We start from the raw sequence: 144179 nt of genomic DNA, 5'->3' as shown, positions 1-144179 counted from the left end.
TTACTAAGCCACCTCAGAAAAAGAGAAAAGAAGCTTTCATTTGGAAGTTTTATTCATTTCCGGAGGGACAGAAAAACGTGAATGTACCAAAAGTAACATGCAAGATCTGTGAGGTTACACTTTCCAGGGCTGACCCCACTAAAAAGTACTCTTTCGGGACAGCCTCAATGGTTCACCATGTCAAAAATGTGCATCCAAATAATTATGGAAGGATGACAACACAAAGGTTCCAGGAAAACCCTCAACCTGCAGTTCCTTCCGCCTCAAAAGCACCACCATATCCTCCGAACATTCCGCATCCTATTATTGTGCCTCAGTTTGTAAATCTTACAGTTCATAGTAAATTTTGCAGAGAACTCCTTTGTTACGGTGAGCAGTCTATACACCTCATTGTGAAGAGCAAAGAAGAGCACCGTTGCCTGAAACAATAATATTATTTTTTATTTTTTCTTCCTGTTCCACACTTTCTTTGTTTCCAGTTTCATTTTTTTGGTTTAAAAAAAAAAAACAACTAAAAACTTCCTGAAAAAATACAAAAAAAATAGAAAACTAAAAAGAAAAAAAACACTTCTTTTCAGAACTACCTCGACTGGCTTAAAAAAGAACTATATTTCTATATTAGTGTGTAAAACTTTGTCAGAATGAATGTGTAGTGCATAAATGAACAAATGAAATAGTAGTGTATGGTGAATGTGAAAGTGCAAAAAGTATAAGAGAGTGCTACAGCATAAATGTATAAGGTGTTTACCTATACCATACTGTAGTACCTCCGAAGCACTTCAATATAACACATCCATATAAATATGTTAGAAGTCTTTACTTCAATTTGCACTGCTTGTGAAACTGCCTGGGTGAATTTGTATGTGTTAGGAGCGAATTTACAATCTTGTCTGTCACTTTTGTGATGCTGCAGTGTTGCAAAAGATGTACCATAGTACCTGATATTTACAATGTGATGCATATGGAAGGTGCATCATATTCTAAAGCCCTGCGCCAGAAAGACACTCTCCTGCGCAGAGAGGGGGGAGGGAGTGCAAGTGTTCTAGCAAAGGAACAAGTCCTAAAAGTGACTGAGTGAAATTTATAATATTTCATTCAGTCACTTTTAGTGCTATGCTACATCAAAACCCTGCTCCTGCTTGAAACAGGTGTAAGACACAGCTTTGTGAGCATAGAACCCCAAGAGCATTGCTGGAGCTGGGTTGCACTTGGAACGCAAGTAAAGCAATGCACCACCTTCACAACACAAATACATCACATATCTGTGCCGTTTTTGCTCCATAATACACTACATTGTAAATACGGTGCATCCATTGTGCTGATATCACAGTGCACAATAACTGCCATATCTCTGGGAATGTACCACCTAATGTACATCTCCTGATTACTGTTTCAATGTAGAGAATGGATTACTACACACTGATCAATGAGTCACTACAAAAACTATAAGAGGAATGACAGAGTGTTTGCTGGAAGTGTAAGGATAGAGACTGGGGAATTCAAAATATAAAAGGTAAATTTGCAGGTGCATAGAACAGTACATGCATAGTAAATAGGAGTTTGAAGCAGTTCATATACTAGGGCCTACTTTGCTCCATAATTACTTGGGTACTGACTGAATGATTACAGTTCTGCAAAGAGAGTGCATGACTGAATTTATTAGAGCTTCAGTTTTACCACAGTACATATATATGGAAATACTGCCGAATGGCTCACTACAATATTGAAACAGTAGAGTGAGAGTGAATGTGAAAGTCTAATGATACAGACTGGACAATTGAATGTGTAAAAAAGAAATGTACACCTACATAGAAGATTGCAAGCATACTCTATACAGGTTTAAAGCAGTCCATGGCCTAAGGCCTACTTTGCACCATGATTACTTGAGTACTGACTGGATAGATACAGTTCTGCTACGAGAGGGTCTGTCTGAATTTGGAAGAGATTCATTTTTAGCACAGTGCATACATAAAGGCATTCTGCTGAATACTTCACTACAATACTGAATCAACAATCACAAAGAGTTTGCTAGAAGTGTAAGAACATAGACTGGATGATAAAAGCTATAAAAGACAAGTTTGCCCGTGCATAGAAGAGTGCATGCATAGTGTATAGGACTTTGAAGCAGTCCAGGCCCACTTTGCACCATGATTACTTGGGTACTGGCTGAATTATTACAATTCTGCAAGGAGAGTGTCTGGCAAAATGAACAGCAGCTTCATTTTTAGAACAATGTATACATACTGCTGATTGGCTCACTGCAATACTAAAATAGCAGTACCAAAATATTTAGAGGAAGTGTAAATATGCAGATTAGGCAATTGAAAGTTTAAAAGCCAAGTCTACAGGTGCATAGAAAAGGGCATTTAATATTTAATACCCTTCCCAAAGCCCCAAGCGCCAGCACACCTTTCCGAGGGTAGGATTACGATCTACAAATGCTAGCATTTTTTAAATTAAGAACCATAACAATAACAAATATTAAACCTTTTTTTCTTCTAATGATAACGATTTGTTTTATACGTCTTCTATTTAGATGCTTTTAATCATGAAAATGCAAGGAACACAGTTTACCAAGTAACACTTTTTAAACTCTCCAACGTATGTAGATAATAATACCTTATACGTGTTACTATCAAAATCGAAACCTTTACAGCTTCACAGTTTGAAAACTTTTCCGAACACGTGCAGACGAAAAACCGTTAAAACGTGAGCATGTGTAAACTGCAAAACATGCAATCTACATAGGCGGGGCCACCTCTTCCTTCCATAGACTACTAAACAACAAAAAACTATGTAAACCACACCTACTGTGCAATTAGTTTAACTTTCCAGAGTTATTTCTAAATCGCCAATCTCTGTTGCAGGTTCCGTTCTCCAGCATCGGATTCTCTTTTTGCGTCGACAAACATATTCCGGAGTTGTAATTTGTTTCAAGATGGCATAGGCATAGTACTTAGTTAGAAATTGTGACTATTTGTCAATATCTATACATTTATATGTAGAAAAAAATGTTATTGCATGTTTTCCCTTTTTCTCTGTAACGTCAGTAGCTTGTTCTTAGAAACAGATATATTATACCAAATATTACGCCTTTTCTAACTCCTTTTACCTTATATATAGTGACTTTTTATGTTATAATATTGATACTGTACTTCGCTCGAGAGGTGTTAGTGACCCGTCGACGCAAACCCTAAACATTTACAATCAATGTCACCATCTTCCACTTATTATTGTGTTTTCCCCTAGAGATCACATCCTGTTAATATGTATATTATAACATTAACAGTCTTGGTGATCTTAGTGGAGTTCACGATCCGTCGTCAAAAAGAGTAACGATAAGTAAGCAACGTTACCGACTTGCGGCTTTCAGTCTATTTTCCCCTTGTGATCATATGTTGTGAGAACATATACATATTATTATTTTCACCGTCATGATCTCAGAGGAGTTCATGACCCGTCGCCACGAAGATCGAATTTTTTCACCTCCCAGAGAAAAGAAGTTCAGTAAATAATTACCGCTCAAAACTATTTCATTATGGATGTTCTGTTAAATACATAACTTTATTTTCCTTTTCTTTTTACTGTAACAATGGTATCAATTGTTATATTATAATAGGCTTTCCTATTGCTACAGAAGAGGAATGGGAGATTTTTCAGCGCCATCTGTAATATAATTATCAAATATTTATAAAAACTTGATCAGATATTTTTATTTATATTAAAATATAGCTATCATGCATACTTTCTTACTTTAAATATTTAATAAACCCTACATTTCTGAATGTTATTTTCTAATTTCTATTCTTATTTACGATTCCTATTCACCTTCTCCATAAAGAATAAATAGGACGTGTACTATATATTATAAGAGTAACATTCTATATATTCTTTGGTGAGTATATGATTTATTAGCGGAACAGTCTGCAACTTGTAAACACTACGACAGCATGTTTCTGAAGTGTACAGAATACACATTTTAAAAATAATAATGCATGCAATTCTATGTAATAAGAAACAATTTAGATTTTTCTGTTTTACTTGTTCTCTTGATCTGAGATAATGTAGTGTGGGAGTTTTTGTTGTAGCACTTCTAGTCTACTTTATCTAAAAGTAACTGATGCCCTCTTACATCAACAAGAATGTGGGGCTACACTTTTACAAACTGTAGCACAAAAATGAACTATATAGCCACGCTTAACTGATATTATATGAAATTCCATTTTTAATTGTCACCCCTTTCATATATACTGCAACAGTTTCCGAAGAAAGTTTATTTGTATTTGCTTAATAAAAACTGTTTTAAACCTAGACTGAATTTTTTGCCGCGCAACCACACCTCCCCATCATGAATGTATGTCATCTACAAACTTGATAATAGAAAACAGCGCAAAACACTGTCCTTTTTCCGCCGTGATTTATACACCACACGGCAATTATATAAATGGCCCTCGAAACATATATAAAAAATTGTTTACCTTATAATTCCTCTCCACCACCTTATGGGCACTGTACACAGTTAATAGTTTTCCTAACTTACCCTCTACTACTTTCTTTCCCCATACTCCTTTGGAAAATGCATCACAATATCACTGACAACAGTGAACCGTTCCCACCCAATGAGGAGCAAACTTGTGTTCGGAACACTTTAGCTAATGAAATGACCATGTTCTCCAAAGACGAGCAAGGAATGACTGCCAAACCTACTACTTTACATACGTTACAGCCAATAAACATTAAACTTCGTAAAGTCCCGCTTGGAGCATGTTACCCTAATACTCCCCGAACAGGAAGGAATCCTTAACAAAACTTTTCCACAAACTTCTTCTACTACTAATCGTTTCTATGAAAAAAATAAATACCAATCTCCAGCACAGTAAGTATTTCAATTACCAACATATTCTGGTGAACTTCTAACCTCTCTACTCACGCAAGTGATCCATGAACTGTTACTATGGTAACAGGCAGAAAGGTAGTGGCTCTACAAAAAAACGTCATATTTCCCTTGGATCCTTTACAAGACAGAAACAAAACCAAAATACCCCATTTGCAATAACTTTGCACAGTTTTTTTTAATAAAAAGAGGCCCCGGAGGTGGGGGAGAGGGGAGGGAATCGAGTGGAGGAGAAAGCGGTCCCCGGAACACCAGGGGGCCGTGAGTCCCCCCGCATACATACAGTTAAACATCCGGGGGGTAGCAATCCCTACGCAGGGGAGACCCTCTAGTACCCCCATTATGAAAAACAAATTTCATAGAGATTTGATCCCCCAGAGGCTAATTAACAATAAAGCGGGCTTCGCGATTTTTTTCTTTTTCACCCAAAACGCGTACCCTGTGTCTTTTGATAATAAAAAAAAATCCCGCGTGACGTCATATACGGCACCCCGTACACGTACTCCATGTAAGATTCTAATTATTCAAAAACATATATTTATGTATTTAATGTACATATTAAGAGAAAACATTATCTGGGATAATCATAAAAATAGTTTTTTTAAACTGTAAAAAAGCATAATTACTTTTAAAATCAATTACGGAAATATTGCACGTACATCGTAAGAGTAAAGATAGTTTGAAGACTTATACATTTTATAAAACAATATAGCACTGCACACTAGAGAAGAAAAGTCAACACAATTATTGACCCCTCTCCCAACATTTAAAATCCCCTGGGGGAGGTGGTAAATTAATCGAGACTGAATACGTTAGTACAGCCTACTGTGCTTACGCTGCCAGAAAAACACAACAACAGTACAAAGCCCAGATTTCCATTGTAGTGATTTCTTAGTTGCAGGTCTAGTTTGTCAGATCGACACACACTCTCTCATGGCTGGTATACACCCACACCACACCTATCCAGCACATCCGTGACTACACACGTGACCCTATGTATAAAAAAGATGGGGCGCACGTGTTCTACGCCATTTTAGAGTAGTTCCCAAAGCACCGAACAAGGGGCCAACTACCACATGCGTGGCCTCTTTGGTCACTGAGTTAGTGGTGCCCGAAGCACTGAGCGGGTGAAGAACCTGCGATGATGATGATGGGAGCACGAATATATCGTTAGCCATAGAGATATCAAGACTCGGCACCATATATGAGACTTCTTTGTTGGAGATCGGAACTAACTCATGAAGAAGGGGTCTTTTCCACGAAAAGGTGAGCAGTGAGACTTGAGTATACATCGCAATGAGTCAAAGGGTTGTAGCTGACTACATACAAAAATGCGACTTTGTATTTTAGAGGAACGCACTGCTACATAATGTATTAATTTATATGTTTCATTTTTTTCCCCAATAGCAGTAACATTTTCATAATCGTTGAAATGTCCGAAATATATTCACAATACAAACAGTTCATAGAAATCCGACAATCAAATGTCTATAAAAGCGCGATATTATCTAACTCCAAATTATTATAGCAAGAATTACCAATCATAACATCTTTCTTTTAATATCTTTTAGATGTACAGCTTCAGGATGGATTATGTAACACGGACAACGGCAATAGCAGAAGGTGAGCAAACAAGCTTGTTTCTAAAACAACAACAAGTTATCTGTCAAAGGAGAGAATATGTAGTATGCAGCAGGCGCAAAAAAAACATTGGGCTAACGGGGCTTCAGCAAGGATGACATAGCTTCCTGGGCCCACACACACTCGCACCCGAGTACGTGACAGGTCTTTTTAAGACATTTTGCTTGTTAATGAGGCTTTGATAATCTCCCCCCGCTTACAGCCCCTGCAGCTCCACTCTTCTTTTTGCTTGAACTAAATTCCCCACCCCAGATTTTTTCTAGCCCCCCAACCCCTGTTATTTTTGACTGGTTGCGCATCTGGCTTCATGTATCCCTCCCCTATCGTGTGTGTCTCTCCCATGTTTTAATATCCTTTTTTCCCTTTCTCTTTCTTACTCTCTCACATCATTTCTCTTTTTTTGTTAAAGATTTGGACGCTGCTATCTCCACTCTGCTGTATAAAACCTTATCTGAATTGAAATGATTAACTCTCTTGATTACAGTGAAGGGTTCTTCCACACGTAGAGCACCATGTTTCAATCATGCCAATGGCACTAGGTGACAAACAATTTTGTTTCCGAAACAACAACAACTTATCTGTGAAAGGAGTGAGTGGGTAGTGTGCACCAGCTTCACTGTCTAAAAGGTTAAATTAGCTCCGAGCAGCGACAACACATAGGTTACAACAGTCTGACAAACAGATCAACAAGCTTATTACGCCACTTTTGTGTCACTTTTAACATGGGAAAAGTGGCGCAAGCAGCTTGTAAATCTGCGTCTGACTTTTCAAGAAAAAATCTCAACTCCAGACTCTGCGAGACAGTTTTAATGTTGTTTTCTCTCTCTTTCTTTCTCTCTCTCACTCTGTGACATCATTTCTCTTTCTCTTTTAAACTGTTAGACACTGCTGTCTGCTTTGACGTCTAGAACAACAGTTGAACTCAAGTTGTGAACTCCGGTGGCCGCACTGTTTATACAACGGTAAGCACAGAGGCCTAGATATACAATGCCTTAATTACAATGCATTAGAAATAACTCGGCATATTTACAATACCGTTCTGCCACTTTTGTGTCAGTAATGCAGTAGGCACTTCCGTATAGACACCACTTGATCGCAGCACTATAACAGAGCTGAAATGTACTAGCACACTGCACACGTAAAACTATAGTGTTACCTTCATTTGTGAAAGGAGACAGTGAGTAGTGTGCACCAGCTTCACTGTGTTGAAATGTATAATTACCTCCAAGCAGTGACAACATATAGGTTACAACAGTCTGATAAACAGATCTACAAGCTTATTACGCCACTTTCGTGTCACTTTTAACATGGGAAAAGTGACGCTAGCAGCTTGTAAATCTACGTCTAACTTTTCAAGAAACTCAGACTCTGCGAGATAGTTTTAATGTTGTTTTCTCTCTCTTTCTCCCTCTCACTCTCTGTGACATCATTTCTCTTTCTCTTTCTCTTTTAAAGTTATAGAAAATGCTGTCTGCTTTCACATGTAAAAGCAAAGAAGTCTTCAAGTTTTGAATTCCACTGGCCGCAGTGTTTATACAACGGTAAGCACAGAGGCCTAGATCTACAATGCCTTCATTACAATGCATTAGAAATAAGTCGCCATATTTACAATCCCGTTGTGCAACTTTTGTGTCAGTGACCCAGTAGGCACTTCCATATAGACACCACTTGAATGGGGCACTATAACAGAAGTGAAATGTACCAGGCACACGGCACACGTAAAATCGTAGTGTTGCCTTGACTTGTAATGCTTCAGCTCATTTAGTCACATCTACCTAATTTTCTTTTTTGTTTTGCAGATTTCCTATCGTACGTCTTTTGGAGTCAACTTCACAATTTGTTTATACTATTGTTTTTTTAAAGTTAGTTTTCTAGTTCTTTATTATATAGTTATCATTAAGTTTTGTTTACAGTTATTCTTATAATAAAACTTAATGTGGGGGGGTGACGATACACAATAAAAATAATATTTAAAATGTTGTAGTACTATAGTAAGATGTTCAAGACTAGGATTGAAAAGTACTGAATTATATTTTCTCTGGATACACTAAACCATGGTAAAGAAATCAAACTAATACGAAACCATGTGTACCACATTTACAAACCTCTTGCGACATTTCCCCATGCAATGCCTACCCCCCTACAAAATTAAGTGTGTGCGCCTCAATGACCCCCCTCAAAGCATGGAAACAATAACCCCACAAACACTTCTATATTGTATGAGAGGGGCTGCGTGGCCCTCCGCCTGGTGCCCTGGAGTCCACCACGCCCAGACCCGGTTTCTGCAGTGTCCTGGGAGGAAACAGCCATTACAACGCCTGATCGTCACCACAAAGCCATTAGCACGCATATGGCATTACCACACATGCTTTTACAACTAGTATGCATTTACCACGCATGATAAACGCATAATCTTAATAATGTCTTTTTGTTGACGAACACACGTTGTAATGGCTGTGGCTTACGTCCTTCAAATTAGTTTCTAGGTATGCGTGTAACCAAGTCTGATAAGATCGGAGGCCAAGGACAAACACCGTGGTGTCTGTTGCAGCAAATCTCATCAATCACAGATAAAATATGTGGAAGGTAAAATGAAAGTAACAGGTATAATAAAAATAACGGAGGAAAACTACTAAAATGGCAGTGGACGGAGTATGTTGTCAACGTTTCGTGCCTCGACAACACATTTCAAATAAATAAAGATACAATATGTTTATTAATATATTACAAAAGTATAGCAGCGGATGACACACACGACCCGGGAAAAGAAAGCGGCAAATTTAATACCAGAAATCAAGAGAGGTTTGCTAGGCGAACTTGAAGAAAAAGAAAAACAAAGTGCGCTTGGAAACAAGGCTGCGCATGCATAGAGAGTACGTCCTTCAAATTAGCTTCTAAGTATACGTGTGACCAAGTCTGATAAGATCGGAGGCCAAGGACAAATACTGAGGTGTCTGTGGCAGGAAATCTCATCGATCGCAGAGAAAATATGTGGAGGGTAAAATGAAAGTAACAGGTATAATAAAAATAACGGAGGAAAAGTACTAAAATGGCGCTGGACGGAGTATGTAATCAACGTTTGGCACCTCAACACTACATTTCAAATAAATATAGATACAATATGTTTGTTAATATATTACAAAAATATAGCAGCGGATGACACACACGGCCCAGGAAAAGAAAGCGGCAAATTTAATACCTGAAATGAGGAGAGGTTTGCTTGGCGAACTTGAAGAAAAAGAAAAAAACGTGGGCTTGGAAACGAGGCTGCGCATGCGTAGAGCGTACAACTGGTGCACAAAAAAAACCAGAAAGTTTTACATACTATCATAGAAATATAGTTATTTTTTTGACCAGTAAAGTTAGTTCTTAAAAATAACTTTTTTTGTTTTTTGCCCCAATGGCCCCATGATCGCACACGGCTCGCCGCGTCCTTCGTGAGCCCGCATTGCTTTATCAGAGACATCACATTATATGCTGCTCTCTCTTTCGAAAAACAATCTGCTTTCTTGAAAGAGAGAACAGATTACCTTGCTCTCTTTCTCAAATAGGAAAGCGGTTTCCTGTGGTAAAGTGAAAGCGGCGACGGTACTGCCCTACTATACCAAACAGCAGTGTCCCGGAAGTACGCACCCCGAGACACTGCAAGAACCAATCCTGGGAGATGGTGGACCCCAGGACCACCAAGGGTTCGAGGAGGGGGGCACCGCGACCCCCTCCCAACATAAAAAAACCCCGGGAAGTGCAGGTGCCCAGGGCTGGAAAGTCATTTTACATATTACTGCTCTAGGAAGGTGGCGGTCCCTGCGACGTGTACGGGGAGAGACAGAGGGAGAGCTTAAAATACACTTTAAACATTTTTTTTTTTTTAAAAAGCCTCATCGGGGTGACGGTCCCCGAGACTGAGGGGAAGAGGATCGTAACCCCCCGCATGCTTCAAAATAAAACCACAGAGGGGTGGCATTCCCCGGTGCTCGGGGCACCTTACAAGCCCCCCACTATGAAAAACATTTCTCCCAAAATTTCCCCCCCCCGGGACCTAATGAATAAAACTGACTTCTATTTTTCATTTCCCTTTTCCACCCCGTATGTATACCATACGTGTACCCCCCAATTTTTTATTTTTAAGCCTAAAGATCCATATACAACCCCCTGAGCAAGCCTAGAGGGTCAGGATGTTTCTACCCTGCCCCCTTTCCTTATTTCTCAACCTTGTTTTACTGTTTTCTTGTGAGTCGCTTCTAGCGATGAACAAGATGGCTGCCAACACTTCCTGGTTTGGAGTGGTCATGCACAGTTGACAGCCAATCAGCATCCCAATATTCCATGTATCGCTGCTAAGGCCATAACCCCGCTGCCAGAACAGAGCAAGTCATGAACCACTAAGGGGCTCATCAGCTGGTCATAATCCGCGTTGTGATACACCGTACAGCAGAGACACAAATCCAGGGCCCAGTCGAAATCGCTGCTCAGGCAATGGAAGACAGGTTGAACACATGTGAAAAAGGAGAATCGAAACGATAATCCATAAGCTGCACTCAATGTAGCCAGAGGCAGCGCTCCGTAATAACTAAGCATTCGGCTGTGGACCAGCAACAGCCGAGACATATTCTTGTGTGCTGCAGGATGTGCATCCATATTTAAGTAAACAAATTAATAGAAGCAGACCGGCAACTAATGCGAGTATTAAGGGGAATCCACCAAAGATGCTGGAAAACATAGAATGAAAAAATGCTGAGAAGACACCAAATATAGTTTGAAAAGAAGTCACAAGGCTACTGCTTCTAACTTAAAAAAAGTAAGGTAACCCCGTAGTCAAGGACGCATTAAAGATACTCTGAATTAACTCCACAAAATGCAGGGGCACATGTGTATTTAATAAATCATGCACTTCTGTGCGGGTGTTTGCTACATGAAGGACAAATGTTTCTCTAGCAGATGTAAGAGCGACCTCTTTTTGAGACAATAGCGCTCTTATACGGTTCATTTGGTTCACTCTTCTTTCAAGGTCGGAATCGACGGCCAGATGGAAACATCCAGCTTCCCATGCAGAGGAGTAAACACAACTTTGTAATAGCAAACCACACGCTCAGTTACCGTAATCATGTAAGCGATGCCTGCTAACATTGCACAACAATCTGCATTATTTCAAATTAAATTACTCACATTTCCAGTAAACTCAACATTGGTATGATAGCAGGCGTCGGAGTGCCTTTCAAAACTTAGGCCAAATTAGGCGCATCTTGATTACAAGAGCCATGCAATTGTATGTGTCTACAAATTAAGGGGTGATCTGGTGCTATTTGTGCAATCCTCGCCATTCAGACTTCTTTTCCCTCCCTCAGGCACCGATATGTAAATGATAATAACCAAGCTTCATGGAGATAAGCGCTGCCTAATGATCCATATCTGCCTATAGCATAGTATTTCATGCAAACCTCAAACTTAAACAGGCTAAAAAGTAACGTTATGATACCGTGGATAAGCCACACAGCTGAATCAGATCTCAAATGAGTGACCACTTCTAACCATTCTCATAGCGCGCCCTGTGCTCTGATTTGGCAGTGAGAGAGTGATCGCACCATAGTTTGTCTTGCTAATCATTCTCAGCATACGCTACGAATACGCTTTCACGTTACACGTCGCATCAAAGCTTCCATGTGCTGTCATGTACTGCGCCCCGTACACAAAGACGCGAATGTTTTTAATTGTTTAAAAACATATATTTATGTATTTAATGAACATACTAACAGAAGACATTATCTAGGATAACTATGAAAAGATTTTTTTTTAAGTTCCAATAATCCTATATTACTTTTAAAAGCAATTACACAAATCGCGGTGGAACGTCATGCGTACTCGCATCGCAAGAGTACCGTAATCACAGCGTAAGCGTATGAAAAGTCATGTGACTTTAAAAGAAGAGATTTGATTAGTTCATAACACTTCCTATTACAACTGTTGAAACTTCCATCCCATTTTAATAATTCTACTTTGACTTTCTAAGAAGAAGCATCTCTTCTGAGAATCTTGTCAAATAGAATGAAGCTCACCATAATAACAGCAATGTACTCATCTCCCAGGCATTCTTCAGAGGAATATTTCATTCCTGAAGAACCTCCAAAGAAGAGGAAAGAAGCTCTAATTTGGCAGTTTTTTACTTTTACAGAAGGGCAAAAAAAGGTCAATGCTCCAAAAGTAACCTGTAACATTTTCAAGGGGTGATCCATCTCAAAAATACTCCTTTGGCACAGAAAATATGGAGTGACACAAGAAGAACTTACACCCCAACAACTTTGCTCGAGCTGCAACACAGAGGTTGAAGGACAACCCACCTGCTGCTGCACCAAGCACATCAACTGCTGGACCAGCATTTTCAGCAAGCAGTCCACTCCCACAAATTGATCCTGATTTTGCTAAAGTTAAAATTCTATGCATTTATTGCAATTAATTTTTGTGTTATGGGAAACAGTCTATTGACCTGATAAAACGCAGGAAGCAGGAGCATTGCTGTCCTCGACATTAGTTCTTCTTTTGTTCCTGTTGGACACTTCCAAGCCCCCCATTATAGAAAAAAATTGCCCCCGGGATTTGCCCCCCCCCCCGGGAGCTAATTAGGAATAAAACGGACTTCTAGTTTTTTCCGGAATGACGCCAGCCTTTCAACATGAAACCCACTGGAGGGTCGTAAACAACATCGGACAAAGCTATTAAATAAGCCAGTGCTCGGAAGCCACTGGAGGCAAAAAAGTCACCCTTGATGGGTAAGCACTACAACCCCCAGCATTCTGTTGGAAATACTCACCTGTGAGCGGCATGCATAAGCAATGGATAAATCACCAAGGAGTCGCGTCCTCTTGCACAGGACAAACTTTGTGAACAACTATATACATATATATATTACCTACTGGCGGTCGCCAGTAGGTATATATAGTTAGGATTTTTTCTCTATGGGATTTTTGAAAATTCTATGTCTAATAACCTTGGCGTTTGTGGACGGAATTGGCTGAAATTTCAGGAAAATGGAACATTTTGTGTCTGAGCAGCCCCTGAAAATTTGGGGGGGGTTCGTCAAGGGGGGCCGAGAAAAAAGGGGGGTCCCAAAACGCGTTTTTCCCATGTTAATTTCCATAGGGCGGTTGGCCTCACTTTTAGCCCGAACGGCTGAATGGATTTGCATGAAACTTGGCAAAATTGTAGGGACTGTTAGCCCGATGTGCCTTTGCTAGGTCTCAATATATGTGCTCCAGTGGATTTTGATAAATTAACGTTCAAAAAAATATATATATCTGTAACAGCGCTCCGGGTAGCGCTCCGGTTCGCGTACTTGACGCGTAACGGAACTTCGCGAAGCAAAGCTGATTGCCTCTCCGGTGTCTGTCAACATTCTAAACAGTCCGGAGCGGCCGCCATCTTGTCTCTCGGTAGGATCGAGAGACAAGAGGAGGCCAAAACAAAGGGGGAAATGACCATAAGGGGGCATAGTAGATCCTCCCTCACCCTCTAGGTTTGATGTGGAGGCTTTAAAAGGGCCCCGCGGGGCAAAAAAAAAAAATCGTTTTTTTTTGCGTGGGGAGCGCCCGGTACGCTTTTGTGCAATGGGCGGTGGTAATCTAAATGATGAGGGGGGGGCAGCGTTCAAAGCACATCAGCGTGCATAAACACGAAAATGTTTTGATCTACCACGTACTTGACTTATCTCTAGCTTTATTAATACAATAAACAATAATGAAAAATCAACATCAATAGGGTTGTCCGTATTCCCAGTCAGTACCCTTCCCCGCCCGCCATCTGCACAAAGACCGCATACATCCCCCATAACGTCAAGGCTAAGTAACTAGAACGTCATAAGGAGTTGCAAGTCGCTCCCATACTGGCGCCATTTTGGTCGAGGCCAGGCAGGTCCAGAGTATAGTTCAATGTCTCCAATAAGTAGCGGCAGGACCAGAATCCCTTTCGGCAGTTCTGGCTTCGTCATTACGAGCACTAGAAAACAAGACATTCTGGGTAATACCACCCTTGACGCAGCACTTTATTATACAAGATGGTGTCTTTCAAAAGCCAGGGGTATAGGAGTATGTAACAAGCGGTCCATTTAATTGAAAAAACTAAACGTGACAAACGGTTGCAGGATCAGTGAAGGTTGATTTTATAATTGAAAGTATAACAGGATCAGTTACAATAAAATCGTTCATACGCACACCATGGGCGAGTATCATGGGTAACATTATTTCGAAGCTTTATTAATACAAGAATCAATAATGAAAAATCGACATCAATAGGGTTGTCCGTATTCCCAGTCAGTAGCCTTCCCCGCCCGCCATGTGCACAAAGACCGCATACATCCCCCATAACGTCAAGGCTAAGTAACTAGAACGTCATAAGGAGTTGCAAGTCGCTCCCATACTGGCGCCATTTTGGTCGAGGCCAGGCAGGTCCAGAGTATAGTTCAATGTCTCCAATAAGTAGCGGCAGGAGCAGAATCCCTTTCGGCAGTTCTGGCTTCGTCATTACGAGCACTAGAAAACAAGACATTCTGGGCAATACCACCCTTGACGCAGCCCTTTATTCTACAAGATGGTGTCTTTCAAAAGCCAGGGGTATAGGAGTATGTAACAAGCGAGCCATTTAATTGAAAAAACTAAACGTGACAAACGGTTGCAGAATCAGCACCTTGGTGTTCTCGAGAACAGACTACTGTAACGCCCTCTTTCTGAATGCTCAAGAAAAGGTCCTTAATAAATTACAGACGGTACAAAACGCTGCAGCCAGAATCCTTTTAGCCATCCCCAAATTTACCCCCACTTCCCCATACATCAGAGAGCTGCACTGGCTCCCCATACGGAGTCGGATCAAATTTAAGGCTCTATGTATAGCCTACAAAGCTATCAACAACCCTGGCCCTCAGTTCTTAAAAAGAGCTCTCCGTCCCCTGGAATATTCTAGGACCTTACGATCATCCTCAGCCCATTTGCTGAAGGTTCCACGGACAAGAAGGACCAACTGGGGAGACAGATGTTTTGCCATAGGAACTGCCAAATTGTGGAACACATTGCCATTTCACATTAAAACTGCCCCCACGCTATTAAACTTCAGAAAGAATCTCAAAACTTGGTTGTTTTCATCCTAAAGTCATCCAAATCTCAAGAGTGAGTTCAGCAACACTAGCGCCGAGACACCCTTATGGGTATTTGCGCGCTCTAAAAATCGCATAAAATAAATAAATAAATAAATAAATAAATCAGTGAAGGTTGATTTTTTAATTGAAAGTATAACAGGATCAGTTACAATAAAATCGTCCATACGCACACCATGGGCGAGTATCATGGGTAACATTACTTCGAAGCTTTATTAATACAATAATCAATAATGAAAAATCAACATCAATAGGGTTGTCCGTATTCCCAGTCAGTCCCCTTCCCCGCCCGCCATGTGCACAAAGACCGCATACATCCCCCATAACGTCAAGGCTAAGTAACTAGAACGTCATAAGGAGTTGCAAGTCGCTCCCATACTGGCGCCATTTTGGTCGAGGCCAGGCAGGTCCAGAGTATAGTTCAATGTCTCCAATAAGGAGCGGCAGGAGCAGAATCCCTTTCGGCAGTTCTGGCTTCGTCATTACGAGCACTAAAAAACAAGACATTCTGGGCAATACCACCCTTGACGCAGCCCTTTATTCTACAAGATGGTGTCTTTCAAAAGCCAGGGGTAAAGGAGTATGTAACAAGCGAGCCAATTAATTGAAAAAACTAAACGTGAGAAACGGTTGCAGAATCAGTGAAGGTTGATTTTTTAATTGAAAGTATAACAGGATCAGTTACAATAAAATCGTCCATACGCACACCATGGGCGAGTATCATGGGTAACATTACTTCGAAGCTTTATTAATACAATAATCAATAATGAAAAATCGACATCAATAGGGTTGTCCGTATTCCCAGTCAGTACCCTTCCCCGCCCGCCATGTGCACAAAGACCGCATACATCCCCCATAACGTCAAGGATAAGTAACTAGAACGTCATAAGGAGTTGCAAGTCGCTCCCATACTGGCGCCATTTTGGTCGAGGCCAGGCAGGTCCAGAGTATAGTTCAATGTCTCCAATAAGTAGCGGCAGGACCAGAATCCCTTTCGGCAGTTCTGGCTTCGTCATTACGAGCACTAAAAAACAAGACATTCTGGGCAATACCACCCTTGACGCAGCCCTTTATGCTACAAGATGGTGTCTTTCAAAAGCCAGGGGTATGGGAGTATGTAACAAGCGAGCCATTTAATTGAAAAAACTAAACGTGACAAACGGTTGCAGAATCAGTGAAGGTTGATTTTTTAATTGAAAGTATAACAGGATCAGTTACAATAAATCATCCATACGCACACCATGGGCGAGTATCATGGGTAACATTACTTCGAAGCTTTATTAATACAATAATCAATAATGAAAAATCGACATCAATAGGGTTGTCCGTATTCCCAGTCAGTACCCTTCCCCGCCCGCCATGTGCACAAAGACCGCATACATCCCCCATAACGTCAAGGATAAGTAACTAGAACGTCATAAGGAGTTGCAAGTCGCTCCCATACTGGCGCCATTTTGGTCGAGGCCAGGCAGGTCCAGAGTATAGTTCAATGTCTCCAATAAGTAGCGGCAGGACCAGAATCCCTTTCGGCAGTTCTGGCTTCGTCATTACGAGCACTAGAAAACAAGACATTCTGGGAATACCACCCTTGACGCAGCCCTTTATGCTACAAGATGGTGTCTTCCATTCAGAAAATATTGTTGGCAGCATTTTGAAAGGAAAGATAAACGGCCGTTCTCCTAGTGAGTCTCACATTGTTACATTTATGAAGAATGTTGAAGAGTAGTATGTTGAAAATCTGAAGCCATCGTTCTACAAACTCTCAACCAGCCTTGGATGGAAAAATCCTGAAGAATGTACAAACTGAAATCCAGTTTTTGTCTGCATAGCATCAGCAGCAACACTTGAGTCAGCTTTGTGTGAAGCCGCCATCTTGATCCAATCAATACTGTCCACCTGCACACATTCATGGACCAGGCCGCATTGCGAGGGCACCGCAAGACGTGTCTTCAGGTCAAACGGATTGTGGGACAAGGTCCAGAATGAAGAGTCACCAAAAGGCAAAAAGTTCCGCCGGACCCCGGGAGGCGGCCGCCTATGTCGGGGCCGATCTCAGGCCACACCAGGGCAACAAGACTTGGGGAGGGGGCCGGAGCCAAGCGCCCCCTCCCAGTCCGCGTCACCACACCGCCCCTCGGGGGCCTCCGTCAAGTGGTTCAGGGAGGCACCGCAGGCAGCGGTTCTTCAGATCAGTGGCTCTCACCGGCAAGGCTCCCCTCCGTCAGCAGCGATCGTTGGCGCTGTGGTTGCAGCCGGAGGCCCCGCCTAGTCAACGCTCCGGCCTCTCCATGTCGTAGGCCGCAAGAGTGGGCGCAACTCAGCTGGATGGCGGGTGAGACGCTGTAGCCGCAAGAGTAGGTGAAACTCAACAGGCCGAGTGAGGCACTGTGCCGCAAGAGCGGGCGGAACTCAGCTGGCCGAGCGAGGCACTGTGCCGCAAGAGTGGGCGGAACTCAGCTGGCCGAGTGAGGCACTGTGCCGCAAGAGCGGGCGGAACTCAGCTGGCCGAGCGAGGCACTGTACCGCAAGAGTTGGCGGAACTCAGCTGGCTGAGCGAGGCACAGTGCCGCAACAGTGGGCGGAACTCAGCTGGCCGAGCGAGGCACTGTGCCGCAAGAGCCGGCGTAACTCAGGTGGCCGAGCGAGGCACTGTAGGTCTTCCTCTCACAAAGATGAAAGTCAGAGTGAGGAAACAATTAGGGGTTTTCATCATTTGGGATAAAAAAAATAGTTCTAAACCAATGAAAAGTGTCATTTTTAGGTCACATGACCTAGCCTTACATCATTAGGAAACCAAAAGTGAAATGAACCAATGAAAATTTTTATTAACAAGTCACATGACCTGTTATACTTACGTTACGCGCTCCGCGCCGCGCCCCGGATCGCTTCCGGGAAGCTGCGCTTCGCGCCTCGCTTCGCGCATCGGGTGCGCTAACGCGGCGCGTCATATGACGCATTACGCGACAACGCGATACTACAGTGTTTCTGGATGTTTCAGACTGAAGCTGGCGTCAGCATGAGAGCACCCCGTGGCTACGTCGTGACCGTTCCGCGAGCAATCATGGCAGTCGCTCCCCACCGGAAGTCTGCGGGAGTCGGGGGCCCCGGTGACTCTTGTAGAATCTTCAAGGCTGAGGGGACGCTTTTGGGAATGGGGCCCATGCCCTAGCAGTCAAGCGTCCGAGTTCCAGGGTTGCCCAGAGCCATCCTTGCAGGCCAGGCCCAAGTCTGTGGAGCCGACCGCCATTTCGTGAGCTCCGTGGCAGCCGCCTGTCGCTGTACCGCAAGAGTGGGTGCAATTCAGCCGGATGGCGGTTGAGACACTGTAATAGCAAGAGCAGGCGCAACTCAGCGGGCCGAGAGAGGCACTGTGCCGGAAGAGTGGGCGTAACTCAGATGCCGAGTTAAGCGCTGGGGTGCAGCTGAGAAACCTCCACCTGGGGAGGTGGGGGAGGCTCGTTTGCGCCGCCTCTTCCTTCCAGTGCACCCCACGCCGTCTCCTGGTGCAGGTATATGTGATGGTCGGACCAGGGCACCGCAGGACGTGTCTTCAGGTCAAACGGATTGTGGGACAAGGTCCAGAATGGAAGAGTCAAGACAAAAAGTTCCGCCGGACCCCGGGAGCCGGCCGCCTATGTCGGGGCGATCTCAAGCCACAGCAGGGCAACAAGACTTGGGGAGGGGGCAGGAGCCAAGCGCCCCTTCCGAGTCCGCGCCACCACACCGCCCCTCGGGGGCCTCCGTCAAGCGGCTCAGGTCAGTGGTCTCACCGGCAAGGCTCCCCTCCGTCAGCAGCGATCGTTGGCGCTGTGGTTGCGGCTGGAGGCCCCGCATAGTCAACGCCCCGGCCTCTCCATCTCGTAGGCCACAGAGTAGTCGGGGAGAAATCCCGGGAACGGCAGCATGTATTTGGATCGATGTTGCAGCAGGCTGCCATGTAAATAGTTATTTAATAAAACGTTTTACCCTGTTACTTTGCTGGTGTGTTGTATATATTTATAATATTTGCATAGGGTTTGTCGTTATTTTGGGCGGGGTGGGCGGCGGAGCCAAGCTGTCTTGCAGCCATCATGGCGTCGAGCTCGGTTCCTCTCACTAGTTTCATATTTCTCATGAGGGGTTGTTCCTAATGTTTCTATTTTAGCGAGGTCAAAAAGAGATCCCATTAGTGGGCTACTGATTTTGCTTGATTCCTTTTGTTTTTTCTAACGATTTTTCACTATCTGCAAAGACTAAACAGAGTATTGCGACTATGTGCTTGTTTGTAAATAGAGAATGAACCAAAGAGAAGCAATTCCAAAACAGTAAATGCTTGGATAACAATCAATCAAATGGAGAGGGAAGCAGGCACGACGGATTACAACGGGGGCAAAGGCCTGCGTTACCTACCCTTCACTATCTGCAAAGAGAGAATACTCCTAAAAGAAAAGAGGGGAGGGGGGGGAGGCAGCGTTCATAGCACCTCAGCGTGCATAAACACGAAAATGTTTTTACCTACCACGTACTTGACATTTTAAAGCTTTTGATATTTGCTAATAAAAAACCATTGAAATTCACTGAAAAAACCATAGGTTATAGACCATATATAGTTAGGAATTAGCATTTACAAAACCTTGAAAATTCACTGAAAAAACCATGGGTTATAGACCATATATAGTTAGGAATTAGCATTTACAAAACCTTATTTTACTCACACAAAACCATTGAAATTCCATATATAGTTAGTTGCACTAACTATATATCGCGCACCCGCAATCCACTGCTGATGATGTCACATATTACATCATTCATGACATGGACAGTGACATCACTGATGACATCACTTATGACATCTCAAATGACATCACTGATGACATCACTGATGACATCTCAAATGACATCACTGATGACATCACTGATGACATCTCATTTGACATTACTGATCACATCACTGATGACATCATTCATGTGATGATACGATGAACCTCTTCAGACTCTAATATAACCTTAGATACACTCAGTGTAAACAGACACTCACAGACTGTCACTCATCCATGGAGTTACTCACACACCTAGTCAGTCTTGCAAAGAATCAATCACACCTCCATTTCCTCAACTAAATAGTTATACACACCTTACTTATTGAAACATATACTAACACATATTTACTCTCTTATACAATCCCTGATACAAGTTCACAATGATCCATACAGCCACTCACACATTCACTGGCTCTTATGCACAGTTATTTATATATGTCAACTCTCACATGTACTGTGTTTTACATATGTACTTACTTTGACATGTAGCACTGAGATATCCATTCACTCACCAATACACTCATGCACACAGTCAACCGCCCATACAGCTGTTTCCACGTGCACTTTTGAACCCATACATCTAGTGAATCAACTGCTCACACATCTATGCACAGAGTCATACACCTCCCAGCCACCCACACACACACTCAGTCTCCCATACAAATGCTTGGGCAACCAATCAATAACCCATATAGTTAGTCATATAGCTAATGATCAACACATGCAGCAGATTACAGAACAACAGACACAATGATGCACAAATTAAAACAGTTTAGTCACTAACCCATGCACTCAGTGAGACACATTTAATCACTCACTCATACAGTCATGCACCTACTAAATCCTTCATCCAGACACTTATACTTTCACTCATTCTTCAATATGTAAGACATATTTTAACTTTACAGAAACATACAGTCACTGGATGTTGTCATCAGTGATGTCATCAGTGATGTCATTTGAGATGTCATCAGTGATGTCATCAGTGATGTCACTGACCATGTCATGAATGATGTAATATGTGACATCATCAGCAGTGGATTGCGGGTGCGCGATATATAGTTAGTGCAACTAACTATATATGGAATTTCAATGGTTTTGTGTGAGTAAAATAAGGTTTTGTAAATGCTAATTCCTAACTATATATGGTCTATAACCCATGGTTTTTTCAGTGAATATATATATATATATATATATTACCTACTGGCGGTCGCCAGTAGGTAGTTATAGTTAGTTATAGTTAGGATTGATTTCCATAGGGAAATCGCAACATTCTATTTGGAATAACTTTGGTGCCGGTTGAGGAATCAGCAACTGTGCCTCGCGGCTCTCCGCTCCTTCCCTGAAAGTTTGGGGGGGATTCGTCAAGCGGGGGCCGAGATAAAATTTAAAATAGATAACCTAGTCACTTTACTAGAAAAGGCAACACATGACGGAATGTGCGCCATTAATGTGTTTCTGCCATGCAGCTACATCTGGCTTCTGATGTGTGACCTGGTCTGATGGGATACGAAAAGTGATGGTTGGAATGCTTTAATTAATCACAGCCAATAGTAATTACTCGGGCGCATCCCAATGTATTGTTATTTTGCACACTTTGCCACCTAAGTTTGGACCCAGGCCTATGCAAATCAGTCTTGACCCTGCTCCAATTGATACAGTCCAGCCCATACGACCAGGCTAGATCTTCCATGAACCGGAACACAAGCAACCCGGGATGGTTTTGCTCTCATTAGGGATCTTCAGCTGTTTATAGCTTGGTTCCAGAGGGACAGTGCACACGGAATCGACATTTGGGCATAAACGTTCCACTTAGGGCGTCACACTGAAGCATATAAAAAAGTGATGGATGGAATGCTGGGAGTTCAGGCTGGGCTGTTCCTTTTGGAGGAGCAGGGTCAAGGCTGATGTGTATATGACTGAGCCCAAGCTGAGGTGGCATAGTGTGCAAAATAACAATGGACTGTGATGCAGCCTGAGTAATATCCAGCGGCTGAGATTAATTCAAGCATTCCACTCATTTTGTTTTGTAAGCGTCAGTCTGGTCAGATGACATGGCAGAATTTCATTTTTGGAATAGTGCAGCCTCTGCTATAATACGTTCTGTTTGCTTAACTGCATCTACTTTGAATCAGTTTGTCTTTTTTTCAATGGACTGAGTGAAAGCTTCTTCAAGGATGATGCAACTTTTACTCCAGACTAATGTTTTACTTTTGCATAATGAGAGACGTAGTGCATACATTTAAGTGTACCTATACACATACATTCAAACTTGACAATGTATATACATAAAGAAATAGTTATTAAAAGACAAGATGTTAACTACTAACTTCTACCTTGCTCTTTAGGCGATGAAGACTCACTTCCAATTATGGAAGCGCATCGGAAGAGAGGTGTTGTCTATTATCGTTTTTGAAAAGGTTTAAAGAAAGAGATTGTAGTCCAATATTTAAGCCTTGCATATATACCCAATGCTATTATAATTGCTGTAGAAATTACATGACGCTTCTTGGGTATGCACACAAATTGGCAATTGCTCAAATTTACTTGCTGGTGACCAACAAGTAAGTATCAAAGTGGAGGGAAATTGCTTGACTTCTGCGTGATTTAACATATAGTAGGCTTACCTATTCTCCCAAGTTGCTGTCCTCACAAGGAGGGCTGAAGTGCTGAAATCCGGTCCCTTGAATAGCCTGTTATATGCTACTTTGGGGGCTAAGGAAGGCAACAATGGCTTGTGACTTTTGGTCCTGCTGCTGCCTTTTTCACCCTCTGAGGGGTAATGTCATGGGTCCCAAAAGACATGCCTCGTATAGCACCTACTATACTTGGCTACCACTAATTGGTATGCATCGATGCGTGCCTATGCTCTTTATGGACTGTATAAGACCTACAATACTATCTTGAGGGAATCATAGCTTGTAGCCGATCACATTTAGGGTCCAGAGTAGCCCTGAGTGCAGTCATATGTTTTCCATAAGTGGTGCTTGATATGAGGGACTAGCTAAAGATTAATAATGAAATGACTTTTAAAGTGTGACTTAGATATATTTGTTGGATCACTGACATAACATGTTCAGTCAGAATATCGAGGTCAGAGAATATCGTGCTCAAAATATCGATGGACAAAATATCAACTTCCTATCTCCATACAGGTAAGTACCAAAATATCGATACCAAAATATTGTTGTTAAAAATACAGTTGTATAAAAATATAGTTTTTTTAATGCCTTAAAATTATTATAAAATTAATTAAATTATTAATCTAATTAAAGAAAACATAGTTAGAATTATTTAAAAAAATGTTAAAATGAATAAATAGTAAATGTAATGGAAAAAAATATTAAACATGCATAATTTATATATATATATATATATTACCTACTGGCGGTCGCCAGTAGGTATATATAGTTAGGATCGATTTCCATAGGGAAATCGCAACATTCTATTTGGAATACCTTTGGCGCCGGTTGAGGAATCAGCCTGAATTTTTCAGCAACTTTGCCTTGCGGCGCTCCGCTCCTTCCCTGAAAGGTTGGGGGGGATTCGTCAAGCGGGGGCCGAGATAAAAGGGGGCCCCAAAACGTGTTTTCCCCATGTTAATTTCCATAGGGCGGTCTGTCGCACTTTTAGCTCGAACGGCTGAATGGATTTTCACCAAACTTGGCAAAATTGTAGGGACTGGTAGCCCGATGTGCCTTTGCTATGTCTCAAGATATGTGCTCCAGAGAATTTAGAGTAATTTAGGTTAAAAAAAATGTATATATCTGTAAGCGCGCCCCGGTGCGCGTACCGGGGAGCGCTTCGGGCGTGCCACGCGACCTGCGCACGGGAAGCTGATTGGCTCTCGGGTGTCTGTAAACATTTGAAACAGTCCGCAGCGGCCGCCATCTTGTGTCTCGGTAGGATCGAGACACAAGTGGTGGTAAAAACAAAAGGGAAAACAATGAAAAGGGGGCAGGGTAGACCCCCCTCACCCCCTAGGTTTGATGTGGGGGCCATAAAAGGGTTCCTCGGGTAAAAAAAAAAAAAAATAATTTTTTTTCGCGGGGGGAGCGCCCAGTACGCGCACCGGGGAGCGTACTTTGGTGAAAAATAGTGAAAATAATAGTGTAAAATAATCATTTTGAGTGATTACAGGTAGGGTAGCTCTGAAAAGAGCTTTTGGGTTGTGTGGCTGTTTTAGGTACCTACAAGTACGTCCCACACACACCCACATGCACACAACCCTACACCCCCACAGTCACACACTCCCCACACACACCTTACACACGCACACCTCCACCCACACCCAAACACCCCACAGCCCTACACAGACACCTTATACATCCACACCCACAACCACACATCCCACACACCCAGACACATACACACACCTCACCCCCCCACACACACAGGCACACACAGATACCTCACAGACACACCTCACACATCCCACACACCTCCCCCCACACACACACGCACACCTCACAGACACATCCACACATCCCACACATACACACACATCCTATACACATACTCCCCACACCCACACACACCCCACACACACCTCACACACCCACACTTTCACCTACACTGAAACACCCCACACACCCACACCCACACACACACTTTACACACCCACATCCCCACCCACACCCACATACCCCACACAGATATACACCTCATCCCCCCCAGACACAGGCACACACACATACACACCTCACAGACACACCCGCACATCCCCCACACACACCTCCCCCACCCCCACACATGGGGAAAACTCAGTGAAACACTAAAATAATAATTTAAAGTGCTTAGAGGTAGGGTATCTCTGAATAGAGTTGTTGTGTTGTGTGGGTGATTTAAGTACCAACATTTAGGTACCAATGCAGAGTCTTAAATTCAATGTACACCGTTTACTCTGTAGATAATTTGCATGTTGTTATAGAAGTTATTGTGGTATATGGAATCCATACCATAGTCTGTCAGGAAAACATAAAGAACATGGAGGCAGGAGATGAAAAAGAGATGTCAAATACACTTTGGAGATAATATAGTGGGAGAAAGGAAGTATCTATGAGCAAAATTACTATGTAAAACAAAAAAGTTGCACAGTATACTATAAGTTTGACTTTACATTATAATCAATTTGGTAGTAGTTTAAGATTTACATATAAAAATGAATAATGTCTCAAACAATTTTAGAATTATTAAATATAAATTTATTTTTGATATTCATTTTCAAAATTTGATAGAACGTCTAACATTTGACTGTCCGAAATGTCCTCTTTTTGAGAGTACATAACTTCCAACATTTGACTGTCAGAAACGTCCTCATATTGAATTAACAAATCCACAGATTCTACACATTGTAGAAGTTCATGGTCCCGTGATTCATCCATGAATTCCAAGTCATTGGGTTCAATGATTTCCTCATTGTTCATCTCTAGGACAATTTCAAAGGAAACGTTCTGTTCTCCTTCCATTTTTGTGCTGAAATTTGCATAAAAAAAAATCAGTAGAAATATGGCACTGTTGGGTTTAAGTTCAGACAGGTAGTTTTGATTTTTTAATAGTGAAGTTAACTTTGGGCAATGTATGGTAACAGGCAGGAAGTAGAAATATAAAAAAGTGCCTGTGAAGAAGTGTAAGTAAATTCATAATTATAGCAGAGAAGCCTAAGTCAATCCATAAATATAACAGAGGAGCCTATCTCTATCTATAACTATAGCAGAGGGACAGTAAATAACTATCAGAAAACTTTTTAAAAAAATAACTTAAAGTGCCCCTTACAAATTATCAACTTACTTTACAGAGAGGTGAAGAAGACAAAATGCGAAAATCCTTTCAAGATGTACCTCAGGTAGTTGTAGTCAAAATGGCCGTCTTTCCCTCTCATTTTTCATTTATATTCATGTACATAACCAATCAAATGTCAGGAAAAAAAAATAGAAAATGAAAGTAACATTTTAATTGGTTGTCAATTCTAACACTTCAGATGTGTTTTTGTGAAGTAATTTTCCTCAGGGTATTTAGAGAGGTCTACAGGCTAAATGGCTCAATGGAATTCCATCGAATTTGGGAAAATGGTAGGGATTGGTATGTAGTATGAGCTATTCTATATTTGGTGAAAGTGTCTCTAGTGGTTTTTATGTAAATTAACTTTTAACATTTTTTTAGAGCGCTTCCCGGTGCGCGCCCCGGTACGCGTACCGGCAGCGCTACGGGAGTCCTCCATTTTGTGTTTCGGTAGATTTAAGACAGAAAATGGAGGACAAACAACGTTGGGAATGGGTATAAGGGGGCATCGTAGACACTCCTTGACCCTCTAGGTTTTCTGAGGGGGTCTTAGGAGGCCCAAATAGGCAAACAAAAAAAAATGTTTTTATTTTTCGCGGGGGGAGCGCCCGCTATGCGCACCGGGAAGCGTACCGGGGATCGTACTATGGTGAAAAATAGTGAAAAAAGTTAGAAAAAGATAATCATTTGGAGTGATCAGAGATAGGGTAGCCCTGAAAAGGGCTTTTGGGTTCTGTGGCTGATTTAGGTACCTACAAGTAGGTACCAATGCACAGTCTTAAATTCAGAAGGAATATTCTATTCCCCTCATCTGAAAAGTGCACACCATCTTCCCTGTAGATATCTTGCATGTTGTAACGCAAGTTATTATTGTATATTGAACCCATTCCATAGTCTCTCATGTAAGCAGAAACAGATTTATTCACATGTTTCCGTGCTTTCTCAAATTGTGGACAAAATTGATTGGACCACTTCCATTTCTGCCTTTGGCATATATTGGAATATACCAAGGCAGTTTGAGGAAAAAGTGCCATCAATTGATCAACGGTGTCCTTTATAAGCATTTCCAGACCTACCCCAGTCAAAGTGCCCAAGTCATTTCCTCCACAGTGCACAATTAAAAGGTCAGGGTGTGGCAAATGCAAAAAGGTTTTCACCAATGGTATCAATTGGTGACATTTCAATCCTCTCTGGCCAATCCATTTAATCTTCACATTTGGTAAGTCAAGGTTGTGAAAATTTCTGGTAGCTGCATGCCTTTGAGCCCAGTGGATATAGCTATGTCCAATAATCCAGACAAAATACATGGTGAGAGGAGATTCTGATGCAGTCAGATGAAGTGTGGAAAAGAAATGGTAGTTGGAACAATAGGAGTTTGCAAAAAAAACAACTGTGGAGTTTCAGTGCTCTTGAATCACAAGCAATGATTGGTAGAATGAGATAGTTGAAAACTGAAAGTTAGGGTGCATGGTTGTGTTCTGTGTAAGAAGTAATTTGAATGGTTAAAAAAAGTCATTTAAAGAAACCTTGCACCAGAAAAGCTGGTGTATTCGCAGGTCAAACATCCTTGATGAGGTGATTTGCAACATTGTAGAATAAACTTTTAACCCTGGGAGCTCAGTGAGGAGGGAGTTGCTATGGTAACAGGTAGAAAGGGCTGAGGGGGGGAAGGGTGTTGGTTTGAAAATACAGAGGGAAGAGATTTGATTGGTTACCATGAGCAATATGTGTGTAGAATTAGAGGTTTTCTGTGCCTTTATGGTTTGCAGTGTCTGGAGAACATACCTTTTGCTCTGCTAAAGAAATATTGGTGTGTGTATCTGACACTGTTCTGAATCTCCTAAAATATTTGTAAAGGTGAGTTATGATTCATTTAATATACATAGAGACTTGTATACTCTATGGAGAAGATTTGGAAGCAAATTGTGTTTTTTTAATGTTGCTTTGTGTCATGCTTTTTGATAATGCTTGGTAAAAAGTTTTTACTGCATAGAGTAATTGTATTTTGTAAAATTGTGAAGTTTTAGTCGTGACATGGAATGCTTCTACATAGGACCTGTGCTGTCTTTTGTAAATGTGATGTCAAAAACGATTTTGAGAAAAATGAATGGTTTTTACATTTTTTAAAAGGAATAAAGAATGTGTGCATGTTTAATAGAAATACATTTGACTCTTTACAATGATGTTACCTGTGTTAACTCAGTGTAGGAAGCATATTGAGTTTGTTTGCATAGAGGAATTGTATTTTGTAAAATTGTGAAGCTCCATGTGAAAGCTTTTGCCTCAGTCTTATCCCTGTTGTGAGGTAGATGTTTGTAAATAGGATCTGTGATATTTTGGAGAAAATGAATGGTTTTTACATTTTTGAGTATAATGTGGCGCAAAGGTTTAAAAAGTGACGCATCTACCTACATGCGTCACTTTTTAAATATGGGGAAACAAGGTACATGTTTAGGCTTTCCTGGGGAGCCTAGGTGGTGAGGCTTGTATCTAAGAGTGCAGTGGACTAGGCTTCATGAAGTATATACCTGTCTGCATTCTTAGATGCAGGTGTCAATTTGACTCTTTACAATGATGTTACCTGTGTTTTAACTCAGTGTAGGAAGCATATTGAGTTTGTTTGCATAGAGGAATTGTATTTTGTAAAATTGTGAAGCTCCATGTGAAAGCGTTTGCCTCAGTCTTATTCCTGTTGTGAGGCAGGTGCAAGATTTTGCCTCAGTCTTATCCCTGCTGTGAGGCAGATGATTATAAATATGATCTGTGCTGTGTTTCCTAAATATGATGTCAAAAACGATTTTGGGGAAAATAAATGGTTTTTACATTTTTGAGTATAATGTGGCGCAAAGGTTTAAAAAATGACGCATACATGCGTCACTTTTTAAATATGGAGAAAAAAGGTTCATGTTTGGGCTTTCCTGGGGAGCCTAGGTGGTGAGGCTTGTATCTAAGAGTGCAGTGGACTAGGCTTCATGAAGCGTATCCCTGTCTGCATTCTTAGACACAGGTGTCAATTTGACTCTTTACAATGATGGTAGCTGTGTTTTAAATCAGTGTAGGAAGCATATTGAGTTTGTTTGCATGGAGGAATTGTATTTTGTAAAATTGTGAAGCTCCATGTGAAAGCGTTTGCCTCAGTCTTATTCCTGTTGTGAGGCAGGTGCAAGATTTTGCCTCAGTCTTATCCCTGCTGTGAGGCAGATGATTGTAAGTAGGATCTGTGCTGTGTTTCCTAAATGTGATGTCAAAAACGATTTTGGGGAAAATAAATGGTTTTTACATTTTTGAGTATAATGTGGCGCATAGGTTTAAAAAGTGACGTATCTACCTACATGCGTCAATTTTTAAATATGGGCCAAAAAGGTACTTGTTTGGGCTTTCCTGGGGAGCGTAGGTGGTGAGGCTTGTATCTAAGAGTGCAGTGGACTAGGCTTCATGAAGCATATACCTGTCTGCATTATTAGACGCAGGTGTCAATTTGACTCTTTACAATGATGTTACCTGTATTTTAAATCAGTGTAGGAAGCATATTGAGTTTGTTTGCATAGAGGAATTGTATTTTGTAAAATTGTGAAGCTCCATGTGAAAGCGTTTGCCTCAGTCTTATTCCTGTTGTGAGGCAGGTGCAAGATTTTGCCTCAGTCTTATCTCTGCTGTGAGGCAGATGATTGTAAACATGATTTGTGCTGTGTTTCCTAAATGTAATGTCAAAAACAATTTTGGGGAAAATAAATGGTTTTTACATTTTTGAGTATAATGTGGCGCAAAGGTTTAAAAAATGACGCATCTACCTACATGTGTCACTTTTTAAATATGGGGAAAAATAGGTACATGTTTGGGCTTTCCTGGGGAGCCTAGGTGGTGAGGCTTGTATCTAAGAGTGCAGTGGACTAGGCTTCCTGAAGCATATCCCTGTCTGCATTCTTAGAGACAGGTGTCAATTTGACTCTTTACAATGATGTTACCTGTGTTTTAAATCAGTGTAGGAAGCATATTGAGTTTGTTTGCATAGAGGAATTGTATTTTGTAAAATTGTGAAGCTCCCTGAGAAAGCGTTTGCCTCAGTCTTATTCCTGTTGTGAGGCAGGTGCAAGATTTTGCCTCAGTCTTATCCCTGCTGTGAGGCAGATGATTGTAAATAGGATCTCTGCTGTGTTTCCTAAATGTGATGTCAAAAACGATTTTGGGGAAAATAAATGGTTTTACATTTTTGAGTATAATGTGGCGCAGAGGTTTAAAAAGTGACGCATCTAGAGGTCTGGTAAATGGAGGTCTGGTAAATGGAGCAATGGGTCATGTTGTTGGTTTTGTGAATTACAAAAATAGAGATGGAATTGAAATTTTAAAAATAAAATTTGATGGCATTGACGAAATAGAACACATTTGTCGTTGTTCAGCTAGATTTTTGCTTGTGAAAGACTTATATGTTCGCCGAAAACAGTTTCCTGTTTGTTTGGCATATGCAGTGAAAATTCATAAATCTCAAGGTTTAAGTGTAGATAGTGCTTTGGTGAACATTGGAAGTTCTGTGTTTAAAGAGGGTATGGCATATGTGGCATTATCACGAGTGAGAACTTTATCAGGATTGTACTTGATTGAGTGTGATGAAACAAAGATTTGTGCTGATCTAGATTGTGTTAAAGAATACAATAGGTTAAGAATAGAGTATGCTCCACATTTGCCTCAATATCCTCTGATTTAAAAACGTGTGGTAGGCCGAAAAAGAAGAAATGAGAGTAATTGCAGTAAGGTAGTAGCAAAAAGACAAAAAATAGATGAAACTGTAATTGTAAACAGAAAGAAAAATGATTCTGTTGAAGATGTTGTTGACTTTCAGTTTGAAAACAGTTCTGGTGTCAACTGCTATGCTAATGTAGTAGTTAATGTTGTTTTTTTCTTCAAAATTTACAAAAACAGATTGTCGAAAATCGTGAACAAACATTGTGCTGTTTATTGAATTCTGTGTTAGAGAAATGTAGTAGTGATAGAGGAAAAATAGAAAGTGTTTCAGAAATTAGGAATCTTGTAGACATATGTTCAGGTCAAAATCAATTTTCACAGATAATTCAGCAGGATTGTCAGGAATTTTTAATGTATATGTTTGATGTATTGGAAGATGAAGGAGTAGATATAAATCTTTTTAATCTTTCTTATCAATGGCAACATGACTGTGATAACTGTGCTTCATCAAGTACTACTAGAATAGACAGTGAAAGATTTATATATTTGACTTTACCCGACTGCAAATCAGTGCCTTTTAATAATCTAGTTAAAGCAGCTGATCACAATATGGTGTGTACCCAATTTAAGTCTACAATGCTGTCCACATTATTTCTACAAAATTATGGTCACTATGTCATTTTAATGTTCCAACGATGTAGACCTGATGGAACTAAATTGACAACTTCTATTAAAAATTTCGTGGCTTCTCAGTTATCGATATCAGGAAGAACCTTTGCAACTGTAGCTATTATTTTTCATGATGGTCCTTCTACAACATCAGGGCATTACACATGCTATTTAAAAACTTCTAAAGGTTGGACCCAATGTAACGACACTCATTTGACTTTAAAACAACGTTTGCCTTTTGGCTTTATAAATTCAAACCTAGTGTTTTTCCAGCCAAAATTTAGGTAAAAGTAATTGGCATATGAAGACCGGAGTAGTTTATAAAGGTTATTTTGCTGTTTAAAAATATATTCTGAGTAAAAGTGTTCCAGGCAATATAAAAAATTGACTTGTCATATAGGTACTGTAATTGTATCTCATAATAAGTGAGGTTAGTATTATACAAAATGATGAACATGAGTGAGTCAGAGATGGTTTTACAAATATTTAAATGTTGTGAAAATGTTGTAGAGCCTTTCTTTCAGAATGTTGGGAAAAAGATCCTTTCAGAGTGCCTTAGAATTAATTTGAACAAATACTCATACATCTGACACTATTTGGCCAAATGGAAAGGTGCAGGAATGAGTAAAGAGTCATGACTGAAAAAAGGAGTATATGAAAATATTGAAAATATTTCAGATGTTCTTGGAGCTTTTCTTCTAGAAAGTCGATGAAATGGATTTTTAAGTCAACAGCAAAGTACTTTCCAACGCGAAAAGGACCACCATGATACAGTATTTGGCCTCAAGGAAAAGTAAGTCAATCTAAGATTAGCGTAGATTTGTGATTTGTCAGTTTCTAAGGTTTTTTTTAAAACACAATCTTTTAGATTGTGTTTTTTTCCCACTGTCATATGATGAGTAATTTGAACTCACTATTTTAAGTGAAATTCAATATATTCTGAGAACAGCAAAAATAAACTTTGTAACATGTTGTACAAGTTATTTTATACTTTGGATTGTGTAAATTAAATTGTATTCCATTCTCTGACATTTACTTTCCTTTCATCCCATTTCTTTTACTCTGGTTCCATTATTATCCCTCATTTCCTTTCTTTCAATGTCCTTCTCTTTACTTTCATCACCAAATTATTTTCTCTCAGTACCTCTCTTTTAGTCGTCTTCTCCTCTCTTTCTTTTTTTTTGCTCCTTACTCATTTCCTTTTGTCACTCATTGTACTCCACCTCACTCAGTTTTTGTCTTAGTGTGTCTGTCTACTAACTTCCTCACTCTATTTCCCTCAATCGTTGTATATTATCATCTCTCCCTTCATCCTTTCACTCTATGACTGTTCTTCACTTACTCTCAGTTATCTTCTATTCCTCATTCTTCTAAATGCATCCTTAATTAGACTGTTTTCTGTCTCAGTCATTATCTTTTTACTTACTTCTGTTTCCTGATTTAGTTTTGCTAACTCACATTGTTTTAGTATCTTTCTTACCTTCAGTTCATTTCTCTGTTCTTCTCTCTCTTTTTCTCAGTGAATCTATATGCCTTACTCTTTGTAATTTGCTCTCCTTCTATTTCTTTTTCCCTCTTTTTGTCCTTCTACCTTAGTTTATTTCCCTTTCTGTGTTCTTCACTCTAACTTTATTTCTAAATAGAGTGTTATGATTTTTAACCTCTTCATTTGTATCTTTTAATTTAAAATACATATTTTACTAATTATAACTTATTTTTTCTTCTCTCTTTCACAGATACCAACTGTAGTAAAAAAATTTAAAGTTACATTTATTATATGGTAAGTATGACTAAAAAAATGTAGTTTGTTATCACCCTTTGCTTTAAGGTCACTAACATTTTCTCAATCTACCTCACTCCTGTGTTTTTACTCTGCTTCTCTCACTTATTCTTATTCTCCATGTTTACTCCCCTTTCCCTATTTACCCTCTCATATTCAACTTCTTTTGATCCCTATTCTTTACTTCACTTACCCTCTGTTCCCTTCCTTTGCTTCTTCACTCATTCTCTTTTTCTTAATTATTTACCTTACTCCTACACATATACCTCATCCCCCTCCCAACACATACACACACCTGTAACATACACCCCACACACACACTACACACACACCTCAGACACACAAAAAAAAACTCCCACACACACTCCTCAAAAACACACACACATTCCATACACACACATACATCGAATACATATACACCCCACACTCATACACTTCTCACACATATTTCACACACCCTCTTCTCTACCCACACCAAAACACTCCACACAACCACACCCACAGACACACCTTACACACCCACACTCCGACCTACGCCCACTGACTCCCTGTAAGTCACACACACTGCATTACTTATCTTTTTTTGCTGTTTTACTCAAGCCCATTCAGGTACTGTTTCATTTACTCTCTTTGTCCTCTCTCTTTGTCACTCCCCATGTGTTATCCTAATTCAATATTTCTCCCTCTTTCACCCCTCTTTACTTATACTATGGGTAGCGCACCGGGGAGCGTAACAAGGGGAAAACCAAGAGAAACAGTAAAATAATATTTTAGAGTGCTTTTAGGTAGGGTAGCTGTTGTGTTGTGTGGGTGATTTACCTACTGCACTCCTTCCACTCCTTTTCTCAGTCCCTCTGTTCTCACAGTTCCTCACTCCCGTTCACTCAGTCCGTCTCTCTTACTGTAATTGTCTCTGTCTCTTCACTCTTTCACTACTTGTTCATTATGCTTTCTCCCTGAAGTTCAAGCACACTACGTTATTTACATTTCTTTGCTGCTTCAATTATTCCCTTTCTGTTACTTCTTCTTTTCTTCTTTCAGTTTTTTCTCTCTGTCAATCCACATGTTTTAACTTTAGTCGATTTTATCCATCTTATTTCATCCCTCTTTAGTTATGCACACTACTTTTTTCTCTCTCTCCCTCACCAGTTTTATTTAAATCTGGTTCTGTTATTACCTTTTATTTGTACATCATTTTTTCTCTTTCCTTTTACTCTTTACATCCACTCACATTCTTCATGTGCCTCTGCTTTAGTATTCTTCTTCTCTCTTTGTTTCACAGCCTTATATTTTTTTCATTTTCTCTCTTACACTTTCTTATATCTTTTACACTGTTTTACTATGTATTACACAGTACCTCTGTGTTGCTCCCTCTTGCTGTCTGTCTCTTAACATTACTCTCTCTTTCTCTTTCTCTTATGCTCTCCTTCTCTTGTTTTTTTTTTCTTATTTTTTTTGTTTGCGCTAACGGGGCGCTCACCGGTGCGCGCACCGGGAAGCGAACCCATGAGAAAAATGAAGTCAAGAGTGCTAAAAATGTTAGTAATTTTTTAAAAATAGGAGGTAGTTCTGAAAAGAACTTTTTTTAATGTTTTTGTTGTTTTATATTTTTTTTATTTTTTTTATGAACATTTTTTTTTTGATTTTTTGAACACTTTTATATTTTTTTTGGTGTGTTTTTTTGGGGAACAACAAAAAAAGGAATTACAAACGGCTCAACAGGAGCAAAAAAAAAAAGATTTATTGCTTCTTCTTTTGGTTACATTGATGGTTTTCCACCGCATTGCTTATTAAGATCACGCTTAGTTCCCCATAGCACAGTGTCTTGCCACAGAAGACACATACAAATTTGATACTGACAAACATTTTTTGAACATTGGGCACCATTTACCGTCCTTCAGGTGCTGCAGTTCATACTTTGGCAGAGGAGGTGCTGGGCTGTGGATTCTTCTGATTTTGCGCCATGGCACGAACCTCTGCTTGAGCAAGATTATTAGGATGCAACCTTTGCATGTGGCGCATCATAGTATAATTGCCGAATGAATATTTCTTCTTGGAATTGCCCCTGGAAAGAATATCTCCGCAAATAAGGCACTTAACCTTAGGGGCATTCACTTTCTTCTGCCCAGGAGGGTGGGAGAAGAAGTCCCAAATAAAATGCACTTTTATGTGACTCTGTCTTGGCTCTTCAGGCAAAAATTGCCTGGGTTGTTCCTCCTCCTCCTGTTCTTCCTCCTCATCCTCTTCTTGTTCAGGGACAAGGAACTGGGATGGTGGTCCTTCCTTTCTAGGTGGTTGTGGTGGTGGAGGGGGTCCACCAGCTGCAGCTACTTATGATGCCATTGTCAGAATCAGATACAGGTCTTCCTCTCTCAAAGTAGAAAGTCAGAGTGAGGAAAAAGGTGGGGGCTTTCATCATTTGAAAAAAAAGTGTTCTGGACCAATGAAAAGTGTTATTTTCAAGTCACATGATCCAAGCTTTCATCATTTGGAAACCAAAACTGATCTGCACCAATTAAAAGTGTTATTTTCAGATCACATGACCCGATGCGCTTACTCTACGCGCCCCGGGGCGCGCCCCGGGGCGCGTCGCGTAAGCGTGTCATGACGTTGCGCGATCGTATGCGATCGCGTGATTCCCGGTGCGCTTACGCAGTGCGTCATATGACGCATCACGCAACTACGCGAAACGTCATGATGTTGTTTTCGTTCGTGGGAATAGCGCTCTCGGGACGCTCCCCGGTACGCGCCCCTGGGAGCGCCGTAACATTGCGCTTACCCGTGCGTTCACCAGTACGCGCCCCGGGAGCGCTGCGGGGCGCGTACCAGGGCAAAAAATAAAAATAAAAAATAATATATTTACACTATTTAAAATTTGTTATAAAAATTATTACTTTCTTACCTATAGATATTTGCTATTAAAAAACCTATGAAATTCACTGAAAAAACCATAGGTTTCACCCCAGTTTTAGTTAGGAATTAGCATTCAAAAAACCTATTAAATTCACTGAAAAAACCATAGGTTTTTCACCAGTTATAGTTAGCTGGAAATTTTACTCGCATAAAACCATTGAAATTCCCACGTTATAGTTAGTTGGACTTACTATAACTTGCGCGTGCAATGCACTGCTGATGATGTCACATATTACATCACTCATGACATAGTCAGTGACATCACTCATGACATCACTGATGACACCATCCTTGTGACAGAGTGACAGACCTCCTTTCACTGTAATGTAACCCTTGAAACACATATTCAAAAATAGAAACAAAAATTTTTAAAAAAATGGAGATACCCATACCAGTTAAAACAACCAATTCAATATTTCCACCATCTATATATACATCCACTCATTCACCAACAGTTCTATATAGTCACTCACACATATACTCACTCATCATATGTAGTGATACACCTATACATCCTGTTACACACTGACAGGCATCCAAAAGTCACTCACACACATACTCACACATGCAAATAAACTATTGAACATCCATTCATTAGCATATACAGCTATACACACACTACCACTTTACTTCTAAGGAAACTTACACATACTTACTCTCTTAAACAATCACTTATAGAAACACATACTAATTTAAACAGGAACTCTTAGAATCCCTCACTCTCACATATACTCACTTATATACATCAATATTCACATATACTAGATTAAAACATATGTAGTTACTGATAAAGACACTAGTGAGACAGTCATTCTCTCACTAACACACACATATACACACTCATCCACCCATACAGTCCTGCACATATGCTGTCTTCAAAACACATACAAAGAGTCAGTCATTCATGCATCTATGTGCTAAGTAACACCCCCACCAAACATATAGACACTCATATTGATATTAAAAAAATCTAATAACCCATATACCTACACATGTAGCTACTCACCAACCCATGCAGCCACTTATACACAAAGTGAAACTTTAATACATATATTTAAATATTTAAACATTACTCACTAATATTTATTTTTCAAAAAGACACACATTCACTGGATGGTGTCATCAGTGATGTCATGAGTGATGTCACTGACCATGTCATGAGTGATGTAATATGTGACGTCATCAGCAGTGTATTGCACGCGCAAGTTATAGTGAGTCCAACTAACTATAACGTGGGAATTTCAATGGTTTTATGCGAGTAAAATTTCCAGCTAACTATAACTGGTGTAAAACCTATGGTTTTTTCAGTGAATTTAATAGGTTTTTAAATGCTAATTCCTAACTATAACTGGGGTGAAACCTATGGTTTTTTCAGTGAATATATATATATTACCTACTGGCGGTCGCCAGTAGGTATATATAGTTAGGATTTTTTCTCTATGGGTTTTTTGAAAATTCTATGTCTAATAACTTTGGCGTTTGTGGACGGAATTGGCTGAAATTTTCAGGAAAATGGCACATTTTGTTTCTGAGCAGCCCTTGAAAATTTGGGGGGGGTTCGTCAAGGGGGGGCCGAGAAAAAAGGGGGGTCCCAAAACGTGTTTTTAACATTGAGTTTTCCATAGGGCGGTTGGCCTCACTTTTAGCCCGAACGGCTGAATGGATTTGCACGAAACTTGGCAAAATTGTAGGGACTGGTAGCCCGATGTGCCTTTTGTAGGTCTCAATATATGTGCTCCAGTGGATTTTGAGAAATTAACGTTTAAAAAAAGATATATATCTGTAACAGCGGACCGGGCAGCGCTCTGGTTCGCGGACTTTTCGCGCAACGGAGCTTTGTGAAGCGAAGCTGATTGGTTCTCCGGCGTCTGTCAACATTCCAAACAGTCCGTAGCGGCCGCCATCTTGTCTCTCGGTAGGATCGAGAGACAAGAGGAGGTCAAAACAAAGGGGGAAATAACTATAAGGGGGCATAGTAGATCCTCGCTGACCCCCTAGGTTTGATGTGGAGGTTTTAAAAGGGCCCCGCGGGGCAAAAAAAAAACAAAATAATAATAATCGAACGGCTGAATGGATTTGCACGAAACTTGGCAAAATATTAGGGACTGGTAGCCCGATGTGCCTTTGCTAGGTCTCAATATATGTGCTCCAGTGGATTTTGAGAAATTAACGTTGAAAAAAAGATATATATCTGTAACAGCGCTCCGCTTCGCGTACTTTTCGCGTTACGGAGCTTTGCGAAGCTGATTGGTTCTCCGGCGTCTGTCAACATTCCAAACAGTCCGTAGCGGCCGCCATCTTGTCCCTCGGTAGGATTGAGAGACAAGAGGAGGCCAAAGCGAAGGGGGAAATGACCATAAGGGGGCATAGTAGATCCTTCCTGACCTCTTAGGTTTGATGTACCATTTTGCCAAGTTTGGTGTAATTCCGTTCACCCATTCAGGCTGTAGACGTATGTAAATGTCCTATGGAAAATTGCATGGGGAAAACACATTTGAAAGTGTTGAAATTTAGAACCAATTAAAATGTTACTTTGGTTTTGTATTTGTGTGTGATGAAAGTTAATTGGTTATGTATATATGTCAAATGAGAGGAAACCACAGCCATTTTGTGATACTACTGTCTGAGGTACATTTGTGAGGAATTTTTGGTGGTGAATTTCTGGTGTTTGATTTACACAGTACTAACACTTCTGCTACTTTTAAAAAGGTGAGTTGTTAATTTGTATGGGGAACTATGTTGTACACTTGAAGATAATTTGAAAAATGTTTTCTGTTATTTATTTGCAGTCCTTCTGTTATACTAAATACTTGATAAAGTTAGTTTTATATTATGTATTACTAAAGACGATAAATGAAAGTGATTATTTTTTTCTGCAATTTACAGCAAGCAATTTCAAAATAAAATGGCTCACAATGAAGAGACCATGGCAATTTCTTTTGAATTGTCCAACACATTGATTGAAATTGAGAGCACCAATAATGAAATATTGTCACAAGGAGGACATGACTTGTATGATTCCATTAGATTGATTGAAATGGACAGCACCAAGAATGAAATATTGTCACAAGGAGATGACTTGAATGATTCCACTACATTGATTGAAATTGAGAGCACCAATAATGAAATATTGTCACAAGGAGGAGATGGCTTGTATGATTCCATTAGATTGATTGAAATGGACAGCACCAATAATGAAATATTGTCACAAGGAGGAGATGACTTGAATGATTCCACTACATTGATTGAAATTGAGAGCATCAATAATGAAATATTGTCACGAGGAGATGACTTGAATGATTCCACTACATTGATTGAAATTGACAGCACCAATAATGAAATATTGTCAGAAGGAGGAGATGACTTGAATGATTTTTTTGATCAATCTCTTGATGGCGAATTTATCGAGTGTTTGGAGACCATAGAGTTACAAGAATCATCATTGGAGACTTTTAATGAGGACATTGCTGATGAGGACATGTTACTAGTTCTTTCAAATTTAGAAAATTCTGAAGAATAAATTTATATTTAGAAATCAAAAATTGTTTGAGACATTATTCATTTTTATTTTTAATTTATGAGGTTGTAGCGAAGTGATTGTAGTATAAAATGAGACTTATAGTATAGAGTGCAACATTTTTATGTTACATGGTAAGTTTACTCATATTTACTTCCCTTCTGCCACTATATTATCTCCAATGTGTATTTGACATGTCTTCTTCATCTCCGGCCTCCTTTCTCTCACTGTGTGTCTCCGATGCATCTTATTGCTGCTATTTTGTGTAATTACAGAAGAGAGTAAAATAAAATAGTTCGGAACGTGAAAAGGGGGCAAAGTAGAGTACTCCTCACCCCCTAGGCCTTTTTAGGCGGTCCCAAAAGGATCAGTTTCTGCTTTCCTGAGAGATTATGGTATGAGTTCAATATACCACAATAACTTGCATTACAACATGCAAGATATCTATCTCCTATTACCAACTTTTGGAGATATTCGCGCTAAGCGCGAATATCTCCAAAAAGTAACACCTGCCCTGAGCAGTTCTTAGCCATGTTATCCAATGGGAGGTGGATAACATGGCTAAGAGTATTAGCTCGGTAATGCATGAATATCGCTGAGTTTTTAGCGATATTCATGCATTGCGGCCGTTTATTATCGCATTTGCGATAAACCTTGATAATAGTAAGGTTTATCTTCGATAATTTCTGACGATGCTTAGTGGTAAAAAATTGGTTGGTAAGCATCGTTAGCGATAAATATCGCTTAACTTTGGTAATATGCCCCAACGTCTGTTAACGTTCGATTCGAAGGAAATGAGGAAGTGTTGAAAAACATTGTCTGCGCCATCTTGCCTTTTTTGAAATGCCACACTTTTGTCGTGCACGGCAGCCATTTTAGATGTCTTGACCAGACCCACTCTCTGCACGCTGTCGATTCGTAGCATGGCTCCTCACCCTCGTAAGCATCTCCCCCAGGCACTGGTCACCACCGCTCTCTGTCTTATGCATGGGCAATAAACCTCCCCCTATCTGCGCTGCTCTTCCCTGAGAATCACACTCTGTGCCCGTCCGACACCTCCCTTTCGCCCTATTCACTACCGCACCCTCTGACACTCCTCTTTCTCTGTGTCCGATTGTCCAGGCTATCAGCTAGCCCTGCAGATGTAGTTTATGGCCCCAGCTGTAAAGAATCACCCCTCTTCAAAGGAGTTATAGTAGATCAAGGCCCACACTCGATGAGATCCGTCACACCACACGTGTTCCTACTATCTGAAAACCATCCTGTATTGTGATTGGGGAGGGGACCGAGCCTGAAGCGGAAGATTCCAGGAATGACTCTTTGTACATCAAAGTTTTTACAATTATGTGTCACATTAAAAATATATAGCACTCCAACAAAGTAGTAGGAATATAAAACTTTAATAACATATAAATATATACAACAAAACAAAAACAGTAAAAACATTTAAACAACGAAGAGACCGTGGCAATTTCTTTTTAATTATCCAATAGATTTATTGAAATTGACAGCACCAATAATGAAATATTCTTGTCAGTAGCGGTCTGTTGTGCGAATAGTTCCAAGGCAGCAGAACGCGCTGAAATCTAGATGGCACGAAAGTGATGTCTAGTAAGTTGCCGCTCAGCAAAAAACGGCGTGGGGCGCCGCGGGGGTGAGTGAGTCCAGTAGGCACCACAGCTATTCTTACCGGCATTGCAGAATTACTGCTGGGGACAATGCCTGTGCTGTAGCAGGGTCACAGCAGAAACAAAAAGGATTCTGTTGAAGATGTTGTTGGTTTTCAATTTGAAAACAGTTCTGGTGTCAACTGCTATGCTAATGTAGTGGTTAATGTTTTGTTTTCTCTAGAAAATGTAAAAGAGGGGGAGGCAGTCCAAAGTTCCGTTAAAAGGGCAAAGGAAAGGATCGGTGGTTTGAACTATCAGTCAAAAAGGGGAGGGGGTGCAATAATTTTTCCTACCGGGTCACACTGTGCTTTCACCGGAAGTGAGGTCTGCAGGATTGTAGTAATTCAAAGTGAGGCTGGCGCCAGCATGGGAGCGCCGACATCCCGCGGATACAGTTTCGTCACTCCACGGGCGATCATGGCAGTCATTCCCCATCGGGGGTCGGAGACTCCCGCGGCTCCTCTAGAATCTTCAAGGTCGTGGAGGACTACGGTGGTGGAGTCAACCAGTGACCGGGCCATTTCTTTATGTTGGGCCCGCTCTTGCCAGGTCGACCGCCATTTTGAGAGTTCGGCAGCTACCGGCAATCGCGGGGTCACATGAGCGGACGGGCTCCACCCTGCCGGGCGAGACGTTGCAGCATGGCCACAGTGGAAGAACCGTTATCTAGGTCGTTCCGAAACTGTGCAGCACTGTAGTTGTTAGGATGCCACCGCCTGGAGCGCTGAGGGTGCAGCTGGGAAGTCTCCACCTGGGGAGGCGGGAGAGGCCTGTTCGCACCGTCTCTCCCTCCCAGTGCACCCCACGGCGTCTCGCTTGAGATTTGTTATGGCCGGACCAGGCGATGAGGACGAGGGGGGGGTCGGAGGCATGTGCAAGACATCCCCCCCCAGTGTTGTCGCAGCCATTATAAAAGAAAGAAGTGTCCCGTCCGTCTTCGGGCCGGGCTTCCGGTGGATGTCGGCCGGACGCCCCTGGCTCTGGCCCCATGAACGGGTTTCTTGGTTTATCGGCTGCAGCCGGATCCCGTCGGCCTCGGCCCCCCGACCGTTGGTGGTCGGACCGGAAGAGCATGTGGCGGGACTACCTGCAACTCTCAAGGGCCACCGCGGCCGGACTGGGAGAGAGAGGGGAGGGTCGAGGAGACATTCCCCCCCCTGCAACTGTTCAGCATTGTAAAGGCAATCCCCTGGCCGGGTCCCGCTGGTCTCGGCCTCTCCTCCGGCTACACCCTACGTTAGGATCTCCTGGCCGAGGCGTGGCAGCAGGACCTGCCTTATATGGGCTGCTCCCGGCTGGGCGTAGCCGGAACCCTGCCCCACCTTGGAAGTTTCCAGAGTGGGGGTGGATGTTCTACTGACTTGCATTTTCCCTAGTCTATCGATTTTTTTGGCGTGGCAGGCGGTGGGACAGCGAGGGGTGATTTGGTTTCTCTTACTGTTTTTCTGGTCTCTCACCACTGGCATATTTTAACGTTTTCTTGTTTCTAGGACATTAATAGGTTTTATCATTACGTTATGTTATCGTTTCTTTGTTCGTTGTTTAATAAAGGTTCATGTTCATCAGTGGCCTACTGATTTTCGTTTTCCTATTTTTTTCTTTCCAGGTTGTTTCATGGTAAAGTTTCTGTTAACAGGATACAGTGATCACTTCGTTATTATTGCATATGTCCTTTCCACTAGGGGTGCTCTCTGGTCGGGCCAGATGACGTATCTCTAGTAAATGGTCCGGGTGAAAAAGGTGCATCAATCAGTGGGGAGTAGATAGGCATGACAGATTACAACGGGGGAGAACGGTCCGCATTACGTACCCTTTCACTACTTGCAAAGATTTTCCTACGTTTATTTGCAAACAGGGAATACCTCCAAAAAGAACTAATTCCCAAACAGTCAATGTTCGGACAATCAATCAATCAATGAGGAATGAAATAGGTACGACGTGTTAAAGGCTTGCGTTACCTACCCTTCACTATCTGCAAAGGGAGATAGAATATTCCTATTCTTCCTCGTTTGCAGGTAGAGAAGATCGTTAAGAGAATTAACTTCGAACAATTCAATGCTCGATTGAAACAATCAACAAGGGGTACTGTGAACACAAATGAACGCCGCTTATATACATACGCATTGCTATTTTCAACAGGTTGTTCCTAATGTTTCTATTTTAGCGAGGTCAAAAGAGATCCCATTAGTGGCCTACTGATTTTGCTCGATTCCTTTTGTTTTTTTACACGATTTTTCGCTATCTGCAAAGACTAAACAGAGTATTGCGACTCTGTGCTTGTTTGTAAATAGAGAATGAACCAAAGAGAACAATCAATCAAATGGAGAGAGAAGCAGGCACGACGGATTACAAAGGGGGAAAGGGCTGCGTTAACTACCCTTCACTATCTGCAAAGAGAGAGTACTCCTAATAGAAATGAGGGGTGGGGGGCAGCAATCAAAGCAGATCAGTGTGCATAAACACGAAAAAAAAAAATTCTTACCACGTACTTGACATTCGACAGCTTATGATATTTGCTATTAAAAAACCATTGAAATTCACTGAAAAAACCATAGGTTATAGACCATATATAGTTAGGAATTAGCATTTACAAAACCTTGAAAATTCACTGAAAAAACCATAGGTTATAGACCATATATAGTTAGGAATTAGCATTTACAAAACCTTGAAAATTCACTGAAAAAACCATAGGTTATAGACCATATATAGTTAGGAATTAGCATTTAAAAAACCTTATTTTACTCACACAAAACCATTGAAATTCCATATATAGTTAGTTGCACTAACTATATATCGCGCACCCGCAATCCACTGCTGATGATGTCACATATTACATCATTCATGACATGGTCAGTGACATCACTGATGACATCACTGATGACATCTCAAATGACATCACTGATGACATCACTGATGACATCTCATTTGACATCAATGACCACATCACTGATGATATCATTCATGTGACAATACAATGCATCTCTTCACACTTTAATATAACCTCTGTTACACCCAGTGTTAAATACAGAGTATAATTTTTGAAACCATTGACACACCAATACTAGTTACTACATACGCACTCAGTGATTCCTATGTTTACACACACATTCACTCATTTACCCATACAATCATTCATACATACAATCACTCATCTTTACAACACTATCATATGCACTCATACACCTATACAGACTCTCACACTCTGTCACTCATCCATGGAGTTACTCACACACCTAGTCAGTCCTGTAAAGAATCAATCACACTTCCATTTTCTAATCTATACAGTTAAACATAGAGCACCTTACATTTTGAAACATATACTAACACATAATTACTCTCTTATACAATCATTGATACAAGTACACATTGATCTGCACAGAGTCACACACCTCCCAGCCAGCCACACACACACTCAGTCTCCCATACAAATATTTGGGCAATCAATCAATAACCCATATAGTTACTCATATAGCTACTGATCAACACATGCAGCAGTTTACAGAACAACAGACATAATGATGCACAAATTAAGACAGTTTAGTCACTAACCCATGCACTCAGTGAGACACATTTAATCACTCACTCATACAGTCAGTCACGCACCTATTAAATCCTTCATCCAGACACTTCTACATCTACTCATTCTTCAATATGTAAAACATATTTAAACTTTACAGAAACACACAGTCACTGGATGATGTCATCAGTGATGTCACTGACCATGTCATGAATGATGTAATATGTGACATCATCAGCAGTGGATTGCGGGTGCGCGATATATAGTTAGTGCAACTAACTATATATGGAATTTCAATGGTTTTGTGTGAGTAAAATAAGGTTTTTTAAATGCTAATTCCTAACTATATATGGTCTATAACCTATGGTTTTTTCAGTGAATTTTCAAGGTTTTGTAAATGCTAATTCCTAACTATATATGGTCTATAACCTATGGTTTTTTCAGTGAATATATATATATATATATATATATATATATCCATCAAAATTGTGCCCTCTTAGAAGACGCCAGATCACACTGAGCCGTCGCCACAGGTTTGAAAAACGATTTAATCCTTGATTTTACAACGGGATACACCCGACGCGTTTCGCTGTTACATTCACAGCTTTGTCACGGGTAAAGTTTTCTGATTCAGTGCTCATATTTAAAGAGACAAAGACCACCTCCATTGCAATAGATATAGTAAAGAGACTCTTGTTGATTACACAGTGCATATGTTTAGCAAGATAATGGAATACATTATTGTCATTCAAAATAACTCATGATGCATTTTCATAAACGATTAATTTTCAACATTGTTGCTGTGAAGCCCAAGTGGGCATGATTACAAACAAAACGCTGTCTTGATACTGCAACCAAGGTTTCAATCTATATCAACGTCAAGCCATAATAGGCTAAAAATTAAAATAGAATCCTCATACTGGAAATGACTCCATCATGACAACAATTGTCCAGAGTTGACATTTTAGTCCCGCTCAAGTGAGCATAAATGTATATTCACGTCCGGATCTTTCATTTTGTCACATGCGTCATTCTGCAAGAGAAACAACATATATACTCTATTTAATACCAGGGGAACTGCCTCATAGTGAGTTAAAACCAATCAATTAACAACAATCTAGGAAGAGCATGCGTAAGGGTCAGACAGATTTCATGATTTATCTAAGGTGAATTGACATTTCCTCATCAAAATTTAATCCCCCAGGTATCATGGTGTTGTACTTGATAATCATTTTGGACTCAAGTTTTCTCAATTCAATTAGCCGGTTCCCACCTCTTTCTCTTAGGGGTATTGAGTCCAACACACAGAATTTCAGGAGATTTTGGTTTTGGTTGTGCTTTTCATGGAAGTGTCGGGCTACGGGATACTGCTTATCATTGTTGGAGATGGCTCTCAAGTGTTCAAGCACTCTTAGTTTGGCTTTTTTGGTGGTACAGCCAATATAGAAAAGATCGCATGGACACTTCCGCGCGTACACTGCAAACTCAGTGTCGCATGTGAAATGACGTGCGATCTTAAATGGTGATTTGTCCTTTCTAAGCTTCACCGTTTTACAGTTTTTACTATATTTGCAGGCCTTGCACTTCATGCAAGCAAAGAACCATATTACTGGGTTTTTCTTCAAAGGCTCTTTAATCAGGTTGGTCATCAGGGTATCCTTAAGGGATTTGCATCTCCTGAAAGTAATTGATGGATATGGTCCCACGTGTTCAATCAAGTCCTCATCGGTTTTTAAAACCTCCCAGAACTTGGTTAAACTTTTCCTTATCTCCCACGCCTGGTTGTGATAAGTCGTTATAAACCTCAATTTATTGTCAGACTGTTTCTTATCTGTGGAGTTAGTTATTAAAGCATCCCTGTCAAGGTTTCTGACTTTATCAACAGCCCTTGCTATCATGTCAATACTGTAGCCTCTTTCTTTGAATCTTTGGCTCATAAGGGTTTCCTCTTTTAGATAGTCTTCATTAGAGCTACAATTTCTCTTTGCCCTCAGTAACTCACCAAAGGGAATACTTGAGACTAGGTTCTTTGGATGACAACTTTGTGATAACAATAGGCTGTTACCTGCCGTTTTTTTCCTGTGTAGCTTAGTTTGAACTCTATTATTGGCAATGTAGAGCTCTAAGTCCAAGAATACAATCCTTTCCTTACTGATTTCACTGGTGAACTGGAGATTATAGTCGTTCACATTTAATCTCCTAACAAAGTCCTCTGCTTGGCTTTGCTCACCTTGCCATACACAGAAGATGGCATCGATGTATCTTGCACAGAGGACGACATGGTTCTGGTACAAATCGATCTTCCGGACCACCTGCTCCTCCCACCAGCCGAGGTAAAGACCTGCAAAACTGGGGGCGAAGCAGGTTCCCATTGCCGTCCCCTGGGTCTGTCTGTACATGGTCTTATCAAAAATGAAATAATTATTCTTCAAACAAATACCAATCATATATAACAACATCTGTGTGTGTGCCAGATAGGATAACGATCTATCCCTTAAGAAATGTCTGCAAGTGTCTATTCCAGCATTTTGTGGTATGCTGGTGTATAAACTACACACATCCATACTTAGGAGAAGATAATTGTCTTGCCATTGAATATTCCTGATTTTTTTCAAAAAATCCCCCGTATCTTTTATATATGCGGGAAGGGACTGCACATATGGTTGTAGAAAATAATCTACATATTTTTATACATTTTCCAAAATGCTACCCCTGGAGGATACAATCGGCCTCCCTGGTGGTGTAGTGGCATTCTTGTGCAATTTGGGCAAAAGGTATAGAGCAGGAATTTTTTGGGTCCTTGCAATACAAAAACATAAATTCATTATGCTCCAAAATCCCTTGCTCTCGCCAACCATTCAAATTGTCGTAAATCATTTTGTTTGAAACCTCATATTCTGATTTACTAACCACATTATATTTCGTTTTGTCAGTCAATTGCTTCAGACCCTCCTCAATATACATGTCCAGTGGCCAGTACCACTACATTGCCCCCCTTGTCCGCCTTTTTGATTACAAAGTCTCTATGATTCTCAAGCGTTCTGATGGCATCTCTTTGTATCATTGTCAAATTTTGGTTGCTATTGTATTTTTTTGCCTCCAATTTCTTCAATTCAAGTATCATACCATGTTCAAAACAGTTTATGACATCATTATTCAATGGTGGTATAAATATGGACTTTGGTTTAAAACCACTGTCACTCACTGTCTCAATATCGATGTCTGTATTCACTAAATTCAAAAAGGGATAATTGATTACATTTTCTTGATCTCCCAGTTTGTGTATTGTATATATATATATCATAATGGCGATGGCGGCTGACATTTTCCGAGACAGGCAGCAAGCAGCAGATGCTCTCTTTCTAAATTTACCGGCAGTTGTTAACGTAGGGGAAAAGCGGAAAGAGCGTAACACTGAAGGAGATGATGTCAAATCTAAGTTGAAGAAGTTGGAAAAATTGCTCCGGACGGAGCTTACGAAGTGGTGGGAACAAAAGAGCCTGGAAAAATATAAGGAAGCTGAAAGGGTTCCTCGAGGCTTAAGGATCTTAATAGCCCCATCCTTTGAAAACCCAAATCCCTTGATGTTGAAGAAATGGGCACAACATAACCTCGATGCATCCATGGGCATGGTATGCATATTAATTGAATATGCCGAAATCGATAGAGTCGAACTAATGACTCAGATTGAGAAACTCAACCTCGAATTGAATGCTATGGAACAACAAGAGGCAATTATTAAAGGGCGAGAGGACATAAAAAAACGTCTTGATAAATATGAAGAAACAATAAAAACTCGTAAAGCCTTTAAGTTTGCCAGAGACAAAGCTGACTATGAGAATGGTAGGGTTTTTACCTTCTCACGGAAGTTTGAATCAGTTAAAAGACAAGCTTTAACTTCATCTATACCAGCGTCAGCCATGACAGCACAGCCCCCTCAAAATCAACAAGCGGTGGCCCCTGAGGGTTCAGATACCGAAGTGAGTTCCATCTATAGCAGTGGGGGGTCTGATGATGAAATGAATGTCCAGCATCCTGGGATTAGCAGTTTCACCCCATCTGAGGAGTTGGTTTTTATGGTGGAAGATCGGCGGAATACTCTAAGGTCGAGAGGGACACAACCAGCAAGAGGAAGAGGCGAAACAAATCCCGTAAAGAGAGGAGGAAACGGCAACAATTACGGGAGAAAGAAAAAAGGACGGGGAAATGCCCAAACGAAACAATAAATAATTTGTTAAAATTACCCACCACAAGTATCATTAACTCCAACGGAAAAAATATAAATGGAGAAAAAAATGTTACAAAAGACAAAAACAATTTAAAAGACTCAAAAGAAGGAAAAAACTCACAAGAAAAAGACAAAAATCCTATGAGCACTACCTATCTTGACAACTCTGATGTGAATAACACTGTGATCAATCTGACAGAAATAGATTTGAATGCAGCAGAAACTCAACTTCTTTCATTGGGCCTTTCTTACTGCCCCAATAATGGGTTTAAGTACGTACAAGCCAGAATAGACACCTTTAAATTCATAAGGAAACTCAAACTTTTGAAATTCCACACCACTAATAAAAAAAGTGAAAAAGCAAGAGCAATAGTTAATGAATCACAAAGTCACAAGAATTTTACCATTGCTGATACATTAGCTCTCAAGACCGCTCATTCCCTTGCCATTGATGATGATGTCTCTAACAACACTCAGGAGATATTAGGCACTATGGGTATCAACAGTGGCAGTGCTGGTAACAGTCCCTTTTGCCCCAGATCTACATTTGTACCAATGATGCCTCGGGATGCAATTGACATTTTTAGTGACAGAGTAGTGGAAGATTTGAAGGAGCTTAACAAAACGGTGGCTAAGAATAAAAATAGAAGAAGTTTCAGAGACAAACAATATTCTCAACTTATGCGAAAAATCAAATCTAAAGGTGACATCATTGTCAACAAAGCGGACAAAGGTGGCAATGTTGTTTTATGGCCACATACTTTATACCTAGAGGAAGCAGAAAGACAATTAAAAGACCCATTTTGTTACAGGAAGGCCTCCTACAACGAATTGAACAAAGTAAAAACTCTTGTACATGCTAATCTTGCTTCTTGGAAGAGGGTGGGATTGATTAGCAAGAAGGAATTTGAGTTCTTGAAAAAAGACTTTCCCATGACTCCAACGTTGTATCTTTTACAGAAGATCCATAAAGGCATTACTCCGATACCAGGGCGGCCAATTATTTCTGCCCAAAATAGCCTGTTGGAACCCCTCTCCAAATATGTTGACTTTTATTTACACGAGTACATGGAAGCTCTTCCTAGTTACCTAAAAGACACTGGTGACTTTTTGAGTAAATTGAAAGAAGTTGTTTGGAATTCCAACTATCAGTTTGTAGTAATGGACATTACTTCATTGTACACCTCTATTAATCACGTTGATGGGATAAATGCTATTGAATATTTTTTATCAAATAGAGACATTAAGTTCTATGAACATAGCAAAATGCTCATTAGCATGATTGATCTTTGCCTCAAGAATAATTTTTTCCTTTTTAACAATGAAGTCTACCAGCAACTGCGTGGTGTAGCCATGGGTGCGTGCTTCTCCCCCAGCTATGCGTGTTTACACGTGGGCTGGTGGGAGAAGCACGTCCTGGGTGGTATCCGTAGTCTGGAGGAGGATGAAATTGGCATTGTTAAGATGTGGCGCTTCATCGATGATGTTTTTATAATTTGGCAAGGGTGCAGTTCATCAGCTAAAGAGTTTGTTACTAACATCAATAACAATTCTTTAAACCTTGAGTTTAGTGCCAATATAAGCGATGTAAGTGTCAATTTCTTAGATGTAGAGGTTTACATTAAGAACAATGAAATCATGACTAGGATGTATAGAAAATCCACAGCTGGGAACTCAATCCTACATGCCCAGAGTAATCATCCCCATCACCTTATTAAGAGCATCCCTTATGGGGAGTTTTTAAGAATTAAACGTATATGCAATAATGAGATTGATCTCATGAATTGTTTGAATGGATCTTACCAAAGATTTTTACAAAGAGGCTATGAAGTTACTAACCTCACTAACTCTCTCAAAAGGGCTTTATCAACTAGAACCACTGTAATGGTAGAACAACCTGCTTCAGATATTCTAGAAGAGGGTGTTGCTACAGTTAAAGATTCTGCCATTCGGCTAATCACTACCTTTAATAACCAACATAAAAAGATGAGGCAGATCATTAAATCCAATTGGCCCATCTTAAAAACAGACATTGTAGTAGGCCCTCTGGTAGGTGATTCTCCTAACATTACATTCCGTCGAGCACCCTCAATGAGGGATGCTCTTGTTAAGACCAGCCCTGAAACCATCAGTAAACCTAACTGGTATTCTAGTAAAACAGGTTTTCGGAAGTGTAGTTCATGCCGGGCATGTAAATTCGGTGTGAACACCAGCGAATTTGTAGAGGCCTTTACAGATGCAGTAATCCCTATAAATAATGTGTATACTTGCAAAACAGACCATGCGGTCTATGTTTTAAGATGCACGTGCGAGCTCCACTATGTTGGTAGCACTAAACTGCAAGTATTCAATCGTATTTTACAGCATCTTCGTGCCATTGTGAATTCTGACCCCAATTATCCAGTGGCACGACATTTCAAGCTGGTACACAATAACAATCTGAATGACCTGCAATACTTTGTTATTGATGCAGTCCCTGTGAACAAAAGGGGTGGGGATAGAGAGAAGAGACTCAGACAATTAGAGAGTCAATATATCTTGAGGTTAAACAGTAAGATCCCTAATGGCCTGAACATGGGAGAAGATCTTAAGAATTTTCTGTAAATATTTTATCACATCATATGCATAACTTTTTTACAATGGATTTTATACCGTTTTTATGTGGTTTTAATCTATTTTGATTATGTTATGGATGGTTTATGGATGAATTTAAACTGTTTACTCTGATATTTAAAACACTTTAGGATTGAAGCTTGACTTTTTAAACCCAGCTTTGCTAATTATGTATTATATATGTATCCTATTGTCTGCTGCAATACATGAATTCTGTCATATTTGATTGGTCCTGTTCCCCTTTCCCCGTCCCCTAATGGAACATTTATATTGACTGCCGATTTTTGAAAATTGTACTTTTCATGCACTTTTTGCACTTTATTAGGTTTTTTATTCTGCTCTAGGTTCTTCCTAGATATACAATGTTTGCTGCTAACTATTGGGATTAAGCACCTTGCACTTTTCTTCTTGGCACTTTAAAAAATAACTCTTTGTGGTTATCATAACTGTAATACTGGTTTCACATTATTCCCCAACTGACATTAACTTTTTCGTTCTATCATAATATATAAAAATAAGGTATTATGATTATCCACTGGGCACTAGCCCTCTATGTTTATCAAAAAGAATTTTTGATTACAGTTTAAGACTTTGCAAAATGTACAAGAATTTAGTGGTTTTCTTGCATTTAGCATTCAGTTACTCTGTACATTATATGTGGATGGAATAATTCTTTATTGAACGATTACTCTTTTATGTCTATTATATTTGTGGGAGGAGTTTCGTGTTATTACTAGTATTTAACCACCCATGTCTCTGGGTCTTGTCATGTGATCAAGTCCGGGTTTCCCGGACGAAACGTGTCATGCCGCCATCCCCATTGATGGAATAAAGCACTTCATTTTTCTATGAAATCCTTGGCTTGTGGTCTGTACCTGGCTGTGTCCGTTGCTGTTGCTGTTCGGCGTTCCAGGATTGTGGATTTCTATATATATATATATATATATTCACTGAAAAAACCATAGGTTATAGACCATATATAGTTAGGAATTAGCATTTACAAAACCTTGAAAATTCACTGAAAAAACCATAGGTTATAGACCATATATAGTTACGAATTAGCATTTAAAAAACCTTATTTTACTCACACAAAACCATTGAAATTCCATATATAGTTAGTTGCACTAACTATATATCGCGCACCCGCAATCCACTGCTGATGATGTCACATATTACATCATTCATGACATGGTCAGTGACATCACTGATGACATCACTGATGACATCTCAAATGACATCACGGATGACATCACTGATGACATCTCATTTGACATCAATGACCACATCACTGATGATATCATTCATGTGACAATACAATGCATCTCCTCACATTTTAATATAACCTCTGTTACACTCAGTGTTAAATACAGAGTATAATTTTTGAAACCATTGACACACCAATACTAGTTACTACATATGCACTCACTGATTCCTACGTCTACACACACATTCACTCATTCACCCATACAATCATTCATACATACAATCAATCATCTTTACAACACTATCATATGCACTCATACACCTATACAGACACTCACACTCTGCCACTCATCCATGGAGTTACTCACACACCTAGTCAGTCCTGTAAAGAATCAATCACACTTCCATTTTCTAATCTATACAGTTAAACATAGAGCACCTTACGTTTTCAACCATATACTAACACATACTTAGTCTCTTATACAATCATTGATACAAGTACACATTGATCTGCACAGAGTCACACACCTCCCAGCCAGCCACACACACACTCAGTCTTCCATACATCCACTCATTCTTCAATTTGTAAAACATATTTAAACTTTACAAAAACACACAGACACTAGATGATGTCATCAGTGATGTCATTTGAGATGCCATCAGTGATGTCATCAGTGATGTCATTTGAGATGTCATCAGTGATGTCATCAGTGATGTCACTGACCATGTCATGAATGATGTAATATGTGACATCATCAGCAGTGGATTGCGGGTGCGCGATATATAGTTAGTGCAACTAACTATATATGGAATTTCAATGGTTTTGTGTGAGTAAAATAAGGTTTTTTAAATGCTAATTCCTAACTATATATGGTCTATAACCTATGGTTTTTTCAGTGAATTTTCAAGGTTTTGTAAATGCTAATTCCTAACTATATATGGTCTATAACCTATGGTTTTTTCAGTGAATTTCATTGGTTTTTTAAAAGCTAATATCTGTAGCTGTAAAATGTATTCTTCTTTAAATCCAAAAATATATTTTATATGTTTATTAATAATTTTTTTTTTAAATATTTTTTTTGTTTCGCTCCTGGTTCGCGAACCGGGAAGCTTTCCGTTAGCTCAATTTGATGCCGCGACCCGGTAAACGTTCCGTTAGCGCAACTGCCGTGTTAGAAATCAACATCGTGACGCGTCGCGGAAGCACGACGTATCACGTTGTCGCGTAATGCGTCTTATGACGCGCTGCGTTAGCGCACCCGGAAGTGCTCCGGTACGCGAACCGAGGCGCGAAGCGCAGCGACCCGGAAGCGATCCGGGGCGCGTTCCGCAGCGCGTAACATAAGCGTGAGAGGTCATGTGACTTGTTAATAAAACTTTTCATTGGTTCATTTAACTTTTGGTTTCATAATCATGTAAGGCTAGGTCAGGTGACCTAAAAATAACACTTTTCATTGGTTTAGAACTATTGTTTTTCCCAAATGATGAAAACCCCTCCTTCTTTCCTCACTCTGACTTTCATCATTGTGAGAGGAAGACCTTTATTCATAGTAGAGCAATGGCTTCAGTACTTGCTTCAGCTGGTGCACCCCCACCACCACCTCCACCTCCTCATGGGAAGAGAGGACCACCTCCCCAGGTCATCACCAACACAGAGGAGGAAGAGGAAGAAATAGAGGAAGAGGAGAGAGAAGGACCACAGTTCTTGGAAGAGGTGCCCCGGGTTTCCCATAGGAAAGCCAGTTTCATTTGGCAGTTTTTTTCAATCCCTCCAGGGCAGAAGAAAGTGAATGCGAGGTATGTCACCTGCCTCATTTGCAAAGAGAAATTATCAAGAGGGACTGATAAAAAGTATAGCTATGGGAACTATACCATGCATAGGCACATGAACAGGTGGCATCCACTCAATTACAGCCGGGCGGAAATTCGTGACATGGAACAAAACCCAACAGCAACTCCTGTGGCCAGGTCAACATCGTTAATATCATTGACAGCAGCAGAGGCACGGGAAACCGTGCCAAACATCCAGGATAATTTTGGGCATATGAAATTTACTTGTCTGCACTGTGGTGCATTGATATCATGTGGTAACATGAGTATTAATTCCATCAACCTGGCTTATAACAATCATAATTGCCCTAACCGCCCCAGACAGTAATTTTTTTTTTTGCTCCTGTTGAGCTCTTTTCAATGCCTGTTTTTTGTTGTTTCCCCCCCCAAAAAAACCAAAAAAAATATAAAATTGTTCAAAAAATACAAAAAAAACAAAAAATGTTAAAAAAATAAAAAAAATATATAAAACAACAAAAACATTAAAAAAAAAGTTCTTTTCAGAACTACCTCCCCTTTCAAAAAAAATTGCTACAATGTTTAGCACTCTGGCAAGCTCTATTTCTTTTAGTTCGCTTCCCAGTTCGCTTCCCGGTTCGCGAACCGGGAGCGAACACAAAAAAAAAAAAAAAGAAGAGTAAGTATAAGGAAAGTAAACAGAGAGTGATGTTAAAAGAAAGACAGCTATAGGGAGTAAACCAGAGATACTGTTTAATAGATCTATTTACCGAAGAAAAGACGGAAGAGGGTATAATTGTGGAAAACAAAAAAGATAAGGAAGTGAAAGAAAAAAAGAGAGTAGAACAATAACAAAGAAGAGTTTCTTGGAGAATGTGAGTGAATGTTCAAAATAAGATTAAAACATGGGGAATAACAGAGAGAAAAAATAGAAAACAGAAAACAAAAAATAACAGAAAAAGATTAATTGAAACAGCAAAGAAATGTAAATAACATAGAGCCATATCATCAACATAGGCAATAAAAGTTTTGCAGCTTTTATCGGCAGAAATATGTCACCAAAGCCGCTTTTGCGGCAGAAAACTGCCGCTAAAACCACTTTTGCACCAGTTTTCTGCCAATAAAAACAGCAATAATTTTATTGGCTGTGTTCATAATATGCCCCTTAGTGTGCTTCAACTACACAGAGAAAGCATTATGAACAAGTAGTGAAAAAGTGATCAGTCAAAGACACTAAGAGTAATAGAGACGGAGTGAGTGAACAAGAGTGAGGAACTATGAGAAGAGAGGGACTGAGAAAAAGAGTGGAAGGAGTTGAGTAAGTAGGTAATAGAGAAAGGAATGAGGAAAGTAGCAAAGGCAGGAAACTGAGGGTTAAAGAAATGAAGCTGTGGAACTAATAGTAGGTGAATGTGATAGAAATGTAACGAAAAGAATACAAAACATTTACCTTATAATTGTCATTAAATTACTCACTTTTTGTTTTTATACTTTCAATCTGTGAAAGAGAGAACAAACATTTGAAAAATATTAAAACATGTATTTAAAAATTACAAAAGACAAGGGAAAAGATTGAAGGACAAACAGTTTTTCAACAACTTTGACACTGACAAGAGCTTCTGCTTCTCCAGGCCCCCTACACAGTCCTAAAGATATACATTTTAAACTAACAGTATCTTGATGCAGATGTAGTGAGGCCTATCTTAAAACATGGTGCATCTTTTGCACTGCTGTTGTCTCAGAAAAGTGTCGCAAGACACTAACATTTTAAATGATTGCTTCAGGATGCCAATAAGATGTGTCCTATCCAGAGGTTTGTTTGAGGTGAGACCTACTCAGGGTTCCAAATGAAATGTCGAGTTGTTTGAAGAGAACAGAGGACATAATACATGTGAAGGCCTACCAATGAAGTAAGTCATGTCCACTTCACTCTTGAACAAAGGCCAGACCTCTTCTGTGTCCGTGGACAGACCTAAACTTCATCTGCACAATGTCATTCATAAACTTAGGAAACACAAGTGATGTAATTGAAAAATGTGGAGTTTCTTTTCCTCATTTCACAATCACATCACCTGTGTTGCCTTTGCTTAGGTATCTCATAGTGCAGATGTAGTCCAGCATATTAAACAGTACCTAGAAGTGCAGCACTGCATGCAACAACTTTGACACTTATAAAAGCTTTTGCTTCTGCACATGCCCCCTACACAATGCTAATTATATACATTTTAAACTGATGGTATCTTGCTGGAGATGAACTGAAACCTATCTTGCAACATGGTGCATCTTTTACACAAAAGTGACCCACAATGGAGCAAAAGAGGCGCACGGCCACCATAAATCTGACCCTAACATTTTAAATGATTGTTTCAAGATGCCAATAAGGTGTAACCTATCCACAGATTTGTTTCAGGTAAGTCCTACTCAGGGTTGCAGATGGAATTTAGGTTTGTTGAAGAATACAGAGAAGATAATACATGTGGAGGCCTACCAACGAAGTGAGTAATGTCCACTGCACTCTTGAACAAATGTCAGACCTCCTCTGTCTCCAGGAACAGGCCTAAACCTCATCTACACAATGTGGTGTGTAATGTTAGGAAACACAGGTAATATAATTGAAAAACATGCACATTTTTTTGCTCATTCCACAATCATATGACCTGTGTTTCCTTTGCTTAGGTATCTCATTGTGGAAATGTAGTCTATCATATGAAAGACTACGTAGAATATGAGCACTGTATGCAAGAACTTTGACACTTACAGAAGCCTCTCCTTCTCCATGCCTCCTACACAGTTCTAAATGTACATCATAAATGGAAACAGTACAGAATTAATTATACATGTTAAATGGTTTATTTTTGCTGTTCTCAGAATGTATCAAATTTCACTAAAAACAGTGACTTGAAGGTATTCATCATATAACAGCGGGGAAAAAAAAACACAATCAAAATGATTGTGTTTAAAAAACCCATACAACATAACAAATCAGAATTCAGAACTCCTTAAAGTTAACTTACTTTCCATGACGTCAAAAGATGTCCTATGAACAGCTTACACTCTGTTGTGCTGTTATTACTTTCAGCCCGCCACTGAAAGAAAACCTCCATCGTTTTGAAAAACATGTTACATACAATAAATGACTTCTTGCTCTCTACCACAAGTTTCCACAAGGCCAAATCTTGTCAGAGCCATTTATAACTCTTGGATTTCTTGTAAGCCAATCCCGTCATTTGGCATTTCCGCAACTTTCAGAATTAAAATGTTGAAGATCATTTTCACAATCCTGGACTAGTAATATCTTCCCCTTCTTCCTCAGTCATGTTCTACATTTCCTATGACACTGATACTGCTTACTATGAAGCAGACTTACACTACCTCTATGACTACTACAATTATTTAATTCTCTACATCACTTTTAATCACAAAGCAATGTAAAACAGTAGACAGCATTGCAGACTTACATTCCCTCTACTCTATGTTTTGATTGGCTGCTTCAATTAGCTTATAAAAAGAAATAGTTTTTCTGAACTCATTCAAAGTGCACTTATTTCTCCATGACGTCCAGTCTTATCGTTGGAAGTTATGTCTCTGAACTACACTTATCCTCAAGGCCAAATCGTGTAGGAGCCATTAGAACTTCTTGAAATTCCTCAGAGCACATCCCGAGATTCTTTCCCTAAAATTTTGGTTTTAAAAACACCAGGTAAGAGTTTTTAAGGTCATACAGCAATTTTTTTTTGAAAATTAAAACAGAATCATTGCAGAATGACCAGCCATTTCTAGACTTTAAATAAGCTGTGTAATGTCCTGATGTTGTTGAAGGACCGTCATGATATATAATTGCTGCAGTTACAAAAGTCCTTCCTGATATTGACAACTGCGAAGCCACAAAATTTTTAATTAAAGTTGTCAATTTTGTTCCATCACGCCTACATCGTTGGAACATTAAAATGACATACTGGCCATATGTTCGTATAAATAATGTGGACATCATTTCAGATTTACATTGGCTACACTCCATGTTGTGATCAGCTGCTTTTACTAGCTTATTAAAGGAGACTGATTTACTGTCTGGCAAAGTTAAATATATAAATCTTTCTGAGTCTACACTAGTAGTACTTGATACCCTACAGTTCTCGCAGTCATGCTGCCATTGATAAGAAAGCCCAAACAGCTGATCTACATCTACACCTTCAGCATGCAATACATCAAGCATATACATTAAAAACTCCTGACAATCTTGCTGAATATTTTGAGAGAATTGTGTTTGGCCTGAACATCTGTCTAACAGATTTCGAATTTCAGACACACTTTCTATGTTTGTTCTATCAGTGCTACATTTTTCTAAGACAGAATTTAACAAACTGCAAAATCTTTGATCAGAATTGACCACAATCTCTTCTTTTACATTTTCTAGAGAAAACAAAACATTAACCACTACATTAGCATAGCAGTTGACACCAGAACTGTTTTCAAATTGAAAACCAACAACATCTTCAACAGAATCCTTTTTGTTTCTGCTTATAATTTCAGGTTCATCGACTTTTCGTCTTTTTGCTACAACCTCACCAGTATTGGTCACATTTCTTCGTTTCCGGCCTACCACACGTTTCTCAAACAAAGGATATTGAGGCAAATGTGGCGCATACTCTCTTCTTAACCTATTGTATTCCTTAACACAATCTAGATCCGCACAAATGCTTGTGACATGACACTCAATCAAGTACAATCCCGATAAAGTTCTAACTCGTGACAATGCCACATATGCCATACCCTCCTTGAACACAGAACTGCCAATATTCACCAATGCACTGTCTACACTTAAACCTTGCGATTTATGGATTGTCACCGCATATGCCAAGCAAACAGGAAACTGCTTACGGCGAACATATAAGTCTTTTTTAAGCAAAAATCTAGCAGAACAACGACCAATTAGCTGTACTTCCTCAATGCCATTAAATGTAATTTTTAAAAATTCAATTCCATCTCTATTTCTGTATTTTACAAAATCAACAACATTACCCATTGATCCATTTACCAGACCTCTTTCAACATGTAAATTCCTTCTTAAAATTATACGGCAGTTCAAGCACACATTCAGAGTCTTTTCAAAACCTGCAATTTTAGATATACTCTTCTCTAATGAATCCAATTTTGTTTTCAGATTCTCAGACAAAATAATTGTTGATCCCATATGCTCTACTCTGTCAATAGCTTCCAGTTTCACAATCTCTTGCTTTTCTAAATGCAACATTTTGTTGTTGAATTTGGCACATTCTGTAAGAGTTGGCATCAATCATATTCCAGATTTCTTCTCAGTAATTTTCTGAAAAATATTCTCAGGCACAACATCTTGTTCTGGATATAAATTTGACAGTAATCGTGCATGTAAAGCTTCTTTCCCATGCTCGGTCACTTTTCCAATTCTAACATCTTGTAGAATAGTCTTGTAAACTTCATCCTTCGCCTGACGCATATTTTCATGCAGTTCAGCATAATTGAAGTTTAACCATATATTGACGTTGCCAATGCTGCCTAGGCACTTCCTGGTATCTTCATGCGTGAGCATTTTGAACACAGGTTGCCCTTTCACTGGTGTCAGCTGCAGAAGATCTCCGAAAACAATGATGTGTTTGCCACCAAATAACACATCATACTCTGTTTTGAGAACTTCTTGCATTCTCAAATGCACAAAGGCAAGCATGACATTGGAAACCATGCTTACTTCGTCAATGATAAGAAGTTTCATTTTCCTCAAGATTCTTGAAACTTCAAAACAAGCATCTCCAGATAGCTTGTGATATTGTAATTTGTTGTCATGCTCCACTGGCAGCATCAGTAAACGATGTAAAGTAATCCCTTTAATGTTATGTGCTGCCAGTCCAGTTGGAGCGGTGACAACACAAGACAGCGATGACTCTGTCCTTTCCTGCAAATAACATGAAATTGCTTTAATAAGGAAACTTTTTCCAGTTCCCGCTTCTCCACTCACGTACAGTCGGACAGGCTTCAACGACGTACATGAGCACTCTTTCTTGTCATGACTTAATCCATGATCAATTTGCATGGTAACTTCGTCATATATTTTCCTCTGCTCAACGTTGAGTTGTCTTTCCAACTCTTCTAAGTTAACCGCATCCTCCTGAGCATGTGCCATGGCTCTTTCCACTTCATTCATAGCAGTGGCAGCTTCATTTTCGATAACAGGTCCTCCTAGTGGATCCTGACTCAATGAAGCAGAACTCTGACTGTCCTGAGAACTGTCTCTGGCAATCTCGGCTGCAATCATTGCTTCCTGCTCAATTTCCGCATTCAACATTTCTGCATATTTGGGAAAAGCAGGACATTCTATGGTCTCCTTGGCGGCATTGAAAGAGTCTTCGTAACAGAGAAAATCTCCAAGCAGTTCCTCTTCTGCACGCCAAGGCTTCAAAAGTTGCAAAAGTGCTAAATAGAAAAACTCCTTTTTTTCAGGAGATTCGCCACTCAATTTTCGATGGTTTACCAAGTGGCATTTTCTTTGCTTGACCAGACATCCCTCACTTCCTATTACAGCATACACTCCTTTCTCAGTATCTTCTTTGATGTTCCTCTTGAATATGTAATTTTGAAGAACCTCATACAGACAAACATTCTCGAGGTGAATGCTTCGATTTGGATAATATGTATCCAACATGTTGGTCTTCAAAATGTCGGTACTGTTTGGCTCTTTTTCCGCCAAATACTCAATTTCCCGCACAGGTTTGAGAACTCGATTACGCGTTGCAGCAAGACCAAGACTCGCCCAAACGATACTCCTGGACTTGGCATAGAGACTTGCTGAAGACAACCGGTCAGAACATTCGTACGCTCCAATTTCTCGATGCGACAACATCTTCAGACTGAAACTGTACAACTTCTTGCTGAGGCTCTTTTCATGGGAAATGTCCTCCCACATATCCTTCAATTCTGTCTTCTCTTTTTTGGTGATGTAAGACGTCTAATACCGAGCCACAGCCATACAGTTATCAGCCACAAACTGTATATCCATGTTAGCATTCCACATGGACAAAATCACCGGGTTGTAGTCGTTGATGTACTTGGACTCTTCGTTCCTCTTCAAATTGTATGTGTTTTTAGGTGATTTCTTCATCACATTATGTCGCAGCGAAGACATCAAACTGTTTACTCTTCCTTTAGAAATCACCGGTCGTGGAAAGCCGAAACGACATTTGGTGTAGAACTTGTCCTTGTTTCGGAATTTACGACGACAGTACTTTCCACATCGATGGCTTTGGAAACGCAGAACTTTTTCTCTTAGGCTTTTCTTCTCCTTTGCGTTTGGAACAGCACACGTAGAATACTGTTGTATAAAACTCATCACTGAGTCTTCTGGATCCGTTCCAAATTTAGGTGCATCCTTGATCCACAGCAACATATGTATATGAGGAGCACCTCTTGCTTGGTACTCCTTTCTCCAGAAGAAATCCAACACCTCTCCAAGAGGTGGATTCTTCTTATTCATGATGAAAGACATCATAGCTTCAAATCTATGATTGAAGTACCTACATACATTGACTGGATCCAAAGAGCACAGTTCTCCGGGTGTCTTGAATTCGATGTTTTCTACGTTAGCATTTGCCTCTCGTAGAAATTCAAGTAAGTCTTCCCAGCCATATTCGGCACAGCTCAGAGTGAGGAACCATGTGGGAGTTCCTAAGTTCCTCAGCATACATTTTAAAGGACCATGACGACGGTACCAGTACTCATTAGTACCACGCTGACACGCCATGAGATTAATCAGGTGAGAATCCAAAATACTGTCTTGGACATTGACTTTATCCATAAAGTCACTTGCCGAGATGTTTTGCATGTGTATACCACTTTTCAAGATGTGGTTCACTGCATATGACAGTCCAGACAGATCGCTTTCAAACAGGAGATGAAACAAATAAGGAATGCATTGTCGAAACCTAGCATCTCCTGCATACAATCGCAAAGTCCGGTATTCAGAAGCAGGAATTTGATGAGGTCGCTCATCATATCTTCCTCCCTGACCTGTTGGAAAAAGCTGTGGGAAACACCGAGCTTCCAAACTTTCCTCCCAAACACTAATGGGACTCCCTTTGGCTTGTTTCATTTGAAACAACTCAATAGCATTCCCCATGACTTCCTTGGAATGCAAAGGATGAACACTATAATGTTCATATATTTCTTCACTAGTAGAGGGTTCTACTTTCTCAATTTGACCAGCACACAAATCGCTATCCTCTTCCTCACTTACTTCCTCTTCTGCAACATATACATTCTTATAGTATTTATTATTTTTTTTCAAATACAATGTTGCCTTTTTAACTTTCCTAACATCCACTAAATCTTGCCATATTTTCTTATTCTTTGTCGGAACCCCATTAACTAAGATAACCAGAGGTTCCTCTTCCACTTTTTCTACTCCAATTGTGTTAATGTTTTTCTTCAAATCTAGAGGCAAATAAACAACTCTTCCCTTCAATCCTCTCTGTAAATCTGATGGAGGCAATTTCCCTGTCTTTGGCTCCATTCTTACAATAGCCTGAAAGGGATGGATACTTTGAATCAAAATAGATTCATAAGTATTTAAATCCTTCAATTCAGAAGGAATCTCAACCAATTCCAGATTATTATGAACTGCTCTAGCAGGCACCTGGTTTTGATTTAATTTGCAACAACAATAAGTACACACACATTGATCCAATCCCAAATCAAAACAATTTTCTGCCATCAAGTATGTTGCGAAATCCTTCCATTCACTATTATTTTCCCTTTCACTTTTTGCATATAAATCCACTAACTTAGTCTGATTCTTATAATAAGTGCGTCGACAACACACACAAGTGAAATTTGGCCTCTCACTTGATTTGACCTGAAACGTCGCAATTTCCCTCTGGAAATTATCTGTACTGGAAACCTGTACACTATCTTCCACATTACCCGCTTCTTCTTGGTCAATTTCAACATTCTCCTCTTTACTTCCAAAGTAACAAAACTCAATTTCTTCACATATATTCTTCACATCTATTTCAGAACCATGCAAAAGAGCAGCGCATAATTGTTTAAGCATAATTGCTGGACTCTTAGCATAATACAACATTCTAACTAATTTCCTCACTTTATTATGATGCACTGCTAGCATCCTGAAATGATGAAAAACACTCTGGCATACTCTCCTGGAAAGACAAGCCAGTGAATGACCATGCAAACCTGTCACTTCTCTCACTCTGCAAGGATCTAATTCTTGCAACAACCTCATTTTCTGCTTCAAACTTTTCTTATTAAATGACCGTACAAAATCACAAAGCAAATTGATGGAATCCTGTTGCACACTGCAAATACTACTACACTTCCAGGTGTACACAGGACCCTTAGCACGTCTTCCTAAAACCTCATTACCTAACACCTCTTTTGCCTCTGTTGTCACAAGTTTTTCTTTTTCAACTGGACAACCATCTTTCACTTCATAAGCTCGACCACTGGTGTCAACTGCATGCACCAAATCATTATCCTGGAAATAACTCTCCTCATTAAAAAATGCCTCACAGCTGAACTATGCATCCATTCTCCAGAAAAAACTTCACAAAAATTACTACGATTACCTATTCTCTTCCATCTACTATTTCTTTTGAAATCATAAATTGCCTTGTTTAGCTTCCTAATTCTATTGATTATCAAAATAAATAACTTACGTTTAATTTCAAATGCCTGATCAATAACTTTCTCAACTTTTTTTTTTCTCTTATAAAAAACCACTTTCTGTTGACCTTTCTTAATATTTTTTAACAAATTGCCAATTATCCTGTTGCGGAACATTCGTTTACGAATGTCCCTAAACTGTTGTTTCCTTCTACTATCATGCACAGAGTTATCTCTTGCTCTAGCAGTAACATTTTTCATTGGCCTTTCCTTTCCGTTTGAATTGCTTCTCTTTTTCTGGACTGAAACATTTTCTGTAGTAATATTTTTTTTACTACAAATATTTCTTATGAATGTTTTTGTACTCTTACCCGGTGCTTTCTTGGTGACTTGACAAATCTTTTTGTTAGAGGACTGCTGCTTTTTTTCATTAACCTGCTGTCTTTGACGTTTTGCAGCCTTTCTCACTCTTTCTTTGGTTGGCATGCTGAAATCTTGAAATGATCTGCAGTTGAATCTGTGGTAAAATATAATAAAAAATGTTATTAACCACTATTACCCAACAGTAAATCAATAACAGTAATCAAAAACTTAAAACACTACTTGACATTTTTACATAGAAGATTTTTTAGTGCTTGGCAAATTTAGAATACAGAAATAGCAGAAAAGAAATGGAATTTATATTCATGTTACCTGTGCTATTTTATATGTGAATCTGATCTAATTTTATGAGCATATTTTAATATTTTATTGAAGACACTACACATAACCTGTTTTTGAAGGTGTCTTTATTTTTAAATTAAACGGTTTACATTTTTACTTTTTATTTATTATACATTTTTAAAATAAATGTTTATAGTTCCATAGGCTCAAGCACGTCAGCTTCCCATCCTATGTCATATAATTCGGACAAATCTGCATCCTTATCACGTTCTTCTTCATCCTCAGGATTTAAATCATCCAAGGGATCAACATCCACTGATGTTTCAATTACGAGTTCAATGATGAGGTCAAAATCAACTGATTGCTGATTGTCGCTCATGTTGATGTTGTCTTTATCTTTAAAGAAAGATAACGACAATGAGATGTTGCAGAGTAAGAGACAAATCTCAGAGATTATAATAGTAAAAATTTTAACAAGAGTAACATTTTGCAGCTATTATATAGCCATGTCCAACGATGCTGAGCAGGTGAAGCCTATGTCTAATTTTTTAGTGAACAGGACTCATCTCTTCTTAACCTTGGATAAGCCTCACCGACTCTGTGTCCCCTGCACATACTTAAATGTAAAGGGGCAGATTTATGTTAAATGGCACATCCCCAGGCATGCATCAGTTAACGTGCACCGCTGCTCTGCCACTCATGGTGTGCCGCATTTACAATCAGATAGGAGAAAGCTACGTCAAAACCCTGTGCCTGCTTGAAGCAGGCATAGGTCTTGACGCAACATTGTGGAGATGGGGCACACCTGAGCCTTGCTGGAGCTGAATCACACTTGCGATACAACTCCAGCAATGCGCCACCTTTACGGCACAGATGCGTCACGCATCTGTGCCATTTTTGCCCCATGCTGCGCCGCATTGTAAATGCAGCACACCATGGGTGGCGGAACAGCAGCGCAGGATGACTGGCACATCCCTGGTGATGCGCCAGTCATCATAAATCTATCCCTAAGCTTCTTATCTTGTTAGAGATGAACCGCCATATGTATCATCAAACTATTTTGCATTTCCTAAATAGCGAATTTTAAGGGATAAATAGCAATTCTTTACCATTCCTAATTTGCGATGAGCAAATTGCTAATTGCAAATTACCCATTCATTTCCATGGGCCAGGAGGCCCATAGGAATGAAGGTGCAATTTGCGATTAGCAATTAGCTCATCGCAAATTAGGAATTTTTCCAAAGGTGCAGGGGTGTCTCAAGAACACCCTGCTGCACCCCTGAAAAAGAAATTTGGGGGCATATGGCGCACATACATGCCCTAAGGGCATGTATGGGCGTCATATGGCACCTTTTGTTTTTTGGAAAAAAAAGCTTTTTGAAAAGAATTCGCAAATTACCACCAACTAGATGTTGGTGGTAATTTGCAAATCCTTAATGGCATTTTTTGCATATTTTTTGTTTGATACATTGCATTTAAGGAATCGCAAAATTTGCAAATCCTTCAGTACAATCGCAAAATAAGGAATAGCAATTTTTGCTATTCCTTATTTTGCATCAAACTTGTTTGATACATACCATTTGTCTAATTAGCATTCGCAAAGGCCGAAATTCGCAGAATTTTGACCTTTGCGAATGCTAATTAGCTTGATACATATGGCCCCAAGTGAGGCCTGTCTTGCAACATGGTGCATCTTTTGCATCACTGCTGCATCGGTTTCATGTGGCACGTTTTTTTTACACCATGACACATCTGCCTAAATGCATCAATTTGTAATTTTGTCGCCTCATAGCAAATCTTTTGCACCGCCGCTGCATCAGAAAAGTGACGCACAGTGGCGCAAAAGAGGCATATACCTATCATAAATCTGTCCCTAGCATTTTAAATGATTAATTCAGGATGACGATAAGGTGTGGCCTATCCAGAGGTTTGTTTAAGGTGAGGCCTACTCAGGATTGAAGATGAAAGTTACGCTTGATGAAGAATACAGAGGAGATAATACATGTAAAGGCCTACCAATGAAGTAAGTAATGTCCACTTTATTGCGCCAGTCATCATAAATGTATCCCTAAGCTTCTTATCTTGTTACAGATGAACCGCCATATGTATCATCAAACTATGTTGCATTTCCTAAATAGCGAATTTTAAGGAATAAATAGCGATTCTTTACCATTCCTAATTTGCAATGAGCAAATTGCTAATTGCAAATTACCCATTCATTTCCATGGGCCAGGAGGCCCATAGGAATGAAGGTGCAATTTGCGATTAGCAATTAGCTCATCGCAAATTAGGAATTTTTCCAAGGGTGCAGGGGTGTCTCAAGAACACCCTGCTGCAGCCCCTGAAAAAGAAATTTGGGGGCATATGGTGCACATACATGCCCTAAGGGCATGTATGGGCGTCATATGGCACCTTTTGTTTTTTGGAAAAAAAGCTTTTTGAAAAGAATTCGCAAATTACCACCAACTAGAAGTTGGTGGTAATTTGCAAATCCTTAATGGCATTTTTTGCATATTTTTTGTTTGATACATTGCATTTAAGAAATCACAAAATTTGCAAATCCTTCAGTGCAATCGCAAAATAAAGAATAGCAAATTTTGCTATTCCTTATTTTGCATCAAACTTGTTTGATACATACCATTTGTCTAATTAGCATTCGCAAAGGCCGAAATTCACAGAACTTCGGCCTTTGCAAATGCTAATTAGCTTCATACATATGGCCCCAAGTGAGGCCTGTCTTGCAACATGGTGCATCTTTTGCATCACTGCTGCATCAGTTTCATGTGGCACGGTGTTTTTTACACCATGACACATCTCCCTAAATGCATCAATTTGTAATTTTGTCGCCTCATAGCAAATCTTTTGCACCGCCGCTGCATCACAAAAGTGACGCACAGTGGCGCAAAAGAGGCATACACCTATCATAAATCTGTCCCTAGCATTTTAAATGATTAATTCAGGATGACGATAAGGTGTGCCCTATCCAGAGGTTTGTTTAAGGTGAGGCCTACTCAGGATTGCAGATGAAAGTTACGCTTGATGAAGAATACAGAGGAGATAATACATGTAAAGCACTACCAATGAAGTAAGTGATGTCCACTTCATTGCGCCAGTCATCATAAATGTATCCCTAAGCTTCTTATCTTGTTACAGATGAACCGCCATATGTATCATCAAACTATTTTGCATTTCCTAAATAGCGAATTTTAAGGAATAAATAGCGATTCTTTACCATTCCTAATTTGCGATGAGCAAATTGCTAATTGCAAATTACCCATTCATTTCCATGGGCCAGGAGGCCCATAGGAATGAAGGTGCAATTTGCGATTAGCAATTAGCTCATCGCAAATTAGGAATTTTTCCAAAGGTGCAGGGGTGTCTCAAGAACACCCTGCTGCACCCCTGAAAAAGAAATTTGGGGGCATATGGCGCACATAAATTTTAACAACATTCCTTTACCTCAAAAACGATTTTCAAGTCATAATTTGAAAACACTGCCCACGGGGAAATGACTTAAAATGTCCTTAAGACACATGAAAGTGTTTTTTTAAAGCCTTTGCACGTTTTTGGGTCACTTTTAACATGGCTATGTAACTCAAACAGTCAAAATCTAAATTTACCATGCACAGGTGGGACCATATTTACAAGGAATGTGCCCCACGGGGAAAGGTCTTTTAATGTAATATGGGAAAAATGACATCAGAGACACTGAAATGCCTTATAAAGAAGCATACACCATTATATCCTTGTCATAAATTTACAAACCATTCCTTTTCCCCAAAAACGATTTTCAAATCATAATTTGAAAACACTGCACATGGGGAAATGACTTAAAATGTCCTTAAGACACATGAAAGCGTTTTTTGATTGCCTTTCCAGCATGGTTGGGTCACTTTTAACATGGCTATGTAACACAAACATTCAAAATCTAAATTTGCCATGCACAGGTGGGAGCATATTTACAAGGAATGTGCCCCACGGAGAAAGGTCTTTTAATGTAATATGGGAAAAATGACATCAGAGACACTGAAATGCTTTATAAAGAAGCATACACCATTATGTCCTTGTCATAAATTTAAAAACCATTCCTTTTCCCCAAAAACGATTTTCAAATCATAATTTCAAAACACTGCACATGGAGAAATGACTTAAAATGTCCTTAAGACACATAAAAGCGTTTTTTGATTGCCTTTGCAGCATGTTTGTGTCACTTTTAACATGGCTATGTATTGCAAACATTCAAAATCTAAATTTGCCATGCACAGATGGGAGCATATTTACAAGCAATTTGCTCCACAGAGAAAGGTCTTACATTAAAATGGCAAAAATAACATCAGAGACACTCAATTGCCTTATAATGAAGCATACACCATTATGTCCTTGTCATAAATATTATAACCATTCATTTTCCTCAAAAACGATTTTCAAGTCATAATTTGAAAAGACTCCACAGCTCCTATGCACAATAACACCCTGTCAGTACTAATACTTCACATTTTCTCCAATTACATTTTCTCAAAGAAACAAAATCTATTTGTAAAACACTTGAGACAAAGCAACATTTGAAGAACACAACTTTCTTCATAATTTTCTCCTTAAAGCACACTATTCTCTATCTAAATTAAAGAAATCTTTTCTCACCTTAGCAAATACTTTGAGTTTCAAAACAGTCTCAGAAACACACCAATTTGTCTTCAGTAGAGCAAAAGGTATGCACTCCAGAGTCTGCAGCTATCAAAAGCACAGAAATGCTGTAATTCTTCACACATATCTCTCATGTCACCCAATCAAAACTCTTCCCTCACTTTTTTTCAAATGAAAACCCTTCCCCCCTCTGCCATTTCATGCCTTTTCTGCATGGCAACCACGTCTTGGAAGACCTCTGGTGTTTGCAAGTTCACACAACAATGTTGCAATTGAACTCTGAACTCTCAGTGCACCTCATATCCAGTGCATTCTTACATTTAATGATTTTTTCTTGACCACTCAAAATACATCTTTCAAACAACTCATCCATGCACCCTAACTTTCTGTTTTCAGCAATCAAAATCCACCAATCACTGTTACTGCTTCATTAACACAGAAACTCCACAGTTTTTTTCATTTTAAACTCTTATTTTTTCAACTGCCATTTCATTGCCACACTTCATCTGACTGCAGGAGAACCTTTTCTCACCATGTTTTCTGTCTGGATTGTTGGACATAGTTACATCTATTGGGCTCAGAGGTATGCTGAGAACAGGAATTTACCTAACCTCAATTTACAAGATGTGGAAATTAAGTGGTTTGGCCACAGAGGATTAAAATGTCACCAATTGATACCATTGGTGAAAACCTTTATGCATTTGCCAAAACCTGACCTGTTAATTGTGCACTGTGGAGGTAATGATTTGGGCACTTTGACTGGGGTAGGTCTGGAAATGCTTTTAAAGGACACCTTTGAGCAATTGATGGCACTTTTTCCTCAGACTGCCTTGGTATATTCAAATATATGCCAAAGACAGAAATGGAGGTGGTCAAACCAATTTTGTCCACAAATTGAGAAGTCGAGGAAGCATGTAAACAAATCTGTTTCAGCTTACATGAGAGACCATGGAATGGGCTCCCTGTACAACAATAACTTGCGTTACTACATGCAAGATATCTACAGAGGAGATGGAGTTCACTTCTCAGATGAGGGCAACAGAATTTTCATTCTGAATTTAAGACTGTGCATTGGTACCTACTTATAAGTACCTAAATGTACCATAAACCCAAAAGCTCTTCTCAGAGCTACCCTACATCTGATCACTCACAATTATTATTTTACTCTAACATTTTTCACTAATTTTCAACAAAGTACGCTCCCTGGGGCGCTACCCGGTACGCGAACCGGGAGCTAACCTCGCTAAATTTTTTAAAAAATGTTTTTTTTCTCACATATGGGCCTCCTCAGCCACCCTCAGAAAACCTAGGGGGTCAAGATAAGTCTACCGTGCCCCCTTCTACCCATTCTGAACATTATTTGCCCTCCATCTTGTATCTTAATTCGACCGAAACACAAAATGGTGGACTCCCGTAAAGCTTAAGGTTCGCGAACCGGGGCGCTCGCCAGTTCGCGTACCGGGTCGCTCCCTGGGAAGCGCACCATCAAAAAAGGTGGGGAAGTAGTTTACAGAAAAGCGACTGGAGACAATTTCACCAAATATAGATTACCTCATACTACATACCAATGCCTACCATTTTCACAAATTTTATTGAAATTCCATTTAACCATTTAGCCTGTAGACCTCTGTAAATACCCTGAGGTAAATTACTTCACAAAACACATCTGAAGTGTTGGAATTGACAACCAATTAAAATGTTACTTTCATTTTCTACTTTTTTTACCTGACATTTGATTGGCTATGTACCTGAATATATATAAAAGAAGAGAGAGAAACACAGCCATTTTGACTACTACTTCCTGAACTACATTGCAAGATCATTTTCACTCACAACTTAAACTTCTTTTTAGAAGGTGAGATATTATTTTATAAATTTGAAAACATTTTCAGATAGTTATATACTATCCCTCTGTAAGAGTTAGACATTGAGAAAGGCTTCTTTATTATAATTATGGATTGATTTAGGTTTCTGTGGTATAATTATGAATTTACTTAGGCTTCTTCACAGGCACTTTTTAATAGTACTACTTCACGCCTGAAACCATACAGTGCCCATAGATTACTTCTCTGTTATAAACTCACAAGTACCTGTCTGAACTTAAACCCAACAGTGCCCTATCTCTACTGATATATTTATTTTTTATGCAAATTACAGCAATAAAATGGAAGGTGAGCAGAATGTTTCCTTCGAAATTGTTCTGGAGAACAACACAGAAAAAGATATTGAGGACAATGATGACTCAGATTTCATGGATGAATCACGGGACCATGAATTAGTTCAATGTGTAGAATCTGTGGATCATTTACTTCATTATGATGACGGTCAAATGTGGGAACTTATGTTCACTCAACAAGAGGACATATCGGACAGTCAAATGCTAGACGTTCTATTAAATTTTGAAAAACAATCCGAAAAATAAAATTGTATGTAATATTAAAAAATTGTTTGAATCTTTAATCATTTTTATATGTAATTCATAAACTAGTTAAATGTTAGAAATGTTATTACATTTTCAAACACAATCACAATAATAAATAATTGCTTAAAAAATAAAAAAAATTAAAAAATAATCAACAAAACCAACAATCAATTAACATACAGTATTTGAAAAGTCTATCATTCTTTTTTCCTTATGGTACGCTGCCCAGAACGCTTCCCGGTTCGCGAACCGGGCGCTACCCACGCAAAAAAAACAAAAAAAATTAATTTTTTTTGCCCCGCGGGGCCCTTTTAAAGCCTCCACATTAAACCTAGGGGGTCAGGGAGGATCTACTATGCCCCCTTATGGTCATTTCCCCCTTTGTTTTGGCCTCCTCTTGTCTCTCAATCCTACCGAGAGACAAGATGGCGGCCGCTCCGGACTGTTTAGAATGTTGACAGACACCGGAGAGCCAATCAGCTTCGCTACGCGAAGTTCCGTTACGCGTAAAGTCCGCGAACCGGAGCGCTGCCCGGTCCGCTGTTACAGATATATATCTTTTTTTGAACGTTAATTTCTCAAAATCCACTGAAGCACATATATTGAGATCTAGAAAAGGCACATCGGGCTACCAGTCCCTACAATTTTGCCAAGTTTTGTGGAAATCCATTCAGCCGTTCGGGCTAAAAGTGAGGCCAACCGCCCTATGGAAAACTCAATGTTAAAAACACGTTTTGGGACCCCCCTTTTTTCTCGGCCCCCCCTTGACGAACCCCCCCCCAAATTTCCAGGGGCTGCTCAGAAACAAAATGTTCCATTTTCCAGAAAATTTCAGCCAATTCCGTCCACAAACGCCAAAGTTATTAGACATAGAATTTTCAAAAATCCCATAGGGAAAAAATCCTAACTATATATACCTACTGGCGACCGCCAGTAGGTAATATGTATATATATAGAAACGCGTCTAAGCAGACACTGATCAAGAAATAAAAAAAGTTTGGATTCAGACCCACGGAGTCAGCGCCTTCTTCAATCGCACGAGTTTGGTTTAAAGGAATATATATATATATATATATATATATATATATATATATATATATATATATATATATATATATATATATATATATATATATATATATATATATATATATATGTATATATATAAAATTAATAACATTTACAATTCCCATATTCCCATTCCAGTGTATGCAACAGTAGGGAAACTAGGACTTCCGAGGGGTTAAAATGTACTATCTCCACTACAGTCATCATCATCATCAGCAGCAGCAGCTTTATTTCGCATTTAAACAAATGCATAAAAAGTACATTAGATCATAAATATTGTGCATCATATAAAAATCAACATTTCGACCGAGACAGGTTAAAAACATGATTACAAAAGCAGTAACAGGTTAATAGGATCAGCTGTGACTGTAATTGTATGGATCAGTAAAACCATTGGCATATTCAAGGAGTTGCAACCACAAGTAGTGAGTGATGCAGGGTCCGATTCACAGAACTAACTTAAGACAAAATCCTACACTTACTACCATTTTGGTATTCACAGAAGTCACTTACTCATTTTGGTATTCACAGAAGGCACTTACGGCCACATGCATCAACGTTGCCGTTTGCGATTTCTTAATTGCGAAAATTAAGGAATCGCAATTAAGAAATCGCAAACGGCTATGCATCAAGAAATCGCAATTTATTTAGCAATTTCTTATTTTTCCTTAATTGCGATTCACAATTTGCGAATCGCAATTAAGGAATCCCTTTCCATTGATTCCTATGAGCCTAGATACGTTTTCGCAAATTACCATGAAGGTTAACTTCATGGTAATTTACCACTTCCTATTTGCGATTTCGCAATTTAAAAAAAAATCACGCATTGCATTTAAGAAATCGCAAAATTGCGATTTCTTAAATGCAATCGCAATTTAAGAAATCGCAAATAAATTGCGATTTCTTAAATTGCGTGAACAGCAAAAACCTTAATGCATCCCAAAAAAGGGATTTGCATTCGCAAGCGGGCGAATTTTGCGATTCGCACCGTTTGAGAATGCAAAAACTCTTGATGCATGTGCTTCTTACTCATTTCGGTATTCACAGAAGTTAGGAGTCCTAACTTTAGGACTCCTAAATGCCTTCTGTGAATACTGAAAGTCTTAAAGTTAGGATGTGTGTCAGTTTAGGAGTAGTAAAGTTAGAACTCCTAAATTTAGGTCTCCCAAACTGAGAAAAATCCTAACTTTAAGACTTTCAGTATTCACAGAAGGCATTTAGGAGTCCTAAAGTTAGGACTCCTAACTTCTGTGAATACCGAAATGAGTAAGTGCCTTCTGTGAATACCAAAATGGTAGTAAGTTTAGGATTTTGTCTTAAGTTAGTTCTGTGAATCGGGCCCACAGACTCTAAGGTTGTGCCCCCGCTGGTGCAATGTTCACTTTTCTAATCTTTAGGACAGCTAGTAAATAGTAAAAAATTCACAATCATAAAACATATATGTGGGGTTTCCAATAGTCGAAGGGTATCAAGGGGCCTGATTGTGCATAGTAAGCTAAGTTTTTTCAACAATGGGATAATAAAAACTTTTCTCTCAGCGTTGTAAAAAGTGCAGAAAAATAAAAGATTCAAGATGGATCGGCTGGAAAAACCATCACAGGGAAATAAAGACAGTTGGTTAATTGAGTACGCTTGTGCTGGGTACCCAGCCATTAGCGGAATGTAGTTCACTCTGAATCTGGCCAGTACAAAACGGTGTCTGCTATTGGTAACAAATGAAAGGTAGGATAGGTGCCCAGTTCTCACAGTTGGTGAAGCTCGATATGTTATAACTGTGGTTTTAGGTTGTTTTTTTTGCCACCTATCTTGAGTACATTTACCCTCAAAAGGTTTTTTTAGTCTAGATTTAGAGAAAGGTATGCACACGGTGAGTTAAACAAAAACTCTAGGTCTAGCTCCCTGAAAGACTGTTTAACATAGGCTAGCCAGGTAATCGAGGAAGTTCGGTTCAAAGATAAAATGTCCTTTAACACTATTTGGTTCAGAGGGACTGATTCCCTTTTCCAGATTGAAAGCCAGAATAGAAGCGTGGCCATTTTTAAGGTGTCAGATGGGAACGGGAAACCTAGTTCTTTATGGACTTTGATGTTTGGACATGTATTAGGGATGAACAGTAATCCTTTTAAAAATGTATCTTCTATAACTTGTAAAGAGTCAATATGTGCTGTTCCCCTAATTGCTGTGCCATAAATTGCTTCAGATATTGTTTTTTCAGAATAGATATCAAGTATTTATTTAGCTGGTTTATTCCCTATTTTTGTTGTGAACTTCCAGATGCCAGCTATACTTTTGGTCATGAGGTTCGCTCTCTTCCTGACCACTGTGTCCCAGTTAAATTTGTTAGTCAAAGAAAATGCCAAAGTACATAATATTAACCACACTGCCCAGTTTTCTGTCATTTCTGTGAAGACGCATTATTTTTTTCTTCCTGTCCGTGCCCACAGCCATCACATAGGACTTACTTTTGTTGACATGTTGGCCTAGATCTGCCATATAGGCAGAGTATGTCTCAATAGAAAGCTGTAGGGCCTTTGGGTTTCTGGCCAGTAAAACCGTGGCATCTGCATAAAGCATGCTGAGTAATGTGAGTGTGCCTACCACGGGAAAGTCCTTGCATTTTTCGCTCAAAACCTCAGGCAATTTGTTTGTATAGAGGGAGAAAAGAAAGGGGGCAAGAACACAGCCCTGTTTAACCCCCTTTTCTATCCTGAAGGGTTTCGAACATTCCCCGTATTTCCCATATCAGACTACCACCTCTGCGTGGCTATAGAGGTCTCTAATAAAGGAAATTACGGACGAGTCCACAACATTTGATTCCATGATGAGCTACAGTTTACTGTGGTTCACACAGTCAAAGGCAGCGGACAGATCCATAAATGCCATGTATAGTTGTCCTTTCTTTGCGGTGACATATTTGGTGATTAGGGCAAGGTTGAGGCATTGATCTGTTGTGCCCATCCCCTTCCCAAAGCCATATAGGGCTTCTGCAAGGACGTGATTCTCAATTGTCTACTATTTCAATCTATTTAGTAGCAGTCTGCCCATTAATTTTGCTGCGCTGTCCAGAAGAGATATTGGGCGGCAGTTAGCCGGGTCTGTGCCTCTCCCCTTCTTATGGATTGGGACTATCACACTCTGTCTCTAGGACGGTAGGGGACCAGCTTTGGCTATGGGATTAAATTCTGTGGTCAGTACTGGGGCCCACAGGGGTTTATTGGAATATAAAAACACCCAGTGGGATACCTTCAGGTCCTGGTGGCTTCTGCGTGGGCAATTGGGATAGCACAAGTTCTACTTCAGCTAAGGAGAACTCCAATATTGGACGAGTGCTTGAGTATGGCGCCAGTGGCTCTACACCTAAGCAGACTTACTCTGAAATATGTTTTGAAATGATTTATCCATGTGTCCTCGTCTATATGGAGGTTCAATGATGCCATGCTTTCCTCCTGAAAGAAAGGGCTGTTAACCCTTTTCCAGAATGACTTACTGTCTTTGGATAACAATGCTGATCTCAAGTTCTCCCAGGCTTCCATAGAAATCACCCTTTTTCTCTCCTGTCAGGCAGATTTGTATGCAGACCTGAGGCTTCTAATGTGGTTTTGGTCTCTGGGTTGCAATTTGAGTGATTTGCAGAGGTCCGCTGAAGCTTGTGATTTTTTTTTTTTTAAACCACTTGGGTAGAGGAGGTAAGTTTTGGGCGGTTTGGCGAGTTAATAAACTTTTTATTGAGGTTAAAATGCTGCTGAGGGCTTCCACGATTTGGTTACCATTAGATGTTAGGTCTAAGCATAAGCAGATCTCCTGGTAGGAGTTGGACACAATTTAAGACAGTATTTTAGTAGGTTCAATGTTCTCCCATTTTAGAATATTGCCATTTTACCTAGCAAGGATTGGTTTGGGTACACATTTAACACCCACTTTTTTAAGGAAGTGCCTATTTAACGTAAGATATAATAAAGTATGATCACTAAATTCAGTCAGCACAACCTCAGAATTCTTATGACTTTTACTTCAGGACATAGTAACCAGGATAAAATTGATACTTGAGATAGGCCCTGTCCGGTAAAATGTTGCGGCCATTTGGCCCATGGTATTGCATGTTGGATTAGCAATTTCCAGATCGAATGCCATCAGCAGGTTATTTAGGGCATTGCCGTAGTTGTGGTGATTGAAATCTACGATCAGGTGTCCCTTTGCATCAATTACCCTGCATATACTTGGTTCAGTGTGATTACAAACGTGAGCATTAAAATCAACGACCCATACAATGAATGACGGTCTACTATAGTGAGAGAGCAACGCCTCCATTGTATGCCCTAATTCTTCTTTCACTTCTGATGGGTTTATAAAATTATTATTATAAAAGTTTATTAACAATAAATCAGGTCTCTTCTGTCCTCTGGCTGCTACAATGTGAAAATAGGTGGAGCTATTCACGAAGTCTGCCTTATCAAACGGGGTAGTTTTAGCAATGAATATTATTTGCTCTGCCAAAAATTGAGGGAAATGCTGGCGTAAAAAAGGAGCAATAGCCATCTAGGAAAAAAGGATTCAGTTTTCAAGCAAATGATGCTAATATTCCGCAGCTCAGATTCCCATGCCAAACTTCCTTTTAGCTACTAAAACCGGCTAAATTCTATGATAGAAGTGAAATCGCGCCTTGATCAGACTGGGACTGAGCCTCACCCCCTATGGGCCGTGGAATATTAAGTGTATAGTGTATGTCAGAGTTGATAGTGAATGGGCCACCGGTCTTTTCAGAGCCCTTAGACTCTGTTTGCACTCTATCATCTCCAACCTCTGACGTACTAAATTAGGATGGTGGTTTGTGGGAGGAGGGTGGGGCTGAACCAGTCACAAAAGTCCAAGTCCTCAAGTGCTGCAAATCTATTTTCAAGGAATATGTTATTATTTCCAGCTGGGGGATACAATATAGGTTGTTATTTACTTGGGATCTTACATTTTGAGTGTTGTTTTTAAAGATATATGGTGGTTTATAGAAAAAGCCCATGGAACTGTGAAGACCTGAGACTGTGAGGAGGGTTCTGTCGGTAGTTGGCTTGGAAATTGCCTCAACAGCCAGCGATTATCATAGTTATTTATTTATTTATTTAAGAGTTTTCTATAGCGCGAACATGACCCTTGGGTGTCAGAGCGCTTCACATTACATGAGGTAGGTTATAGACAAGCCTTGTATAGTATAGCGTTCACAGTGGTATGACGTGGGTACGAATATAGCCATAGAAGGGTAACAACAATTCAAGGTTATACAGAAAATATTTACAGTACATGAGGTAGGTTTAGTATACAACTAAATATGAAGTGTACTGGTAAATGATAGATCTATTTCCTCTGCATTCTGCAATTACAGTCCTTGGTCATGAATTGTGTAGTCCCGAGTGGAGGGTATCCCTAGTAAAGTTGGGGATTTTCTCTTGTTGTTCTTTCTAAGTTACATCTATGTCTCGGTGCTATTGAAGACTGTCTTGCCTATGGAAGGAACGTACTCATTAGGAAGATCTTAGTTTCCCTCTTAAAGGTTGCTGTGTTTGGAGTTTTTCTAATGTTTGGAGGAAGTGAGTTCCAGATTCTGGGGGCTGCTCCTGAGAAAGCTCTATCATATGTTTTCTTCTTCCGGAAGATGGATGGTCTCAGCACCAGTTCCTTGGCACTCCTGGCCGGTCTGTTTCCTCCAGATAATTAAAATATTTGAGCAAGGTATCTTGGTGTATTGTAGTGGAGCACTTTGTGGGTTATGATTGCCATTTTTAGCTGAATTCTGGCTTCGTAAGGTTGCCAGTTTAATGCTTTCAGGTGTAGAGAGATATGGTCCAATTTCCTGGATCCAGTGATAAGTCTTGCAGCAGCATTGAGGCATGCCTTTAGTGGTGCTGTTGAAATTTTTGGTAGACCTGCTAGTGTTGTACATCTATATTCAATCCTCGAGATAACTAGTGATTGGACAGCCAGTTTGAGATCTGCCTTAGAGATGAATGGTTTCACTTTTCTATTGTAGTTCAGGTGATAGCGGGCGCTTTTTGCCATTCATTTGATGTGGGCTTTCATGTCTAGGTTCTCATCCAGCGTGATTCCTAATGATTTCGCTGAGACAACTATGGCAGTTGTGCAATTTAATGCTGTGATCATTTCGGACCATTCCTTCACTTCTGTGTGGTTCTTTAGTGGTGAGATTAGTAAGAATTCTATTTTTTGCGCGTTTAGTTTCAGATGATTGTTGGTTAGCCTTTGTAATGACATTTTTAACGCTGCATTCATTATCTTGATGCCTTCCAGGGACGCGATCTTGATGTATATCTGCGTGTCGTCCGCGTTTATGTGATGGGATATTTTGGAATTTCGGAGAATTTCTGTGAGCGGTTCGACGTACAGGTGATGGAGATAATGGAGAGCCTTGAGGGACTCCAATTGTGTTAGGGCATGAAGGTGAGAGTGATTGGTTGACCAGGAATTTTTGCGTTCTATTCTGAAGGAATGATTCAAACCATTTTAGCACATTTCCAGACAGTCCCATCCTGTTATGGAGCGTGTTCAGTAATTTATCATGATTTACTGTGTCAAATGCTGATGATAGATCTAGGGGGATAAGTAGACATGTCTGATTGCGGTCTAGGGCCTGTAGTTCATCATCGAAAATATGTAGGATCGCTGTTTCTGTGCTGTGTCCTGTTCTGAATCCCGACTGGCAGTCATCGAGTAGCGAGAAATTGGCGATGAGTTGGCTTAGTTGGTTTTGCACACATTTTTCTATTAGTTTGGCAAGTAGAGGAATGTTGGTCACTGGGCGAAAGTTATTAGTATCTGCCGGGTCCGCTGTAGGTTTTTTGATGATGGGGACGACTTGACCTGTTTTTAGGCAATCTGAAAGGTTCCCTTGGGATAGAGAGGCGTTTATTATTTTCGTCCATATGGGAATCAGGATATGGATGATTTCTTTGAGGCATTTTGAGGGGGGTGGATCATTATAGTGGTTGTTAGGTTTGATATCTAATAGTGTTTTGGCGATGGTATTCTGGTCAAGTAGTTTGAAGTTATCCCAATTTGCCTTGTTTTTTGCCCTACTATGGGCAGTTTCCAAGGTGGTATTGATCGTTGAGGGTGTTAGGTTGTCAGTGTTGTCAATTTTGTCAGCTTCTCTCCTGAGCTCTCTTTCCAACGTGTTGGCCTTGTCGGTGAAGAATGTTGAGAAATCTTCACAGCTTAGTTGAGTTTTTGTAGTTTCTTATAAGTTTTGACCAATTTATTGGATTGCTGTTTTAAAATCTCGAATATTAATTATCAAGTTCAGATCTAATAAATTCCTTTTTGGAAATTAGGATGTTTTTGTTCTATTTGTTTCTGATTTTTCTGAGGGATTTCAATTCGGAGGATGATGGGTGTTGTCTCCATTTTCTTTCAGCGAGTCTCAGTTTCTGCCTGTCTTCATTCAGTGTTTCATTGAACCATGGATTTTTAACCTTCTCTGTTACTCTTTTCAGTTTAAGTGGCATGGTGGCATTGACTATATTTGTTACTGTTGTAGTGTAATGATCCGTTAGATCCTCCACATTCTGCAATTTGTTAGTTGGATTTAGGTTCTTCTCACAGTTTTCTACTAGTTGTTCCATATTCAAGTCTTTCGTATCTCGCATCCTCTTTTTGTGTCTGGTAGATTGTATGGTCTTGTTCTTTTTCACTATGGGTTTCAGGAAGATTATGGCATGGTGATCTGACCAGTCCCACGGCTCAATTGATAGGATTGAGGTATTATTGGTTTTTGAGTTTATCCAGTCTAACGTGGCTCCTTTCGCATGTGTTGGCTGTGTGCATGCTTGGGTATGGTTTAGCTCTGCTAGAAAGTCTTTAAGAGCATTAACCTGTTTGTCATCGCTGTCGTTTCAGTGTAGGTTAAAGTCCCCAGAAAAATGTTATTAGTTTCAGTGTTAGAGTTGGTGGTGATGATTTCCATTAACTAGTCTATGAAAGTCATAATATTTCCTGGTGGGTGGTAAAGCGCATGCAGGTTGCATCTTTGATTATCTGCTGATCTTATCTTGAGACCTAGGTGCACACAGGACTCGAGTGGTTCGGATAGTACTTGGCTGACCTCTATGTCCTGTCTTTTTTAGTCTATCAAGTATCACAATGCTATACTGAGAGGGCACTAGTAGATCCATTCAAGGAGACGAGGATTCTGATAGCCAAGTTTCTGTAAGGAATGTCACATCAATTTCCTGGTTAATGATGAGGTAAGCTATGTCTGATGCATGATTTGCTGCGGACCGACAGTTGAGCACTAGGCATTTCAGTGGTTTCCCTGCATTACTTGGGTTCGAATTCTGCGATTCGCAGATTAGCTCGACTTGCTGTAGGTTTTTAAGATTGGGTTTCCTATCATTCTGTCTCAATGTTCTATTAGCATCGATCTGGACTGTTCTAATTTCCTCCCCTCTATTGCTCTTTCTTTGAGAGTTAAGTAGTACTTCTCGGATGTGCTCGACTTTGGTGTGAGTGCTTACTGTGATTTCAAGCACATTTTTCATCACTTGTAGTGTGCTTAGTATATTGCCCACTTGTGTTTGAAGCTCCTTGATTTCTCTTAGCGAGTGGGATGACGTATTAAGGGCGCTCACCTGCTTATTTCTGGATCCTTGTTTTGCGTTCCCGTGTTTTAGTTTTGTTCTCTTTATCGGACACATTTTTTTTGCCATTAGTTGGGTTGTCTGCTCCGAATCTGTTTGAGCAGTGGGGGGCACTATCTATGTTTTGTGCTCTTAATACCATGTTTGGGGAATATATATTTCGTATGTTTCCAGATGTCCTTTGTGTTGTGGTAGAGTGGGGTATAGACAATACAGTCATTTTTATTTGATTTGAATCTGGGCCAACCCAGGATATTCTTCTGGCCACTAACAGATGGTCTTGTATTAGATGGCCGATGTTAGCAGCGTGAGACAGCCAATGCCAAGCCTTTGCCATCAATTGGGCAGTTGATTCATTTTGGAATACTCTAAAGGGTGGAACGTTTACCATGATTATCACACAGGGGCATGCCGCATTTGATAAATTCAGAGTCAAGGAATTGCTACACTTCTTAGGGTTAGGAAAGTGCTCACTGGCTATATTAATACTAGGGGATGTATGCGCACTGGGAATGGTGGCAACAGAATCCACATGGTGGGTGCCTCTAATGGGGCCAAAAGGGGCTACGTTCTTTTGGGCCATAGGTTGGGAGATCTCTATATTAGTGGGGTGATTCCCATCTGCACTTTGGCTAACTACAGCCAAGTGTTCATTATCTTGGCCATGGAGCTGATTATGATTTACCTTGGCTCAGATTTGCATATACTGGAACTACCAAGTTGCCCCCCCCCCCACCACCCGGCAGTGACACAGATTTTGTCATCAAGTTTTTGGGCAGTCGATCTGCAAGAATTCGTTCAATCTCATCTAATCGAGTAACAATCTGGTCTATTAGCTTTTTGAGGTTCGCTTCAACATCCTCCTAACTTAAAGTCAAACTGGCATTGTCTTTAGAGGGGCCAGAATGCTTGCTGTAGGGAAACATCCTAAACAACGAAGTGTGTACTACGACTTACCTGAACAACGATGTGTAAATAACGAAGAATCTCATTCAACGAAGTCCTGAACCACAAAAGCCTGAACCACGACTTTTGGCAACAACGTAGAATCACATATTACAGATTCCGACAGACTTACGTCTTGTTTGTTTGTTTGTCTACGTCACTACTCTCCGCCTCCATATCCCAAAATCTTCACTTGGATTAGGCAGTGTTGGTGTGTTACGTCACTGATCTCCACCCCCTCACCCTTTCGCACTGCACAGTAGTGAAAGTGCTGATGCCTTAAATTAATCTGTGGCACGGTAATCATTTTCGCCCTCCATTCCATTTGAAAAGAATTTCTGGAATCATGCTGACGGTGAACGTGAACTGCCAAGGTCAGCCATTACGTCTTGTTTGCACCCTGGCTGGCGGACTACAAAGTGTGTTGGGAAGTAGTCTGTTTATCATCCTGCGTGTTTGTACGAAGTGGGAATTCTCTGGCATTAGCAGGTAGGTGATTAATTTGAATCAATGAATTTAAAAACGTTAAAAAAGGAGTTTTCTTTTTCTAAATTCGTAGTATTGAATTTGTATTTAATTTGATTTAAACATTTTCACTTCAAGACACAGGTTGTAGGTATGCTATGGGTAATGGTTGGGAAGTAAATTAATTCTTGTTAGTCAGGTACTTTAAAGTATATCTTTAATTTCGAAAATACGTTTTATAAAGTAATCATCACTAAAAACGAATTACAAAATGTTAATCAATTAATACTTTTTTATTTTAAAAAAACGTCATGCTTAATTTATTTAAGCCTTACGAGTCTACTGTCTTTGATTGTGCTTGTGCAGAGGGGCACAGCTTGATGCGTTTGTGTTTGTTACTTGTTAGGTGATTAAGAAGATAATAATGTAATCTCAGTCTGCTTGATTTTGCACGATGATGGGCTTAAACATGATTATTTAAGAGAAAATACTGGCATGAACAAGTAATGGGCAATTAAAAAAATGTTAGTTGTTTGGGCTTAAACATGTTTATTTAAGATAAAATACTGGCATGAATAAGTAATGGGCAATTAAAAAAAGTTCGTTGTTTAGGAAGTCGTTGTAAAATAAGAAGTGATTAAGCATTGTTCGTTGTTTAAATTTCGTGGTTTAGGAGGTAGGGGTTTGGGAAGTCGTGGTTTAGTCATACATCCCTTGCTGTATTCTGAGGAGGGTTGTTCTTTCTTGGTTTTTAGAAGTGGTAGCTTGAGCAAGTTTAAGTGGGCCTCTTTTCCTTTTGGCAGTAATGGCAGCTGCCTAGTCTGGTGGCTGGGTTACGGCGGCACAGACTAAAGTAGGAAAAAATGTTTGGGGAGGCTCATGAGCAATGGACTGGTCAGCAGTGGGGAGTATAACAGCCCGGCTGGATAAAGGTAAGAGGTCAGTTGAACCTCCCCTAGCTCAGAGAGACAGCCTCCTCTCTGCATTCACAATTTCGTTGTCCAGGACAATGGCTGCTTTTGCCAGAAAGATAATGAGGTGATGGTTACCTTCTCCATATCTGGCTGATTTGCTTTTTTCCTCCTCATTCACCTTAAGATAGTAAAGATGAGATGTTAGAGTGGAGGCCCAGTCCAGCCTCCTCCAGACTCCGACAGGCATGGACGAGTCCACGTGCACATCTTGTGCTGGGGGAGCAATGTGCACTTATGAGCACGAGTCCTTGGTGCAGGGGGTATTGAGAGATGAAGTCTCCCCAGTGGTGGTCACAGCTTTTCCCCAAGCAGGCTGGCAGGCAGCTTATAGTTTGTGGCTTACACTGCAGCACGATCATTGGGCACTTATGAGCGCGAGTCCTTGGCGCTGGGTTATTGGGAGATGAAGTCTCCCCAGCGGTGGTCATGGCTTTTCCCCAAGCAGGCTGGCAGGCAGCTGGCGGCTTAAACTGCCATGGAAGCATGGCGTGATTATGAGCATGAGTCCTTGGCATAGGGGGTATTGGGAGATGAAGTCTCCCCAGTTGTGGTCATGGCTTTTCCCCAAGCAGGCTGGCAGGCAGTTGAAAGTTGGTGGCTTACACTGCCACCGGAGCGTTGAGTGCTTATGAGCACAAGTCCATGGTGCATGGGGTATTGGGAGATGAAGTCTCCCCAGCGGTGGTCACGGCTTTTCCTAAAGCAGGCTGGCAGGCAGCTGACAGTTGGCGGCTTACCCACTGCAGTCTAAGCAAAAGTAGGGAAGGCATTATATTTTGGAGGCATCACATTTACTCATCCCATTCCAGTCTGCATAACAGAGGGGTTCAATTTACCATTCCTCTTTCAAACAGCACAACAGTAGGGAAAATATTGGACTTCGGAGAGGTTACATTTACTATTCCCACACCAAACAGTACAATAGTAGGAAAAGTGTTGGAGCTGAAGGGGTAAAATGTACTATTCCCACTCCAGTCTAAGCAACATCAGGAAAAGTATGTAACTTCAAACACATTACATATTTGAATAACCATTTTGATATAGATAAAATGTTAAACTCTAAGGGGCAGATTACAATGCCGTTCGGAAGGGCTCCGAATGTGATTCGGAATCTCAGAATCCAGTTCGGAAGCCATATTTTCAACCAAATGGTACACATTTCTAACCAACCGATTACAATGCCCAGAAATCGTTCAGGCTGTCCGATTCGTTTCTGAAAGGCATTCAGACAGCCAGAGTCTTTAAGAGTTGAATCGTACAGCTCTATGAACACAGTTTCTGAGCGAGCAATTACGATGACCGATTCGGACAACTGTTCCGATTCGGTCTGCCCGACACGAAACAACTGTCGGACTATGACTTTGGGAGTCTGTTGCAGACCCCTATTTACCCTAAGGCCTCCAGTTGGGGCCCGTGGGAGTACCCAAGGGACACCTTTTCCAACCGTGCACAATTTGGGAGGCAACATGAAGTGCCCACCACAGGGTGCAAGGTTTTCCCCAATCACCCTATTTTCAATGGGAGCCTGTGATCTTGTTCAGAACACAGGCTCCAGTGGATGTCAATGCAAGTCTGACCGAACGATATTGCGAAGCATTGTAATCGGTCAGTCATACTCCCAGAACCCGAATCGGTCGAAAACGATTCTGAAAATGATTCGGTCGGAAGAGTTTCGGAATGACATCGTATTTGACCCCTTAATATAAACATTGTGACTTAATATTAAAAATACATATATATATATATTTATTAAAAAAACATAAAAATCAGTAAAACAATTTACATATTTATAAATTGATTTCAAAATTCATGTTCAATGGAAATAGATTTTTAACTATTTTTATATTTATTCTATTTATACTATTTGTAAAAAATGATTAGGTATTCACCATTTTTTTAAATATGTATTATTTAAATAAATATTTAATTATTACTTAATTAATTTACCATCCCATGCCCCTACAAACCTATCAGTTGACACCTAAAATAAAAAATAAAGAAGTATAGCACGATTTGCATAGTTGATAATCAATTAAATAAATTAAGAAGTAATTTGCATTTAAGTATTACTTAATTAACTTTCTACCACAGACCCCTACAAACACAGCAGCATGCACCTAAATGATAACTAAACTATATAAGTATTGCCCAATTTACATAATTAATAATGAATATAATAATTAATTTCAAATCAACAATTAATTATTATATAATTATGGTTTATTTAACTTCCCACCCTATAACCCTACAAACCCAGCAACTCACACCTAAAATATAAATAAAAAAAATGTATTACATAGTTTAAATAAGTTAATTAACACATTATAAAATATTCCTTAATTAACTTCCCACTCTATTCACCTACAAACCCAACAACCTGCTGCAACACTATAAATTGCTATTAACAATTCACTAAAAAATTCTAAATCACATACAATTACAAACCATATTTAAAAACATTAATACCAATTACACAAAAAGTAGTGACACATAAAATAATGTATGAAATAGAACACATTAAAATAACTAAAAAATTACATTATTAATAACTATATTACCGAAATCTGAGTTAAAACTGATATTCTTGAAAACAATATTTCTTACCTAAATAAGATATTCTTGTCAAGAATATTTTTGAATCATGATATTTTTGGATCATGACATTTTATTCTCTATTTCTGTGTCACGATATTTACAACTCAATAGTTTGTCTAAAACACCTGTCCATACTAAAGGGACTGTGGAGGCTACATGAACCCTGCATCATCCTAATATCTGCTCTCAACCGGCAATTATCTAGGGAGTGTGTGCGAGCGTGTTCCTACCAACAGTAGGACAACGCTCCATTGGTAGAAGATTTGTCAAATAAGTTGTCTCTATGTACAGAGAACAGCAGGACTAAAACTGTCACTGATAAACTGAGAATATGCTTTATGTAGAGCAGCATCGGCCCCTCCGTACGGACTGAGGGCCATGTCCCCCATTTTTCCAGGCAGAAGACTGCCTGTTAGACCAAACAAATGCCAGCCTGACAGACACTCTTCTTGTTCAGGTCAGGCCAGCAGGAGCTAGACATGTGCTAAATGCGCAGGCTCATGGCTGCCTGAGCTGAACTTTGCCAGGCTGAGGATTTTACAGCCCTGTGGGTGTGACCTCCTCAGCCTGGCAAACGTGCCTTGAGGACCTCCCCCTCATGACAAGGGGGAATTTCACCAATTGCCTCAGACCTGGGTGCTTAAGTTTTAAACCCTGATGTGTCCTGGGCCTAGTGTCAATCCGTGACACCTCATCATAGAGTGGTGTTGGGTCAGCAGTCTCTCTGACCCTATTCCACTCTGTCAAGAGATTGGGACAGCTGCCTTCCCTCATTGGCTGACTGAAATGAGGGAAGGCAGCAGTCCCAACACCCTGGGACCTCTGAGCCTTTCCTCTTGTAGAGCTGCAGTTAAGTTTGATTTTTTTTATGTTTAGTGGATGCATACATGCATTTGTGTAAGTGTTGCTATACCGCCACGGGCCCACTCAGTTATGCAAATAAGGATCAGGAATTGGGCAACTGACCTACAAACGTGTGATCAGATTCATATATATAACTCTCAGGTTTATACTATGCAAATACAAGATCACTACTGCCAGACCAAATCTCCAGAAAAAATTCAGTCGGGCTCATACAAACCAATAGTAAAGTTAGAGCTACACAAAATAGTAACATCAGAATCTACTGTCCAGGACCTCTCTGCTAGAATACCCATTCCTCATTAATATTATATTGGTATGCACAAGCAATAATTGGAGACAAAACATATTAAGACAGAAACAGGTTTTAAGGATGGTTAGAATTTTATCAGTAAGTTAAGGAAAGTAGATACATCAATATCAGGCATTTAAACTTAGTAATTCAGATTAATCAAATTAATCTCTTTCTATCGATTTCCAAAACTCAAAAGGAAAAGTTCAGTAAGGGACATGAACCTTATCAGCTCAAGAGTTCCCTCCCATGAAGACGAAGAGTCCGGGAGTATTGCATACAGCGTATGCGTCAGACCAAGAAAAGCCAGTAGAGTCCACAAGAAGCGGGCGATGTCTCTCAATCTGCAAGGAAGCAATCCTCAATGGAAAGGTGGCAAAGTGTACAAATGGCATGAAATGGCATAGCACAGAGTGGCAAAATTGAATTGCATGGAATGGAATAATGGAAAAATGAAATTGCCCCTTATCATCCTTCCAGCATGTAATATAACTTCCCAAGTTCTGGGATGACACATCCTGGGTCACCTCATCTGGTCAGACCACTCAGTCCATTGATCAGTTCATATAGGGTGATTGTGATGCAGCATAAAGAAGACACATTTTATGGGAAAAAGGCAGCGATCATTATGTAAACTATTGGCCCATTTAAAAAAATAAGAATGTGAACAATCGTCTTTTATCAAAGGTACGTGAGTGATTTGAAAAGGACAGTTTCTACCAACAGATGTTCCCAAAGTAACAATATAGTTGCGAATAATCCTGGCATGAGGATGAGAACTCTTTTTATGAAACTTTGTTTCACCCAACATTGCAAATGTATGGGTTTCATATAAGAACATAATCGAGCAAATGAAAGAAAATGCAGGCCCAAATGTAATTTTGGTCAAGAAATACACAATATAAATTAATGAAAGTATGCATTTCGTTCTAAGGTTTCTAAACCTGTACACACTTTCTTCAATTTATGTTATTTATAAAGCATTTTAAATTCATTGCAGTTTGTACATATAAGTATAGCACATTTCTACATTTCATAAGTACCAATGTATAAAATGATTTCAAAATGTAAAGTAGCTGAATTGTTTCTAGTCATTTTTATTCGTATATGTATGGAGATCATTCACTGAAAGTTTCAGTGAATGTTGAATTCGCATAATTGTGCAACACCACTTCTTTATCTCCTGTGGTGCATAATTTAATATGAACAATGATAGTATTAGAACCAAATCATAGTAGCATTTAGTTCTGTTAATTGTTCACATATAATTATTCTAATGAGAATGGATTAATGGAACTTCTATAACATATCAGTCATCACTTTCACACTTTTATTCCACGTTGAAAGAATACGCCATGAAAACTTAGTAAACACAAACCTGTTAATCAAACGTGTTTTTCATCTAGTCTACACTCTTCTGCATGCTTTTACTGTGCAGTAACTAACTTTCTTAATGACCTCCTACTCCTGAATCATCAACATATAGTGGGATATTCTCAAGAACGTGTGATAACCATCACAAAATTAGTAGAATGCAACTTTGAACATCGCAGTCTATTGTGGGAAATGTACCCCGTGTCAACTAAGTATTCACAACACGGCGGTACCTTGTGATAGTATCCAGATAACGTGTCAAATGACTGCGTTAAAATCAACACAACGCAGCATAAATGCGAAACACAAACGCAAATGGCAGTCAATTGTGGACAAGGTGAATGCAGTGGGAGTGCTGAAGAGGACAATGAAAAAGGTCAAGAGGCGCTAGAATGATGTCAAGCCCAAAACCAAGCTGAAACTCGCCAACAACCGGAAGGCAGCAATGCAGACTGGATGTGGGGGTCCTGCGCCTCAGGAGGAGCTGGACAATATGGAGGAAATGGTGTCCACAGCCATCGGTGGGGAGACGGTGGCAGGAGTTGGGGTACCGGACACTGCTCAACATGACTGGACACAACAGCACCAGGGTGAGTAATGACCAGGGACTGGGGGGACAGGGGAGATGGGCACAATGGCACACATGTACAATCGAGCTGAGCACATCTGCAGACAAACCATGCCTCAGCCTCCAACTTCCACCAAGAGAGCAATGTACCCAAGTATGCAACCTCTCAGCACTGCATAAGCACAGAAGTCAAAGGCACATCACATGAAATAGAAAAGAGCAAAATCAGAGCTGCAGGGGCAGAGCATATCAACACTGACAACAATGTGGTACACACCGCAACACATCCACAACAGAACACAGGACACAACTGGTGCCGACTGCCTGTAGGCACTGGCCAATCACATTTAGCATTGCAGGGAAATGTGAGTTGACAATGTACAAGTACAAACACACAACCGTTATGTTGTTGAAATGTTCACTGACTCCCATCAAATAGGCAGTTCCTCCCAAACAGCCACAATGTATGCAGTCATGCAGTCTGTATGAGAACATGAACAATGCAACAACATACATGTGAACACAATGTTAAACTGCATCTCCCCTTCACATTGCAGAGGGAGAATCAACACCTCCTGCACAGCAGACCGAACCTCTCTAATCAGATTATGAAGAGGACCACCACAGCTTCGATTCCAATGCCCTCCAACAGCTCATGGACAACCTCTGCACCACACCTCCAGGAGCAGGGCAGCCCAGCTGCTACAAGGAAACCCCACTCCCAGCAAAGACCACACAGCAGGCAGCACCCACTACCACGGCTGCCTCAGTGTACCCCCACGAAGAACACATGGCCTTCCAACGCCGTGTGTTGGGGTGCCAGGAGAATCTGGCTGAACAGGTGTGGGTGGACTTCGACTGCATGGCAGCCCAACTAGATGCTATACGAGGGTGTCTAAGTCCCATCACGGGCCACTCACGGTCCCTAACGGACACCAGCAGTCCGTTCCATGCCCTCCAACGGACCATGGCTGACATCACTGGAGCCCTAATTGAGAGAATAGAACAACTGCCCAGTCAGAGTGGCTCTAGCGATGTCACACGGGAGTTGGGAAATATGCAGAGGTTAATGGAGACCATAGAGCGGACGCAGGCGGAAAGAGCGGCTGCAACATCTGCACACCAGCGAGTGGTAGCTGGATTCCTCAATGACCTCAAGACATTCCTCATGGCATTGCCTGGCGCTGATGCATGCTGCTGCTACCACTACATCTGCATCTCTGCCCCTGAAGTGTCAGTGCCACACAGTGCTGGAGAAAGGCCAGCATTACCCACACATGAGGCACATGAAACAGCAGTGGATGAAGATGCGGATGATTCTGCCTTAGTGGTAAAAAGGACGCAGTAGCATTCCTCTCCGCCATATGGCAAGAGCTCAAGAGGTGTTGGAATGATGTCAAGCCCAAAACCAAGCCGAAACTCGCCAACAACTGGAAGGCAGCAATGCAGACTGGATGTGGGGGTCCTGAGCCACAGGAGGAGCTGGACAATATGGAGGAAATGGTGTCCACAGCCATCAGTGGGGAGACGGTGGCAGGAGTTGGGGTACCGGACATTGCTCAACATGACTGGACACAACAGCACCAGGGTGAGTAATGACCAGGGACTGGGGGATGGGGTAGATGGGCACAATGGCACACATGTTCAATCGAGCTGAGCACATCTGCGGACAAACCATGCCTCAGCCCCCAACTTCCACCAAGAGACCAATGTACCTAAGTATGCAACATCTCAGCAATGCATAAGCACAGAAGTCAAAGGCCCATCGCATGAAATAGAGAAGAGGCTAGAAAATCAGAGCTACAGGGGAAATGCAGCACACACACAACATGCAGAGCATATCAACACTGACAACAATGTGGTACAAACCGCAACACATCCACAACAGAACACAGGACACAACTGTTGCCGACTGCCTGTAGGCACTGGCCAATCACCTTTGGCATTGTAGGGAAATGTGAGTTGACAATGTACAAGTACAAACACACATCTGTTATGTTGTTGAAATGTTCACTGACCCCATCAAATAGGCAGCTCCTCCCAAACAGCCACAATGCACACATTCATGCAGTCTGTATGAAAACATGTACAATGCAACAACATACATGTGAACACAATGTTACACTGCATCTCCCCTTCACATTGCAGAGGGAGAATCAACACCTCCTGCACAGCAGCCCGAACCTCTCTTCTCTGATTATGAAGAGGACCACCACAGCTTTGACTCCAATGCCCTCCAACAGCTCGTGGACAGCCTCTGCACCACACCTCCAGGAGCAGGCAGCCCAGCTGCTACGAGGAGACCCCACCCCCTGCACAGACCACACAGCAGGCAGCACCCACCACCACGGCTGCCTCCCAGTACCCCCACGAAGAACACATGGCCTTCCATCACCAGCAGAATCTGGCTGAACAGGTGTGGGTGGACTTTGACCGCATGGCAGCCCAACTAGATGCCATACGAGGGTGTCTACGTCCCATCAGGGACCACTCACTGTCCCTAACGGACACCCACAGACCGATCCATGCCCTCCAACGGACCATGACTGACATTGCTGGAGCCCTAACTCAGAGAATAGAACAAATGTCCAGTTAGAGTGGCTCCAGCGATGTCACACGGGAGTTGGGAAAATTGTGGAGAATAATGGAGACCATGAAGCGGACGCAGGCGGAAAGAGTGGCTGCCACGGCTGCACACCAGCGAGTGATACCTGGATTCCTCAATGACCTCAAGACCATCCTCATGGCATTGCCTGGCGCTGATGCGTGCTGCTGCTACCACTACATCCACATCTCCACCCCTGAAGTGTCAGTGCCACACAGTGCTGGAGAAAGGCCAGCATCACCCACACATGAGGCACATGAAACAGCAGTGGACGAAGATGCGGATGATTCTGCCTTAGTGGTAAGAAGGACGCAGTAGCATTCATCTCCACCATATGGCCTGTTTCTGCTTAGTTCTGCCCTCTGCATTATCACCTTCCACTGTCCCCCGATACACTCTGCGACGCTCACTTTGGACCTCGACATGGACTGCCATATTCTGTTTGATTGCCAATGACACAGCAATCAGACAGTGGACTGAACACTTCCTCTTCCTTTGGACTTGTCAATCCCTGAAGGACTTTGCTGGCCTTCCACCGGCCAACATTGTAATGTGGGGTTTGCATGGCCCTGTACTGCTCCAGATGCAACTCTCCCCTAAATGTGCATTAAACATTCTTAATCACACAGATGTGTTGTGTCAATGGTCTTTCAAGTGTGGATGAATGTAGGCTCAGTGATTCCCCTTACGTCCATGTTGCTCATGTTGTGGGTCTTGGGTCACAGGATGACACACTGCCGATTGCGGTCCGGGAGGCACCGACACTACAACATAGACACACGCATTAGTTATTCCCTTGTCCAGCCCAGTACGGCACTATGCCCAGAGCCCCCTGGTCATTGTTCAGACCCTTACGCTGGACTGGCATACACCAGGTCAGCCCACTCCGCTTACGCTCACGGGTGGTACAACAACGCTTCATGTCCCAGGTCTTCCCTGTAGTGATCTGCTGGTCACAGGTCTAGTTGTCAGCACACACAGCCACTCCCTCACTGCTGGTGCACACCCACACCACACCCATCCAGCACACGCGTCACAGGACATGTGACCCTGCCAAAAAAAAAGGGCCGGGCGCACGTGCTCGACACCATTTCCACTCTCGATCTGGGTATATTTGTGTGGTGTTCATGTAGGCATGAGGACCTAGGGCCCTGCTACATCACATTCCACCAGCCCCGAGGTGACATGTTGTCTTCCGCTCCACGATACTCAATCATACAGGGTCCATGACTTGCGGGTCACAGACTTGATGGCACTGCATACAATGCGGCCTGCACAGGCACACTGCCACGGGACAGTGACTATTGGTCCACTGAGGTAGGGGCACCTTAAGTTCTGAGTGGGTGTGCAGCTTGCAATGATGCCCCGTCCTGGCAGTACAGACTGCTCAGGATTTGTGTGCCCTGCTGGACCGCAGTGTAGGGCAGAGCCAGTGGGCAGCGTAGGCCTACGGCCACGTGGTGTCACCTCCCAGATCACAGAGTTAGTGGCACCTCAATGGCTGAGCGAGTGTGCAGCCTCCGATGATGCCGGGTGCACTGGTATGTCTTCAGCCATGGCAAAATCAAGACCCAGAATCAAATGTGAGACCTGGCCGCCCGCGGAGCGGGCTGAGTGATGTGGAGGGTGCCATGTCCGCGGGCCCCAGGCTTGGGGCTTGCACTAGCATGTGGTGGGCCCTCATTGCAACTCGCCGGTGGCGGAAGGTGAGCAATGAGGCCTGGGTGCACAGGGGTGGACATGCACTGCTGGGTGGCGGGAGGGGCTGGGGTGCAGCTGCCTGTGTGCGCAGGTGAAGATGTTGTGTGCAATTGTATGTACTTTGCCATTCTTGTATCTGGACTCTGATTCAGATGAGGGATCTGTTTCAGATGAGGACCTGATGAACTGCACTACATACCGGCACATGGTTGGAGACACACTGGTGGCAGCAGATGAGCAGTGAGGCCTGTATGCGTAGTGTCTGCACTCTCTCTCCCTGTCCCTCTCTTCTTGTCTGTGTCTCTCGCTCCTTCTCTTTCCGTCTTCCTCTCCATCTCTTTCCATCTACTCACTCTCCCTCCCTTTCCGTCTTCCTCTCTCTCTCCCTCTCTTTCCGTCTTCCTTTCTATCCCCCTCTCTTTCTTTCTCTCTGTATCTCTCTCTCCTTCACTCTCTCTCTGTCCTTTGATGGTCGCATAACACACCTTCTCATCTGGATTTTTGTCTTGCAGGCTGCGTCCTACAGATTGTCCCGAGGAGAGCCGCCATGAGTCTTCATTGATGTTCTTTTGTGTTATTTTGAGTACATTTTTTCTGGTACTTTGAAGGTGAATGTGTGATGCTCCTTTTTGTGATCGGATGTTTTGTACATGATTTTATGGAGTTGATGTGACATATCTTTGCCCGGAGGGGGAGGGTGCGGTGGGGTGGTCCTGGGGGCAGTGATGGTGGGTGTTGTGGCCCTGTTGGGGCTCCCAGCTGCATGATCAATGGCTCCATGGCATCTGTTTCCCTTAAGGTGTGGCACTGGGCTGGGCTCCCTTTGTGGTGCAGGCAGTCGTCTGACTTTACACCAGGTCAGAGCTGGTGTTAATTTCCGGCTGCTAACACTCCTGTTCCTTGTTTTGGGATCTTATCGCCTATCTGGCTGTTGAGAATGTTGCGGAGTGGTATTGTCGTGGCTTTTGGCACAGGAATGCCTACTCTGCATCTCATTAGCGATAGTTGCGGAGCTTATCTGTGGCAATGTTTTTTGCGGCTGCTATCGCAGGTAAACGGGTGATATGGGCTATGAGCACCAGTTTGTGAATGGGGCGATAAATTTATCGCCACTTTGGCTACGATAAAGTGCCGTTAAGTTGGCGATAAATCCTTGAGAATATGCCCCATAATGTACACACATTTTGCAGGTTTGTCCTTTTTATCTCAAAAAGGTGTCAAACACGTTTTTATGTGTCAAGTAAGGATTCAGCAGTTTATCTCCTTCATCATTATGAGTGTATTTGTCATTGAGTGTTGTGAATGGGTGTGTGTGCCTGCATTAATGCATGGGTGTGAGTGTGTGTGTGTGCCCGGTCCCCTCCCTGATAAAATGACCGGCTCACTGGTGTTCAGCCTGCTGACCGCAGAAGTGCTACTGCACAGAAAAGAACTGTATCAAAAATGACAAACGACTGTAATGGTCTGAAAAAACAGTAATGGCATTAGGAAAAAATAGCAGAAAAACTAATCCAAGATAAGCATGAGGAACTTACCCCGCTTGAAATTTGGGAGGCCTTTTTAGAAACTGTATTATAACAGGCAAAGAGGATGAAGGAAGGAGAACACGCATCATTAAACGGGCCGCAGCAAGAAATAGTAATGTGCCCATCGTCCACTTTGTCCCATTGTAAAAATGTGATCCTGCTATAATCTACAATGAGTTTGCATCTCCAAGGCAACCTGCGCTGTCTCTGTGAGGATGAGGCTTTCGCAGCGCATATATCTGTTTCGACAACCATCTGCCACCAATTATGCAACACGTTCCTTCCTGGGATATAAATGCACTCTGACGTTGGTGTATCGCCACAGGGTTTACGTGCGACGGAAAATGTACAGTGACACGTTTTCTGCTGCTGGTACAGACACTCCTGTCAGACTCTGGCACCGAATGACACTTTACGACGGCATGCGGAAGAAGGAAACCTGCCTTGCAATAAAAACATTGTTGTCTGCTGAGGAGGCTTCCTGACAAAGAATTGCAGGCCTTTGTGCTTCAAGATTTTGCTGTTTATGACTAACCCCGAAATGGAAGTCTTAAGATTAATAACATTTTTGTGAACTTCAAAACTGGCCAGCAGGTTTGCACCCATTCAAAGTTATTAGTTATAGTGGAATAGGTATAAAACATAATATGTATACAATAAGAAAGCGACGGTGATAGGCCACGTGAAGACCACGAGGGAGAAGTTGGGGAAGAGGTATGTTTGCCCAATAGCCGCAGGCAATTTAGCAAATCCTGAAAAGACATAAACACATCTAACATGGGCTTCGATTGGAATTCATAGAGCATATTATCAAGGCCATTATCGCCGCTTTATCGGCAGTTTCCTGCCGATAAAAGCGGCGATAATGTATCGCCTGTCCTTGATAATATGCCCCTTTGTATTTTCAATATAATCCTTTTGTTCCTAGGCCACGTCCACTGCCGCTTTGCAAGGACAGTCACCATAAAAAAATATTTATCAATTATCATTTTAGCAAGTGTTGCCTTGAACACTTGGGCACAACTGTCTGTCTTCCAACACGTTCCTCAATGCACAATACCCGTGGGACCATAATTACCCAGTCCTTGCAGTTTTTCTGTGATTCCAGAGAACTTACCATTCGTATTTACCCCCAGGTAAATCAGAATGGATGATAAATATCTATAGGGTTTCCTGTGCAGGTAATGGGATATTGGGAGGGGGAGGTATTCGGAGGGTTGTTGGGTGGGTGCTTTGTCCACCTCCTTCTGGATAGAATTGTCTGCAAGCCCAGTAGTGCTGCAGGGAGCTGGTGGGTAGTGCCAGCATCACTTTTTCTTTCCCAGCCAGTGTTTTTCAATGTGCGGAACTTCACCCAGTAAAACATGGTTGAAAGTTTCCAGAACTCATCATTGTAGGTTTGCAAATGCCAGATCACTCAAAGTTACCCATAATAGGAGCCATAATGTTCTGCACATTGTGCTCTCTGATCAGTAATAATCTTCTCAATTCCAAATTCAAATTTTGGACTGCAGACCAAAAAAGAAATCTAGAGTATGATACTTAACCAGAACTTTATCCACAGAGACGTTTTAGGTTTTCCCCTTCTCTAGATTAAAATTCCATGGGACTGTGCAGGTAAAGGCGAATACCTTCTCTATTCCAATACATAAAGATTTTACCTCTTGAGAGAGAACACTGTGAATAAAGTTGTATAAGACTCCACATGAAAGGGATATTGCTACACCATCATTTAATTCTGTTCTACCCCTACTCCAGTCAGCCAGTCATAGTACTTTTATTTCGGCTTAAAGCAAATAAACCATAAAGGCACAAAATTAAGCACAACAGTAAAACAATAAAATCTTCTAAAAAGCCGAAGACATCAGCTGCAAACCCACAATAAAACACACTAAAACTGTGCGTAACGAATTAATGCAGGGGACAATTTAGGGCCTCATTACAATGTCGGTCGGAAAGCCTCCACCTGACAGTCAGAATTTCCTAGACCGCGTCGGAACCCTTCCGACCGACTCTGTCGGTTTACAATTCTTCTAGCCGATTACGATGTTCGTGGTCGGAAAATAAACCACGCGGACATTCCAAATAGTATCTGGCTGGCTGACTGAGAATTTGTGTCAGTTGGAACTGCATAATGCGCCCTACGAACAGCGTTTCCGACCAATTACGATGTCGATTCTCAACAGCCTTTCTGAGTCGTCTTGTTCGACCCGAAAAGGCTGTCCGAAAGGGACTTTGGGGCCCCTAGCTTGGCCCCATTCCTCATGCGGCCTCCGGTTGAGGGGTGTGAGGGTACCTAAGGGACCCCCCTGTAAAACCCTGCACTGTGTAGCAAGCACAGTGGGGTGCCCGTGACAGGGTGCAGGGTTTTCCACACACGCACACCATTTCCCCGTAGGAGTCTGTGTTGTCAGGCGGAATACAGGCTCCCATAGGGAACAATAGTTCCCCAACTGAACATAATTCAAATGATCATAGCATTTGAGTGTGTGATCTTCATGATGAATGGGTAATTGAATGAGTATCAGTACTGGGATTTGTTTTGTTGATCATGATGTAAAAATATTAAGGTGGGCCTGGCTAGGGCAAAGCTTAAACCATTAAACACTGGAATTCTAAATTTGGCACTCAAATGCACATAAAACCTGCAGAATAAAATAAAGTGCAATGTTTTCCTCATTGAAATGGAATCACTCCCGCAAGGAGACAGGCTATTAACATGCTGCCAGCATCTGCTGCCAGGAGTAAACATTACCCTACTTAAATTTCAGTTTCAGGAGTGAGGATTCCTCAAAATGATCTAGCAGTAGTGCAAGCTTAAGCATTTGAAATAGGATTAGGCCTGAGTATCCCAGCTAAGGAACACATGGAAAGGGGAATGAAGTTGAGCCATAGGATGGGGAGCAACAGTGCTTACCTATTTGTAACCGTTATATAATTTTATCCAAAAGGTATCTGCGCTTCAGGTTGAGGGCTGGACTGTGGAGCAAATTTTTTTAACGTGTGAGGGCACAAATAGGATGTTGGCTATGAGCCTAATCCTAAACAGAGTTCATGGAATAAATGAAGGGGATACATTGCCTGGTGGTAGCTCCCTAGTCTCTGGGCTAAATTGCAATGGGGTTAAAATCAAGTTAGGTATTATTCTTGAGTACGCCTCCCATGGTCCATACATCTTTTTAACTGCAGTAATATAATGTGCTTGTTAAAGTATCAAGCAGAATTAGAAACAGTACCAGTATTATATATTGTTCGACCTGTAAAGGGTGGAAAGGAAAAAGAAAAATAATGATTGTTACATGGGCTCAATCTTAAAAGGGGTGAATTCGTTTTTATCAACTAATGGGGATCTGTAGTTGAACTAATTGGTCAGGATAAATGCACACTGATTTGTAGCATGGCAAACATTGGTAGATGTCCTATACTTGGCAAAAATAAAAACTTCTATATTAAAAGGTGCTCAAAAGCAGGTGAAGAGTAAGCTTGAGAGACTGCGCACGGCATGGGATGTTTCTAAGGGAAGACTTTGCACTGCAGTTAGGGGAAGCAGCTCCCAAATAAAGGAGGGCTGGAAGTGAGTGGCATCAGTTTTGTCCTGCAGTGTAAGAGAAAGCGCATGGATTAAACGCCATCAGGTTCACTTTAAAATTATTGCATGGAATGTAATGGGCCTTGAAAAATTTTGAGAAATAAGGGCTTAAGGTAATTTCTCACTAATTGGGATATTTGTTGCTCCTCAGAGAATTGGGGGTCTATTTGGATGGGGGGCGTATCGCCCCCGCCAGGCCGGCGGTAGCCACCACCGGCCCTGCAGGGGTGTTCCGCCTGCCATCCACACCTGAATTACCCCCGCCATATTAGGATGGCTGGGGGGTCCGTGGTGGACAGGAGGACCGTCCACCCCTTTTCCACCCGTCGAAGAGTCGACTGGGCGGAAAAGGGGCTTAATATGGTGGCGTTGTCTGCAAGACACCACCATCCATTTTAACAAGCAGGCGGAGATGTGCCTTTCCATTGTGGTGTTGCCGCAACGGGCCCCCAACACTCTGGGGCCCCGTTGCGGGCCCCCGGAGTGTTAGGGGGGTGCGGGATGATAATGAGGGATACCTACAGTACCCCCCTACTGTGGCATGGACAAGGGGGTAGGCACCGCGCAGTGCCTGTCAACCTTGTGCATGCCAATGCACAAAGTGCATCCACTGCATTGTGGCCGGCGGTGCTGTGAGCACAGCCCGCCACAATGTTGTGGATAGGGGATGCCACCGTGGCGGTGGCATCCTGATGGCCACAGCGGGACCGCTGTACCCCTGGCGGATGGTCCCGTTTACCGTTATGGTGGTGGGTGGACATTATCCGCCCGCCATCATAATAGGCCCCTTGGTGTACTAACACTTGCCTTCTCGTAAGTCGTAGAAAATGTACAGTGCAAGCAACAAGAATGTATGGACATGGGTGTCCTGCAAGGCCAAAGGGAATGATAATGCTCTGGAGTTGTATGAGATAGAAAACCATTTAAGTGCAAAGTTCCTATGGTCTGGGATTATTAATGTGGAATTTTAGTTTGAACCTTATGCATCTATCACCCAAGGTGGCTACTCACAGTGGTCGGACTCCTATTGGGAAATACCAGAATGTGTTGTATTTCGGCATCAGTGAATAATAGTGGTATAAGACTGGAATATCCAGTGGGTTCACATCAGAATGATGATCTGCACATTTCAGCTAATAGAGGGTGTGTCTTGCAAATGTGAGCTCTTAACAAAGAATATAAACAAACCATTTGGGCTGCATAAATAAGAAAAAAATAAAATCTGTAGGCTCCTAATTAACAAGCAAGATAATGTTGCTGTCAATGAGCCAGGGAATGTGATCCTAGGGCATAATGGGTAGACTTTAGAAGGGCATACTGAATGGCGCCAAAAGCCACTTCTGCCTCCTTGTCCGAGATATGCTAGAAGTCTGCTGAGACAGGTATGCTGGGTATAACATTTAGAATTGTGGTGTCTCAACAGGTAATTTAAACTATTCCACGAATCACCCTTCTTGGTGTTTCTTAACCAAACGTTGATATTGTGGTAACAGAAAGTAGATCCTAAGGCATGCATGCACCACGGACTGCCCGCACGGCTATTAGAATATGAAATGGCTGTTGTTCCACCTCATTTTTTTTTAACACATATTTTTATTAGGTTTTATGGTTTTGATGAGAAATACATTACATTTTAAATGAATAGTCTGATACGAAAGTAACAATTCTTATTCTAATAATGACATGGACAGCAATCTCCATTGAAGGACTACAATGTTCGTATCTACAGAATACTTGTTTACATAAACAGTTCCCGAAAATAGTATAAAATAAAACAGGGTATAATCCAATTCGGGTATGCATCATACTTATACACTTAGTATGCTTCTTAGAATCTTAACCATTCTGTCCGTTAACACATTATTGAACAAAGACCTGTGTCAAAGATAAAGAAACAACAATAAGGAACTGTTCTACTCAAACCAACTAAATGTCTGTGCCGAAATCCCATCGGGGGCTGAGCAGGGCTACGGCACCGCAATCCAGGGGCGGGGGGGGGGGAAGGGGGTAGGGAGATAGGGAGGGAGGGGGGAGAGAAAAAACGGCAGACCACATCTTCAGTGCTACATCAGCCGTCGGCCACATCTGCATTTTGTGTCTTAAAATGTTCTATTATTTGCGCCCAATCCAAAGATATTGGTTTCTTCCTCAGACCTCTGCCTTCTTTGCAGTGTAATGCCTCCCTCTCAGCAGTGGCCCACCTTATAACCTCCTCCAGCCATGCCGCCACAAGTGGTGCCTTGTGTGACTTCCATCACTGTGTAATAAGTCTCTTGGCCAGCATTAAGATAAGGCTCGAGAAGTGGCGCAGTACTTTTGCCTTCTTGGGAAGGGGAAGGAGGCCTAAGAGCCAGGCCTCAGGGATATTCCAAGAGGCTTGCTCAGTGAGATTTGTGAGACCCTGTAGAACCTCCGTCCAAAATTCCACAAGGGAGGGGCATGTCCAGAACATATGTATGAAATCTGCCTCTAGGCTACGACATCTAGGACATTCCAATGCTGAATTGGGGCACATATGGTGTATCGTCTGAGGTGTGAGGTAGGCCCTATGGAGTACTAACAGCTGTATTGTTGCAAGACGGGCATTGCGGGATACCCGCTTGGGATATTCAAGTACTTGCATCCATTCCCTATCTGTAACTTCCTGTGTCACCTCCGCCTCCCATCTTTGACGAAGGGTCAACAAGGAGATTCCCAGAGGAGACCGTAAGCCACGGTATAGCCATCTAACCAGATGACTACCATGTCCCATTATGTGTAGCATCTGCAGCAATTCAAAGGTTGTGGGTTCTTTCTGATCCACTAACCAATATTTACGTACGTAGGGTCCGATTCACAGAACTATTTTAAGACAAATTCCTAAACTTACTACCATTTTGGTATTCACAGAAGGCACTTACTCATTTCGGGTTTTCACAGAAGTTAGGAGTCCTAACTTTAGGACTCCTAAATGCTTTCTGTGAATACCGAAAGTCTTAAAGTTATGATTTTTCTCAGTTTAGGAGTCCTAAAGTTAGGAGTCCTAACTTTTCCACTCCTAAATGCCTTCTGTGAATACCAAAAGTTTTAAAGATAGGATTTTTCTCAGTGTAGGAGTAGTAAAGTTAGGACTCCTAACTTTAGGACTCCCAAATGCCTTTTGTGAATACAGAAAGTCTTAAAGTTAGTATTTTTCCCAGTTTAGGAGTAGTAAAGTTAGAACTCCTAGCTTTAGGACTCCTGAATGTCTTCTGTGAATACCGAAAGCCTTAAAGTTAGGATTTTTCTCAGTGTAGGAGTCCTAAAGTTAGGAGTCCTAACTTTACTACTCCTAAACTGAGAACAATCCTAACTTTAAGACCTTCGGTATTCACTGAAGGCATTTAGGAGTCCTAAAGTTAGGACTCCTAACTTCTGTGAATACCGAAATGAGTAAGTGCCTTCTGTGAATACCAAAATGAGTAAGTGCCTTCTGTGAATACCAAAATGGTAGTAAGTTTAGGATTTTGTCTTTAGTTAGTTCTGTGAAACGGGCCCACACTGCGTAACTTCAGCATGGGTTAAGAATAATGTAGGAGAGGCCGAATAAGCCTGCACAAATTCTTCATGAGGCATCAAGTTCCCATCTGTTCCCATCAAGTTCCCTTGCATGAATACTCATTCTATTCCTACCCACACTCCTTGCACATATGCCTAGATCACTTCCACGGTACAAAAGGGGGTGGTGATGGACGGAGCATCAGAACCAATCAAACACTCACACCCAGTCCAAAGATCTGGGTTTGATCCATCAACGTTCTTTAGCCCACTCTGCCACCCCAGTTCAGACATAGCTATATGCAAATCAGTCTGACCCTGTGCCTCATGGGAACAGTCCAGCCCGAACTGCCAAGCCATGCCTTCCCTGGACCGGAAACAAGCTTCCGAGGACCGTTTTCTGGCATTCCAGCCATCTTCAGCCCGGCTTGCTTGAATCCAGTGGCAAAGTGAGCAAGGGACTCACGTCTGAGCATACCCTGCCACACTTATGGCGGCCAAAAGCGGTACAAAAGGGGGTGGTGATGGACGGAGCATCAGAACCAATCAAACACTCACACCCAGTCCAAAGATCTGGGTTTGATCCATCACCGTTCTTTAGCCCACTCTGCCACCCCAGTTCAGACATAGCTATATGCAAATCAGTCTGACCCTGTGCCTCATGGGAACAGTCCAGCCCAAACTGCCAAGCCATGCCTTCCCTGGACCGAAAACAAGCTTCCGAGGACAGGTTTCTGGCATTCCAGCCGTCTTCAGCCCAGCTTGCTTGAATCCAGTGGCAAAGTGAGCAAGGGACTCACGTCTGAGCATACCCTGTCACACTTATGGCGGCCAAAAGCGGTACAAAAGGGGGTGGTGATGGACGGAGCATCAGAACCAATCAAACACTCACACCCAGTCCAAAGATCTGGGTTTGACCAATCACCGTTCTTTAGCCCACTTTGCCACCCCAGTTCAGACATAGCTATATGCAAATCAGTCTGACCCTGTGCCTCATGGGAACAGTCCAGCCCGAACTGCCAAGCCATGCCTTCCCTGGACCGGAAACAAGCTTCCGAGGACCGGTTTCAGGCATTCCAGCCGTCTTCAGCCCGGCTTGCTTGAATCCAGTGGCAAAGTGAGCAAGGGACTCACGTCTGAGCATACCCTGCCACACTTATGGCGGCCAAAAGCGGTACAAAAGTGGGTGGTGATGGATCACTTCCACAGTCATCGCACCTGCCTCCACCCAGAGGCCACTGTGGAATAGGCTTTAAAATCTGATGCTCCTATACCACCCTCAGTACTAGTTAACTGCATTTTGGCAAGAGCAAATCTGTGACGGCCATGCCCCCAAAGTGATGAAGTCAATAATGTATTTAATGCTCTGTAAATCCAAACAGGAAGGATCACGGGGAGGTTCACAAATTGATACAACAACTTAGGGAGCAATACCATTTTAGAAATTGCTATACAGCCTGCAGTGGCTAAAGGTAAGGTATTTGAAAACGCTACCTGGACTTTAAGAGTATTCAGTGTACAGACAACATTACCATCTACAGTGTCCAAGGAAGTTCTGTATATATGAATCACCAAGTATTTAAAGGTAGTGGGCTCCACCCTGAACTGCATTAAACCAAATTGTAGTGCGGGATGAGTGTATGTGTCATAGAAAGAAAAGGCCACTGATTTGAAAGCGTTCAGGCGCAGACCAGATATCTCCCCAAATTTCTCAAACACCAGGGTGACAGGGGCAATATCCACATGCAGATCCGCAAAATAAAGCAAAATATCATCAGCATACGCCGAAACAGAATAATGTATTTGACTCACCAGGATATTATCTGGTGCCATTGCACAATGCAGCTGTTGTGCCAGAGGCTCTGTAGCAAGCATAAACACCAAGGGTGATAACGGGCAACCTTGCCGTGTACCCCAAAACACATTATATGCAGGAGAAATAATGGTGCCGGGCTTGGCCCTTGCAGTGGGTCTAGTGTAAAGTAGTTTCACTCATTCAATATATGCTGAGGGAATCCCGTATTTACCCAGTGCAGCCAGCATATATGATTAACTTAAAAAATCAAAAGTCTGATGCATATCTAAAGAGAGACAGCCCGAACGTGGGGAATCAGCTTGGGCAGAGTACAAGATGGCATAGAGGCGGTGCATATTTAAAGAGGTACTGCGATTAGGTATAAAGCCGCATTGGTCTGTATGGATCATAGTGGGGAGTAAGGGGAGCAGTCCCGACGCCAATAGCTTACTAAGGATTTTGTATTACGTATTGAGGATTGATAGGGGCCTATACACTGTAAAATCTGTTGGTGAATTATCAGGTTTCAACAAGGAGGTCACTATTGCCTCCCTAGTCGTAAGGGTCAAAGTACCCTCTGCCAAGGCAGTAGTATACAGTACGAGGAATTTGGGAACTATGAGTGTTGCAAATTTAGAAACAAAACTTAATGGGGAGTCCATTGGAGCCTAGAGTCTTGTTACGGGCATGTCCTCTATAGCACCCTGGATTTCAGGCGTGTCAAGGGGGCCGCCAGGTCTTCCACCTGAGCTGCAGTGATAGTGGGAAGCGTTATCGAATTCAAGAATGTGGGTGTTGCGTCCATCGTATAGGGCTGCATAGTATTCGTGGAATGTTTTATTGATGTCTATGTGCATGGTGAGCAGCTTGTAGTGGTTATTACATATAGTCAGAAAAGGCGTAGGGGAGGGGTGTGGTTTAATCAGCCTAGCCAGTAGCATACCTGATCTATCGGAATCCGCATGAGTGCGCAGCAGGTATGCATGCAAGTCTATCACCCTCCAGCGTTCCAACAGCTCCAGCTCCAGCTACAAAGGATTGTGGTCAGTTATGGTCTTGCCCAAATATGTGGTGCACACAATCATAGGGAACACGTCTGGGGGACAAAGGAAGTGATCTAGGCATATGTGCAAGGAGTGTGGGTAGGAATAGAATGAGTATTCATGCATTCCAATGTGTTGCATCCTCCATACATCCAACAGACCCCAGCCCTTCGTCCAGTTAGCCAAGTTGGCTGCTTGTACAGTAGCGGCCACGTTGGACAAAGGAGGGTGCGAACGGATGAGGTGAGTATCAAACACAACATTAAAATGCCCCTCTAGTATCCACGGACAGTGTGACCAGTCTGTAGGGCCTTTGAAAGGCGAGAAAGGAAGGTGTATTGGTCAGTGTTGGAGGCATAGATCACCCCAAGAACACTCGTGTACCATCTAGTGTCACCTGTAAGAGTACATATCTCCCCTGATCATCAATTCTGCTATCAGTCAGTGCGAAAGGGACACCTGCTCGCAGCCAAATCGCCGCTTCTCGGGAGAAAGCAAAGTACATTAGTACCATATAACTGAACCCTCCATCTTCTCTGCACCTTAGTAAGCTTGGAGGATATCAAGTGCGTTTCTTGAAGACACACTATCTGTGCGCGGCAACGGTGCTACTGGGCAACTATCCTATGCCGCTTCTGTATCGAACCCATACCCCGTATATGCCAGGAGATGACTGTGTATGACTTCATCACAGACATGATATTAATGCATATACTCTATCCTCCCATCCCACCCCCGCAACCCCACAGAAGCCCCCACCGCCCCACTCCCAGGAACATCTGGAAATGGATCAGTAGCTTAAAGAAAAGAACAACAACCCAATACTGGGTCAAATGACTAAACTTGGTAAACCTAACTGTGTGCAAGCAAAACACATAACACACTGTATAACACAAAGGGGTTCTCACCTACTGGGTAGGCTGCTTACTTCAGATACGTAAGTATCAACTATGAATAGCGGATTAACTAAGGACAAGACAGGCCGCAGGACTATAATCTACGAGCTTACCCTGTACCCTCTACAGAGCAGCCCACACTTTGTTCAGAATTCAACAGATGGGACATGGTGTGCAATGAGAAATAAGCATTCCCACTCGAGGAAGGACAAGTATCTGAAAAACTGAGACCAATATCCCAGACCATAATACATTGACATTACTCAGTCAAGTAAGGGATCATTGTTAAGTTGTGTGGATACAGAGGGAAATAACGGCATACTGCCCCCAGAGTCTGAGTCCAATGAGACCTCCACTGATGGGCTAGTGCTGATAGATGCCTGAGGAGACTGCAGCGCTGAGGCCGAACGGAGCGCCGCATGCCTACCCTCCAATACTGATTGCTGAAACGGAGGATTGGACATAGTGCTCTTTGTAGTGAGTCCCCTCCTTCTCCGGCGCAGAGGGTGCCATGACTTCGGCTGCAGTTGTGAGGGGTGAATGTCATGTGCAGTGCCAGGAAAGTTCCTATCTAACCAATCCCATGCACTTTCAAGTGTGTCAAAGAAACAGGCTTCTTGGTTGTACGTGATCTTGAGTTTGACAGGGAATAAAAGGGCAAATGTCAATCCAGCAGCACAGGCTCGGGCCTTGACCTCAATGAATGAGGAACATGGGTGTTGTACTGTCAATGTATTTTCCGGTAAGATGGAAATGTTGGCATTGTCAAAGAGAATCGGACCAGTTTCTCGTTCTGTTTGCAAAATGTGGTAACAATCCCTGTAATTTAGGATTCTGGCCAACAACGGTCTAGGATTAGCGCCAGGCACTGGTTTTCGCATAGGAACTCGGTGGGCCCGCTCTACTGCAAAATGTGCTGATAGGCCACTGGGGGCCACCTTGACCCTCAGCCATTCCTCAATGAAGGTCGTGGGGTGCTGACCCTCCACTCCCTCTGGAAGACCAACAATACGAAAGTTGTTGCGTTGGGTCCTACCTTCAGCATCATCATCTCGGGCCTGTAAGGCTTCAACCTGTTATAGATGAATGTGCACATCATGCTCTTTCACTTGTGGTTGAAGTGTTAAAAGCGAGTGGTCACAGTCCTTTACTTTATCCCCCAGCATTTTATTGTCGTCTTTGAGAAGGTTCAGTTCAGTAGATATAGTGCCTATTTGTTGCGCTATTGCGCAGCGCGATTCACGGATTCCCTGAAGTATCATATCCTGGTTATCAATGGGAGGAAGAGGTGCAGTTCCATCATCAGTCTGATGTGGCTGTATTAAAGACCTCAGAAGGTGGGAAGCCAGTCCGGCCCGAGTCCGCAGCTGCGCTTGTCTTATTTCTTCCCATCCCTGTCAGCAATGTGGACGTGTCTCAGAGTATGGTGCTGGAAATAGCTTCTTGCAGGATCTGGTGAACTTCAGTGCAGCCCCAGTAAAGGATACAACTGCGTTGAGTATCCTTGTCAAATCGTTCCCACCAGGGGCAGGAGAGTTGTACCCCCGCGAGTATAGGTACCAGGGTGGATAAATTGCCTCAGGCTTACATTTGGATAACTGATTAGGAAGGAGGGGCGAAAGGCTACTACAAATCAAAAGGCGGCATCGGCTAGGTCCATAAGTCAGGAACTTGGCTTCCGATACCCCACCTGCCCCCTCCGACACCACAGGCCCACCGGGAATAAGCTCTCTCTACAGGGACAATGGGCACCCTTACTGCAGCATCCAGATATCACTCACTGTGCCCCTGCAAGCGGAGTAATTCAGTCCAGAGAGGAGCAAGTGTAGAAGAGAGTGGGGGGAGAAGAGGAGCCGAAACAACTGCCCCCAGTACGCCAGCCAATGCATCCACAGCACTCACTATAGGGCAGTGTCCACTAGTCCCATAGCTTAGGCTGCTAGCCACACCCCTCTCTTGGTCCACCTCATTTCCTGCTCACAAACTAGAGTAGCCATGGAGAGACTCGATACTATACTCATTACACAAGAAGGAGGATCCTAATTTGATAGGCATTCATCAATTAATCATTCTTCTTGATATTGAGGATGCAGTTTTTGCCTGGGTCTTTTAAGGTGAATTTGAGGCGAGGAAAACTGAAAAGGGCATTGTTAGACCTACTATCCTTGGGGTAATCTTCCACCAGACCTTTTGAATTTTGCTTTCTTTTCTTGCTGGTTCTTTTTGTTGGCCTTAACAGTCTAAGCACTTTATCACTGCTAACCAGTGCTAAAGTGCATGTGCTTCTCCCCAAAACATGATGACATTGGTGTATACCTGTTTGGAATACTTGTTGTACTGGTAAGTCCCTTTTAAAGCGGTATGCCATATACCCTGGCCCTGTACTTCAAACACTACTAGTGGGCTGCAGCACTGATTGTGCCACCCACAGAAGTTATCTCTCAAACCTATCTCATGCCTGCCACTGCAGTGCCTGTGTGTGTAGTTTACTGCCACTTCAACTTGGCCTTTAAACTACTTGTCAAACCGTAAGCTCCTTATTTATTGCATATATGTCACCCTTGGAGGCAGGGTGCTATGTAAGTAAAAGTTAGGACATGTACCTTTATGTTTTGCATGTCCTAGTAGTGACAAACAGCCACATTTATTTTTCACTATGGTGAGGCCTACCCCTGTCATGGCTAACATTGGGAATTCCTTAATACACTTTTAAACAGTAATTTCTGATCAGAGAGGAGCAGTTTTATCACGTTTTGTATCTTTGGAATGGTAATGATAAATCCTCCTCATTGGTGAAGTTGGATTTAACATTAGCCACTTTTAGATTGTGATAAGAAAAAATAGTGGGAGACCCAATACACCCTTGGAGGCTTGGGCAATCAGTGAATTAGCAAGTATATCACAAGGGATTCTCTTACTTTCGCACAATTCAATCACTAATACTCAAGCAATGGAAATAAGCTCTAATCAGCTTACATCGCGTTTTTTTAAAATTGAATTGGCATATTTCAGTTTGAACTGATCTATCACCGACTAATTCGACCCAGGTATACTTTTTTTCAAAATACAAATTCATGATGAGAAAATTGTTAGAGGGTACAAAAAACAAATACATTTTTATATAAACAACAACACGCGGCGACTCATATTTATACATAGTTTGTTATTACACACATCGCATTGTCGCCCACGTGGACACCTATTTCAAAGAAGTTCTGCTACTGGAAAAAGTCACTGATCAAACCAGAAAACAAATCCTAATGAGACCAATTCAAAAAGAAGAAAATAGGTGTAGTTGTCAACGTTTCGGTCTAGGGAGTGAAGACATCAGTTAGATCATCTTCAGGACGATTAATTTGGGTGTTAAATGAGCATTAAGGTACTGCATAAAAGATTTCAGCGTTGACTGCAGTAACAGTGGTCCGTAGTACGGAGCAGTGCTAGTTTTTCCTCCCCTTTAAAGTCAGATTAGGAATGATTTGAGCTTCACTGAATTCTAAAATCTTTATGCAGTATCTTAAGGGTCATTCAACACTCAAATCTATCATCCTGAGGATGGTCTAACTAATGTCTTCACTCCCTAGACCGAAACAACGACAACTACACCTTTTTTCTAGTTTTTTAATTGGTCACATTAGGATTTGTTTTCTGTTTTGATCAGTGACTTTTTCCTGTTGAAGTTATGGTTGAACTGTGTGTGTTGCATCCACTGAGAAAATACTCAAAGTGGTACAGACTGCAGTAGAGAGAGAGAGAGAGAGAGAGAGAGAGAGAGAGAGAGAGAGAGAGAGAGAGAGAGAGAGAAAGAGAGAGATAGAGAGACACTAGTGCAGGGTAAACGAATATTAGTTAGAGGCCGTCACCAAAGCAAGCATTCCAAATGCAAAAGCTTTACATCCAAGATGGATTCAATGGGCTAAGTCTCCCACTGCAGCAAATGTAGATTGCAGATGTGACTTTAAATTACAAACACAAGCATTCCTGAAATACGGACTATAATTTCCTCTGCCAAACTAAATTATGCCTCTAGATCAATTTGAATTCATCGTTTATACTGATGGTTCTGGCCAGCCTGCTGTTGGAGTGAAACAGCAATATTCCACGGCATGCGCAATTGTTAAAAGGTGCATGCACAATGGAAAGTCCAGCCCTGGGAAAACACACACTCCGTCACTAGGGCACTGTACAGTGCAGCTGGCAGAACTCAAAGCCCTGATACTGCCACTACTAAACACAGATCATTAAATCCCCACACTTATTGTGTGTAATTCAATTTACTGTGTCCAGTCCTATGATGAATATTTACACGATGGGGCCAGAATGTATTTAGAGATTCTAAAGTTTACACAGTATAGCACAAGATACTTTGGGAACAAATGGCAAAGCTGAAAGAAGGCCTGCCACAGGCTCATGTTATTCATACATTGAATGATCAGCGTGTTGCATTCATGATAAAGGGAATTCCATGGCAGATAAAGACGCCAGGGCATAAGTTCGCACTGCTGCCGTTGCTGCAATAACTCGCTCAAGTACGAGGAAAGACGGAGCAACTATGGTGGCAGTTAATGCCTCGCGCATGGAACAACACTGTCATAAGGCATTCCTCCCAGGTATTCCTACAAGTTAGATGCCCAAACCATTCCGTATGCTCAGATTCCAGGAGAGGGGGATAGAGTAATACCAGACATTGATCAAAGATTAGGACTGATTCTAGCTGCCCATGAGGGTCTGAGTTCAGGTCACACAGGGATTACGGCTCCAGGATCATTACTGAAGCATCGCTATTGGTGGCCAGGTCTTACCAAACAGACCAAGGACTTTGTACTTAAATGAGACATCTACCAGTAGATACAAGGTTTCACCATAGCACATCCAGCACAGACACCTCTCTTGATCTCAGACAAGCCTATGGTGTGTGCATATTTAGATATCTGCAGCTCCTACTATCAGATAGGGCTTACAAGTACATCTTGGTGGCTGTAGATTCATACTTAATATTCTTGTGGGTTTAGCCACAGCACTCGGCTGACGCTTGAACTGTTAGAAAGGATTTGCCATTCTTCATCAGGACGTACGCAATTGGCACACTACGTTCTGACCAGGGTCTGGCGTTTCTATCTCAGGCTTACATGGGAAGTTTGGGTGTGGCCTTGCTGTACTCCTCCCCTTACCATCCCGATAGAAATTTGGTGGGTGAGGGGAAAAAACGTGACTTAAATCAGTCCTTAACTGCAAGGGTATTAGGCTTGGGTGGCAATTGGGTCAATCACCTATATAGGGTCCAGAAGGCACTTAACAACATGAACTTTTGGCTTTTTTACAGGACCTCATTGAATTCTGGGCTTTACAAAGCCATGTCCAAGTAAAACGCACCACTGTTGGGGAAGTGAAGATAGTGCTGGCGGGACCTCCCTGGTCCCGAAGATTGGAAACCTGCTCAGAGTAACAATTGATGACAATAAAGAGTTTAGGCCATCCTACAGAGCACCTGTACCTGTCCTAGCTGTTGAAGGAACCAGAACTGTACTTCTTCCGCCCCTTGCCAGTCGCTGAGACAAAAGGTTTGTCTCTATTGATCTGATCAAACCACACTATGTGGCGATTCTTAACAGTAGAGCATAAAGGCTCCTGAGTAGCCGCCACACTGCTCTCACTGCAGTTCAGGAAGTTCAGATGGAAGCGTTAATAACTACAGAAGACTCCATTCTCCAAAGTGAAGCTGCAAACAACAATGAAGTTCTACTTCTGCCTCTTGAAACACATATTACTGTACAACAAACAAGTACAGAAACACAAATTTCTATTCCGAACATCAACAACATCTATGTAAATATGCCACAAATCGAGTCATCTCCCAGTTCTACAAAACCTGCGGAGCTGCCAAAAATAGACTGGACGGTGTCTGGCTACTCCATGCATTATGACGACTTCCCATCGGATCCAAGTTAACCTGAGCTGCCACCACCGCCTCTCCCTTTCAATCTACGCGTGTATGCTTTCTACCTTTGACTGAAAAAGATTTACTTCATACCACCCTGTATACGTCTCAGGATTAAAATGGGGTTACTTTTCCAGGGACTTTCGATTGGTTTGGTGACTGTCTTTTTCCTACTTCTGAATGGATACTATCTCCCAGAATGCTCTGCAGTATCTCTTGTGAACTTGGTTCTAAAACCACATGCATCATCACACCGTGAACTAAGGGACCTGACCCTGGTGAACATCACAGCAGTTCCAGTTCTTGAAGGAATTGTTTGGGACAGGGTATTGTATTGTATGGTCCTACTGAACGTTTACAAATTTCTTATTTGTTTAACATTTCCTTAAATTATATCATCACCTCTAGTACTTTCTCCGATGATTGGGGCACTGAATCTGTGCATTATTTGCTTGCAGATCTAGAGCAATCAGCTGCATTTCTTAATGGTGAATTGTATGATGGTACATCTAATTATGGAGACATCATTATGGTCACCATTGTTTACCCAAAGCTAGTATCCCAAGGATGGTTTTAATTGCACACATTGGGAACACTGTCCAATGCCACCAAAAGGTAGTTCTAAAACATTTGCACAAACCTCTGCTTATTTTTTAGGCTTTGAAACACCAGACCCAGCCTCATATTATTATAGGCTTGCACCTACACCTGCAAAGAAAAATATGCTGACAAACACCAAGCTGATATACTCTGCTTCCTTCATTTCCCAACCGTCTATGCAGGGTTTGGACTTTTGGAAAGACACCATAGACACAAAATCTGTCTGAGGGACAAACGATTGGCAGGTTTAGGGACCTAAGGCATTATATAGAGCATGCCTCATACCACATCAAATGATTTTCCTGAACAAAACAGTGCAACAAACGTCTTGTCTTGGTATAGCAAAACTGAAGAATTTGAACACACTGCTTATTTCTGTCTCCTCACGCTTTGAGAATTGGTAGCACTTAACACACTTCAGTGAGGATATAATAAATATCATTATACTTAATGGTTCTTTCAATTCATAAGACCCAAATTGGAAGGGGTGGTTAGTTTGGCCGACAGACACAAATAGGTGTTACTCTAGATTCCTGCTAGATACTTCAGCTCTTGGTGATGTGAACAGCGGCTCTATGGAACACTCATGGGCTACAACGCCTCCCTCAGTGGCTGCTGTGGGAATTAGACAGAATTATCTTTGCTCCAAAATCCTGCTAGGAGGTGCTGCTCTGGTAACCTCGTCTGTAGTTGTGGGCAACAGCGATGTTGCGTCTAGCACTCAGAACACATAAACAATTGGCTTTTTCCTTGTGGGAACAATTTGACCTTTTTTTTTTAATGAAATAACCAAACAGCTTTTGCTTTCTTTGCTAGACACCATGGTTTTCTGAGTGCTTGAGATTTCACCGGGTATATTGACTTACAGACTTTTAAATTGCAAGGTTTCTTTCTATTATAAAAGATGAATATCCCGATAGTGCTCATAATCACTTTCATCTGCTTCTTTCTACTAATCATTGCAGCATATGTATTTTATACAACTATAAAGCGGTTTCAATTAATATATTGAAAACGTCCCACTGTGTATTCTCTGTATACCTCTTTGAGAATAAGTGAGCACAAGTGACTGAGCGAATGGTTCTGTACTGTTTCGATAATCCCTGAGGGGTCATGGTTGTCTTGTTCAGCGATTGCCAGAAACTATTTGCTCCCTAATAAGGCTAGGAGGGCTTATGGTGGCACTGTGAGTTATTTTGTCTATAGGCCAATATATCCAGTGGGAGTGTCGGAATCAGTCTAGGCACTAAGCCCTTAGTTTATGTTGTCCAACAATTGCGCATATCCTACAGATTAGTAGGAACTACACAACACTATCAAATTGTGATAATATACCACCCAGAGCTACCTGGGAGGCATCTGCCTCCACAAGGGAAGGCTCCGTGGCTTCTGGATGACTGAGTGCTGGGGCTGTGGTGCATCTCTCATTGAAAAAGTGAAAGACATAATTGCCTTTCTGGGACCACTCAAAGGGTACCTTCTTTGTATCCAATTTCGAAAAAAGAGAATGTAATGTTTTGTCTCCGGCTCCAAGGGAGGCTATTCATGTCGGCAGGGAAGTATTGCACCCAGAATCAAGTCTACACAACAACTAATTTCCCTTTGAGAAGATATTTGTTAAGTATGGGCGCAAAATCCGCTCCGCTCGCGAAATGTGTGAATTTTCGGCAATTTCGCGATCCGCGAATCTCATGAAATTGCCGAAAAATTTGCGAATACGCGAGCGGGCGGATTTCTTTTTTTTGGCCCCAGGAAGCACAGTTAAGGCAGTTGCTCGAGTTGAAGCTAACTTTGTAACCATTTTAGAATGGTGCCGGCAAGCTGCCAGAGTGCTTGCTGGCGCCATTCTAACATGGTTACAAAGTTAGCTTCAACTCGGGCACCTGCCTTAACTCTGTAAATAAATAGCAGGATTGTGTAACTGAAGCTAAGGGATTCCTAAAATAGTGCAAAAAGTTAGCATGTCAATGAGACCAAAGTTCAAGGTCTCACTATGCTCTTTCTCACATACTAGGAATAGCAGAGTGATTTGGTATGCAATCATACTAGAAAAGAGCTCGGAGCCATCTACGACTCTAACAAGATCTGGTTTACTTTTTTAAACCCATAGAATATGTAAGGAACTGGCCTGGGAATATCTAAGAAGTTTCCTGTGGCCCTGGAATCTACGAGCAAGGGTAAAATCTGCCTCTTTTGGGGTGCAATGACAAGGGTAACTAGTATCATTAAATGTCGTGGAACCTTACTCGAGGAACAAGCCATGACAATGGGGGTTGCTTTAAGAACCATACCCGACTGAGTGAACCCTATGTCAGCTGGGCACTCTAACCTCTTCAGCACTGTGTTAGTAGTCAAAGCACTAGCTTTCCCAATTCCCTTGCCAGTTTGGCAGAGCATTCTCATGCAAAATACCCTGCTTTACAGCAGTACAAGCACAGTTTTAATTTCTTTCTCTGTTCTTTTTACTTGCTGGTCAGAGGAACACGCAAGCCCTGAACCTTTCTCTTTATGCACTATGTATAAGTGTCATCTTTATCTTCATCCGCAGGGTGACAGTGCTATCTACATATTCATAACATCACTAATCTATATGCCCAATGCAAAGCTGCTTTCTAATATAAAAGATGAGCATCCTGATAGATTAGTAGAGGAGGCACTTCAAATGAGACTGAGGGACCCTGCATGATGAGACTTCACCATGCAGTGGTCTGACATCTTGTGAAGAGCGTCCAGTTCATGACCAAGATGGGCTCCTTCATTCTCTCCCATCAGGTAATGGGGTTGGATCATCCCTTGGGGGGATTCTTTGCTCCACATGTACACACACTCTAGGTTTACTTAGAGTAGGGTTCATATAGTAGAAGTACGCTCAATTGTTGCCTTGTTTTATATGCCTGCATATATACACTGTGCGCAGTGGAAGAACTATACCCACTATTAATGCTTTTGGTGCTCGTAATCACTTTAATATGCTTCTGTCTACTAATCATTGCAGCACATGTAATTTTAATACAAGAGTAACTCTGGGTCAATAAATATATTGAAAACGTCCCACTGTGTATTCTCTGTCTACACCTTTGAGAATAAGTGAGCCCGAGTGACTGACCAAAAGGTTCTATTCTGTTTCCATGATCCCTGAGGGGTCAGGGTTGTCATGTTTAGTGGTTGCCAGAAATCATTTGCTCCCTGATAAGGCTAGAGGGGCTAGCGTCTTTGGCACTGTGAGCTAGCTGGTCTAGAGGCTAACATATCCTGCGAGGGTGTCTGGAATCAGTCTAAGCACCAAGCCCTTAGTTTAAGTTGTCCAACAAACATACAGATCCTACAGATTAGTAGGAACTACACAACACTACCATGATGTGATAATTCACCACCCAGAGTTACCTGGGAGGCATCTGCCTACACAAGTAAAGGCTGCATGGTTTCTGAATGCTGAGTGCTAGGGCAGTATTCTACTAAAAGCATTGTGTCAGTAGTCAAAGTGTTAGCTTTCCTTTACAGCAATACAAGCACAGTTTTAATTTCTTTCTACGTTCTTTTTCCTTGCCAGTCAGAGGACAACGCAGGCCCTCAGTCTGCATGGGTACTGTACAATCCTGATTTTTAGACTGACTCTTTCGGCTCAGAACATCAAGCAAGTTTGAGCAATCTGAGGGTATATCTACGATGTGCGATAGAGAACACTTCAAGTCATCACATAACCCTCTGTAAAAGAGGGAAGGCAGTAATGATGGTAAGGAGGTCCTTGCTGTCCCGACTGAGTTTTATCGGCTGATTATCAATGGCCTGAAAAAAAGTGTGCATAACAAAGAGACAATGTGTCACCTCTTTAAACCTCCCAATATCATGTAAAACCAAGACATTATTTTCAACGAGTGGAATAGCCCAATAAGCAGCCAGCCACCAAGATAAAATATGATAAAGGCAATCCTAGTTGTATCAGAGGGAAAGGCTCCAGGTTTGCAAATAAATTGTAACTGGCACTGACTCCAGAATGCATGAAATCTCTGATTATCATCAAAATTTGTTCTGGTGGGGTTAACGGCACTGGGACTGGAGAAGTAACTGCGACATAAACAGGATTAGCGTTTATAGTGGAAGCACCGATTTGAAATCCCCAATTAGAGAAGGTTACAGAAGGGGACGTGTAGCCTTGGGAACTGCTCCAGCACCCCTCAGAGAATTACGGGGAGTGGGGAGGACAACATCAGACGAGTTGCTAGACCTGGCATATTTTGGCGCGGTTTCCCCCTATCTTTTTGCCTCTACCTCCTGTATTTTTGATGCTGTGCTGGATTTCGTTTTGCTGGTTTAGATGCTTTAGATACTCTGCCACTGCTGATCAGTGCCAGAGTGTAAGTGCTCCCTATGTACATTGTTATGATGATTGGATATACATGATTGGCATATTTGTATCACCAAGAAGTCCCTAGTAAAGTGCACTGGGTGTGCCAGGGCTGGTGATGACAAATGCTACTAATGGGCCTGCAGCGCTAATTGTGCCACCCACATGAGTAGCCCAAAAATGGTGTCTCAGGCCTGCCACCGCAGTGCCTGTGTGCAGTCTGTGAACTGCCATGTCCTCCTGGTCAGTGTCCCCACTGACCAGGCCTAACCCTTCCCTTTCTCTGCACATTGGTAACCCCTATGGAAGGACCAAGGTACCCCCCTGGGCAGGGTGCAGTGGATATGAAAGGTAGAGCATGTACTGGTGCAGGTGACATGCTCTGGTAGTGAATTACAGCAATTTTTGTTTTTCACTGCTGCAAGGCTATCTTGCTCCATAGATTAACATGGGAGATGCTGGCTTCAATGGCTACCAGCATTTCTTCCCATAGGAACAAGATAGGACATAAGAGTCTAGTATCCCTGAACTCAGAATTTAATAACACATCTTTTAGGAAAGGTTGTTTTTAAATCCTGTGTTTGAGAATAGCACTTTTAGAAAGTTGCTGTTCATTTGTCTGACCCTTCTGTGTGCCTGGGCCTGTTTGTGTATTGACTGTCTGGTGTGAGAGTGACAGGGGCTGGGGATTCCCCAGGAGACTGGCTGAGTGAGCCCTAGGCTGAATGACTGCAGTTGCCACTTGAGTGGTGGGAGAAGATAGCACCTGGGCCTGAATAGGGCTGTGCCTGCCGTCCACAATGCTGGCTCCACCTCCTGCTGGGCGGCTGATGACCCTGCCCCTCACTCTGAAAGAAAAGGAGAAGCCAGGAAAACAAAGTGCTCCAGCAACACCCAGAACTGCTTCAGACCGGGCTCAGGGCCCACTTGCACAAAGAAAACAAAGACTTTTAGGGGTATAAGTACAGGACCCTTGACAACAGAAAATTAGATCATCCTGGAATCAAGAAGGAACTTCTGCCAAGGAGAAAGCTGAAACTGAAGAAGGAAGATTGTCCAGCTGTTGCTCGGCTGGATTGCCCTGCTGTTGCTTGCTTTGCTGCCAAGGAGAGGGGAAGGACTTTGCTTTGTGCTGTGTCCCCTTGCTTGAAGGAATCTCCAAGGGCCTGAGAAGAGCTGGCTCCCTGTTCTGAAGTCCCAGGAACAAAAGGACTTCACCCCCAGCTTCCCCTGAGCTCTACTGAGAGAGTTCTGTCCTTCCTGGAGTGCTTGGCCCCTGTGTGGTGCCCCAGGAAGTTGTACCTGTGTTGGGACCTGGAAACTAAGCTTGAGAGACTTTGCTACAGAAAAGTTATCGCATCGCTCGCTGGGGAGCGCATCCCAGACAGTGTAAGGAAATTCCCGCCGCTACGAAGGTCGAGATCGTCGCAGCGCCTGTTGCCGCTGTCAGAGCCGTCGCACCCTTTGTTTGCGGGACGCACCCGATCGGTGCGGGAAGTCTAACATCGCTGCAAGTGTCGTCGCAGAGCCTGTCGTCGCTAGGTGAAATCGCCGCACTGCCTGCTTGCATACCGCATCACGTCGCTGCGAGAGTCATCACCGAAGCCAACGCATCGAGGAGCTGCGAGAGAGAAGATCACCGCTGATCCGCGCATCGTCGCCCCGGAGATCGTCGCACCTCCAAAGATCGTTGCATCGTGCCTTTGCGTGAACAAACTTCCTACAGAACCTACGCACCGGAATCCATACAAATGGCCTTCCTCCCCATACAGACCAGATTCGTCGCAACACGCCCGCTGCTCCAGTGGGGCTGTCGTAAACGCCTCCCCAGGGTCTCAGGAGCAACGCATCGCTTGTTTTCCACCGCACCAGCTTCTGCTTTTGGAACTTTGTCTCAACTAAAGGTACTGTGAGCTAAACGTGATGCAACTGTGAACTTTTCACGTAACTGTGGATTATTTTATCGCAACCTACAGAATTTTATCGCAACCTTAAGAACTCTTTTGAAACCATATTCTTGAACTGTGTATGTTGGATTTTTGTCGTTTTGGTCTTGTGTAGTTTAGATTAAATACCTTTATTTTTCTAAACTGTTGTGGAGTCAGTTTGTGGTGTTTTCACTGTGTTACTGTGAGTGTTGGTACAAATACTTTACACATTTCTTTCTGATTACCCTTGACTGCTCGTGCCAAGCTACCTAGAGGGTGAGCAGGGGTTATCTCAGAGGGTTTCCTCCTTGCCCTGACTAGAAGCAAGGGTCCCTATTTGGACAGTGGTACCTACCACTGCCAACTAAAGACCCCCAGATCTAACACCAGTTCATCCTTAAGCAATTGATTTTCCAGATGCCAAGGACTGAATTGCATGGTGTACATCCCCTAAAGCCCTTGCTAGATCTAGAACACTCGGGGTATCTGGGCCAGGTCCTGGTCAGGTATCTGATCATCTTTATATTATCCGAGTGGTGCAAGCATGCAAGACTTGGCCTTCTGTCATGTCTCACCTGGTCCCACCCACAGAGATGACACTAAGGCAATCCTGGACCTCATATTCCTCTCAGAGCTGCAAAGGATCAAGGGACCAAACTCCTTTAATTATGCATGACCCATGTGGGGTGATGGCAGTGGGGATAAAATAACAAAAGAGAGACTTGCAAAAATGGATCTGCTCAGCGGCTATGTGACACTGCGTCACAGTAATCGTCATTTTGGAGGCCTTCTGCATGTGTATTCTGGTTTTGCACTGGGAAGGCAGTTACCATCAGTACACTAACAGGTCCCTACATACAATGACCATGCATTAACTTCAGTGACATATACTTACAAATTTCATCATCAGCATGGCATGAGAGCAGAATAACCAATATCACAGATTGGAGTGTGTCACTTATTTTATTTATTTATTTTGAGTATTTATAAAGCGCGACTGATACCTTGCAGGCTTCCTGGCGCTGGAGAATACTCTGCTGACAGATAACCGGGAAAACCAATCAAACAGACATTTATTGGGGGAAGAGCCAGGTCTTGATACGTCTTCTGAATGGGAGAAGCTGTGAAATCTGACGAATGTCAGTGGGCAGGCTATTCCACAACTTGGCCGCTGCAACCCTGAAGGATCTGCCCCCTGTTCTGGCTTTATAGAATCTGGGTACCTCTACCAGACAGGCCGAGGATGAGCGTAGATCACTCTCAGCGATAAACTCAGAACACAGTCTGGAGTTACTTGCGCTCCCAAGGATAAACCTGTAACAAAGTTTGGCGTTACTTGCACTCCCAAAGATACACAAAGAACACAGGTTGGGGTACAAGGTTCATGCATATATCAAAGACTCTGAAGCGCATTCTCCGGTCACCACTGTTCACTAGAGAAACACTGAACTAAAGTCTTTAATCCTTGTGCTGTGACAGTTCTAGTGCAAAGGTTGGAGGAAGGGTCCAGAGTATACACACACAAGAAGTGCTGGAGTAAATCACAGGGATGGCATGGAGGCAAATTCTACAGTCTTTGAAGTCATGAATACTCGGTCCTGCTTCCTACTATAGGAGGATTTGTGTGCACTAACCTGATATCAAGAACTTAGCCTACTTCTTCCACTTGACTTAAGCTCGAAGAAGATCTCAAAGCTTTGACTCAGGAAGTCAGGGCGGGTCTGGAGTAGCTGTGCAGGAAGAAGAGAGGAGGAAGACATCAAGGGAGCTGGAACCACAGGCTCAGATAGACTTGAAGAAGACCAGACCGCTTCTCGGTTCCGGCTGGATTCTTCAGGTAAATGGAAAGGGTGAAGCTTGCTCCAAATGGAGCATGGCTAAGCCTCGATTCTGGGTTGGGCGCGGTTTATACACACTCTCCAAACCTCCGTTGATGTAGCTACATCATGTGTGGCACATGACTGCCTGGAAGGTTCTCGATCCTTGCAGAAAACATGTGTTAGTACACTCGCTTTGACCTTACAGAATAGGCAGGTGCAACTTGATGACTGGAACCAAATAACAGGAAGCAAATGTATCATTTTTACTTGAACGTGAATAATAGAAAACACCACCATTGCCCCAGTAACAGAAGGAGCAAGGTTTGCCATTGGCTCATGGGATTCTGGGTGAAGCTTGCAGGGATTCAATGGAAAACCACACCAAGGCCCTAATAACAGCGGGTGCAGATAATCTATTGTTTCATGGGTTCTGAAGCAAGCTGCCTGGGAATTAAGCATAATGGAAATACGGGTGTTGTTGGAACATCAATCATGAAAACACAGCATGCCATCCAGCGTCACAGTGGTAATACAACCTGAGCCCTGCGTGCTAGACCACTATAAACGGGGCACAGAATGGGGTCATGACAGAAAAGGCACAGGAGGGCATTTTGAAAACCAGGTGACCAGAGGTTATTTTTTAGTGTGTATCTAGCTTATAATGGTGGTTCTTGCCTGGCCTGGGTGCATACCTCAGCCAACCAGGAATCCTATTTCTAACACTGGTGATCAGTGGCGAAGATAGGACTTGTGTTGTGCAATACCATATAGTAACTCATTGTTCACTACAACTCCATTCTTAGACCAATTCAAGCCTTTTTTAAATTCTTCCTGATCTGACATCTTTTGAGTTTTTCAAAGTCATTTTGCCCAATTCCCATTTTATCTGCAATGTCTGTAGTCCTACCTGGCAATAGGAAATGAAAGCTGGCCAATCTGGTAGCATACACAATGGCCTTGTTCAAGTAGTTCTGCCAGTAGAGAGGGATGATGCATACGGGAAGTGCTAAGAAGGCAGAGCTTCAGGAAGCCCTAAGAGCATGGGTAGCAGCCCGCCAACCAGTTCGGACTAGACTGTTCCAATGAGGCACAGGGTCAAGCCTGATTTGCATATAGCTGGGTCTGAACTGAGGTGGCGAAGTGAGCTAAAAAATGAAGATGCATGCAATCCAGATCTGTGACTGGAGGTGAGTGTCTGAAAAGTTACAGTGCTCCATCCATTATCTCCCTGTGTTTGCTTTGTTCGCCCTAAGTTGGCAGGGGATGCCCAGACGTGGGCCCCTTGCTCACTTTGCCACTGGAATCAAGTTAGCCTGGCTGATGAAGGGTGTTACCCAGAAACAGGTCCCAGGATGCTTGTTTCCAGTTCAGTGAAGACCTGGCTTGGTAGTTCGGACTGGACTGTTCCCATGAGGCACCTGGTCAAAACTGATTTGCACATTGCCTGGCTGAACTGAGGTGGGGAAGTGAGCTAAAGAATGATGATGGATTCAACCCAGATCTGTGACTGGGGGGTGAGTGTCTGAAAGTTTCAGCGCTCTGTCCATTATCTCCTTGTGTTTGCTTTGTTCGCCCTAAATTGGCAGAGTATGCCCAGACACTTTGCCACTGGATTCAAGCTTGCCCGGTTGATAAAGGGTGTTACACAGAAACAGGGCCCAGGATGCTTGTTTCCGGGTCCGGGAAGACCTGGCTTTGCCAGTTCGGACTGGACTGTTCATATGATGCACAAGGTCAAGACTGATTTGCATATAGCTGGGTCTGAACTGAGGTGGCAAAGTGAGCTAAAGAATGATGATGGAGTCAACCTCAGATCTGTGACTGAGGGTGAGTGTCAGAAAAGTTTTAGAGCATTGTCCATTATCTCCTTGTGTTTTCTTTGTTCGTCCTAAGTTGGCAGGGTATGCCCAGAAGTGGGTCCCTTGCTCACTTTGCCATTGGATTCAAGCTAGCCAGTTCGGACTGGACTGTTCATATGATGCACAAGATCAAGACTGATTTGAATATAGCTGGGTCTGAACTGAGGTGGCGAAGTGAGCTGAAGAATGAGGATGGATGCAACCCAGATCTGTGACAGGAGCTGAGTGTCTGAAAAGTTTTAGCGCTCCATCCATTATCTCCTTGTTTTTGCCTTGTTTGCCTTAAGTTGGCAGGGGATGCCCAGACGTGGGCCCCTTGCTCATTTTGCCACTGGATTCAAGCTAGCCTGGCTGATGAAGGGTGTTACCCAGAAACCGGTCCCAGGATGCTTGTTTCTGGTTCATGGAAGACCTGGCTTGGTAGTTCAGACTGGACTTTTCCCTTGAGGCACAGGGTCAAGACTGATTTTCATATTGCTGGGTGTGAACTGAAGTGGCAAAGTGAGCTAAAGAATGATGATGGATTCCACCCAGATCTGTGACTGGGGTTGAGTGTCTGAAAAGTTTCAGTGCTCCTTCCATTATCTCCTCATGTTTGCTTTGTTCAACCTAAGTTGGCAGGGGATGCCCAGACGTGGGTCCCTTTCTCACTTTGCTACTGGATTCAAGTTAGCCTGGCTGATGGAGGGTGTTACCCAGAAACCGGTCCCAGGATGCTTGTTTCCGGTTCAGTGAATACCTGGCTTTGTAGTTTGGACTGGACTGTTCCCATGTGGCACAGGGTCAAGACTGATTTGCATATTGCTGGGTCTGAATTGAGGTGACGAAGTGAGCTAAAGAATGATGATGGATTCAACCCAGATCTGTGACGGGGGTGAGTGTCTGAAAAGTTTCAGCGCTCCGTCCATTATCTCCTTGTGTTTGCTTGGTAGGTCACTGAAGGGCTGGATTAGGAGCAGCAAAGTAAATGATCATGAAGGGTTGTACAACTTGTTTTTAAAGGAGCACATTCTTGTTACTTGTTTTCCAGAGCTGCATCAACACCTGGTTGATAGCAAGCTTAGTCATTCTAAAAAAGCTGCTGGGGAGGCGGACCTCTGGGTAAGCACCAGTGTCAAGAAAGGTATCTGAGGGGGACTCCCAAAAGGGTGGTTAGGGCTCCCACAAGAAGAAGGGGGGAGAGAAAAAGCAGGAGTTCACACCACCAAAAGAACTCACAGGGAAATGGGTCTGGTTCACATTCCCAATCTGTACACCAGAAGAAAAACTACCCTGACAAAGGTCTGCAACCCAAGCCTATTCACTGCTCTGAGTGCTACAACTATGGGCACTGCAAATGGGATTCCAAGTGTCCATAAAGAGCATCACCTCCGACTGGAGGAAGGGTTCCAGGGTTGGCTAGTGAAGAGATGGGGGAGTGGTTTGTCCCAGTTAAGGGGGGTATGTTTTGTGGGTTTACCCTAGTGTCCCTAGATGACAGTGAGATGATTCCAAAGATCCATGTGCCCTCAAATGCTGCAAAGTATGGCAGTGGGTCACCATCAATGGCTAAGGGGTGGAGGCTCTGTGTGATAGAGAAACCAGTATGACTATGGTAAGGAGTCAGCTGGTTTCCCCAGAGCAGGTAATTCCCCGTGCATTCCACCAGATTGTGGTGGTTTATTACAGAGATGGTCACTATCCTGTGGCACTTGTTCCATTTGAGTGGTGGGGTTTTAGTTCTTCTGAAAGTTGCAGTTAGCCCTGCCAGGCACTGTTTGCTTGATAATGACCTGGAACACCCTACTTGAAAGGAAGTGGAGCTCAAGGCTAATTTGTGGAGATGTTAGGGTTACCTGACTGAATCTCTGCTACCACATGGTCCATGGCTACCCAGGATAGGAGTCAAAAAGGGCAGGATCCTGAAACAATGGCCCAGCTAGCTGCTACGAAGGGGAGAGGCAGAGGGTGTTAAAACTGTCCCCTGAATGTGCCACCAGTGACATGGATGAGGCACCTGCAGTGGCCACCCTGGACTCCACTGAGGATGACATTGCTTCTCTTTGTGACCTGCCTGAACTTGCTGGATGGCATGTGGAAGGATGACCCACCAAGGAGGCGTTCTTTAGGAAACAAAGGGAGTACCCAACCCTTGTGGGCATGAGGCAACAGGCCGAAGCCCTAGCTGCAGGTAATGTCTCTGGCAGTACCTACATTTACTGGGATGTCAGCCTCCTTTAGAGTGAATTTAAGTCTTCTGGGCAGTGGACAGAAAGGTCCCTGGTGGTCGCCCAATGCTACAGGGTCTCTCTACTAGATCTGGCTCACAAACATCCCCTGGAAGGACACCTGTGCCAAGACAAGACCTTTGCAAGGTGTGGCGCCCCACTTCTATTAGCCTAGGACTAAGAATTTCTCAGATGCATGTTATAGGACTTGTGTGACCTGCCAGGCCAGTGGGAAGACAGAGCAGAGGCTTAAAGTTCCCCTTAATTTCCTGCCTGTCATTGGCACACCCTTTGGGAGGGTGGTCATTGACATTGTAGGGTCTGTAGATCCCAAGACTGCTTTAGGCAACACCCTGATGAGGATGTTCACCTGAGTTGGTTTCCCCACGGAAGTTGTGCCTGACAGGGGCACTAACTTCATGTCTCCTTATATGCAGTCCATGTGGAAAGAGCATGAGGTAACTTACAAGTTCCCCACACTTTACCATACACAAACCAATGGATTTGTTGAGAGGTTCAAAAAGTCCATGAAAGGCATGATCAGATGCCTGCCTGAGGCAAAAGTGTGATATCATCTTACCATGCCTGTTTGCTTACAACACTGTGAAACAGAGAAGGGTAGGTTTCAGTCCCTTCAAGCTGATGTATGGTCACCCAGTCAGATGACTTCTGAGTCTGGCAAAAGAAGGGTGGGAGCAAGCTTCCATGAAGGCACCCAAGGATGTAGTAAGGTACATGCTGGCCTTCAGAGGTTATAAGGCTAAGTTATGGAAGCAAGCTTCCAGTGAACTTAAAGCCAGTCAGGAAGTCATGAAGGAGTGGTATGACAAAAATTCTACCACTGTTGAGTTTCAACCTGCTCAGAAACAGTGGATACTAGAATCAGTAGAGCCCAGGGCCCTCCAGGATCACTTGAATGGGTCCTATGAGGTCATTGAAAGAAAGGGTTAGGCCACACTCCTGGTGGACCTCAAAACCCCTAGGCACAACCCGACAGGGAGCTCCATGTAAATCACCTCAAACCACACTTTGAGAGGTATGAGCAGTGTTTACACAGCGTGACCTTTATGACGCAGCCATTACAACGCAAGTCATTACTACGACTTGCGCTGGATGGCACTCTTGCTTAAAGAATAGTTTGATTTTCTATTCCAACACCTTCCCTACTGTTACGTGGGCTGGAGTTGGAATAGAAAATTAAATTAATCCTCAATCCAGCGCCCTCCAACGCAAGTCGTTGTAATGACTTGCGTTGTGAGAACCGCATTATAAAGTACCGCGATCAAATGGTACATCCATATGAGCTTACCATGCTGTTCGCGACAGATGGTGAACAGGAAGAGGAGAGTTAACCTTTCCTTGGCCTCTCTTATTCCAGGGAGACGGTTGGGTTTGTGAAAGTACTTATCCTTGGCCCCACTCTAACTCCTGAACAACAGAGAGACTGCCACCAAGTGTTGGACCAGTACTTTTCTCTGTTTTCCTGTATCCCTACGATAACTCACCTGTGTGCCCGTAGAGTGGACGCAGGGGACAACTGCCCTGTTAAGAATAAGTCTCACAGGTTGTCAGATAAGCTGTCCAAAATGCTGGACTTGGGGGTGATAGAACCCTCCAGTAGCCCCTGGTCCAGTTCTGTAGTACTGGTACCAAAAGCTGCCCCATCAGACACCACACCTGAATTGAGGTTCTGTGTGCATTACATAGGGGTTACTCAGTGACTAAGACAGATGCTCACTATAGGTGGGTAATAAACCCTGCTCCGCAGGAGGAGGTTTGTCACTCCACGCTCCACTTGGAATGTGGTGTTCACCAAAAACTCTGCCAACCCACTCGCTGACTTACTTGTGGCAACAGTAGGGGTTCTTGGGCCCCAATGACCCTCAGCAGGCATGGGGACTTCATCCCCTAATGAGTAGTGCGTCAGGAGGCCGCTTTGCAGAGTGGTTGAGAAAGCGGGTGAGGCCTCCAGCAATGTCCCAGCAATCCCGCTGTGGGTGAGTAAATTCTGACAATAATAGGGATTCTTGGCCCCTAATGACCCTAAGCAGCCAAGGGGACTTCATCCGCCAACCAGTAGTGTGCCAGGAGGCCCCAACTCACAGTGGTTGAGAGAATGGGTGGGCCTCTGATGAAGTGTCAGTCATGCCACTGTGGGGGACTTTCCTGTGGCAAAAATAGGGGTTCTTGGCCCCCAAGGAACCTTTGCAGCCCAAGGTTCTTCATCCCCAACCAATAATGCTCCTGGAGGCCCCTTTACAGAGTGGTTGCGACTCACTGTAAGGGACTTACTTGTGGCAACAATAGGGTTTCTTGGCCCCCAACAACCCTCAACAGCCAAGGGGACTTGGTCCCCCAACCAGGTATGCACAAGGAGGCCCCTCTGCAGAGTGGATGCGAAAGGTTGTGGCCCTCTAACAACATCTTGGAAATCCCGCTGTGGGGGGACCTACTTGTCACAACAATAGGGGTTCTTGGCCTCAATGACCCTGAGCAGCCAAGGGGACTTCTTCCCCCAACTAGTAGTGTGCCGCTAGGTTCCTTTGAAGAGTGGCTGAGAAAGGGGGCAGGGCCTCCAATGATGTCTCAGCAATCCCGCTGTGGGGGTCTTACTTGAGGCAACAATAGGGGTTCTCGGCCCTCAAAAACCCTAGACAACGAGACTTCATTCCCAACAAGTGGTGCGCAAGGAGGCCCATTTGCAGAGTGGTTGAGAAAGGGGGCAGGGCCTCCGATGACACCTCATCAATCCCAGTGTGTGGAACATACTTGTGGCAACAGTAGGGGTTCTTGGCCCTCAACAGCCCTCAGCGACCATGGGGACTACATCCCCTGACCAGTAGTGACCCAAGAGGCCCCTTTATAGAGTGTTTGAGAAAATGGGTGGGCCCTCTGATGATCTCTCAGCAATCCTGCTGTGGGGGATTACTTGTTGCAACAGTTAGGGTTCTTAGCCCCCAAGGACCCTCAGCAGCCCATGTGTATTCATCCCCCAATCAGTAGTGTGCCAGGAGGCTCCTTTGCAGAGTGATTGAGAAAGGGGACGGGCCTACAATGAAGTCTCAGCAATCCCACTATGGGTGACTTACTTGTAGCAACAATAGAGGTACTTGCCCCCCAACGACCCTCAGCAGCCAAGAGAACTTCATCCCTCAAACAGTAGTGCACCAGGAGGCCCCTTTACAGAGTGGTTGAGAAATGGGGCATGGCATGCGCCGACGTCTCAGCAATTCCACAATGGGGGACTTACTTATGGCAACAGTAGGGATTCTTGGCACTCAACAACCTTCAGAAGCCAAGGGGACTTCATAACCAGCCAGTAGTGCGCCAGAAGGCCACTTTGCGGAGTGATTGAGAAAGTAGGTGAGGCCTCCAGTGATGTCTCAGCAGTCCTGCTATGGGGGACTTAATTTTGGCAACAATAGAGATACTTGGCCCCCAAAGACCCTCAGCAGCCAAGGGAACTTCATCCCTCAACCAGTAGTGCACCAGAAGGCCCCTTTGTAGAGTGGTTGAAAAATGGGGCAGGTCCTTCGATGATGCCTCAGCAATCCCGCAGTGCTGGGACATACTTGTTGCGACAATGTGGATCTTAGCCCCCAGCGACCCTCAGCAGGTGAGGAGACTTCATCCCCCAACCAGTGGTGCACCAGGAGGCCCATTTGCAAAGTGACTAAGCAAGGGGTGAGAGCCTCTGATGACACCATAGCAATCCCGCTGTGGAGGGCTTGCTTGTGGCACAATAGAGGTTAAAGGCCCCCAACGACCCTCAGCAGCCATGGGGACTTCCTCCCTCAACAGGTAGTGTGCCATGAGGCCCTTTGCAGAGAGGTTGAGAAAGGGGGTATGGCCTCAGACAACATCTCAGCAATCATGCAGTGGGGGACATACTTGTGGCAACAATAGGGATACATGGCTCATATCGACCCTCAGCAGCCAAGGGGACTTCATCCCTCAACCAGTAGTGCACCAGGAGGCTCCTTTGCATGGTGGTGTAGAAAGGGCGAATAGGGGTTTTTGGCCAGCCCTCAGCAGTAAAGGGCACTTACTCCCCCAAAGGGAGGCCCCTTTGCAGAGTGGTTGAGAAAGGGGGCAGGGTCTATGATGATGTCTCAGCAAACCCACTATGAAGGACTTACTTGTGGCAACAAAAGGGTGTTTTGGCCCCCAATGACCCTCAGCGGCCATGGGGATTTCATCCTCCAACAAGTAGTGCATCCGGAGACCCCTTTTTCAATGTGGTTGAGAAAGGGGGTGGGGCCTCTGGAGACATCTCAGCAATCCCACTGTGGGGGGCTTACTTGTGGCAACAATAAGGGCTCTTGGCTCCCAACGACCCTCAGCAGCCTAGGCTCTTGGACCCCAACCAGTAGTGCTCCAGGAGGCCCCTTTGCAGAGTGGTTGGGAAATGGGGCAAGGCATTTGCCGACATCTCAGCGATTCCACAATGGGGTACTTACTTATGGCAACAGTAGGGGTTCTTGGCACTCAACAACCTTCAGAAGCCAAGGGGACTTCATCTGTTAACAGAAGCAATAGGACAACACGACCAAGGTTCAGCACGACCAAAACACTAGTCTAGATAGGAATACGGATGGTGCAGCACACTTCCCGTGCCCGTTGTCCCTAGGCACAAGCAACAAAGAGATATGGAAACGGAATAGAAGGCGCACTCAAAGGAATTACGCAGCTACGTGTAGTTAAAAGTTTTCTTTTCTTTATTCATACACAGCCAACGCGTTTCGTTACGTATTGTAACTTCATCAGGGCTAGATCTATGTTGTTGATATAGACAACATGGGGGACCGGTATGGTATCAAGAGTAGGCGTAGTTGAAACTGGCACAATAGCAGGCGACAGGAAAAAACCCTATCTGTTAACTTTAGGTAGAATTAACTACTGCCCAATCCCTGGATGACACGCACTCAGACGTACAATGACGGGAAAACCAGGAAGTTCAGGGCCCTTCACTAGGACGGATATAATATGCACACGTAATATACTAGGTAAGGCTGCTCGGTGTGCCTGGTTCCCAAAGTAAGGTGAATCGTGACTTGCCGAATTGCTTAGTGCCGTTAAGTACCAAAGTCGTTTTTCTACAGTACACTGCTGTTGAATTTGATGATGTCTGTACAGTGAAATGAAATGAAATGAAAAATTGCATTTGTATAGCGCATAACTGCCCTGAGGCCTCGCAGCGCTTGAAGATAAAATGGTTTAGCGCAGGCTCAGGGCAGATCAGCAGGATTTAGCAAACAAATGCGTTTTCAAGGCCTTTCTGAACGAGAGGAGGTTGCTATTTCCTCGGATGGCAAAGGGGAGGGCGTTCCAAAGTCTGGTCGCCGAATGGGAAAAGGAACGGCCACCCCAACGGGCTTTATTAATTTTAGAGGAGGTGGCCAACTGCAGAGTACCAGACCGAAGGGGGCGTGTTGGAAAATAAGGCGTGACCAGAGGGTGCAGAATCGCTGGGCCTACACGATGAAAGGATTTGTGCATAATGCACAGAGCTTTAAACTGCACTCTGGCAGTCATTGGGAGCCAATGGAGGTCCCTCAGAGCCTTCCTCGCCGACTGCCGACGGGACAGATTGAACAGTAGGCGGGCCGCACTGTTTTGTGTGACCTGGAGACTCAGAAGAACCGAAGCCGGTGCTCCCAGGTAGAGAGCGTTCCCATAATCCAGGCGGGAGAGAATCAGGGCCTGGACCATGATCCTCCTCGCCTGGAAAGGGAGCAAAGGGAGCACCCGCCGGAGCATCCTCATAAGTCCGAAGCAAGTGGCCGCAGTCTTAGTAGCCTGGACTGAGAAATCAAGGGCGGTGTCAAGCCAGATCCCGAGGCTCTTTATCTGGGACTTGGGAACAGGAGGAGCGCCAAGACATGGTGGCCAGACGGGTGCAAGAGCAGAAGGGGAGGGATTTCCGAGGAGAATGATGTCTGTCTTCTCCCCGTTAAGCTTGAGACAGGAGGCTTGCATCCAACTGGCAACAGCCTCTAGACAGGGGCCTAAGGTGTTGGATGATCCATCAGCGTGGTCTAACGAGACCACCAGCTGCGTATCATCCGCGTAGGTGACTATACGCACACCAAAGGGATGGACTATCCTGTCCAGAGGCTCCATGTAGGCGTTAAAGAGGGTCGGGCTCAGGGAGGAGCCCTGAGGGACCCCACACCTGAGAGGATGTTTAGGAGAGACTAGCTCACCCTCGAAGACCCGGAAAAAGCGCTCACTCAGAAAGGAGGTGAGCCAGTCCAGAGCCGCGCCCGACACGCCCATGCCCGCCAGTCGGTGTACTAGCGTGGCATGGTTCACCGTGTCGAACGCGGCGCTAAGGTCTAACAAGATAATGGCCACCTTTCCTCCCCGATCCAAAGTCATTCTTGCTTCCTCTGTGACCGCCAACATGGCGGTTTCTGTGCCATGTTGAGGGCGAAAACCTGTCTGGGAGGCACGCAACAGACAGTTGGACTCCAAATAGTCTGTTAAGATATTGTTGGCGTGCCTCTCCAGCAATTTACTCAGCCAGGGAAGCAACGAAATGGGACGGTAGTTGGACAAGTTGTTTTGGTCCAAGGAGGGTTTCTTGAGAAGCGCCCTCACCATGGCACACTTCCAAGCAAGCAGGACCGACCTGGACACAATAGAGGTGTTTAAAGCTTCCAGGATAACAGGACGAATAACGTCCAGTGCCTTGACAAGGATCCGGGGGGGTGCCGGATCATTAGGAGAGCCGGAAGAAACTTTGGAGATTAATCCATCCAGGCTGCCGGCATCAAGAAGCGGAATTGTATCCAGCTTGCAGAGAGCCGGAGAGTCAGCTGGCTTAGAAGGGACGGAGGGGGTGTTGACCGTAGGATTACTAAATGAGGAGTATATGGTCGAGATTTTCTTGGAAAAAAAGGCAGCTAGCTCATTACAGCGGTCTTGTGCCCCTTCAGCAGTAGGACGCTCAGCTGGAGGTGAAATAAGGGATGTGGCTATCCTAAAGATTTCCCTAGGCGCGTTGGCTGCAGCACTAATTTTCCCTTCATAGAAGGAAGTTTGCGCCATTTTAATCTCTGATTTATAAAGCCTCATTGCGGACCTATAATCATCTTTCCTAGACAGAGAATGGTCCTTCCTCCACGCTCTCTCTAGTCTACGGCAGTCAAGCTTTAATAACCTCAGAGCAGGAGTGTACCAGGGTGCAACTTTAGGTCTTCTGATGAGTTTACAGGGGCGTTTGAGAAGAACTTTGTCTAAGGTGCTGGAAATCCAGTGATCAAAGTTGCTAGAAGCAGATGCAGGGGTCGAGGCCCTTCTCGGGGGATCTTGAGTGAGAGCCATTGTCCAGTCGGTAAGGGGAAGTGAGGACCATTTCCGGCCCATGTACTTGGTAGAGGCTTCACAGGGGGAACAAGAGTTAGAAAGCCAGGTGAACGGTATCAAAAAATGATCCGTCCAAGGCAAAGGAACAGGGGACTCTACATTAAGATTGATATTACTGTATATGTGATCAAGGAGATGTCCCATCTTATGGGTCGCCTGATAGCCTCTCTGGCAAAGGTCTAACGCTTGCATGTTGACCTGCAAGCTATTAGCTGCCATATCCTGGGGGTCATCTGAATGGATATTAAAATCCCCAAGCAGAGTGAGGTTAGATGAGGTCACGACTGCGTTGGTTGTGAGATCAGTAATTTGAGTGATAAAATTATTCAAGGAACCTGGTGGTCGGTAGAGTAAAATACCAGAAAAAGTGGTGGTGGGGGAAAGATCAAGTGCAAAGTGTAAGCTCTCACAAGTCAGCAAGGAATTAGGAGTGACCCGACACTTAAAGGTGTCCCTGTACATAATTGCTAGGCCCCCGCCTCTCCCCGATTGGCGGTCGAGGTGCTTAAGGGTGTAGCCTGGAGGTGTGGCCCATATTAAGGACGGGTCGTTGTCAATCTGAAGCCAAGTTTCCGTTTAAAATAGAGCGTCAGGATTAAGCTCATCAATCAACAGATGCAACTCTGTGGAGTGTTTAGGTAGCGACCGACAATTGAGGAGATACAATCTCCAAGTCTCTCCCAAAGGGAGGGAATCGTTACATGGGCAGGAGGTGCTCCATGTACAGTGCTTGCAGTGATGGTCGTTGTTAGCTGGAGAGACGGAATGGCAACAGGAAGGACTGACAGGGGGGCGTAAGGAGTGTAACCACAAAGAGTTGTAGGCATCTCGAGTACCGACCATGGTGCCGGTCGCCATCCCAGACCAGGGCCAGCGAGAAGCGTCTGGACGCGGACTGGCGCAGACTGGCTTCTCTTTGGCGCCTCTTGGGCGCGTATACGGTGCTACCGCTGCGCGTCACCGCTGCGCGGGATGGGGAGAGATCATATAGATTAGGCGAGGGGGGGAGACTAGCCCGTCAACCTCCCCCAAGATGGCTGCCCAGGATGGGACAACCAGGAAGTGGTGTCGCTTAAGCCTCCCTCCACACAATCAGCACAAGCTGTGGTGGACCGGGGAGTAGCGACCAGAAAACAGCTGCAGAAATGAAATTTCAAAACCACATATTCTTAAATCAATAGGTTTTTAAAATTGTAAAAAACGAAATAGCAGCTTGCAGAACTCCTGGTCGTATTCAAGCGCTAGCGCTATGATCTTTGTTGATAGGTGATCGTGCGCGCAATACTCCCGCCCTAAAATAGTGAGGGCGAGGTCCAGTGTAGCTCACAAGGTGTGTGGTACGAGGTGTATTCTCGGACTGTGTCGATAATTTGGACAACAGCCCTCTGGACCTGATAATCTCCCCAATCAGGGATCTCGTTTTCCCGGCATAGTAACCCGAGTTAGTAGCAGGCACATCCTGCTACTAACTCGTGTTACTAAGCAATTCGGCAGGTCACGATTCACCTTACTTTGGGAACCAGGCACACCGAGCAGCCTTACCTAGTATATTACGTGTGCATATTATATCCGTCCTAGTGAAGGGCCCTGAACTTCCTGGTTTTCCCGTCCTTGTACGTCTGAGTGCTTGTCATCCAGGGATTGGGCAGTAGTTCATTCTACCTAAAGATAACAGATAGGGTTTTTCCCTGTCGCCTGCTATTGTGCCAGTTTCAACTATGCCTACTCTTGATACCATACCGGTCCCCCATGTTGTCTAAATCAACAACATAGATCTAGCCCTGACGAAGTTACAATACGTAACGAAACGCATTGGCTGTGTATGTTTCTCTGGGTATAATTACCTGAATAAAGAAAAGAAAACTTTTAACTACAAGTAGCTGCGTAATTCCTTTGAGTGCGCCTTCCATTCCGTTTCCAAGGGGACCTCATCCCCAGCCAGTAGTGCAACAGAAGGCCACTTTGCGGAGTGGTTGAGAAAATAGGTGAGGTCTCCAGTGATGTCTCAGCAGTCCTGCTATGACGGACTTAATTTTGGCAACAATAGAGATACTTGGCCCACAAAGACCCTCAGCAGCCAAGGGAACTTCATCCCTCAACCGGTAGTGCATCAGAAGGCCCCTTTGTAGAGTGCTTAAAAAATGGGGCAGGGCTTTCGATGATGCCTCAGCAATCCCGCAGTGCTGGGACATACTTGTTGCAACAATGGGGATGTTGGCCGCCCCAATGACCCTTAGCAGGTGAGGAGACTTCATCCCCCAACCAGTGGTGCACCAGGAGGCCCATTTGCAGAGTGGCTAAGCAAGGGGCAGAGCCTCTGATGACACCAAAGCAATCCCGCTTTGGAGGACTTGCTTGTGGCAACAATAGAGGTTAATGGCCCCCAATGACCCACAGCAGCAATGTGGACTTCCTCCCTCAACAGGTAGTGCGCATGAGGCCCTTTGCAGAAAGGTTGTGAAAGGGGGTATGGCCTCAGACAACATCTCAGTAATCATGCAGTGGGGGACATACGTGTGGCAACAATAGGGATACATGGCCCATATCGACCCTCAGCAGCCAAGGGGACTTCATCCCTCAACCAGTAGTGCACCAGGAGGCTCCTTTGCATGGTGGTGTAGAAAGAGCGAGAGGCCTCCGTTGTCGTCGCAGCAATACCGCTGTGGGGGACTTACTTGTGGCAACAATAGGGGTTCTTGGGCCCCCCTGAGCTGTAAAGGGGACTTACTTCCCCAAAGGGAGGCCCCTTTGCAGAGTGGTTGAGAAAGGGGGCAGGGCCTCTGATGATGTCTCAGCAAACCCACTATGAAGGACTTACTTGTGGCAACAATAGGGTTTTTTGGCCCCCAATGACCCTCAGCGGCCATGGGAATTTCATCCTCCAACAAGTAGTGCATCCGGAGGCCCCTTTGCAGAGTGGTTGAGAAAGGGAGCGGGCCCTTCAATGACTTCTCAGCAGGCACGCTGTTGAGGGCTTACTTGTTGCAACAATAGGGGTTCTTGGCCCTGAACAACCCTCAGCAGGCAAGGGGACTCCATTAGGGGTGGCAAGCAGTACTCCACCCGCTCATGGAATTCAGTGGAATTTGTTAAAGTTTATCAGCAACTTCACGGAATTTTGGGGAGTGAAACTCCTTCATTTCCACCCAAACTTAATGCTTACCCCATCCCACGGGTTGATGAGCTGATCAACAAGTTAGGGGCTGCCCAGTATCTCAGTACCTTAGATCTTATATCAAGTTATTACTTGTGGATCTCACTAACTCACAGGAGAGGGCAGCCTTTTCCACTCCAGAGGGCCACTATAAGGTTTAGGGTGATGCCCTTTGGACTAAAGAATGCCCCTGCCAGCTTCCAGAGGCTGATGAATCAGGTTCTTGCTGGAATGGAGGCCTTCTCTGATGGTTACCTGAATTCCTTAGCTGTCTTCAGTAAAAGCTGAATGGACCACCTTCCTCACCTCCAGGAAGTGCTTCAGGCTCTGCTACAGGTAGGCCTGACTATAAAGGCAAGCAATTGCCAGAAAGGGCAGGGGTCTGTGGTGCACTTAGGACACCTGGAGGGCAGAGGTAAGGTACAACCCTTTCTGGCCAAGACAGAACCCATCATGGCATGGCTTGCCCAAAAAACCCAGAATGCAGGAAGGTTCATGATGGTATAGCCTGTCTCACCTGGTACATCATTTGCTCCAAGTCATCAGATTGCCTTAGCATGTTTCCTTTATCAACTTTTGTGTAGACCTTGACAGTGAACTCCGCTACGTTCATGGAGTTTATGGAGTTTTCTGCACTCCGCACTCTGCAGAGCACGCGGAGTGCGGAAAACTCCACTTCACGTAGTGCAGCAGAGTTTTTTCCCGCTCGCGCTCGCTAATGGTAAGTTTGCGAGTTCGAGCTGCTACCCGGGTAGAATTTCTACCCGAGCGGCAGGAAGACTAACGCGAACGGCAGTTCGCCCTCCACTCCACCATTTGCGGAACTTATTGGAGTTTTTTTGTCACTTCGTGGAGTTCTGCATAGCAAAACTCTGCGAACTACGCCCAGGCCTGCTTTTGCGCAGCATTTAGTGGCTTGACGAGACATTTGTGTGGAGAAAACATCATTACAAGGGCATTTCCTCTAATTTGTGATTATCTATACAACTACTTTACAAAGACTCATAGGTGAGAATCAAAGTGGGTGTGGGTCATATCTCTCTGAAAGGTGTACACAGAGATGGGCCTCAAGCAAGCTGCATTGTGGCTTCTTTGCTGCACACAGCTGCTTAAGGTACATGTTAATGAAGGCAAGGCAATTCCCAGCATACACAACTGCTGCAGTTTGCAGATGACAGGGTCACCCTTGATCAGAATATGACTAATCTTCTTTCCTCACTAGCTAGTTGTACTTTATAAACATATAGATGGGAATGTCCCAGTGGTAAACTCCGGTAAAACTGAAGTGTTAAGTTTTGGTAGGGGTCGCAGACAGTTAATGAAATAGATATTGGGTGATAAGTAAGCTGAGAGCTGCATCTCTTATTGCTCCTTAGGTGTATGGCTTGTACAAATGTCATCAATTAATGTTGCAAAATGAAATTTCCATCCTCGCCTTTGCCTTCAGTAGGACATATGACAAATTAGGATGCCTCTCTGTAGACCGTATTTTAAAAGTAGGCTATGCACAGCTGATGATTTCCTTGTGTTACTGCCAAGATCATTCCAGAATAAATTGTGCAATTTCTTGGACAACAGTCAATGACCTATGTACATATGAATTTTAAATATCCCCAAAGTAACACTATCAGCTGAGTCTTGCACAAACAAGATTTTGCCTGATTTACCCTCTTTCTAAAATAGGTTTTCAGGGTGTGAACAGCCGCTGCTGAACTATCAAGCAGCCAGTTTGGTTACTTGTAATTGAATCTGTACAAGTTGCTCTTGAGAATAACCCATCAGCAGTCCTAGGAGATCTTTAAGAATCTGACTTAGGAGAGCCTTCTTTGTGCAGGACTTCGCTAACCTTCAGGATGAATGCTTTTCTGAACGACTCGGTCTGTCTGACATTGTGATGGAAATTACCCAATTAGGGCCACCCAGGTCACTCGTGACCACCTCTCAGCCTTCCAAACAAATGACGAGTCAGTCAGACAGTAGAGAATACAAACCAAAGTTATTTTATTAGTATACGCTCGAGTGGAGTCCGGTCTGACCAGCCTTCTTAGAAAGCTACAGAGGGACTGGCCCCCGTCCTTACAGTAACACAAAATGCACATTTCCAACACCTCTAAAGTCCCGCCCAGACTAGAATTTTCCAGCCTGGGCACTAACAAACAACAGGAGTACAGAAAGGCAATCTAGCATCTTGAGAACAGTTACATGCTATGTTTATTTCAAGGTTACTCTGCCTGTACTCATCTCTCCTAGAGTGGGATCAAGGCTTACTCGAGAGGAAAGGTATGCAGAGACGGAACGATCTTTTCATTGAGGCAGTGGAGCTCAACCTTGGATAATACTAAAGAGAAACAATCAAGGCTGCTTTTCTGCTGGGGCAAACATTATGGGACAGGAGCTTATTTCCGATCATGGTACAAAATGGCGGCTGAATACAAAATGGTGCGGCAAATGCTAACTTAACTCACATAATGCGAGAAGGAGCTGGCTAGACGCATTTTCAGTCCAACAATGGATCGGTTGTCAGAAACCAACTTTGGGGGCCCGTAGCAGGCCCCTTTCACCCTGAGGCCTCCAGTTGGGGCCCGTTGGGGTACCCATGGGTCCCCTCTTTCCAATCATGCACCATTGGGTGTCCGCCACAGGGTGCAATGTTTTCCACATTAACCCCTTTCACAATGGGAGCCTGTGTTGTCAGTCGTAACTAGGCCTGGGAGGTAAATTCCGTCCTGCTTGCGGAATTTGCAGAATTTGGGTATTTCTGCGTTCCGCGGAGAATGAGAAATTGCTAAATATTCTGCGATCTGCGACTTCGTGGAATTTTTTGCTTGTTTGCGCTTTGAAAATGTGTGTTCGCAAGATATTTCTCCTCGAGCACGCAAACAGCGTTCCCAAACAGGAAAACAGCACTGTGAACGGGCGGAACAAGCAATTCCAAGTGTTCGCAGAACTTTGCGTGCTCACTGAGATTTTTTACCATTTTGCTGAGTTTTGCGCAGCGCGACTACGCAAATTCCGCCCACCCCTAGTCGTAACACAGGCTCCCATGAAGTCAATGGGAGTCCGACCGAACTGTGTTCCGATCCATCTTAATCGCTCAGTCAGACTAGGAGCCGGTTGGAATGCTTTCCAACCAACATTGTAATGAGGCCATTAGCAACAGATTTTCAATCCAGTAAAAATTGGCATATCAACAAAATTTTTATTCCGATGTAAAATCAATCCATTTAATGAGCCCATGTTTAGGTTTCCTTTACAGAAAGCTTTATCTGCTTGTACGCAACAGACTTATGGAATCATTAGATTGTGAGTCGGCTTTGTACCTGACTCTTGTTTATGATTCAATTGTTTTACTGTCTATCTTATTTTCCATACTCTAGATAGATGGCATCCTACCTATTCTTGTGTTTGGCCCGCTCATTGTGCATTTCGTTCTCTTTGTGTTTTGTTTCCACTTCTGACAAAAGGACCTGTTGGTACATTGTATGGTGGAATATATTCTCCCCATCTCTCTGTCCATTCCTGCTACCTCGTTCATATACTCCTACCTCTATGCTAAAAAAGTAGCCATCCTGCTCCTTCTTGCCATAGTGCACAGGTGTGACAGCGATCTTAGAATGGTTTTTCTTGTGCTTTAAAAATGTGCCCTTGTGTTGTGGGCCAAACATTGACTTTGCCAATGATTGTTTTCAGTGCGATGAAAACTCATCAAAGCATATTCACCACTGCTGTATCAATTGCATTGTTGGTTATTGCTCCATTAAGTTCAAACACTATTTCTCAAATGCACAGCAGTTTGGTTCTTTTGGTTTAATTTATTCATTTTAGCCATTCTGTGAAATGTGTCGGTATTATTTAAATGCAATTTAGTGTGGGGTGACTTCAGATACACATTTAAATACCCATTCATCACAACATGTCAATTGCATTGACATGTGGATGGTTTTCCTAACGTACGGGGCCCACACTAGCCTTAAAATATTCTGCCTAAATAATGCAGCGTCTGTGATATCACCATAAATCATTATCAGTCCCACACCACACTTCTAGATGCCACAACAGCAGTGTATATTAAAGCATGTCTGGCTTGTAGTTCATTAAAATCTGTTTTAATTCTGCAAAGTTCTCAAGCAGGAATACACTAGGGACAGTTAAATCTCATTCAGGAAAAGAAAATCTTTAAGTTCTTGTCAGCTGGATTTGACAGTTTCTACTGTTCAATTTCAGTTCATCATGTTAGCTGTATGTACCATCAGTGATAATCGTAATTATCAATTTGAATATGATGCACTTTTAATTTAAGCATTCTCACAGTAATGTATTGTACTGTGCATGCAGGGACTTATTTAAACTTTTGCAGCCCTCTAGCAGAGCTGCCGCCATGCCATCCGCTGGAGTACCGCCAAGGCCGTGGTGTTCCCGCCTGCCGGATTATGATTGAAATCCATGCTGGGCAGGTGGTGCAGCAGTGGTCTTACGGCGGTGGTCTGTGAGGTTCATTGAAGAGCCTAACATGCAGACTGCCACTGTGAGAGCGCTGACTGCATGTTTCACACCATGCAGTAACTAGGGGTACAAATCTAGGGAGGCATAACATGGGCCCCCCTGCATTCACTGCAAGGACCAGGAGTGGCAGGAGGCCCTAGTTACCTCTCCTCCACTCTTTTCATGGCGTGCTCACTGCCATGAAAGGGGAGGTGAAAAGCCAACTCATATTATGTTCGGAGGAGCCGCAGCGGCACCGCCAATAGTTTGTTGTTCCTGACTGCTGCATGACTGCCGCAGGATCCTGGATCCCCGGTGGACCCAGCAGTCCTATGGTGGTCCGTCCACCAGACTTGAATTATTGTGGGTGGGCGAGCAGTGTGCAGTGGTTGGACCTCCACAGTGAGCTGCAGTACTCGTAATAAGGCCCAAACTAATCACAATTGTATGACTTGTATGATATACCCAGGTGACAGCAGTTTCTAACCTCAATTTAACTTGACTGTCAGTCCCTATGTGGAAAAGTCAGCCCATAACGCACCTGATGCCCAGGCTGCTGGCGCAGGACGCCACTTAGTTCCCATCTTGAACAATTACCAAATAAAGAGACGGGCGCTGGAAGCAGGAAAACAAGAACAGAGTTTTATTTCTCATGAGGAGAGCCTGTCATTTCGGACACTCGCATAGTGTCTTCAGGAGGTGCTTTAACAAGTTTCTCTGAGGCTTCGTCTTTTATACACATGTTTATGATGCACAAACATTCCTTATTGCAATAAAGACGCTTTGAAGTAGGAAAAAGCATGCTTGGAATCACAGCTTCAGGCCTATTCCCATACCAGTCGCTCAGATGTCATCCTCCCCTCCTGAATGTAACAAGAGATTGTGATCTCTCAGCCGGACATTCCTACAGGACACGAGGGCAGGCTATAAGATCGGGCACTTCGGTTGGTGTATCACGGTTTTGTTATGCTGGGCAGGAAAAGGGGGGGTGTACATCCACGAGGCTTGGTCTTAGGACTTGGGACCGGGTCGAAAGGCCAAGTGCAGCTGGGGGGGGGCTCGTCAGCTGGGGGGAAGGGTGTTCTTGGGAGGAAATGGGGGGTGTGGGTCAAGCAGGAGTGTTACTTCTAGAGCAGGGTCACGCAGAGGGAGAGGGTTTTATGGCCGATGCATGAGCAGTGCGCGCGGGGAGAGGTGCCGGGGGTTTAACAAACGGGCAGAGAGGCCATGGTGCCTAAAATGGCTATCGTGTACGTGTGTGCATGGGTCTATGCTGGCGGGATAACACAGTCAGTGTTTCGCAATATCCGTTCTGCTTACAACAAGGGGTACAGTGAACACAAATGAACGCCGCTTATGTGCATATACATTGCCATTTTCAACAGTCGCCGCTTTTTTACATAAGCTAGTTCATTTTACCTCAACTGACGGAGTGTACATATAGCCATGTGTGGCCAATGAAATAGCGTTTGTCAATACTAGCAGATTGCGTGTAACCATATACAGTCGATACGATTGGCGGAATGCGGTACGTATGAATTTACATTTGTTGGGTTATTCATACAAGTCTAGAGATCGGCATAATACTTAGTCGGGGTCAATCAAGAAAAAGGTTCCGACACAATATAGAATCAGGTTCTGACTTTCTCTCCGGTGACATCAACATACAGTAAAAAGTGCTCTGATACCTTCGGGTCTTGTCAGTGCTATAAGAGATTTTTGGAAAACTAAATACATGAGTGACCGATGAAACATTTTTGAAAGCAATACAAAAATGGTTGAGGGAGGAATTCAGTTCGATACAAGCAATTAGTCAAGGGGTGGGTAGAAAGTTCAGGAAGGGGGGTCTTCGTCACAATGTCTTTTTAACAGCAAGCCATCACTGGTAGGCTCTGGTAGTCCGTCTTCTTTCGTTGGCGCTGTTGAGCACCGGGGGTGGAGCTATAGTTCCAGCTCGGATTCATCCTTACGCGTTGCAGGGTGCGATCAGTCCTCTGCTGTTAGATCACAGTCCTGTTTCCTAACTGATCTTCTTAGGGGTGCCTCATGCTGGGCACCTGCGTGTCTTTCTTCTTCCGTGGCAAAACCTTATTCTATCTAATGGTGCTCTTCTTTTCTGAGTCAAAAGTTATGCGAAAAGGGTGATGTTGTTGAATAATCGAGGGAAGAGAGGGCGGAGTGGGATCAGATCTTTGAACACACCAAGAGACAAAAGGAGCAAAGGACGACGAGCAGGCAGGCCCATCAGTCGGGCTCAAAAGGGACGGGGACTTCAGGCACGTGTGGGTCAGCAAATCGAGGGCTTCAAGGCAGCCCTTCATTCCTTCATCTGCCGAGTTTGAGAGTGGTGCCTCGTCCCGCGTCTCGTTGCTCTGCGACTCCACCTTTGGTTGAGGTCATACGTGCTTCATGATCTGTGGCCAGGCTGTGCGTCACGTCCGGCTCCTCTCCTCCGGTGATTGTATCTTTGAATGGGTACAAAACAAGTTTTAGAAAACTGGCAGGAGAAGACATTTATACATCTCAATTCCATCCCCAATCCTAAGTAGGTGGGGGATAGGTTCATCGGTCACAGTCAGAAGTCATAGACTTTTGGAGTATGTAGGAGGGCATTTCCACTGAATTCGTAAGCCTATTTGGCGTTCATTCGTGACGTACGTGGAGAGAAATCGGACTCCCATCGACAGTGTACTCTATCAAACTCGAAATCGAGTCCTTAGGTAGAGACTCGCCCTTTTTTTTAACCCAAGTACTGACAATCTTACATTTCCCTTCGGGGTCGGCTAACTCTTGCAAGCAGGGGGGTTATCATCATGAGAGGGGGGCAGAGGTTAAACATGCTTTTCTTGGGGAGCGACGGTTAATCAAGGTCATCAATTACGCTTCGGGGATAGCTGATATGGAGATGGGGTCAATCGGGAGAAGCGAGGACGCTTTGGACAGGGAGCTGGGGTCAATCGGGAGAAGCGAGGACGCTTTGGACAGGGAGCTGGGGTCAATCGGGAGAAGCGAGGACGCTTTGGACATCCGCACTTAAGTGCAGAGGGGTGAGGCAATCTGGGCATTGGGGATTGCATTTCTAACGAACTGAAAAACAGAAGACCATTGACGTTATAGTCCCCCTATAAAAAGGCCAGATTAGGGGACATCAGTCGTCTTACCTGTCCTTTCTTTCATTACCAACTCGGGTTCTATCGTTTTGCAGAAAGGAGAGGTAGTAATATGGCAAGTTACAATCGTTTTAGTTCCTGTCAATTTTGCCGAACACCTTTGTGTTCGAAGAGACCCAATTAGGTTTGTGCCGGTGGGGCACAATGTTACCATACAAGGGAGGAGGGAACAGGGGGATCCTCAGAGAGAGAGAGAGAGAGAGAGAGAGAGAGAGTCCGCACTCTAAACGAACCATTCGGTACACGTATGACATGGAGAGAGAGAGAGAGAGAGAGAGAGAGAGAGAGAGAGAGAGAGAGAGAGAGAGAGAAACGTGTACAATAATAGGTCATTTAGTGCGCACACAACACAGAACAGCAGGGGTCAAGTAATACGGAAACACAGGCAGAGGGACAACGTAGATCCATACATTACGTACACACAAACTCAGGCGGGGGAGACAGTACATGTATTATATACAAAAATCCAAGACAAAACATAGAACAGTTATTGGTATTATATACAAAAATCCAAGACAAAACATAGAACAGTTATTGGCCAAAATGATCTCTTCCTGTATGCTGCGCATCCTTAGCATCCTAAGCTCTTTTTACCTTTTTCTTCTCTTTTATCGTCGGCTGCCTTCACTGGTGGCTTTGGTTGCACACAC

The sequence above is a fragment of the Lissotriton helveticus genome, chromosome 1_2, assembly GCF_964261635.1.
Source record: "Lissotriton helveticus chromosome 1_2, aLisHel1.1, whole genome shotgun sequence".
Lineage (NCBI taxonomy): Eukaryota > Metazoa > Chordata > Amphibia > Caudata > Salamandridae > Lissotriton > Lissotriton helveticus.
Note: the sequence above shows the minus strand (reverse complement) of the source record.